The following is a 133,829-nucleotide window of genomic DNA, read 5'->3' on the forward strand; positions in this document are numbered from 1 at the left end:
ATGCGGCCAAGTGTAAGCGTGCATGCGAGCGGCTGCTGTGAATGCCCTTGACTTGTAGCTGCCGAGCATGGCTCTAGGCTGCCTGCCTCATCATTACTCTTCATAGGGATCCCATGAAACACACACACACACACACACTGAGACTTAGTCACAGCTACACACACAAAAATAGACAAACGGAGACATACACAGAGACACTCACCCCTTCCCGCAGGCTCCTCATTAAGCCGGTGTAGGCGGCAGCGGGAACCCACCACAGGCCCTCTGGGGAGGGAGCCTCTCTTCTCCTGCTACAGAGTCATAGGAGCCAACACATGGAGCATTGGAGGGAGGGGGGGAGGGGGGCTGCTGCTGCTGCCGCCGCCGCTGCTGCTGCTGCTGGTACTGCTGGCGCCGGCGCTGGCGGGCCAGTTGAAGAGCAGAGTGGAAGTGAGGAGAAGGCAACGTGAAGATGCGCCTGCTGCACACAAGCTACGTCAATTGTATTAGAAGGAGAAAACCTGCAAGACAAAAACAAGTTCCAAATCCGCCAAAGTGTGAATATGATGGTCCTTGCACAGCAAAAGCATGCTCATCATACTTTTACACTAAAAAGTTGATCTGAGGAGCGCACGCACGCACGCACCGCAATGCACTCCATCTGAACTTGTTCTGGATTCTATTTTTAGCAAGTGTCAGCGCTTGCTGCTATTTAGTCAAGTCGAAAGTTGATGCTGCCTGTGCTGTGATTCCCAATGAGCAGGATGTTGAAGAATGCAGAAAGAGGATGATGCTCGTCACTGCGCGGCATCATGTTCAAGGAGAAATTTCAATTGACAAAATGTCAACCAGTGCATCTAAAAACAGACAGGACAAACACTTGTTGATCAAATGCTTGAATATGTTTTGTTGTTCAAGCTCCTCTTTTCCCTACGACGGGAATACTCGGGGATATTGTGAGGCGTCACCGTGGGCTTAGCGCATTTTCTTTCCCCCCCCTCTGAATGGGCTCCAGCGGCATAATTCATCCGCTTTAAGATTGCAGCAGCAATGATGTGAACTTTTGGAATATCCCCTTTAAAAAGCCACCAGTGAGCAAAGCAGGCTCTCGGGCTAAAGCCCTCCAGGTAGGAGCCAACAGGAAAATGAGATCTTGTTTGCTGCAAAGACGCAGCTTCCCTTCCCTAAATTGCATGTCATTAACCCACAAAGCGGCGGCGGCGGCGGCGGGGCAGCAGCAGCGGCGGCAGCAGCGGCGGCAGCGGCAGCAGCAGCAGCGGCAGCAGCATGAACGTAACATGGGATGGGCGCCTCATCCGGAGAAGGAGACAACCAAAACAAATAGACCAGAGGCTGAAAAGAGACTTGGGTGTGCACGTGCATGTGTGCCGGGCTGGAAACGTACTGTATCACTGTTGCCATAGTAACTAAACCCAGTCCTGACACTCCAATCATCAGGACTGCAGCAGGAGAACCCCTGCTGAGACACACACAGAAATCAAGCAAGTGCTGTTTTATTGCTCATCTGTTTACATCATGATAGCGAAATACACACACATACACACACGCGCGGAGAACCCCTGCTGAGCGAGAAACACAACTGTGGGTTGAAATTCACCGCTTTGTCCTTCTCTCAAGAATTTGAGATAAAGTGAGGGAGAGTAAAATATGTTCTGACATTTTTCATTAGCAACAGCACACACGGCGGCGGTTCAACATTTCTACAAACCCAATTTAGCATCTTAAAGAGGAAGTCAAGTCAAAAACGTTTTGGATGGGTCTCAACACGGAATATTGTGTTGGAAATATGAATGAAGCTGCAAGACCCATGAAAGGAAGGGCTCAGGTCCACCCAGAAAAGCCCTGATTGCTCTGCTCATCAGGAGTTTGGGTTCCTTCAGAACATTGTGGATTATTTTGATTGATTGATTGATTTATTTATTTACCGTATGTCATCCATGAATAGTAACAGGCAAAAGAGTGAAATACTCAATCACTAGAAGACTAGATGAAAATACTGAATCTTCACTTTTGTGAATCTTTTTACTGAGCAGTATGCTGTGAATTTATTTTTCTGATGAGGTTAGGTAGGACCTATACAGTCGAGTAGCTCACCGATGTGGTTGAGTGACCGTTATTCACACAGGGAGGAAGGAAAGAAGGAAGGAAGGAAGGAGTAGAGGGGGAGAGATCGAGAGAGAGAGAGAGAGAGAGAGAGAATCCTGCCGCATTTCAAAGTGTTAATAATGCCACCTGCTGGACAATAGTGGAAAAGTAAACTTCGCAGCGTTTTGTCCTCTTGCTCATCTTTCTCTAGTTCTTGTCTCTCGGTGTCCAGAAAGAGTGCTTCAGTAGCTCTGGCAAGTTCATTCTTTAGAATAACAACAAGAAGAAAAGCTTGGAATGGTTTCACATTGGAGGATTGACAGCATTTGATCACGTGATTGCGTTTGTACCTCTTGTCGGGATTTTTGTTGAGTAAACCTTTCAGAAGATGTTGGAAATCCTGACTTGGAGGAATTGTTGGAGAAACTGCGTCAAAGAGGGTTCAACATCCATCAATAATACATACATAAGTACGGCCGTCAATAGCAAAGCCCGGAATGTCAACGGAACCTTTGTGCGTCGGAGATGGCGGCTCCTGACCCAAAATCATTTCCTTGAGTTGAGCGTAGCAAGGGGAGCAGAACGGCGGTTCACCTTGAAAAGCAAATTCAGGAGTTCATTTCCAAGCTAGCCTCGCGCACTGCGGCCTAGGCTCGGAAGCATACCGCTGTACATGTAGTAGAGGACGCAGCCCAGAGCCCAGAGGTCCGATACGCTCGTCGTTTCACGTCCCCGGAGAATCTCTGGCGCCGTATAAGTCGGTGAGCCTGCAAAGCATTTGTGTCACGCCTGATAATCAAGTAGCTAGGCACTTTCAGACCAGGCCGTGTTGAGCATTGAGCGTCATTGGCCGACACTGCTCAGTGATGAAGAGACGGCGCTCTCAATCCACTTGACTGGATTTTCCATTCAGTCATCTGCAATGGTCCAATGGTTGACGACCAACCTCGAAACCTTTTTTTCACCATCATCTCTAGATGTTTGCTCTCATATTTCCGATCCCCCGCTTCCTCGCATGCCGAACACAATGAAAGGAAACCTTCGAGAGTGTCTGTCTCCATCTTGGAAGAAGAGAAATTGCCTAATTTCAACACGCCACTACTATCCAGCAGGATCTGCGGGAGAGACACGGTCAGAGTGCTCAGATCACAAACGACGGACAAAATATTCAGATGTAGATGTATGTAAGATGTAAGGACATAAGATGTAAGATGTCCTCCACACGGACCTTGGCGGGTGTCAAGTCGGAGAAAATGATTCCCAACTTGTGGATGTGTTCCAGTCCTTGGAGCAAGTCCCATCCAAACTTTCTCACCACATCTTCTGGCAGGCATCTATCCCGAATAATCACAGATTCCAAGGTACCGCCTAGCACACGACGACGCAAACTTAAGCCCGATTACGGTAAAGAATGGCCAACTCTTTCTTGTCAATAAAGGAGAATATGAACTGCGCAAGGAGGACCAAGGACCATGAGCAACGGCATTAAGAATGAGTCGGCGGGCGGGAGTCGCGACTGACCTGTACAGAGCTCCACTACCAGCCACAAGTGTTTTCTGGTCTCGTACCACTCGTAAAAACGAACAATGTTTGGATGATCCAGATCTTGGCACAGACGCACCTGTGCAGCTCAAAGACAGAAAAGAAAAGAAAAGAAAGTCTCTGACAAGCATCCCGCTTTCATTGGAAGTGAAGGACAGCAACGTACGTGGTTGGTGATTTCAGGCCTTTTGGCTTTGTCACTGCATTTGAGGGCCACGTAGTTCAGACTGCCTAGCCTCCTTCCTTTATAGACCACAGATGTGGAGTCTCTTCCCAGCTCCTCATATAGGTTCATATTCTCCATCGGAGAGCAAGAGCAAGGCTGGAGCCGCAATTGGAACCTTTGCAATGATTGGCGCTTTTTTTTTTTTTTCCACAGAGAAAGAGCCACGGATTTTCAATCTTTATGAGAGGAGTTCAAAGGGCAAACGTCAATGACTTTGATACGACAGCACAAGGAGTCACATTTGAACAGGAGAAGCGGTGTTGAGCGCCGAGGTTTTACTTTGAAAAACGGAAGTCACCGTGGTCAGAACTTGGCACTTGACGTAAATTCCAGGATTTTACTTTGAAAATAAAAAGGAAGTCTCACGCAGTCATCACTTGACACCTGACAGAATGTGGCTGCTTTGCTTTGTTCTCGTTGAACGTTTTCCAAGCGCGTACCGCTACGCTACGGTGGCGGACTCAAGTCAGCTCAAATCGAACCCCAGCCAGCCGGGCAAAAGACATTAGACGTTCTTCGTTTTCTCTTGAGTTTTTTTAGTTGGCGAGAAGACTCAAATGGCAATGTTTGCGTATTCTTTCAGTATTTTTCCGTGCTGCTTCCGCAAAAGTAGTTAACGGACGGTGGCAAAGTTTGGGTTGTGAAAAAGAGAACAGCTAGGGATTGATTTGATCATCTGTGCTCGCTCGCTCGCTCGCTCGCTCGCTCTCTTCCAAAAACGGTAAGAAGTTGCGTCTTTGTCCTATGTTGTGTCTTCATAGTGGAGCAGGTGCAAAATGTGTTTCTTTCCAATTGCAGAGCGAAAACGGAGACGGCGGGCCGTCCATTCGTCCGTCCATTCGTCCGTCCACTGAATGAGCGATATTTTTCACACTTGATTCATTTCAGGTACTTCGACACCCTATTGAATTGTATTGATGAATGACTTCCATTTTGTTTTTGTTTTCAAAGAATGTTATTTCTTTTCATTCTAATGCACTTTCTTCCAATTTGACCATCGGTGCAAAATCTAGAGTTGTATCTAAATGGTTCGTAAGCTTGTCCTTAGCCAGGAAGCTTAAGCGAAACTTTAGCTTGTTTGCTGTCAATATCACATGATCCATGAAACATTTGCTGACTATCATCTCACTTTTGGGTGCCAATAAGTCTACAAGAAACAAATGTGCAACTGGATTGATTTCTGGACATATTCGATGCAAAATAACCTTGATCAGATTTGCAACATTGTGAGTATAGTTAACTACTGCATGTGACCGCTGATAAGAAATCACCTAAGCGAGCAGCCAGTTGAGCAATGGCAAATGTATTGCTTTGTCAAAGGCATCACGACAGCAGGCAAAAGGCTTTGTTGACTTGCTCTTTTTCGGATGGAATTGAGGCTGCTGCATTTGCATCAAGCAATTTGGGCTATTTTTTCCCTGACCCATCGGGAAACCTTAGCGTCATTTCCGTACGAGTGTATCTGCTTTGCAACTTCCTCATTCCGTCTACTTGTAGCTCATTTGAATGTGTATGCCTTTATAACGCCCAAGCAACCCAGCCCCCATTTTCCAGAGTAGCAGTTGTGCTTGTTAATGATTGACCAGCACTCAGACGGGAAGCATTGATTGCATTCATTGATCATAAAAGTGCATTTCAAACTGTGGATATGCCATTGTGTTTAGTAGAGAAGAGAAAAGCTGGCATCCTGAACAAAAAGTCAAGTGCCCATTGCATTTATACTTCTTGTGCCATCTAAAGTGGAAGTTAAGTTGTCCTTCCTTCTCTTCCAGGTGGAAGACGGCACTTGTTGGACTTTAGCGTGTGCAGTCATGGTGGTGGGCTCTCCTGCACGACTTTTCACATCCACTCGGGCGAAATCTCAGTTAGCTGAGCCTTTGCTGAGCTGCTCCACGGCTGCTCCTTCCTCATAGTGGGAGCTACCCGATGTCAAGCTGGACCCAAAGAGTCTTCCTCCCCAATCCCGTTCCGCCCCGTCTCGGCATCTAACCTGCCAGGCCCCCGAGCCAGCGATCCCGTTGGCCGACGGCGAGGAGGAGAAAGAGGAAGAAGAGTATGTCAGTGAGGCACGGCTCAATGGCTTGGTGGTTGGCTACAGAGATGCAGAGACCATTACTGGTACGTAATATTGCATCGATCGATCGGTGGCTTTTGATCATTTGGGATGGCTGTGAGAAAGTCCTCCTCAGTGGGACCGTTGTTATGTCACGTCCGCTCCAGGGGCTCTCAGCCTGTTGCCAAAATGTTCCAAATAGGCACATCACACGCAATATTTGTTGACTGACATGCTTATGGCTATTCAGCTAAGGGCACACCCAAGATGACCTTGTGTCATTGTTGGAGGAGACAATGCAAGCACATACACGGACGGGATCGAAGAATCAAGTCATTTGGAGGAAAAGGCCTTCCCTCCCTGCCTCCCAATCTGGTTGTGGCTCATTGCTTTCCTAGCTTTGCTAGTGTGAGGCGGTCCTTGTGGCTCTCGTCATTGGCATGTGAGGCATGGTGTCAGCCCTCCCTCGTGTCCTATTCACTCCTCCCTTCAACTTCCTTTCTTTTTTTTTGCACCCTCTGCCTTGCACTTCCCGTCTCACCCTCCCAATGTTCTCTTCTCTTGCCGTGGAGTCTTTTTTGTCCTTGCCCTGTTTGGGACTTGCGGAAAATGTGATAGGTCAAGGGCTCCAGGTTTTTGCTCAGGCTTAAGGCAACATGAGTGAGTACATTGCTGTCTTTCAACATTTTGCACATACGGAGCGGAACGTTGGTTCCCCCACAATCACTGTCACTGGGTTTTTCCGTCTCCTTTGTTGACTCTCCTTCCCATTTGTATTATGGATGACACACACGCCGCCGCTAGTCTCGTTTGTCTTCTCGTCACTTTTTGAAAGAAAGGCGCTTGACGTTTTCTCGTTCCCAAATAGTCCTGGAGTTGTCTCTTAGTTTTGTGCATGGCTTTATGGAGGGAGGGCAGTCACGTCGGCCGGCCGGGGGCTGGACGCTTCAACTTGACCCCTACCCACTGTTGGAGAAAATAGATTCCACTGGCATGACATAGACAGTGGGAGTTGAATCACGCTTTGGAAAAGTCTTACTGCAACAAAATGGATTCTTATCATTAGTTGTAGTTTTTGATGAAAGCCACTGTAGTTGTTAAATCCAGAATGACGTTTGGCATTTGTAATCCAGTCACCTCGCGTTTGTTCATTTCTCCGTCCGTCCGTGGCGTGAGTGACTATTCTTACATTTGAACTTGAACTTTTGGTGCGGCTATAAACTGCCGCTACTGCTCACTTCACTTCTCCAGGTTGTGCACATGTGCCGGCCTTGTTTTTGTTACGTCGTGAAAGAGGTCTTGATTTGCTTCTCATGTTTGCCATCAAAGCACATTTTGAGCAATCATCATTCAAGACGTTGTTTTGTTTTTTTAAGCTTGGTAACGTGGATGAAAACACAATGATAAACTCGTTGTATTTGCTGTATGTTTCTTGACCACAGTCGGGCTTTCAGTCTGAATGAGCAAATTGTGTGAGAGAGACGGCCGTCATTGTTCACGAGAAAGAGAGAATGACGTCGTCCACAGACAGAATGGAGGAGACTGGAACAGCAGGAAAAGGACAGTCAAAAGCTGTGCCACAACAAAGGCCTCCATATACATTGGAACATGATTGGTTTTCTCAGACCCCCATCAAAAACCCCAAAATCAACTCTGACAGAGTAGTAGCAATTGGATAAGCAGGTTCAGTCTATATTTCGAACAACACAGTAAATGGATTTGTGAACAGATGCACCTAACTCAGAACTCAGTCTGACTTTTTTTTTTCTCCACCATTTTAAATGAAGGTGGCAGAAGCCCAGATGAAATCGACAGACTTTGTAGACTGTAGTTTGCCTTTCCAAAGATAGCTCTTTTGATCCTAATGATAAAAAAAAAAAAAAATCGGTATTATCACGGCTGTTAATATAGTTGAGGTAGAGGAATGAATGATGCTGTAAACATTGTTCATGGCAATGCATGAAGAAATAAATGCCTTCACTTTATGCACGCATGTTACCACTAGATGGCGTGCAATGCCATCAAGTTGTCTTATATGTAATTGCGCTTGAAAATCGCAAACCCTAATAAGTGAGGTACTTTTTTGGACTTCTACAAAGTTAAAAAATGAGAAAGAATGACTTTTTATGTGTGTGTGTGTGTTTGTGTCAGATGTGTGTAACAACAGTGACTTGCCGGAACTTGAGATTATTAGCCTTTTGGAGGAGCAGCTGCCAGTCTACAAGTTGAGGGCCGACACCGTCTTCGGCTACGAGCAAGATGACTGGCTGCATACGCCTCTGCTGGAGCCCGACTCCTCCCTCGACTTGACCACGGAACAGATAGAGGAGACCCTCAAGTACTTCTGTAAGTCTCTCTGTCTGTCTGTGTCTGTGTGTGTTTGTCCTCTCAGTATCAGGCTCGTTTGTCAAATTAACATTCACATCGAGAAATGACAAACTTCACCATTTCCTTTGGGTCACGTCGACTTGAACAGTGCCACGGGTGGTGTAAATGTGCTTCTATAATTAGCTCAGCAATCCCACCAAAAGCCGAGCAGCAAGTCACTTTTTCCGAGCCGCGCTAGCATAGGCGCATTGACCTTACTTTTCTTCTTTCTGACTGACGACGAGGGAACAGCTGACACTTTTGTCGTCGTCATTTCGTTGATCATTTTTCCATTGAGGTGGCCAACTAGCATTGTAACATAGCCACAATCATGCAATAAGGATGGGAAGTTTCCAGGGAATAAGTAGTCTGTTGAATATGGACCAAGCGCACGTTTGGGGTCATCTTGCCGAGCGACAGCCTTTTAATGTGACCACTAAGTGGTGGAAATCGATCGGCTTGTATGTCGCCAAATGCCACGTACTATTTTCATTTCAATCTTCTTACGTAATGATGGAGTTCCTATATGCTCCACGTCATCTCTTGCAACTCCACGCTGCTCAGCCGTGGGCTGCTATGGCAACCACTCGCAAGGACGGGAAAGGGGAGAGCCAAGGAGGGAGGGAGGGAGGGAGGAAGCGGGCCAGCTGGAGCTTGCTGACGTACTAGCTTCTGTCAGATAGCATTGCTCCTCTCATTGGCTCTTCCAACTGGCACACTCTAGCCAGCCAGCCAGCGACCGTGTTTCTGCTGCAAAACCCGTGACTGCTGCACACTCTGCAGCTTTGGATTTCTGGAGTCACGGTAAAGGATGTTGTGCGCCACGTGTAGGGCAAGTGTTGGCCGGCCGGGACCGAGCAAAAGACAAGACGCTCGCTCATATTGTATGACGAGATGCTGCTGTTATTTGGCATAATGGAGACTAAATAACCCCACACGGGAAACCATTGATGGATGGGGACGAGAAAAGATACGGAACAAGCATCAAAGAGATGTCCGGAATCGCCATCGTAGGGATGCTCACACTCTTCCCTTCGTGTGAGACAAGAAGAAGAAGAAGAAGAGGACTGGGAAGTTGTCAGCATGGCACCACAAACAATTGGGAGCACAATTATAGCCTGGCAGCAAGCTGCTAATGAGTGTGGGAGCAAAAAGGAGGCGCACAACATTGGAGGCTGGGCCAAAACACTGTGAAGTGGACCGCCGGAGCCCGGACGATCCTCTCGGAGCATGCTCGGCCGTCGTATTGAGCCGAGATATCGGAGGCCATCTCCGAGCGGCGACCATGAAGAGACGGGGCCAGAGGTTTGGCAAAGCAGACTGCTATGAATTGGACTGGTACTATGAAGAGTGTACTGATGGTAAGAAACGAGTTATCCTAGAGTTGAGGTGACTCATTTGTCATCCTACGAGAGAATGAGAGCATTTTGGGGCACAGAGCAGGATTAATGGTGATCTGGTTTTTTGTTTTTTTTTCCCTGATCATTGCACAAACTGGGTATTTTGTATTTGGTAGCAGAATTGGAGACTGTTTTTTTTTTTTTTTCCCTCAATAGATGCAGCTGAGTCACTGTGGATGCTCTGTGGGCATATTGCCCTGTTTAGCCTGTCAAAACATCCATCTCCCTTAGTTGGAGACTGGAGACTGTAGTTAGCAGTACTTTACTTGGTCATACGCTTCTTTATTTTCTCATTTGATCCATGGAATCTTTCGACTGTTTTGAAGAAAATACGATGACAGACGATCGCGACGTTGCACGTGTGAAAAAGATGTTACGTAACAGCTGGAAATATTGCAGCCTCCCCTCACCCTAAATAAATGTAAGCTATTATTCAGTTCAGCTTTGCAGGAGACTAATTGGATGACACGTCTGAGTTGAACACGTCTCTATGGTCAAATGATTTGAAAACCTTTCAAGGAAGCGGGGCATCTTTTTTTTTTTTTGACGTAATGATGCTGAGTCACAATTCAAGTCACATCTTCAAAGTTATTTCTGTGACCAACGTAGGTTTGTGTCAGATTAACATGAGAAGGCGAGTTATGATAATGCATTAGAAGGTTGAATATGCGAAAGGGGAATCAGTGCACAAATAGTCGAGCGGTCGGTCCCGCATCATTCCAGCTAAACTGCCTTTGAGTGGAGTTACTCGAGCGAGAGGCAATTTCTGTGATTGGCAGCCACTAATGAGCACAAAGTTGAGCTCTTTGGATACAAGCCACATTCATTTATGGGCCACTAAAGACGCTGTGGCACACCCTGCAAACAGGTGCACAACTCTTTGTGTTTGTCGGCACCAGTGAGACTGTACCAAGTCGCTTTCACCTGAGGGGGGGGGGGGGGGTCCTTATATTTCACACACCAAAGTGTACCTTAAGATGTACTGCTGATTTGAAATCATTTGAGCATTTAGCAATGGAATCAAATACCCACCTATTTGACCTTATCTGAGCCATTGAGTGACAAATCGCAGAGAAAGGGAGGGACGGACGGAGGGAGGGAGGGAGGAGTCAGGTCGTCTGATTCTCAGCGACAACTATCACCACACAAACACACACACACACACACACACACCGTAGGGCACAAATGACATGCGACAGGCTTAAGAACGCTCAGGTGATGTTTTTTTTTTTTTTGACGGACCAACTTTTCCAGATGTACGCTGACCACAATTGTGGAAATGACAAATAGGCGCGATAGATTTGGATTCCTTTTTTGCTGTTACGGACTTGGCACGTTTTGTGCAGGCGCCGCGGAATTGCACCCGCAGCAGCCGTTGCGCTTTTGAGCGAAGAATGGCGCTCGTTCCGTTTCATGCCGGTGACGACGGAGCGGAGGGCCGGCCAGAGGATGGCACCCAATTTGTTCATCTACCTAAAGGAGGAAGCACGGAAATGGATTGTGCAAGTCACACAGAGCTTGAACAGCTGGTGAGGGTGGATGGAATGGATCGAGTTCCAAACCGAGGTAGTCTCTGGTGTTTGGTCGGACCAGGCTTCGATGACTCTACCGTGCTCGTAGCTCGTCAGTGGGAAGCATTTCTGCTTTGAATTTGCTATGATCTATCTGTGCAATGTTGAATATTTGATGAGCATTTTGCCACTTTCTAGCGCATCTTTGTTGAATCTCAACACTTGTTTGTCCAGTGAAGTACACTGCTAAGCAGGTCATGAGCAGTCCGTTGTGTAAAGCTGACCAGTTAGCATTTTTATCACCATTTGTTATCCAACCCATCTCTTCTTCACGCTATCTGGACGAGCCGGCCGGCCGGCTCGACTCTCTTATCGCATGACGTATTAAATTACAGTCAGAATTCAGGTCACAGGTCCCTTCAATGACGCGTCGAACAACTTGGACAAATAAGAGAAGTCGTTTGTATTTGTCTTAGTCCTGCAGTAAGCGTTTCTGTGTCAAAGTTTCTTCTTGAATTGGGTTTGTATGTCAAGACTGGCCGTTTTCAGCATGTTCATTTTCAACAAAACACGCGAGCGAGTCTTATTTGCAGGTCTTCTCGATGATTAACTCTAATCAGCATCCTTATATGCCCTTTTAGCGTAGCACAGCCACCCGTGCACATATCTACCAATGCGCACGAGGAAATGAAAGTCTTTGATTTGCATTGTCCACCCACCTGTGTTTTGCATTTTGGGAGTGTCAGTAAAGCTTTGCCCGTTTCCGCAGTGCTGTGCGCCGATCGAGTGGGACAGATGACAAAGACCTACAGTGACATTGACGCCGTCACTCGACTGCTGGAAGAGGTGAGACGCTTTCAAATTCAGCAACTCAACAAAAAGTGGATTTTCTCCGAGAACGAAGCTTCTCCTTCACGGTATTGCCGGATGTCAGTCCCGTAACCACGCAATCGGAGCATTGCCGTTCCGTGTGTCTTATCGACGGTCATTGAGTATTTTTCAAAATAAGCCTTGGTCTCGTCTTGAACTCTGTCACTCTTTTGTTGTCGGTGTGCAGAAAGAGCGCGACTTGGAATTAGCGGCTCGCATCGGTCAGTCACTGCTCAAGAAAAACAAGGCCCTGAGCGACAGAAACGAACTGCTGGAGGAGCAAGTTGAGCACATCCGAGAAGAGGTGGGTATGGCTTAGGGCCTGCCTGCCTGCCTGCCTGCCTGGCTGCCATCCGGACGCATTTTTGGAATAGTCCCTAAGCTGCTAATCAATGCTAATGTTCAGCATCAAGCGGCGATGCTAGCATGTGCCTGCTTTCAGTGTTGTTTTTTTTCTCGGCCACAATGAGGTATCCCAGTTGCGCCACGACGTGTCCATGAAAGATGAGCTGTTGCAGTTCTACAGCAACGCCGCCGAGGAAAGCGAGGGCGACTCCGTCACTTCCACACCGTGAGCCTCCTTTCATTTGCTTCTCTTGTATTACAAATTGGATGAGGACAACGGATTTGGTCTTGTCAAACTTGGGTACAAAACGTTTGTATTTAACCTTCTTTAGTGACCTAAGACAAGCAAAGTCAATTTGATCCATTGCAATTCCATACAGTCCAGTTCAGTTTCACATTTCTGTCAGGGCCTTTTCCATTTCCATAAATAGGATGGAATTAGTACTGCATTTCAAGAAGTTTCACCTCATTCCATGATGTAGGATTGGAGTGTTCCTAACTCTTTGCGTGCGCGTGCTTAAATAGCGTGCGACCGAGCGAGAACAACGCGTCGACGCCGACTTGTTTCCCCCTGGACTCCTTGCAGAAGAAACTGAAAGATCTAGAAGAGGAAAATAAATCCCTGCGCTCTGAGGTTGGTACGCACGCACACGCACACGCACACGCACACGCGTGCTTGAAAAAGCAAAATATCCAAAAAAGACTCAGACAGCTTGAATGTCCACTGTCATCATGCTCGATCTAGGCCAGCCACTTGGAGACAGAAACTCTGTGCTATGAAGAAAAAGAGCAACAGCTGGTTAATGACTGTGTCAAAGAACTTGGTGAGTATTTCAGCAGCACAAAGCACACTTTGGTCAGACAGACACAGACAGACCACTTTGCTCATTTGCCATGTTGCCAGGTGTGGCAAATGTCCAAATCTCCTCTCTGGCTGAAGAGCTGGCCAGGAAGTCTGAGGATGCTTCCAGACAGCAGGAGGAGATCACTCATCTTCTCTCCCAGATAGTTGACCTGCAGAAAAAGGCCAAGATGGTGCGCACTTTGACAATGTTCTTTTTTGCTATCATAGATATGACCAGGTTGTTTATATGTCTGACAGCACGCTGTGGAGAATGAAGAACTCACACAGCACCTAGGAGCTGCCAAGGATGCTCAGCGACAACTGACTGCTGAGGTAAGCTTTTTTTTTTTTTTTTCCACCCTCCCGTATAAGACGTGTTGAGCTTTACTTTGAACTGGCCCGTTTTTTGTCTCTGTGCTAGTTGCGCGAGTTGCAGGACAAGTATGTGGAGTGCATGGAGATGCTCCATGAGGCCCAAGAGGAGCTGAAAAACCTGCGAAATAAAGCCCTGCCATCAAACACTCAGAGGCGTTTTCATTCCCTAGGCTTGTTCCCAATGGTGAGTGAGTGAGTGAGCTTCACAATATCAACAAGAATAAATACTGTCAAGGAAATGCAGATCATTTTTATTCTTATTTTTTGAATTTAGCGTGATAGTTCAAGTCACGGCAACAAAACAAAGTTGTTGTTTTTTTCTAGGACTCACTGGCAGCGGAAATAGAAGGCACCATGAGGAAAGAACTTCAGATGGATGACCCAGATGTTGAGGAGCTAAGGTAGAATTTGAAAGCTGCTTTGCCTCAAATGCCAGCTGTCATTTTTGTTGTTGTTGTTGTGATTTTCATCTTAGATTGCAGCCCAAGCGTGTGTTCCAGACTGTGAAGAACCTCAACCTGGTGCGCCAGCAGCAGCTGCAGCAGCAGCAGCAGCGCTCGCCTCTCAACATCCCGGGCTCCAATCAGTCATCGTGTATCACTTCGGGCCGCTCCAGCAGGGTGGGCACCCCGCGCTCCAACGAAACAGGAAGTGGAATCACGCCAAGCAACAGAAGTAGCTGCATCCTGGAGAGCCCGGATAACGGGTGGGTACCAATCATTTCCTGACAAGTCCTACATCCATATCGGTAGAGAACAAAACCATATGGTTCTTGCATGGACTTTCAATAGCACGCAGCTTGACTTCTAAAGTCTGGCCTTTTTGAGAGAACTTTGGTCCGTATCTTGCCGTCAGGCCAAACAAAGGTCCCCTTTTCAATTCCGCTTTCTCCACCGGCGGTGCAGGTGCGAGGACTCCAACAAGCGGCCCCCGGGGACCCCGGGCACCCCTGGCGGTCGGGACCTGGAGTCAGCCTTGCGCCGTCTGTCCCTCCGCCGCGACAACTACCTCTCGGAGAAACATTTCTTCGACGAGGAGAGGGAGAAGAAGCTGGCCTACCTGGAGGGGGAGGAAAAAGAAGGCAGCCAATGTAGCCCAGGCCCCGGGACACCCACCGAGAGTCTCTTCTCTCTCTGCTCGCATCCGTCCTTGGGGAGCGTGTGGACGGACTACTCGTTCAGCGCCAGATCCTACCTCCCGGACAAGCTGCAGATTGTAAAGCCGCTAGAAGGTGAGAGCGAGTGAGCGAGACAGCGAGAGAGCAAGAGAGCGAGTCCCTTTCTTTCATCCCCCGCTCCATTTTCTGTTATGTGGCGCCATCTAGTGTACAATGATGGGCATCAAATGCCACATCTCCCCCTCCGTCCCCACCCCTCTCATTGGCAGGTTCTGCCACGCTGTACGCATGGCAACAGTTGGCGCAACCCCACATGGGCGCTGTGCTGGACGATCGGCCCGGCGTGGTGACGAAGGGCTTCCGCACTCTGTCACGTGAGCACCACGAGGCGGATGGCTGGCAACTGGACCAGCCAGAGGAAGACGACGTCTCCGGTGACTCGTGCGCGGCGGGCTTGTCGGGAGAGTGCTCCGGTTCTTCGCTTTCCATTTGCTGCAGTAGCAGCAAGAACCGTGCCAGTAGCCAGTGGGAAGGCACGCCTTGCCAAAGAGCAGGGACAACAATTCAAGCAAAGGATGAGCCCCCCTCTTCCTCTGAGATGATGAACGGGCGTGTGGACTTCGAGAAAGTCGGCACATTGGAGCACATGCCTGGTGAGGTGGTAGCCTCTTAGCTGCTGTTACAGCACAATAATGGATCACGGGGGGTTGCCACGGGGTTAAAAGTGGACATCTCAACATCCCAGTGTGAGACGCCATCATGCACACACGTGTCCGTCCGTCCGTCCATCCATCCCAGCCAGTTCCAGTATGAGCTGCTGTGGAACACCCTCAAAACCGAGTACTTTGTTGTTTTTTTATTCACTTTCAAAACTCATTCTTTCATTCCTATTTTCCTTTCCGATGCAATGCTTGGCTCTGTTACTTTGTATTAATTCCGGCAGTTCAAAAGATAATCGACATTGTGACTTTGCTCTACTGCGCATCTCCTCCAACCCATCCATCGCCATTTTTGCTTTTGCTTTGGGTTTGTGCTGTGAACGTTGGGCTTTTTTTTTTTTTTTTCCCCCCCCCCCACCTCAATCTTGCTGTTGCTCAATTTGGCCGCTCGCTCATGTATTGTCTCTCTCCTTTTCTCCCGCATAGTTAACTTCCCAGGCAAGTGTCTGTCGCACACCAGTTCCACCTACACATTGACCACCTGCAGGATTCTCCACCCCTCTGATCAGATGAGCTCAAGGTAAACAAAAGCTTACTTACTTGACGGTGTGTCCAATGGCGGCGGCGGCGGCGGCGGGCGCTTTTCCAAATTCACAAAGATGTACCTTCTCCCTGTGATTTCATGGGCCTCGGCAGATCGTACGTTGACGAAGAGGAAGTGGAGTTGTATCATATGGTTGTCGTAGAGCAGAGCCAATGAGTGCAACGGGCTTGCTTGCTTGCTTGCATGTGGGTGAGGGAAGGAAGGAAGGAAGGAAGGCATGGCAGTGTCTTGCTGTGGGACTCAAAATGATCACATCTGACTGTGCTGTGATTTTTTTCATGGCAATGCTTACGCTCCATCAAAGCATGTTGCGTACGAGTTGGGGCACAAAACCAGTGGTGTACTGACGCCTGCCCGACTCAACTCAAACACGTGTGGAAAGTTTGAAGGCTCAACTACTTGAATGCTTTGATAACCAATTGGGTTCAATTTGCTCCACTTCCACACCAAATATGGATGGATGGATGGATGGAGCTACTGGCTACTGTTTGTGTCCATGCGCCCATCCCACCCACTCTAATCCGCTCCTTCCACTATCATTTTTCACCGGTGTGTTTCCAGCCCAGCTCTGCGGTCACGTCAGAGTAGCGGCAGCACGTCACGGACTCCGCTAGTATCCCCTGCTCCGGGTACTCCCTGCTACACGCCCTGCTGTACCCCACGGCTCCACCTCTCCACGGCGGCGACGGCAGCGGCGGCTGAATCCGCCACCAACCTTCGAGACTCCACTCAGGTCACCAGCAGCTCGCTAGGGCTGGGACGCCTCCTGCTGGAGCAGGGAATCTCTGCGTCGCCGTACCAGCCCGGCGGCCCGGACCAGGGAGAGCCGCCCGCGTCCTGTGAGGCCGCCGCCGCCGCCGAGGGAAATGACCACAGGCGGATGAAGAAAGGCCCCGACAGCCTCCTCCTCCGGCCTTCCACGCCAGCAAATTCCCCCCGTTCTTGCGGCAAATCCACACCCCACTGGCAAGATTTTCACTTCAGCCCCTCCGATGACGCCCCCCCCTATTTTGACACTTTCCTGGCCTCTAAACCGGCGCGCGTCATCCTGAGGGAGACGGAGCGAGGTGGCCGGTCGGACGGCCAAGGTCAAACGGAGATGTTGAACCTCAGACTTGTGGAAAAAGTCAAAAGCTTCCGCACCGCCGTTGGGCCTCGCAGCGCCGCCATGGTGCCTGCGAGCCCTTTGTTGGCTCCGTTTTGCTCTCCTGGACTTGGGAGCGCCACGCTGGGTCTGCACACGGGACTGAGGAGGAATCCGAGCTATCCTGCCGTGGTAGGAGCCAGTATGGCCATGAAGGATCCCCGGGGTACGGCTGACCTTGTCATCCCGCCTTCGGCCCCCACATGGTGACAAAGCGGCAGGACGTCGTCTCGTGGCTGCAATGGACGGTCATGATGAAAGATTAGCGGATACACTCGCCATATACTACTCATTGAGGGCAAACAAATTGTGTGTGTCTTTTGCTGTCACATCTATGACATGTGCAATATTTAATATGGTTTGCAACGCCTATCGTACGGTGATGCATCACAAAAAATGTTGTTTTTTTTCCCTCCCCTTTACCTGCTCAACTTGAACAATTGCACTAGGTGTAAGATGCAAAATGAGGGATTGGAATGCTAAAAGTGTTCTTCCTTCCCTGGTGCAAGTGTACCAGCCCTCCCTCCCTCCAGCAGATGGTGCACCCAAACAAAGTTGACGTCATTTTTCCATTCAGGAGCACATACCATGTGGTTGTATATGTCACGAAAATGTGCCGTACGCATTTGTTTGCCATTGGAGGGCAAAATATTGGCAAGTATTGCAAACTTCCTGGCCGTCCGTCCGTCCGTCCGTCCGTCTTCTTTAACGTGGATGGAATGTTCATTTGTGCCTAAAACAACTTAGCTGGTTTTAATATTTTTGAGATTGAAAAAGAAGTGCCCTGAGATAGGAAAGATGTTCCATCTGTTTGTTGTAAAACATGATCGGCAGGACCAGGAAGACCCCATATCCTGTAAAGTAGGGTGAGTCTTTGCTTGTTGTTGTTGTTGTTGTTTTTTTAACTATGTATGCCTCAAATGAATGTGCCATGAAGCCATTTTTCAAAAAATCCTTCCATTCTGAAATGTGTTCCAGGAACTTCAGCAGTACATCTGAAAAAAAAGATGTCTCATTTGTGGCATAACACTTTGACTTGCTTGTAAAACATGACAAAAAGGAAAGTATTTCATCTACTGGTCCAGTCAGAAGGCTGAAGAATGTGTTGTACAGGTTTCACTCATTTCAATCACTGTCTATTGTCCATTTCCAAAACGAGATGAGTTTTCTGTTTAATAGCACACTCCTTCAAATTGGCCGTGCTTTTATTTTCAAATTTAAGACCATGTCTGTGTGCTGCTCTGAATGTATTCATCTACTCGTGTGAATTTAAGAAATGAAATCAACAAGTTGATATCTTTTAAGAGAGGAGAGCAAACTATTTTCAGGGACAGAGTGTTCTATTTTACTAAAGTGCACTCTGAATTCAAAATCAATAAAAGACTCTAAAGATGGATGGATGCATTCTTTGGAAAAGAATCAAGTCTTCTGGTTTTTGCTGGATATCAAAGAAACGTGAATATGTCAAAGATCTTAAGATGGAGCGGTACAACGATGGCGCTCTTGAAGCACCAGGGCACAGCTCCAGGGTACGGTCTCCTAAAGCGGCGCAAATCCAATATTACAAAAACCAATTGGGAGCAAACAATGGCTGCATGTAATTCACAGCTATCAGACCATAAAGGCAGACTTATATGTCTGTCATGTGATTAGCTCTCACTTTGGATATGTTCCCCCCTCCCAACGTGCAGTTTGATGATGTTCCGCTTTAATAATCCAACATGATGCGTGTTGTCTGCTTATAGTGGGTAACATTACCTGTAATGTTGTTCATTAGTGGCGGAGGAGCAACAAAATGAGATTTGCAGAGCAGGCCACTTCTCATTTCACTTCTACGTGACAGCTTCAACATTCAAATATGTTTTTATTAGATTAGCGGGATTTACCAGACAGCTCCTCATAATTGAATGAAGTACAATCTAGTTCAATTGTATTTTGCTTTGGGGCCCTTTAGGGAATAAAGAGGAACCTACTCAAAGCGTCATTGCTGTACAGGCTTGAGCATGAAGCGGGCGGGAATGACGTGCACCACTAATATAGTACTAGTCCTTCAATGGTATTTATGATGCATTGAGAAATGAAATACTCTATGTGTGGATTTTGTCCATATTACCATGTGATTTTTTTGGTCACAGATCTGGTTGAGGAAGTGTGCGTGAACCTCAGCGGCACAGATGAAATATTGTGGCCTCCTTTGTTGGGTAAGTTTTCCATGGCTGCTCTTAATTGTTCAAATTTATAGATGGAACATATATTCATTCGCTAGTGATGATAATAATGATGAAATTGTTTCTGGAGATGAAAAATATAGCAGTAGAGCAAGTGAATAGTTCAATGGGGCTTGCTTATGATGCAATAGTAGACCTTTTACTGGCAAGCAAAGTGTTGTTGCATGCCTGGAGATTTACAGAATGACCGTGGAAGCAAACTTCACCTAGAAAACGTCAAGTCGAATGAAAACTGAGAAAGAAAGTTGTCGGTCATTGACGGGAGTCTTTTCACCATCAAGTGGCTTTTCATTGCGACCTTAAAACACACACGTCTTCAAAGTATGGTGGATGATGCCACCCAAATGCACGTGGATGGCTGCCGAGGGCAGGCCAGGCCAGAGCAGGCCAGGGCAGGCCAGAGCAGGCCAGAGCAGGCCAGGGCAGGCCAGAGCAGGCCAGGCCAGAGCAGGCCAGGCCAGGGCAGGCCAGAGCAGGCCAGGGCAGGCCAGAGCAGGCCAGGCCAGAGCAGGCCAGGCCAGGCCAGGCCAGGCCAGGCCAGGCCAGGGCAAGGCGCACTTGATGATGCTGTCTGTGCATGTGCATTGGAACTTGGACATAAGCAGACAGATGGAGAAGTTGGAGTTGTGAAAGGATTGACTTTGCTTTATTCTCTTGAAATGTAATCGACATTTTCAGAGAAAGCCAGCGAGACAGGTTCAATGATGAATGAACCTGTCTGTCTGTCTGTCTGTCAGCCAGTCAAATTAGCAATGGGAGATTGATGAAAATTGAACGGCCGCCATATATTGTGCTGCGGCCGTAACGACATCCAGATGATAGATTTGTCCGACGAGCTCGCGAGACGAGATGGCTGCCTGCCGAGTCCCACGCTCATCGTGGTCATGGTCAGGCAAATATACTGACCAAAGCATGAGGGACACAAATCACACACACACACACACACACACTCTGTTGCTTTTCTTATCTTTGAGCATTTGAAGGTCAACACCATGTGCTGTAAAACGAGCGTGCGTGTGTGCTTTATGGTCCTATCTCCTGCGGGTGATGCAATAGCGTTATCGAGTTTCTCGTCATTTGTCCGCGTTTGCTCAAGCTTTGTCAATAACATTTCTATGGCGCTTATGGATTGAAAGTTGGAGCAAAACAATCGCCGCTCGCTTCCAACGCCGCCGCCGCCGCCGCCCTGGGGTGTGTGGTGGGCCGCTTGATGTTCATTGAGATGAATTGAAGTTGTTGTCTTCAACCAAAAGTGTCTGGAGCTCAATACATAGCGTGCTCTCTTTGTCAAATGATGCGGCTTGTACGGGAGCTGCAAAGGTGAGGCCGCAAGTCCAGTGCGCCTACAAGGCTACGTCGCCGACGATGTCGACACGCCACCTTCCTGACGCTGGTTACTTCCGATGTGCAGCGTGCGGGGTACGCTGACGCTCGCTCACTTTGCTGATGTTGGAGCCCAAAATTGCATTTCCACCCAATGGAGAGAGAGACTGCTTAGCTAGCACCTGATGGATGTGGAGTTGAAGGTGAAATACAGTGGATCGGACGTAAAGCACCTATTTAGAGCGCCGCTCAACAAATCCTTTCCAGTCCATTTGTGCGCTTGATCTCATTTGAAATCCTCAGTCAACAAGGAAAGATGTTGAGTCAACAGCAAATAATACAATATTTCCTCTCCTCCCTTTACTTCCAGGTAATATACTTTCTGTTGAACAAACAAACACGGCGTGTGATGAAACATTTCAATCGCGTTAAATGCGATTTATGGCTCCGGGCTCGTCACTAATGAGCTTCAGCAGGAAGCCATTATGCTCATAGTTTGTGGAAATTGCAGGTAGCAATGTGCGTAGAGCTAGATGAGGATTATTAATCACGTGTTTGTCAAGAGGAAAAAAAGAGGTACATGTGTGCACAAGAATGTGCATTCCTGTTCTCAGCAGTCACTATCATTTGATATTTACTGTCTAATTTATTGGCTTGTTCTTTGAAAGAAATGCCAGTCACTATGACTCGTAGTCAGTCCCACGGACGAGTTGAGATGCTATTTGTCGGCAAATCTGAAATACCCGCGTGCGCGTTCTCGTCCGAGCTATCTTAAAGATGAATAGAATCAAAGCGGTTTGGCTGACTGACGACTTGACTTGCCCAGCTCGCACACAAAGCAAGCGGCAATTTCACTCAAATGAGCTTTCCTTTGTAATCTTACCAAACGTGGTCTCGGACTTCCATTGCCGTAGACGGGACGTCAAATCATGGACACATTTCGTTTGTGGAGGTACTTTGTAAATGTGAAAAAGTTGCAAACGACACTTGGAATGTCTTCCTGTAAGGCCACAACAAATCAGCGCTTGGTTGGCAGCGCGCCGAACGATTTCTGCCAGGAGATGACGTGGTCCGTCGGTCGGCGGCGGCGGCGGCTAATGGCGAATCATAATACATCATGGAAGCTGTCAGCTGTCAAATGGAAGTACACCATGCAAGAACTTTTCTTGGAGCCCCAAGTTGAGAGAGTCAGCAGCGTTTGTGCAAGGTAGAAAAAGATTCTTTTGCCTGCAAACACGTCGATAGCTAGCGCATGTTCCCTATGAGATCAATCCAGCTTGTCCACGTCTTATGTCAAGTCAGTGAGATCAGATGAGATGAGCCAGCAACATAGCACCACTGTGGGTGCAATTTCATCACCAGGCTTCCCCAAGCCACATCTTGGCGGTGGTTTCTTGCCATCAAAACCATGTTACGAATCCATTTGCTTTCGATAGCGTTCTATTCAATGGCAACGATCATCCTTATGCAGAAAAAAAACAAGAAACGGTCGCCATTATTTGAAAGGTCTCCTCTTTTTCACGTGATGACGAAATGAATTCAGGTCCAAAAAGGAAGCCGTATACTTGGTTGAATTCAATTGTGGCCAGACAAGGGACACCAATTCAGTGGCTGCAATATTGTTACCCTGCCACGAAATCGCACTGAGGCCTCATCTTTGGCTGAGCCCCGACTCGGATCGCGACACTTCCGCTCGCTACGTACTTTGAAAGCCTGACCCTTGTTTGAAAGCCTACTTTGAAATTCCTTCCAGAGTGGAAGCGGGTCCGCTTCAATTGTGAAAATGGGATTGATTTCTTTTCACTTCTCCAATCAATAAACTGAGACATGAGAAATGAAAATGAGTTTGCTGTAAACACCAATCGAGCCGGCCGCCTTGGTCATGAAACTCGGCGGCAAAGTGAATTTTCACACATTTGGCACATGACAGGAAGATTCAGCTCGCAACACGCTTGCTGTCCGTCTTTGAATAGCTTGGAGCTCCATCCAGAATAGAAAACAATTGGACCGTCCTCTGGGACTCAACCTCTCACACACCAGAAGAGATGAAAAGAAAGGAAAATCAAAATGGACAATAGCAAGTGAGCAAACGGTGGCACTAAAGATGTCAGCCATCGATTGATGCTTCAGCTCCACCAGTCACTTGAAAGCTTTTAAAACCCACATGCACGCACGCACGCCATCACATTAGGACGAGGACACCGCCAAAAGCTACACTCTGTGGCTTTGACCATTTGCACATTTTCTCCCAACAAGAACAAAACCTGGCAAATGACTCTTTGGACAATCCAGTCCAGTCGAATTCCATCTCAATTTGTTCTCATTGCAGTCACATTACGCCGCTCAAATAAGATGATTTGGATCTTAGGAGCCCATTCAACAAACACACACGGCTTATTGGAGACAATCCGACATTCCATTCCGATTTGGACTGGAGAGAAACACATCGATCGATTTGGTTTATGACACAGCAGAGGCCACGTGTCAGCGATTCCTGCGGCCCTGCCTGGGTGAAATTGAAAGGGACAACATTTGGAGGGAGGGAGGGAGGGAAACAAATTGAAACTTCAATCCAAGACCTACCTGATTGATTGATGGATGTTTGGGTGGGTGGCAGAAAGGCTCCTCCTACTTGGCTTGGCCCCGCCCCACCTTCCTTCCTTCCTTCCTTCCTTCCTTTGCGTCTATAAAAGGGCGCGTCGCCTCCGTCAAGCTGAGCGTGGAGGCAAACGTCTTGGTCAGCGCACATGGCTGCAGGTGAGTGTCGCCAAGACATTTCTGGGGCTGTTGTTTCTATGTCATTTCTCTTTAGGTCTAGTTGACATGACACATATAAAGAGAGGCATGTTCCAATTGAATTGAATTCAAATTCAGCATTTTTTGGAACCATACAAACCAATGTTCAACATGTGAAAGAATCCATCCATCCATCCATTTCTGATTGGCGCTCAACTTCTGAATGTATCATTTGGGTATTTTGTTGTACATCGCATCTTATGCGTTAGTTCTTGTTTAACAATGGAGATGGACGGTGAAGCCATTGGAGGACTTCCACACAGAGCACGCAACAACCATTTGAAGGTGACAGACATCAGCTGCAAACAGGAATGGCATTGAAACAATCACCACACATAGAAGACGCAATTTTCATCGATTTCGAACGGCTCCAAACGATTGTGTTGTTTGGCGTTTTTATCCGATCGGTGAACCACTCACTCGTGGATCCCTGTCAAGGATGACGAGATCATTATTGACAAAAACGAAGAAAATATAGATTGTTAGGATTCTGCCGACACTGCGCTTTACATTCTGCGTATGTGGTGTGCGATAAGATGACCTGATTGTCCTCAGGCATGAACGGCATCATCTGCGTGGTCGTGTTGCTGGCCGCCGTGTCCAAGGTCTCCCCGAGTCTGCCCTCGCAATCCCTTGTAAGTCGCACGCACAGCAGGACGAGCATGATGACTTCAGGGATCGAGACAGACGTCAAATCATGTCGACAAGGGGAAATTGCATCTGCTACAAAGATGCTTTGTCAAAAGAGGAGAGGAGAGGAGAGGAGAGGAGAGGAGAGGAGAGGAGAGGAGAGGAGAGGAGAGGAGAGGAGAGGAGAGGAGAGGAGAGGAAAGGAAAGGAAAGGAAAGGAAAGGAAAGGAAAGGAAAGGAAAGGAAAGGAAAGGAAAGGAAAGGAAAGGAAAGGGATTGCTTCCAAATGCTCACATATGGTCTTCTGATCTTTTGGACGATGTCAGTCAAATGAAGTGGCATTTCAGAGAGAAACTTGCTCTACCCAAAAAGTTGCATTGGAATGGAAAGGCACACACAAAGCACGTATACCCGAGTCTGCGCCTCTCTTCGCATCTCCAGATTTCAGCCGACAGATCTGACGGCGAGGTGGCGGCGGCGGCGGCGGCGGCGGCGTGCTCCAACCGCACGCGCCAGCGCCGCTCTGCTGGAGCGCTTCCCCCCGTGGGCCAGCAAGACAACTACAACAAGCAAAGCCCACAAGAAGAGACGGAGGCTTTCAACACGCTCAGCCAGCTCCTGCTCAGACTCCTCTCCAGGAAAGGTGCGTGATTGACTATAGATGCCACGAGAGGGCGGCAAAGCACTACTCTCTTGGATTAGACAGGACATAGTTGAATTTCTGATTGAAAAAAACAAGTGTTCTTAAGCAATATTCTTATTTATTGTGGCCAACTAATGTTCCTCTTTGCTCTGCCACAAAGTTGAATTCATGTGTTTAGCCACTGCTGTGTTCCATTGACACATTTCACACCGCACCAACGTTCAAGAACAGCATCATGACTGAGTGAGTGAGTGACTTCATGCTCGCTCGCTCGCACGCATGCACGCTTGTCTTCTAGGCCTGCTCCACCAAAGCAGATCCTCCATCGCGAGCAGAGCCAGCGGCCTAGCGGCTGAGCACAGGATAAAAGACCGAGATTACGAGGGCTGGATGGACTTTGGAAGGCGCAGCGCAGAGGCCTTGGAATATTCCTAAAGAAGCGTCTCTCTCTCTCTCTCTCTCTCTCTCTCTCTCTCTCTCTCTCTCTCTCTCTCTCTCTCTCTCTCTCTCTCTCTCTCTCTCTCTCTCTCTCTCTCTCTCTCTCTCTCTCCCCTTCAATGCAGAGCCTCGTCAACATTGGCAAAAAGCACCCCTTCCTTCCTTCCTTCCTTGCTTGCTTCCTTCCTTCCTTCCTTGCTTCTTTCCTTCCTTCCATATGTGACATGGGCATACACTTCCCCCAATCAAAATGATTCACAACACTTTGATTTGAAGTCAATGACAAGATCGTGGCAAAAGATGCTCACAAGTTGCTAATAATTGGCAATATTCTGTGTTTCGTCGTTATGTTTTACTTGATGAAAAAGCAATCCTGGCCCTGATTTTGGATGTGGTTTGGCATTGATATCATCTTGAGCGTTCAATTGATAACATTGGATGGATATGGTTGTTTAAAAAAAATGATCATCCTGAAAACAATCCCATCTATGCGTGCATAGCCTATAGAAAGATTGCCTATTTCCCAAATCAAATCACTGTCAGCCTTGAAATGATCTGTATATTGATTGGTGTCAAAGCCGTTGAATCAATAAATACTGCTGCAAATCTTGAAGCACTTTTTTTCAACATGCTGATATTATGTACCTATCTTCTTATCTCATTCAAACAATTTGTGTCATGGTGGTCATCATTGTCTCTGGGGTCCTTGCTTCTTACTGCTCCGGTAGAATGTTACGAGTGATGTGCATTCCACTTCTTTTAAGTGAAATGAAATCTTTAGAATTGGTTCACTCAAAAGATTTGTTCAAAAGAATCGTTCATCGAATCTTTCACTACACTTTCTTATTTATTCATTCTTTTTTTTTTTTTTTTTTTTTAACCTCGTGTACTCTACCTATTGAAGTGTCCATGAGGTGTACCTAATAACAAGCCACTTTATGAGGGAAAAGCTGAAGTGAAAGTGAAAAGTGCCGCACCCGCCCACACCCCCCCTTTCTGATTGGCTGTTGGATCTGTGACGTCATTCGGACACAACATTAGGTACGCCGCCATTTTCAGGTGTACCTAATCACAGGCCACTTTATTAGGGAAAAATCATGGTCAAAATTTAAATGAAAGTGAAAAGTGCCACACCCAAACAACCCCCCACTTTCTGATTGGCTGGTTGATCTGTGACGTCACAGACACAGGTGTACCTAATCACTTCATTAGGGAAAAAGTTTAAGTGAAAAGTGCCACACCCGCCCTCACCCCCACTTTATGATTGGCTGTTGGATCTGTGACGTCACAAGGACACTCCATTAGGTACGCCGCCATTTTTAGGTGTACCTAATCACAGGCCACTTCATTAGGGAAAAATCATGGTCAAAATTTAAATGAAAGTGAAAAGTGCCACACCCAAACAACCCCCCACTTTCTGATTGGCTGGTTGATCTGTGACGTCACAGACACAGGTGTACCTAATCACTTCATTAGGGAAAAAGTTTAAGTGAAAAGTGCCACACCCGCCCTCACCCCCACTTTATGATTGGCTGTTGGATCTGTGACGTCACAAGGACACTCCATTAGGTACGCCGCCATTTTTAGGTGTACCTAATCACAGGCCACTTCATTAGGGAAAAATCATGGTCAAAATTTAAATGAAAGTGAAAAGTGCCACACCCAAACAACCCCCCACTTTCTGATTGGCTGGTTGATCTGTGACGTCACAGACACAGGTGTACCTAATCACTTCATTAGGGAAAAAGTTTAAGTGAAAAGTGCCACACCCGCCCTCACCCCCACTTTCTGATTGGCTGTTGGATCTGTGACGTCACTGAGACATTCCATTAGGTACGCCGCCATTTTCAGGTGTACCTAATCACAGGCCACTTCATTAGGGAAAAATCATGGCCAAAGTATAGTGAAAGTGAAAAGTGCCACACCCGCCCTCACCCCCACTTTCTGATTGGCTGTTGGATCTGTGACGTCATTCGGACACTCCATTAGGTACGCCGCCATTTCTCAGGTGTGCCTAATCACAGGCCACTTCATTAGGGAAAATTCATGGTCAAAGTTGAACAGAAAGTGAAAAGTGCCACACCCGCCCTCACCCCCACTTTCTGATTGGCTGTTTGATCTGTGACGTCACTTGGACACTCCATTAGGTACGCCGCCATTTCTCAGGTGTGCCTAATCACAGGCCACTTCATTAGGGAAAATTCATGGCCAAATATAGTGAAAGTGAAAAGTGCCACACCCGCCCTCACCCCCACTTTCTGATTGGCTGTTTGATCTGTGACGTCACTCAGACGCTCCAATAGAGAGCCAACACTAAATGTTACATGGATCATTTGACTTGTCACAGCTCAAACTTTTCTTGCTTTTGGCAAAGGGAGAAAAACTTCAAATGGACATCGTCTCAGCACCGCGCGTCTCTCGAGTCTTCTTTTTATTGTTGAAGGAAGGGAGAGTCTTGCTCGCCAGTTCACATGGCCAACCGGCCGGTTCATTTTTACAAAAAGCTGAACGTAATGTCACCCACTTTATACAAAAGAAATGATACAATTACAATACATGTCTTGATTCATCGCTTTATTTATAGTGTCTTATTGACACTATATACTTATTATTTCCTATTAACACTGTAGATAACCCCCCCCCCCCCCACATCCACACAGTGAGCCATTTGCATTAAGACATAATGTGCTACACACAGAAGGAACATTGCTCCAAAATGTACATAATATAGTCAACACGAAAGGCCATATCAACATCATTTATAAGATACTAAAACTAGCGGTACGTTTCGCCCAAAAGTGCCCGAAGAAATGACTGAAGTGCTCGGTCGGATATAGTAATGAGCCATTTTCAGTTGAAGGATGAGATACAAGCAGCTGCACATGTAACATGGAAAACAAAGATATATTCACCTAGAAATAGAAATTTTGGCACAAATGATTCAGGCTTGTTCCAATGTTAAAGGGTTCAATGAGCATATCTATAAGAATTGGGACATTTGATTGCATTGTAGGAGCTCATCTCAAATGTCCCTTAGCTGCTATATCACAATTAATGATTGGATGTGCTGGAGAAATGAAACTTTATTAAAGGAGATCATTCAAAAAAAAAACAGTGCAATCAGTAGCATGGACTCAGACGTAGGAATTGTTCACAACTTTAAGGCCAAAGACCCTCCTGATATGTGTTCTTTAAAATAAACACAGGCACACCACTTTACCAAACACGCACATTGAACAAAATCTAGCTTTCTATTTGGAGTCACCCAGACAATATTTAAAGAAACCTTTTGAAATTCTTAGAAACATAATTCTTTACATTTATAGTGGTAAAAAAAAATAAAAAAAAATGCAGGTGTGCGACAGGCATACAGTACGTCACTGCCGTGCCTCTGCTACAAACTACTTACTATCTTTGGTTGCTAAAATACTAATAGAGCAAGAAATGAACAAGTGCGGAATGACATGTCCAAGAGCAGCTGCGCCTCACGTCAACGTCAACCTGGATTAAAGGGGGAAATGTTTTCAAGACGCGCTTTTGCACCAGACGACGGCCGCAAAAACACGTTGACGACTAACTTGGCGGCAATTTGACAGGCATCAGTGGAAACGTCCCATGGCCTCCGCAGCCTTCACTCGGACCACGGGGTCGGGATCTTGGAGCAGCGTCACGAGGCCTGGGCGCACGCGCAAAGTCGAGCCTCAGCAGCACATTCCGTTGAAAATAGGCATGCCAAAGCTGCCTCACCTTTAGTGACGGTACCCATGTTGAGGTGAGCGTAATGCTCATCTGGAAGGTTCCCCAGCAGAAACCCTGAGAAACACACACACACACACATCAAAAGATAAAAAGGCTTCATTTCAAGAAAGCGAGTCAACCGCTGCCGCCGTACCGATGAACATCGCAGCCCCCGCTCGGACTTCAGACCAATTGCTCTTGAAGAACTGGAGAACGGAGATGTGGTAGAAATTCAGCATGCCTGGAAAGTCTTGGATCTACAAATATACCAAACACGCTCTCATGATGGGATGGATCTTTTCACAGGTTGATTGTATGCAATGCTCCCCAAGCCAAATCTATGGTGAAACATCCAATCCATTGCCTGCCTCACCAGATACTTGGTGAGATCATTGATGAACTCGCCATAGTGCAAGGTCTTGTCCTCATGGAGGTGGTTCTGAAACATGGCCGTGATCTGCTCCGAGCCCACGGTGGGCGCGCACACGCGCATGGCATACTTGCACGCCTGGAAAGAAAAAGACATTCTGTAGGACAAAGCGTTCTTCCTTGCCGAGCGACGGCTTCTCGCTTGCGGACCTTGACCACGTGTGCGTTTGGGTCGACCAGGTGTAAAAGCAGGCTGACCAGCACGTTGTGGATCTGGTCCTTGAATATGGGCTCCCCGGAGCCAAATTTGGACAGTTTCCCCATGAGGTGAATGGAAGCGCAGCGAATGTCATCGTTGTCCTGGACGGGCGCCGACATGACTACCATATCAACTCACAATGCCATCTGATAGACAAAGAAGACTCGACTCACACTCTCTAAAAACGGTTTGATCTTCATGAAAATATAAACCACGAGTAGGTGGACATTCTTCTTGTCCAGGTAGAGCAGAACTTTGGACAGACCCGACATTGCCTCCAGAATAATCAGCTTGCCTAGGCAAAAGATCACATGAAACAGGAGGCAAACTGCGGTTCAGTTGTGGAAAAAGCAATCCAGCTGCCGCCGGACCCAAACGGATGGCTTTTTTTCAACAGTCATCCTGTGATGTTGCGCCACGTGCCAATTACCTGGGTCATCTTTCTCCTCCATGCCTGAACTCATGGCTGCCAGCAGTTCTTTGGCATATTTGTTCACCTGCGCGGAAGAAGGTGTCAATGAGTCAACTCGGTCGCGGGTGTTTGCGGGCCCGCCTACCTTTTCGGGGGATCCGACAGCTATGTTGCCCAGACCTCGCACGGCCAACATGCGGACGGTGCAGCAAGGATCCGCTATCCTTTCCATCATGTTATTCATTAACACGTCGATGAACATCAACTCGGTAGCCACGTGATGGTTCAAGAGCTGGCAAGGGACAGAATGATTTGCTTGCTGGATTTCACATCAAATGCGCCTCGTACGGACGACTTATCACCTCAGAGAAGAAAGCCGTGACGGTGATACGCTGACACTCATAAATGTTGTTCAAGGAAGGGCATAAACACTCAACAATGGCGGGCAACCTGGGACCGGCATGTTTGGCCATCGCCCTGTTGACAACGGAAGGAAGGGCAGAGCTTGTTCGTGACATGTGCCTTGCCTTGCAAAAGTGCAAGCAAACCTGTCTCCCACATTGATGAGCGACTCAAGGGTTGCATCATTGAAAAACGGCAACGTTTCAACAATTGGAACAAATTCTTCCAAAGGTGCAATGTGTGTTTTACCTTGCGAGTAGCGTGACTCCAGTTATATGCGCATTCTCTTCCCTGATTGCGTCCCAAGCTTTATCCTCATCTAGTCTTTTCAACACCTCGTCCAACTGAGCTCTCGCGAGCAAGATTCTCAGCGCATCGGCCGCAACTCTGGACACACGCACGCACCAAAGACGCAACTATGAGTCACATAGGCGACAAACACGCGGCGGGCGGGCGGGCGACAAATAGGCCAACCCTGCAACGTGGACGGCGGCGCTGCGTTTGCCGGCGTTGTCCTTCGGCGCAGAGACGCCGACGCTCGACGCCAGTCGGACGACGAGACAGGAGAAGAGCTGAGAAAACTTGCTAAGCGCCGGCTCCTGGCTCTGGCCATTTAATAACAATTCCTTCAGGCCGCATGTCATCTGAAAAATGGCATTTTTCCTCAAAAAAAGATGGATTCCCATGGCGCGAGGCGTTTGGCACTTACAGCTAGCGGTTTGTTCGTCGCCACCCTAGTTGTTCCTCCTCTGATCATTGACTCTTTCTTGTCCACATAGGGCGCCATGACGGCAAGTTTCTCCATCACTATCTCTATGATTTGATCGGCCACGATGGGGTCTGCTCCCAAAGCCGTCCACATCTCGCCGGTCCAGCTGAAAAGACAGGAAGTACAAGTAGAAGGACAATGCGAGCGAGGGCTTGCCCATTTGCCTCAATTCTTGACCAAAATTGGGATACTACCTGTCATATGGTAGCGGTTGGCTAACTAGGGTGTTAAGAACCGTCTGGAGATGTTGGGAGGCCATGATTAGCACCGTCTGCCCAACTGCCACTCTCACCTAAACGCATCATCGTGGTCATGGTGGTCGCGGTGCATAGCATGCGATAGAGCAAAGGCAAGAAAGGGCCTTGGCCTACCTGCTCCTCAGTGATGCTTTGCAGTCGCGCATGAAGCACCTCCAGCATCTCCGGTACCTGGGCACAAAGAAGCCTTCGTGAGAATTTCAAATGAACTGCCTGCAAGCACGAGACTCGCTACCATCTCTTGAAGTCCCCCTCCTCTGTTCTTCAACAACGTGTTGAGGATGACAGATGAAGCTCTGCAACAGTTTGTTTGACTGTCAACCAGGCCCTCGAACAACATGAACACCAAGGTGGTCATCTGCTGCTGAGGCAGACGCTTACTCATCACCTGAAGAAAAGGTGCCACCTTTCTTACATCCAATTGAAGCTGCAGCAGATGCCAACATTGCTGCTGGCCAGCTAAGTGCTGAAAGGGACGGCGTACCTTGGTGAGCTCAAAACATGTCTTGTAGAGGACCGAATGGTCGGGGTTCTCCAGTTGACTTTTAAGGGCCAATAGACCTTCCGCAGCGCCATCTTTATAGTCAAGAGCAAAACCTGAATTCAGGAGGACAAGTGAAATCATACGATCACGTCGTAATTCAAAGAAAGAAAGAAAGAAAGAAAGGGACTTTTCACCTTCATAGCGTAGTTGGATATAAAGCAGTATGTATACACAATCGACAGCGGCGGCGCGCACAACCGGCTGAGGGTCGGAGCAGCGTGGAGACAGTCGACCCAGCAGAGCTCCCAGGTTGTGGAAGGACATCATGTTCTTGACAGCGGGAAAAGTGACTATCAGACGTCACGCAAAAACAGGAATGTGGTGAAATAAAGCCACAACCCGCTCACCTTTACTGTCATGTTGTCCAGGTAGTGAGTCAGCAGGTGAGCAGTGGTCGACATGGCTCTCTCTCTCTCGTGGTCCAGTGTGGAGGTCAGCCCGCATTCCACGTGCTGCGGAGGACACGAGAGCTTCAAGAGAAACCGAGGCAAACCTCACGCCATCCACCACAATGACCCTAAGCCAAACACTACATTCATTGCCCGGGTGAGCCGAAACCTTGAAGACTGCTTGTGATTTAGGGCTATACAAATAAACCTGACTTGACATTCCGCATGTTCTATTATTCTTTTGGGGAAAACAACCACAAAAAATTGCTGTCAATCCATTTTGGAAAACATCTTGTTCATAGAACTGGATAGCCACCATTTCTTCCGAGCACAGGAAAATCAATCAATCAATCAATCGTGTTTATGAAAGGAGTCCTACCTTGAATACACTCTGTAAACTATCCGGCGTGGGCTCCTTGCCCAGCACACTGCTCAATAAGTCGTGGAGTGAAGACAACGTGTCTTTGTACAAGGCCTGCAGACAGCACATATTGAGAAAAATGGAGCAAGGTTGGGTTGTTTTGGTTTGGTTTTCTTCACCTTTCTCTGTTTGAGGTCTAGGACCTCTTCGTCTTTGGTTATTTTCTCCGGCGCGTGCGTCTCGGGCGGAAGGGAGAAGACGTTGCTCACGCACACCTTCAGCAAGTCAAAAGTCTCATTCTCGCCGAGCGCTGGGTCCAGAGGCCTGAAGCGCCAAAAGGTTCAAGGAAAGACACTCGGCGGTGGAATGACAAGTCAATCTCACACCAGCAGGTTGCTTTCAACAAAGCAACATTGGAGGATACATTAGGCGGGCACACGTTCTCATGGCCAGGTGGCGCACCGAAGTCCGAAGCCCGTCGCCAGGTTCCGCCCTGATAAAATCCTGTCCGAGACAACGATCAAATAGTCAATTCCGCTTTGTTGTTGAGGAAAAGCAAGCCTCTGAAAATGAAGCTTTGCATGTCTGAAAAGCGTGCAAGGAAGGCCATGCTAACCATGTGCTTTACCATCCCTCCCTCCGTCGTTAAGTGTTGCCCACTGACCTGGATAAGAGCCATGAGTTCTTGTTTACGAGAGAAGACGTAGCCTTGTTTCTTGACACACGCACTGATGGCTTTGGCAACCAGGCCAAGACTCTGGATCAGACTTAGTTTCATTGTCAGATCCTAACAATTTTAGGTACACAAAACACGTCAGAGACTTACAGAATGAATTGGCACCATTGTGAAGACTCAAACACCACCACAAGCATCATTGACAAAGAGCAAAGCAAAAGCAAATTCTTCGACTCAAAAGCAAGCTCAACGTTAGGATTGATTTGTCATTCTTGTAGATGAATACGCGGGCCCTATTCTGGTCGACAGGCGCAAAGACGGTCGCAAATTCCTGTTTGGCAGCGACCAAAATAGGGCCCCAAATCAGTGTCGATTTCGAGAGGTCACTTAGCCAGCCCCGCCTGCTCTACAAAGTCACGGACAAGATAGGATGTTTGTTAGGAGTGAAAAAGAACATTGCAATACAGTGATACGTGAACGAAGCAAGTAGAAAAGGGATTGTTTCTTCATGTTTTGTGAGCAATTGAGAAAAGCTTGAAACATTTGAGAAATGCTGCCATCATAGTGTCAATCCCAATGACAACATGTTGTTCTGCCTTTGAGGTAAGATTTCAAAGTCAGCGTCATTGCAAATGAAAAGGCCAGCAGCAAAAGGAAGAAGGTTCCCTTCTGAAATTGTCCCTCTAGCCCTGTGCTGACGATAGATACCTTGGTCTCTACTTTAATTCCCAGAACCTGGATGAAATAGAGGTAGGTCATATGGTCACAAGCCCAAATATCAATCCCCAAAAAGAAAAACTGGATTTGAAAGATTTTCATGCTAGGAGATTGAGATATGTAGATTTTTTTTTTTTTTACTTTTACCAAAGCGTCAATATTGCCACGTGTGGCTACACTGACGCTTGAAAAAAACGAAAACTTTGCAGCGCGGTGTTGCTATTACCTTGGTGTTGAAGTGTTTACTGATGCAGCCAAGAATATCTTGATCGATGCGATTGAGGATCTTCTCTGGAGGAGCGTGCACAGCCACTTGACCATAACACAAGATTAAAGTGCTTTTGACCTTCTCCAGCTCGACGTCATTGCGGTCCTGAAGAGAGAAATGGACCATCATCAACTGATGACTTTATCATTTCCTTTGAAATGTTCTTTTTACTTTGAGGAGGTTGAAGATACTTGGGGATTTCTTGAACACATCTGACTTCCCAAACTCATCAAGCTTGGCCAGAGTTCCCTCGAAATGGCTGTTGGCGCACAATCCAATGGCCAGAGCCACACCCTGTATGACCCAACAAGAAACCAAATGAGGCGGTCCAGCTTATGTTATTCTTTCCTGCTCATAGACTACAAAACCCATTATTCCCAAATGCATTCAATCAAAAAGAATGTTTTTCTTCAGTGACAGTAAATACGATTATTTTTTTATTTTTTTTTACTCCATTTTATCGAACATGACATTTTACGTTCTAAAACAGATGACTGAACATATCAAGTGGCCATTGAGCCGACATTTCAGCTCAATGTTTAAACGCCACTGAAACCATCATCATAGGAACCAGAAGTCAATTCACTGCAAGTTTAATTGTAGTCTCATGAGAAGGTAATACTTTAGTCGATGGTACCTGTCTTTCAAGCGCATCGCTGTGTCGTGCAGCGAGCAGGATTTCTTGCAATTGGTTTTTAACAAAGTCCTTATTAAAAGAATGCTGGAGGGTCACTCCGATACACTGATACAGGAAACTCTGTCAAGAAAAAAGAATATCACTTGGTGTTGCAATAGATTTGGCCATTCAAAGCCTCAGTCGGCACGGCACGGCACGGCACGGACCTTCTCCTCCAAAGCATTGTTATAGCTGGAAAGATAACTCGTTGCTTCTGCCGCAAACCGGCACAGCCACTTGTCATCGTCAACAGCCGTCAAAGTCTTAGACAGAAACTGGAAAAGCGTTTCATCAGCCGGACATCTCTTACAAAACATTTTTGGCACTTTACAATCGAATGAAAGAAACCATATTTGGATGAAAAATACACCTACAATAGTTCAAACGGAAACAATGGTTCCAACACAGATTGTGTTGTTGATTTCTCGTGTTCAACACGTCACCGTCCTAATAAAAAGCACTCACCTTCGACAGGTTTTCATCCCAACTTATCTTGTCAAAGCTCTCTGCAGTGGACTCTGAAAACAAAACAGCAAAGACGACAGATCGACATTGGCTTTTGATGGGAATTCAAATCATGCAAACAATTGAAAAAGAGCATTGTTCATCTCTGAACAAACAAACGGATTTTTCAATTGGTGCTGTCGGCCAACATCTCGCCTTCCAGTACTGTCAGGAGAGGAGGGATCTCTTGGTCCCAAACAGCTTCTGTGTTGCGGTGAATATTGACAGAGAGGACGCGTAGCAGGGAGAGGGACGGAGCTCCGTGACCTCTGCTATTGAACGGAAAGGCCGCATTCACCTGGAAGCAACACAACATAGGTCCGTGCTCCATGCCTTTTTTTTTCTGCCCTTAACAACAATTGGGCTTGCACTTACCAGCAGTTTGACCAGCAGTGTTTGAGGAGAAGGAAGATTGACTACAGGGGAGAGAGAGAGAGAGAGAGAGAAGAGAACATAAGATTGATCACCGATGACTAAGATCTGGCAAAAACGTGGCACCTACCCTCCTGTGAAAAGTCGATATTGAAGCTCGGGTCCTTGTCGTCTTTCTTTTTATTGCCGAGTACAATCAAACTCTTACACAGTGGAGCGGTGGCGTTGCTGTACTGGGGCGGGCTCATGTAATAGAGCAGCTTGGGCCAAAGCACCTACAAACACCAAAGTCCGTCAAATCAGCTACCGGGTCGCTCCCGAGGCCAGTACAATAGACGTACATCGGCGAGACGTGCGACGGTTGTTGTCAGCAGATGAAGAGTGCTGTCACACATGGCCCTCAGCGACTCGTTGGTTACCTCTTCTGGGTCTGCTGCGGCGGCTTTCTGTCCATGCGACAAGAACACTACGTTTGCTTTTCATGACATGATGAATCTCTTTGAAATGCTTCATGGTAAAGCACTTGTACCTGATACGTGTCCGGTAATGCACAGTGTTGAACTAGGAATCGCACGAGTAACTCTCCTCCATCCAACTCCAGGTAACCATGATGGGCCATGGCACTGATAACCTGGACCACTCGCTTCTTAACCTAAGTGGAGAGACACACTTGACGCTTGTCTGACAATTGACTTGACTTTATGCACACGCGTGTTCCCACCTTGTTACTGTGGTCAGCCATTGGTTGCCTAATGCTGGCTAGAATAAGAAGCTTCTTACTCTCCATCATGGAAGCTGAAACACATATGCGCTAGCATCACATTTTCAAACATAGACTTGAAAATGCTACACGTTGAAGAAATATACACACATATGTACTCACTGCTAGAGTTGATGAGGTGACGCAGGACAGCCAGGGAGCCTAACCTACTGCGTTCATTGCTGTTCTCCAGCCTCTGAAGAACAAACATGACCAGTCGATCTGGGAAGGCCTTTGCTAGAGAGAGAGAGAGAGAGAGATTCAACCATCAAATTCCATGACCAAATTGGCTTCGATTAAAAAAGCGTGGACAAGAATGAGCGGGCGAGCCTCACAGATAATACGATTATCCTCAACCAGAACACTTGGCTGACGTACGTATATCATGGATTGGACTCGCGTTACTGTTCTTGTGACGCCATAGAAATACAAGAGCTGACAAACACTAGATGGCTATATCTAGCCAAAAACTTGCCGCTACCTAACAGACTGAAGCAACGAAGAACCTCATTGTGGTTCTTGACCGTCGGCGGGTTACTGTAATCCACAGAGGTGGACACCTGAGGGGAGGAAAAACAAAAGATGATCACCTTGCAAAAGTGGGACATTGCAGTTCAAAAGAACGCCAAATTCATTCAACTCATTGAATCCCTGCGGAATGTTTTCTTTTCGTCACAGTAACTTATTCAAGACGGATTTCTTTCTCCCCCGATTTCCTGCTGCGACACTGCAGTGCAATGAAATGGCACTAAACAGGGAAGTATGATCGTCTGGGTCCATAAAAGTCCAATAAAACTTGAGTTGGCAAAGTCAACGAGGTGAACTTTTGTAACAGTGGATGCCTTCTTTTACACTTCAGCTAAAAGGCTTTTGTGAACAATGTCCGTACCTGCTGATGCAGCGCAAAGAGGAGACTGTCCAGTTGAGTCTCCAGCACTCTGCTTCCCATGTTAACAGAAGCATCAAGAACATGGCAAAGACTCTAGAAAACACAACACAAGGGCAATTCTTAAACAGCAAGGGATGACAATTAGGGATGGAAAATAGGCTTTTGTTCCGATTCCCGGTGGCTTGGAGTCGAGCCAGCGTTATACCATAGCCGCATCATGCAAAGAACGAAGATAAATAATGCTCAAGCGTTAGCCTCGTTGTAAAACGCTAAGTTTACTGGCGCTCACCTTACTAATGACGTAGTGCTCGTTGGTTTTCTTGTACAAGGACAGAATGGCGGGGATGAGCTTGGGAATGTGTTCCTCCAGTTTATCGCTCGCCATCAGATGGCACATTGAGCCCACTGCCTCGGCCACCGTTAGCCTCAACTGAAGGGCGCGCACACACACCAAGGGGGGGAGCCAGGGAAATATGTGCGATCAGAGTGACATACAAGAAATTCTTTTGGCTTTCCTACCTTGGCTTCTCTGCTTTGTAGCCAGTTATTGAACAGGATGTCAAAGGCAGCACAGATTTCACTGGAGAACGTGTCCTGCCTGACGGTGGGATCCGGAGCCTTGTCCAGATTGGCAAGGTACTCGGAGATACTGTCGCTGAAATGGCACAGAGCTGAAGGAAAGCCACAGAAACTATTAGAGCAGCGTTCATTTGAAAGATGCAACTTTTGACCAACTTGCCGACCTGAGGAGAAGACCCACTTCATGTTGTCTTGTTTGGTCAGGCTCAACATAGGCAACATGGTACCGAGAATGGCGTTTAGGAAAGGCACCATCCCGTAAACTGTGGCGAAAAATAACAGACAACTCCTTGGAATCATGGCATAGCCTCAAATCAAAGTCAATTGACTAAAATGGCCAGCTACACAGTGACTGGTGTGTGAGTCTGAAGGTGTCAAGTTAGAAAAACATGCAGCCCAAATATTATTATTGCTCATTTAAAAAAAAGAAAAAAATGCTAAAAAAAAAACAAAACAAACAAACAATGAAAATGACTTTTTAAATGAAAAAAAAAAATGTGCAAATACGGTTTAATTTCAATGAATATATCTCGCCAACATTTGCAACCTTGCATACGGGCTTTACGTTCTTTGTTTGATCGGCAAAGTTATCATGCCAAGCGTGCACTCGACTTGGTTTCCTACCATTGGAATCAGAGAGGTTGGCTAAGGTCTGGACCACAAAAAAGTGAGGCAAGACTCCGGGTTGAAACTTGCTCAGTATCTCCTCCATGATGTCATTGATGTGTTTGTGGCCGACAGCCACCAGGATATTACTGGCTGCCTGCTGCCAGTCGGGAACAACTTCCTTTGGGAAACACAATTGATGATTCACTTGAAAAAAAATAACAACCAATCACCACATTGGTCACCTTTGATCGCGTCATCTCTTCTGAGGCCAAGGAGATGATGCTCTTGATTTGGGGGTAAGAGACGGCGTCTATTCGACTGCCGACAATCAGCTCGATTGTTTGAAGAATCACAACTCTGTGACTCACCGCCAACTGGTAAGACAGAAAACACGATAGAGATGTGAGTCAGGTCAACATCGGTCATGAAGATATACTGTCCGGTGTGGCGTTACCTTGGGGTGTTTTAGCAGGTAGTCCTGACACATGGCGAGCACTCTGTCAGGCTGTTCATTCCCCAGAGTCAGCATCGACTTCCTCACCTGAGCCTGGACCTCAAAGTCTTTATCATTGGCCGCATGGAGCAGAGCCAGGGTCACCTCTGGAGTCAGACCAAACATGACAATAACAAATTGCAAAGCTTCTTTTGTCGCAAAGGCTTACAAGTGCATGCCGTGTAGTCTGAAAGAAAATGTACAAGGAATAAAAAGAATTCATCTGGTGAGGAAAAAACCAAAAACTCACGTTCCACATCTGTCTCGCCCATGGTGGACAGAGGGCTGGTCTCCTGGGCTCAATGCGACCTGCACACAGTGTAGTATAGTACACATACAATTGCCATTTCATGATGATGTACGACGACATTTGTGGTGGCCTTGAATGACTTGGGGTCCAAAAAGTCAGGCTGTGGAATTGACATGCAAAATGATTGGAAAATAGTACGACTACATGAAGCGAGTTCGAAACAAGATATCGAAATCCCACACAATCTCCAAAATCCTTTGAATCCAAACCCTCCTCCTATTAGCGTTTGTTTTCACGTGTAAGGTAAAAAAGAAAGAAAAACAAAAGCCCAAAGCCTCCTCCGATTAGCTTTAGCTGCCGCTACGGAAGAGCCAGCCGCAAACGTCCTCAACAAAACAAGAGAGTGAAATGCGGAGCCTGCTTCATAGCTTGACTTACCAATTGGGAAGCAAAAAATCTTGGCTTTGCCACGTTCCGTTCTCCTCCAAGTTTGACAGCAAGAATCGTGTCGTGTCGTGTCGTGTCGTGTAAACAAACAAACAAACAAACACGTCCGCCCGCCTCCCTTCGATCATGTGCTCATGTTCTCATATGATGTGCTCCTGGTCAGCAGGAACAAATCAGCCGGGTGACGTCACAGCCGCGCCCACAAGTGCCACTTCTTTCCATACCGCCGTCTACCGGAGGAGAAGGCCAACTGTATCTGAGTTTTATTTCTTTTCTTTCTTTCCTATTCAAATGCGCCCAATTACTCATTTGATGTGTGCCTTATTAATCTTCCATGGTCTCAGGTTTGAATGTTAAAGTCAGTGTTATTGCTCTTGCGCACTGACGCTATGGAAGGGTGAGAGAGAAAAAGTTGCTCTCCACGCCCAAGGCTATCTAATCATATCATGCTACTATCATAGTGCTGGACAGAAGACAAAGAGAGCCTTCAAAACGCGTTGTTCATACTTTTACTGGAGAAAGCACAGACACTAATAAAAAGAGACCTATTTACAACACAGCTTATATGACTTGCATGCATGAAGTAAAAATGCTGCTACATCAGAGTTTATTGGTTAGGCAGACACAAAGTAGCCTAAAAACGGAGCGACTTTAAAATACTCTCCACAGTCTAGCTGAGATAAATGTTTAACGGCCTGGATGTGTGAGTTGGAGATTGCTCAACCTGAAAATCAGTCAGAGCAGCCTCAGCACAATATTTATACAAATTGAAATAACGTTACCGTCGACAAGCTCGTATTGTCTAAAGCGCTCGTCCCATCCGTCCGTCCGTCCATCCGTCCGTCCGTCCATCCATCCATCCATCCTTCCGTCCGTCCATCCATCCATCCATCCATCCATCCATCCATCCATCCATCCATCCATCCATCCATCCATCCATCCCAGCTGACTCTGAGCGAGCGGCCCGCTCCACTTTGTCATTTCAAGAATAAATAAATGACAAATAGCTATACCCTGTAAAAGACGGCTGGATGCATTACAGTTTCGATTCAACTCAACAACATGGCATCAGGACACAAAATATCACTTTGAGCGTCTTCATAGCAACTTTTCATGATGAGATCAGGAGACGGTCAACATACGCTCACAAATCAGCAGCGACCAATGAGAAACACACGACCTAGTATTGGATCGATGACTGCTCCGATTTATGCTTGCAAATATTTGTGCTTGTCTCGGCTTTTATGCGTCTGTAGCGGGCAGATTTCGGTCTGGTTGACCTTTCCTGCGGGCGGGGTGAAAAAAAAGCCATTTCAGTTCTCACTTCCCGAGCAGATGAAAAGGCCGGGGAGGGGAGTGTGAGTGCACGTACTCGTGTTTGGTGAGAGAAGCTTTGTCACAGGTGACTTCTGTGAGTGTGTCCCCTTCTTTTGAGGGAAGCGTCTGAACTTCCATATGGTGCCTTTGGCCTCTTGGAGTGGACATCCCGTTCATTTGAACTTGCCTAGAGCAAACAAATGGGATTGGAATCATCAGCTACAAAAACAGCCTCCACAGCTACTGCACTTACCCGTTAGTAGCCCCGTCCCCTTCTTTGAGTTCCGGAACCTTCATTCCGAAAAGTTTCACAGCCATGGACATAAGCAGGCCACAGCGGTTTGTGTAGCAGCATGTGGCATCCACCGCCAAGAAAATCAGCAGCAAGATCACCATGACGATGCCTGCCACCCTGCCTTTGGTCATGCTGCTGCGCACTGCGGGATGGACGGACACACGGGTGGAGTCAAAGTAGAAAGAGGATGGAGCTGCGCTCATCCACATCTTATTCAGAGCGTACATTACCGGGTTTGGCCGCGGTGCTGAAGTTCAACGTCGCCGGGACGGAGGAACCGTTAGCGTTGACCGCTACGATTTCCAATTGATAGTCGGAGCCAAAGGTCAGCTCGCCGAGGCGAACCCAGTCAATGTCGGGTGACAGCCGCTTCTCTTTCCACTCGGCCCCGTCGCTATCCTGCGCGAGAACAATCCAGATCCATACGTACAACCACCGTATCGTGCGTGGATGACTGAAGGTAGAAAGTGACCCACCACTCCGTATCGTAGATTGTAGTGCAGGAGAGGGGTCTCGCCATTATCGCTATGTTTGAGGGGGATGAAGAAGGAGTTGCCCACTACTTTCATCTCATCACGCAACAAAAGCGGGCTGTCCGGTTCACCTACATGCCAAGGAACACGTGCGTTACGACACGTGCGTCACAACACGTGCGTCACAACACGCCTCCTTGCTTACCAGCTTATTGTTTTGTGTCTTACCTCCTGTAGATGGACACGTGATGACCACGACGACGAGATGAATCGTACAGCCAGTGACGACGTACGGAATAACGATATGAAAAATAGGAACAATTTCATCAACATATCTATTTCTAAATAGGTGTTGAGATGGCACTGGAATGGCCTCAAATAGGAATTGGACCATCAAATGATGCAACAAATAGTTTTCATTGATATTACACCCCGCTCAAAAAGATCCCACCGTGAAAGTCATTGAGTTGAGTCCTATTTTACATGACGTGTGATACTCACGTCTTCCTAAGGTCCGGACAGCCATTGCGTCTGAGAATTGGCCCCGTCCCGCCGCATTGACGGCAGCCAAACGCAGCGTGTAGAAGGTGTAAGGCATCAGGGAGGTCACAGCCAGGCTATCTAGCAGCACACCAGACACAAGACATAAGGCGCTTCGCCTCGTCTCACACACTTGTCGAATACACGCCACGATTTCAACTGGGACGGGTCCACTTACCTGAATGACCTGAAGCCGGGACCGTCACCTCTTGCCACTGCACGTCTGCATTTAGTCTCCACTGCAGGACAAAGTGGCTAATTGGTGTTCCCCCATCAATGGGGAGTGTTTTGAGGGAGAAGAAGACTGACGCGGGTCCAGATGACACTGACAGGGAGGGAGGGGGACCGGGCTGAGCTGAGGAAAAACAAGATGATTGAAATTACATTTGGAATGAATACAACAATCCGGAGGCTTTTTTTGGGGGGGGGGGGGGATCCACTTCTGGTACTTTTTTTCCTCATTTGCATCCAAGCTGGTAACTTACTGTGAATGGCAACGTCTCTTGACGCATTGCCGATGAGTCCAACAGCCATGCAGGAATACAGGCCACCGTCAGATGGCGCTATTTCATCAATCACTAAAACGCCGCCCTCAACACGGATCCGACCAGAAGGTGAGTCCTGAAGAGGCCGAAGCACAAAAGTCATCGAGAACGTCAAAGGAGCACTTTGAAGCTCTGGCTATTTTTCAATTCATTTCAGAATTGATTTGACGCCCCCAAATGGGAAGGAACGCTTCCTGACTTTGTGACGTCCCAAAGCATTCCTACCTACCAGTGTCTGTCCGTTGCGCTTGTTGATCCAGCGCAGGTCAGGCTGAGAAAGTCCGGAGACGTTACAGGCCACTGCCACGCTCTGGCCCACGCTGACATTCTGCACTTCCGCAGACAACGACACCTCTGAAACCGTCGCACAGCAGCCCCGTTGGTCATATCGATACGGCCGGCGCCGGCGCGCGTGGAGTCGGACGAGCGAGCGAGCGAGCGAGCGAGCGAGCGAGCAACCGACCAAAGACATGAAGCATAGCGGTGGCGCTGCTTTCGCCCATCTTGTTGCTTGCCGTGCAGATGTACTCCCCGTAGTCGTCCATGACGACGGACCTGATGGTCAGCCGGCTGCCATCAGAGTTGAAGTGGTGATGCCCGGGCTCAAACGATCCCGCCGGCCTGTGCCAGGGAGAGAGAGAGAGAGAGGGAGAGAGAGAGAGAGGTAGGGAGGGGGACGTGAGTCAATGCCCATTTTAAGGCGCTTCACCTCCTCGTCTCTAGTCTTTTCCTTCTTCATGTCCACTCGAGGCAACGATGAGCACATTCTGCTCGGTATGTGTGTCTTACATGTTCCAGGTGATATTGGGCTTGGGTTGCCCGTCGACCAAACACAGCAAGGTAAGATTGTTTTCCGGTCCAGCCATGACTTTCTTCACCTCTTCTTTCATATGTGCAGTGGGAGGAGCTGATTGATGTTCACAATGCACGCGTTTCACAACAGCAATTGGGCTTCATGCAAATTTGCTGCCATTGAGTTCCCAAACCATTGACGACGATCGATACGGCAAGTTGCTCGGAGACAGGCCTTCCTCTGATTTGGGCCTGGCACACGTACGTCCCGGCATCCTGTCGCTTGACTTTTTCAAAGACCAGCGTGTTATCGGGCAGCTGCCGTATATTTTGTCCTGACGAAGAAGAAGCGGGAACATATGCGAAAACGCTCATATGGAGATGAGCTTGCGCTTACCTTGAGAGGGGCTCTCCTTGCCGTATATCCAGCGGACCTCCACCTCCGGCCGGCCGGATACCCGACAAGGCGCCGCCCCGTCCGTACCCTCCAAAAACTCATGATAGGTGGGGGTGCTTTCGAAGGACGGACCCTCTGACAAGAAATACCAGAGCCAGCACTCTTGTCATCCAAGAAAATATGTAGGTACAGCTGATGATGCGCTTACATACGTACCATAAACGTAAATGCGCGTCTGCACCTCGTCCGTGGAACTGCTGTCAAAGTCACACAGGCAGGTGTAGCTTCCCCCATCCTCCAATGCGGCGCTCTGGATCCTCAGCTTGGAAGAGGACTCGTCTACACTGGATATGAGCTCTTCGTCGACGTCGAGGCCATCCCGTCGCCACGTTATTTGTCCTTCACCCCCAGCTGAGAGAGCCGTTCGACGGAGTAGGTGTTCAGGAGATGCATCAAAGTCAGCTCGATTTCAACGACAACTGACCTTTACAAAAGAGTAAAAGCTCATCTCCGACTTGAACGTCCTGCTTCCTGGTGATGATGACCATTTTGCCGTCTGACAAAGAGAGGAAAGACATCAAATAGAGGTGTTAACATTCTGCAAAAATGAACGAGTCAGTCATCTCTCATTCAACTTCCTACTCTTTACTCGACTACAGGCAGGGGAAAAAAAGAAATATCTTCCGCTGAAAGACAATCCAATGGTGTAGAGATGCCATTTTCTATTTGCCCTCAATAACTCCAATCAAGAACAAAACCGACCTGTGCTGTACACAAGCAGAAGCCACAAAAACAAGGCAAAGGTGAAGATCACTTTTGCCATGGTCACTGGCAAAATCTTGTCAGGTCACTTTCAGGGTTGGGAGGCTCCCAGGCTTTATATCTAGGGCATGAAAGTGGGTTGGGTCTCATCTCCTCCCAACATTTTCTCAGTCATGAGCAAGTGGCAAAGTTAGGTTGGACATTTGGTCAAAAGAATGACTCAGCGTCACAGTGTATGCCCGTGGGCCCCACAAGCAGCAGCACTGGGGGGCAGCTTCACGCAGGTCAACAGCAGCAGCAGCAGCAGCCATTGGCAAATGAGCACGGCTCTTGCCATTTTCCATTCTGTCCGTGATTTCCTTTGTCATTCAGCATGGCTTGGGCTGCGCTGCGCTGCGTACGCGTGTGCGAGGCCAGTACGTACGTGGACCACTGAAAGTTGTTGTGCACGTGCCCGCTCGCCCAAATCCATATCGTGCTGTGAATGACTGGGCGTTTGTCATTGTTCTTTCATCTTGGTGGAGAATAAGTAGCTGTTCCTGCGGGTCCTATCATACTTGTGCCAGGCTGCCCCTCCCATCTATCAGGATCTTGTACTCCAGAGAGCAAGCAGCTAATCAAAAGATAAATAGTCCCTTGGGGGGATCTATCAGGGTGACTATCAGGAGGTGCTATTATGGCTCATTAAATTGGAGCGTGCTCAAAATCAGAGCCATTACCATGGGTGGGCATCCACTGACCATGCTTGTCAGAAAATGGTTGAAAGGCATGCTTGTGGCTCCCACTCACTCTCAAAGCTCAACAGTCATTTGAAAATGGACAAGCAAATCAGAGCTGTTGTCAAATGCATCCATGGATGTGATGGTCACATGTTGGAATGCGACCTGAAGTCCCAGCACTTTTTGATCAACTTGGTCCAGACAGGCAGGCAGGCTGGCAGGCAGGCAGGCAGGCAGGCCCCTGCTCCCCATTTAGTAGATGGCATTGTCCTATGTCTTCCAGTAATGCCAGACAATACACGACATCCTACGATAGTAAATCTACTTCTATCATGTAAGCAGAGTTTTTGGGCACAACTGGAAAGACAGTAGATACAAACAATGGTAGAAAAACAATGAGAGGAGAGGACAGTGAAGACATGATGGCGAGACAGAAGGAAGTGAAAGGAGAGGCACGCAAAGATGCCGCTGATTGGACCAGACCTACCTCCTATGCTCCTCTCCGTCAGTGTGCATTTACATGAATCAGATGGCCACGGTTGATGTCGGAGGTCATTGGCCTAAATATGGAATGAAATGGAAAATACGGTATTAGATAAGCAAAGGTTTGACCTCATTGTCTCCGTGCGTCGTTATCAGTGTGAAAGCGATGGCGACGTCCGCATTGTGTTTGTACACTGGAAGGTGGTGTCAACCTTTGTTTACAAAAGCCATTGTGTCACTAATAAACAGGAGCGGATTCCACTTTGTCCTCGACTAAGTCCGGAGCTGTCCAAGGTTAAAGAAAGGGGAGGGGATTCTTCCTGTTCTGACTTGATGACATAAAAGGGAGACATTTAGGAATGGCATAAGCATGGTAGTGAGGATTTTTCCCTCATGATGCAAACAATCCACAGCACAGCGGTGCCGCAAGATTGAAAGGCGCGCGGCCAGAGCCGGCTCCAAATGCGTCCACAAGCTACAAGGCTAACTGCTCGCCACTTGACATCTTTCCATTCTATTCCTGATTTTATTTTTCTCTTTCTTTGACTCCGTTCTATTCGTAGATGAGTTTTGAATGGAAAACAATCAAGTCCTTTGTTGTAAAACCGGAAGTTCCACAGCAACAAATGACATTTGACTCACAAGGTTTATTTTTCATGCCTTCATACGTGAATGGATCCGTGTCCAAACATTTGGTCATCTTCCAAACATAAAAGTAAATAAAGCAATAAACAGCTTTCCTAAAGATAGCCTTTGTTTATTTATTGGATTATCTTTAACTTGTCGAGTTGTGAACAGGCCAATTCCTTTTCTGATTTGGGAGTGAGTGTTCAGCTCACAGCAGCTCCATTGATTGACTCAAGACCTGCTATATCAACAACCTTACCAGATGTTGATACAAATACAGCATAAATACAATCAGAGAAGAGTGGAGTGCAGCATCCTCCCGTCCGTGGGTGCGTCCGTCCGTCCGCCCGTCTGCGTGCTGAGCGAATGCTACGTGACTGTTGTGTCTGCGCTCCATTCAGGGATTTCTCTTGTTTGTTTTGTCAGATGACTTTTGGGCCTCCCTGACCACATCCTCAAATTACGGAGCACAGCTCGTACACTTTTTTTATGCCTTTGAAATTTGAAGAAAGAATTGACTGCAAGTGCCCATACAAAATGTTGCCAATCCTCTTAGTCTGCCTTTTTGCTGGAATATTAGAAACGACTAGTATGGTTAAGCCGTGTGAATCTTTTTTTTTCAAAAACACTCAAGCATAATGACAGATTATGATTTGTTGTTTTTTTGGGTTATAAATACGTGTTTACTGTCTCCTCACGTCATACTCCCCATTCCAGGTCCGACACCTGATCCCAAATAGGCTTCAATGTGTGCGGGGATGCGGGAAGTGCTGCTCAAACAATGGAGACTTGTGACCTTTGTGCCAATAGCACGCCTTTGAATCTGACAGGGCATTGTTCATCATTGTTCTCGTCGACACCATCTAGCAACTAAACAGCCGGCAAAAATCCCAAGGATTGTATTTTCAAATTGCTCCCAATGAAATGTTCTCCTCTGATATTTGGGGCATCTTGCCCCCACCCCCTCTTTTGCCGTCTGTCTGCTCGTAACCTTACGTGAGCCGAGTCCGTCGGTGCCAACGGAGGCCGCCGTGGTGCCGATAAGGCTAACTAGCTTCCTGCTATTACTGCTAATCGCCCCATAGCCCGGAATTCAGCAGACACCCTGGGTGGGTCGTGACTCTGAGTGCGTATGCGTGTGTGCGTGCGTGCGTGCGTGCGTGCGTGTGCTTGAGTTCCCGTGTGTGTTTATTGGCTCATTCATTTCTTTTCAACAATACGAAGAAGAAAATTCAAGTGAAATCCAAATGATGAAGTCTTACGATTTCTTAGAGAACTGGGATTTGGTTTGAAAAGCAAGGAGGAAAATGATGCTGCAAAGAAAGGCTCTCGCTCACCTCCTAAGAAATAGACACCTGTCAGGGTATGACACTCCACTTTAGAGTGTTCCACCAAGACTGTAAAAGGCAACATCCCCCAATTTTCAACAGCGCTCCATATGCAGTATCCGATAAAGAGCGAGGAAAAGTCAAACATTGACATCATTATCGGTGAACGCAAAGCAAAGCAACGCAAAGCAAAGCAGGCGATTCGCACGGTGCATGCGTAACGCCAGCGCTCTCCACATTTCACGTTATCAACTCATCGCTCGACATTCGTGGTCCACAGTATTCTATATGACCCTGGGGAGGGAACGCGGCGGCCTGTACGTATCTAACAAAGGCATCAAAGACACACGGGCAATTTAGCAAATGAGCGCGACAATGAGACTAGAAGGTCGGTTTTGCAGAATGTGGATGGATGGATGGATGCATGAATGACGCCATTTCCCACGCCCGCCATGGCCCACCAGACAGACAGGATGTCTTTCACGGTGGGATGACTTTGACCGTCTAGCCATTTTCTTTGCTGCCTTTTGGGCCACAGTCTAAGGAACAAACGGAAACATTGTTCGAATGGTGCAAATGCTTCCATTTGAAAAGAATCCCACAGAAACCTGTTGCAAACAAACTAAGTGAGTGATCAAAACATTTTGTTGGCCTAAAGTCAACTTTTGAACATCAGATAAATATGAGCATGTCTCCGGGTAGACTCAGTTAGCTGAATGATCTTTCCAGCACTATGCTTGATGAGAGGAGGGAGGCATCAAAGAAGGCAAGCATCCTGTGGGCAACCCGAGGCACTGGCAAAGTGGGTGTCCGAGGGTAGGCACCACCAGGTCTGCAACACGCACACACTGACAAAATGGGCCTCCATGTAATTCATTGGAATGATGTATTGTCAGGACTCAGGGGACAGATAAGACTGACTCTAGCACGCACGCACGCACGCACGCACGCACGGACGGACGCACGCACGCACGCACGCACGCACGCACGCACGCACGCACTCACACCCCTTGCCTCCAGTGCCACTCGCACGGTTGTTCAACAAAAAGGGAAAAAAATAGAATGACTTTATTGTCTGTCATTGCACAACGAAATGAGGATATTCTACCAAGTCCTTGTGCACTAGCTGCCACGCTTGTGTCAGCTCGCACCACGCAGGCAGGGCAACTCTTTTAAAATGTAAGGAATGATCATTCATTGATGAAATGAATTGACGGCATGTGTCAATGGTCATCAGTCACCAAGCACTGCCAGAGTTTTGGTCCCTCCGCATCAATGCTGCAAATGGAAGGAATGACGACATTGTGATTGCTTCATTTGCCTCGCGGATTGGTCACAACTAGATTGAGCAGGATTACAAATGAAAAGTGCTCCTTTTCTGATACAGTAGTACAATACTTCATCGCGTTCAGCATTTGCATTGTTTGTACTTGCTTTGTCACGGAAGTTCATTTGACGAGGGTAAAATGTGCACGTCTGCTGCCACCTATCGGTTGACTATGGAAGGCCATTTTGATCGTGATGCGTTTCAATGCTGTATCCGCATGACGAAAGCCCGTTTGACATTGATTTATTCTGCCACTTTGACAAATACGATTGTGGAAGTCAATGAAAAAGGAAATAAGGCAAACAAATCATTGAATGCAGTGATATGGAGCGCAATATCTCATGTCGGGGAAGAGGGAACCAAACACACTTCCTCGCGCCATACACAGTGATCAAGAAGAATGCTGCTTGTTCTTGTATTGGGTGCCATTAGACTGTATCTCATAAAGAGTGACGAAATTGACAAGAAAGCGGACTTTGACTATCGTTGCTCATGAAGCCTGCTTGGACCCCATGTGAAGCATCATATCCGAGTTCAGGAAGAACGATAACATGAGTACACAGGACATTTCTACATTTGCTACGTCAAGCGGTGTCGTCGAGTTTCCACGGCAGGGTGAAGCTCTCCCCCTCCAGCTCCTTGTAAATCACCGAGGAGAAGCGGGCCAGTTGCTCTGAACTAAAGTGGTTTTTCCAGTCCCCGACGACACCTAAAACAGTGAGAGCATGAAGAAATCCACTTTGAGGATGCATAGGAAAATACACCATCGATTTGGCAATTGCAGCTAGTATTTTTTGCACCATCATCCATGGCCAACTTCATACGTAGCCAGTTGCCTCACCTTTCCTAAGGAACTGAGACTTGTCAGAGTCCATGTATATCTTGGGGACCAAACTGAAATTGGACATCGTGTTGGTCTGCATAGACTTGAAAGAAGAATGGTCGGCTATTTTCTCAATGACGTCGTCGCTCAGGTTCTTTCCCAGAAAATTGGACATAAGCCGTAGAGCTGCAGGAAGATCCTGCAAGGTATGCGTGTTTCTTCATGAATCCTTCTACAGCAGAGGACGGATTATACAGAAAGCCTTTGTACTTGAATCATTTGCTCATATGTGATGAACATAATTCTGTCTCCCAGCTCCGAGCGCCTCCAGCTCTTGACGTGGTCGGTCCACTTGCCAAACATCACTGGAGACGGAAAGCGCGCACAATGGTCGACGGATTCAACCTATTTGCTCCAAAGTATACAAACAATCTGACATTATGATTTCTATTGTGATGATTTGAAACCTCTGCCTTCCAGGAACTTGTGGATAAATTCCTCCCAGGTTCCGGGCTCTTCGAGGAAAGTGGCCATTTGGTGGAAGTAATAGGAAGACACCACGACATCCTTGGGGTTCCTCATTACATAGATCACCTGACCAAGGGGGTCATATGAGTTCAAGCCAGGATGAGCAAGAAGATAGTGCACTAGTGCACAGCACTGCATTTTCAACCGCGACTGACCTTGGCTTTGGAGGAGAAGAAGGACTGTGGCATGAGACGGTAAGGAAAATGTGTGACCAGTGCTCGTGGAGAAGTCAAGTGATCCACAACGACTTGTAATCTTTTCTCCTCCAGCCAGGGAACTCGATCCCAGTTGGGAATGGTTTGGATGGGTGTCAAGTCCCCACCATTGAGCACCAGCGGCAGGATCTCTTGCATCCAGATTGTACCTGCAGAGGAGACAATGGAAGTTGTATCATGCTCATTTGGGATTGGTACGCGCGAAAGATCAAGGTAGGCTATACTGTTGTTGCTATTCTTTGGAATGAAGCCCTTACATTTCATCTACTCGCAAGAATCTCTTTCTGCTCCAATGACACACTTGGACTATATGGCGATTTGGAGAACCTAACTTGCCTTGGTATTTTTTTCATGCCACCTGGCTGGCCCGAGGGTTTATTTTGAGCAACTTGGACAATGCACGTATTTGCATATTGGCACAAATCTGTCTGTCTGTCTGTCTGTCTATGTGAATATGAAAGGACAACATGGGGGGAGAGAGAGAGAGAGAGAGCGAGAGAGAGAGAATACATGACAAGTGTGGGTGGGGAATGGAATTTAGTCCGGGCTGCTCAATCAACACTGACCTGACTTGGGGTACGTGACGGCGACAACGTCGTCGTCTTTAAAAGTCCAATCCTGTGCAAAAAATCTCAGGCTTTCTTCAGAGTGCGTTTCCTTTGGCAACATAAGTCCATGGCGCCAAATATACAAGTCTTCCACAGACATTGTGTATGTTCTTCCAACTATCCGGGCCGGGGACGAGCCAGGCGGGTCCGATGACGCGTTCACGTTCACGTAAATACGTCATTAAACTTCACCAAGTTGGGCTTTTCAAGATATTTCAGACAAGCCTCCACGTGTATGATTGTTTACGGAAGCTCGAAAAGTGACTACCAACAACCGAGGTAAACAAGGAAACGACAAAAGTACACATGACTTCAAAATGCGCACAAGTCCGAGGGTACTGGAAGTAAGCACAGAACTTCCCAGCTACCGCCAATCTAGTGGAATGTAAGGGGGGGGGGGGTGTTCACACTAACTCAAAACTATAGATCTAGGTAGGTCCATTCTGCAACTACCAATAATTGACAGTCAAGTTGCATTTTCATTCGATTCCATTTCAGACTTACAACAACTCGTTCTTCCAATGTGGGTTGCTGAATGTACCTGATTTGGGGTATGTCACAGAAAACACATCGGTGTCCTCCACAGAGAAATTTTCGGCATATTTCAAGCTCTCCTCTGAGTGCGCCCCGGGTGGCAGGACCAGGCCGTGGTACTTGATGTAGCTGTGCCAGGACATAGCGACTGGAGCTCTGCTGTAGGACAGTCACGCTTCTCTCCTTAAGGTCGATGTCAGCTGACAGGGATGGACCACTTATACATTTGGATGAAGTGCAGTTTGCTGAGTTTTCAGGAGGAGGAGGGGAGTCAGTCAAATGTATGATGTAGCGCTCGGAGAAAAAAAATAAAATAAAAAAAATCAGGTTGGATTCGTGGCGATGCCAACTGACACATTGTTAAGTCAGGTCAGCATTTTTCAAAGCTCTCTACGACCGATGGATTACAAGAAGAAGAATCCTTAAAGATTTGCCCTGTACTTTGAGATGGTGGCCCTCTGCTGCCAGAGAGATCATCCTTGTTCAATTCACCGTGGAATGTGCAATGTGGTTATTCTTGCACACACCAGCCACAGTCTGTCTGTCTGTCAACAGGGAAAGCAATGTGTGGCTGCAAACAGTCGGGAGCATTGACGGACGGACGGCTCAAACTCCGTCAAAGTGATGCAACTCATCTTGTGGCCGAATTTGCCTCTTTTCGAGATCGGGCCCTTTCCAACTTTGATCAGCGGTGGAAATCAAATTTGATGGCTACGCGCAGAGGATGAAATCATCAAGAACGTTTTCATTCCCATAAGTCCGTGCAGTCCAATCAACCCGGATGAAACAATGAAAATTCAACTTCACCTTTATTCATATCTCATGTCATTTTACGTCTTCCACCAATCTATCTAGCAGGTGGAAGATGATATTGAAGGACAAAAGCATCATTTCTTCTTTCCAAACAGGTCTCACCACAAACGGTGACACACGACGGATACACGTTCAATAAATGACCAGTCTGTTTGTTAGTCGTAAAACATTTCTCACGTACAGATCCAATTTTGTCTGGAGGAAAAATCACTTTGATCGTGAGGCGCATGTATGTCAAAGTTGCTAAATGACATTTCTAGTGTCCAAGTGAAGCAAATATATACATGATGAAAATGTGGCAGAAGATGAATGTTACTTCATTTGACAAAATCTCAGTGTTTCAGTCGCTATAAGAGAGAATGGCTTTTCCATGGCAGACCCACAAATTCCAGGATGAACTTGGCGCTTGCTGTAAGAGCAGTTAACACAACCACCTTAGTTACTGTGCACCAAGGTGACAAAGAGAAAAAGTGAACAAAGAGAGATGGCGCCAGTCAGCACAGCTTTCACCAATAACACGGTCCAGCTGCCCAGCAGGAAGGCGTGGATAAACAACCTGCACACCCACATGAAAAAACAACTTCAATACATGCCAGTGATTACAATTGCACAGTGGGTGCCTTCAAACTTGAAGGCCTAAACATCTGAATGGGATCCAGATACCTCAGATGCTCTCTCTCTCTCTCTCTCTCTCCGTGTAAATGTAATCATGAATGCACTTACTCCATTAAGAAGGACTTGTAGACACAGAGCGCCAGCAGCACGGTAACAGGGAACCGAAAGCTCTTGGGAAGGTCGTAGCGTGTAAACATCCACACCACTGCCGCCATGGCCATATAATGTACCTGGAGAGACAAAATAAAACAAAAACACTTTGACCACCTTTGCAAATTGGAATCCTACCTTTGTGGGTGGTGCCAGTACGAATTAAATTTGAAAAAAAAAGACAAAAGATAAAGGACAGACACTCACCAAACTGATATTGGAGTCAAAGCTCATCTGGATATATTTCCAGTCAAACTCGATTCCTCTGGCCCCGACCCAGAGAGGAAGACATCTGCAGAGCGACATGCACAACATTTGATAGGAACACTGTTGACGTGCTTCAAAATAAATAAATAAATAAATAAATAAATGCACGAATGAATGAATGCATGCATGCATGCCTACCTTGACATGACAAGTTCGGCCGTTGCCCAGCCCATAGCGGCCACCATGATTTTGTACTCTCCTTTGCCAGCATTACGTGACATGACGAGATGGAGGCCCAACAGATCTGCAAGGTCCACTGTTGCTTTCATAAATTCCTGATACAAACACACAGTCAGATCCATAACGCACTTAGCACGCACCCTTTGTCATTGCATTGGGCTCATGGAAGCAATAAGTCACATCAACTTTTGTTTTCAAAATGATCTGCTCTGCAAATGCACTTGCGTATGGTATGGAATGGAGTGGCACTCACCCCGACAAAGTCATAAACTCCAGCTCCTCCTTCCCAGGTGGGGAAAAACGTTGCAAGGAACAACATCTGGCAAACAAGAACAGCAAAAATATTTCCATCGTGAAGCGCAGACAGGCCATTTACCATCCACTAGCTTTCAGCTCGCTCGCTCACTTTGCAGAGCTGGACAAAAAGGTAGGTAGCTCCAGCCTGGACACACCTCCAGAAAGCGTTGTACTCAGAACTAACAATGGGACACAGTAAGATGAGAGAGAGAGAGAGATACCTTATTCATTTGTACAAGAAAATGGAACCCCCAATGGAAGTTACCATACTCAAGTAAAACCAACAATTGCTTGTCCTGCCATTTGTAAAATACTAAGAGGATTGGGCAGACCCTCTCAATGCGCTGACATGACTAAGGTGATTAGCAACCCCTTTTGTTTCACGAATGGTGCAATGTTGCATGAAAATAATGTGAAGCAATTCTTCAAATCTCCAAATCCTGACACTTTGATGTGATACTATTTCAATGTAACTTGACTTCTTCTTTCATATGCAGCCTTTATTTCAAACAAGGCTACCATCATTCAATCAATCCTGTTTTCTTTTTAAAACTGTCCGAGCTCTTTCCAATTGAACAAGTTCATTTCAAATTGTAGCTGATTTCTCTCTTCACCTACCAATCTAATCATTTGACTTTTATTGTGTGGATGTCTTAACAATAGTTGGAGACCAAAAATCTACACGTATACTTACAGCCCGCTGCACTTGTATGTTATAAAGTAAGGAAAATAGGCCAAAGCAAAACAATTTCCAAAATGAAACAGGGTCATGATGGCTTGTCAGATAATCCGATGGATGGCCTGTGGAAAAAGACAGTATTCGTTCATTCGCCAGGCACACCAAATGCTACAAATTCCAAGTCAGGCCTTTCATCGGACTGGACGCGATACCGTAATGCCAGCAATACGAAACGCGCACTGTGCACTCACAAACAAACATTGCTATTCGTCACTTACAACGAAAAAGAAGTCACTCGATGCAAAACGACAGCCGGTACCGGAAGTTAGGGACGTGCTACTGTCAAATCCCTCCGACAGAGTTTCCGCTGGGAACATAGATTTTCCCTGGGAAGGTCAAAAGCCGTTTTTTTGCTTTTGTTGTTTTTAACCCGAGAATTTTTGTTTTGAGCTGCCATGAGACGACGTAACCTTTTACCAGACAAAGCCCATTTAACAGAATTTGAGGCACAGTTTCAGTCCTGCAAATTTCAAGGATGATGAAAAGAGGAATGCGAATTGTATTTTGGAGTCTTCATCTTTATCTGTTGTTTTTGAACAACTACAGTGCTCTCGCTCAAGTAAAATGTTCATAAACCTGAGACTTGAAACGTGAACATGAGATTCTGTCTATCTTGGGAAAATGAACTATTAAACCATTAGTGTGCAGAATTGTTATGCAACTCTAGTCAAAATGAAAAGCTTCCCTTCTCGTTTCATTTGTTAAAAGTCAGAATAATAAACCAACAACAGTATTGCAGAAGTAATCATTTAAAAATGTTAACTTTGTTTTTTTTAAGCGGGGAGGGCAAGTACTGCGTATTGACATTTTCCCTCTCATTGTTGACAATTGCGAGACAACCACGTGCTCATCGTCTTCACATAAATAGGAGTAAAAATCGTTGCGAGCAAATATGGAAGTACCGGCAGTGGTAGCAAACCTCAATACCGTGTCAGAGTAGTATCCTTGAGCACCATACTAAAGCTCCTCTTGCTCCCAACGGGTAAATGAGGAGGTCAGTATGATGCACTTAACAGGCGGAAAAGGACGTTTAGCATTTTACCCAAGAAGTAGCTATGCATTTTAATGTACCCTTGTTTAAAAGAATGACTTTTTAGGTGACATGATTTGTACCCGTATCAATCATATTGACAATAGTTGTGACATGATTTGCACCCGTATCAATCATATTGACAATAGTCCACGCATCATCTACATGTTCATCTGTATGTAAAGAAATGAGAGAGAGAGAGACAGTTATATGGGTTTCAAGTTTTACTTTTCGTTTCATTACAGTCATTCTGCCCTTCCTCCTTCCACTGGTGATAAGCCTTGGAAATACACCAACATGGAGATGGCTGGATGGATGGATGGATACAACCAGCAGGTAACGACAGTATTGAGCCATAACAACACTTCTACAGGGAGGGGCAGGGAGCACACAGACACAAATACTGTCACCAGCCAATCAACTCATCGTTAAAGGGGAAGACGAGATTAAATCAGAACACTTAACACATCATTTCTGCTTTCTACTTGCACAGAAGAATTAGCGGCTAAGGAACTGTGGCGTGATTATGACAGGATGACGGATGCGTGGGTGGCGTCTGTGTGGAAAAGAGAACGGAGGAGGAGGACACCAGCATGGTGAGTGAGGGTGGTCCCTTTCTGGATGTGCGTTGGGCATCTACTTGCTGTGCATGTACAACAGCAGGTCAGCAACACGGTGGCTGTAGCCACACTCATTGTCATACCTGGAGCACCAAACAAGAAAATGACAAGGTCAGGTCAGAAAACCAATTATTTTCTTTGTCCAACAATTGAATTGGCAAATCAACGAACCAGGAAATGAGCTTGACAAAGTTGTCACTGAGGGAGATGCCGGCGCCAGCGTCAAAGATGGAGGAGTGGGTGTCGCCGATGAAGTCGGAGGACACCACCTGCTCAAAACAGTACAGCCAGTCAGTCGGTCGGTCGGTCGGTCGGTCGGCCGGCCGGCCAAGCAGCCGGCCAGCGTCTTCCTGATCAACGGCATCATGATTTGGGTCACCTGATCCTCAGTGTAACCAAGCACTCCCTTCATGGGCCCGTGAGCAGCCTTCTTGACAGCTTCCTTAATCTGAGCATAGGACGCAGGGCTGGACAGGCGGCACGTCAGGTCCACCACGGACACGTCGGCCACGGGCACCCTGAAGGCCATGCCTGTCAGCTTCCTGGAGACAATGAAAAAGAATTTGTGGCTCACTTCACATAACGGCACGTGCCCAAGTCCTTTACCCGTTAAGCTCGGGGATGACTTTGCCCACGGCCTTTGCGGCGCCGGTGGAGGCTGGAATGATGTTTTGGTGAGCCCCGCGGCCATCGCGCCAGGCCTTGGCGCTGGGACCGTCCACGGTCTTCTGAGTGGCTGTGTAAGCATGGACTGTAGTCTAGACAAATTGAACACCGTGGTTCAATGAGCAAAAATGGACATCAATGCAATTTCCAAACAAACAAACAAACGTATGCTTACCATGAGGGCCTCCTCGATGCCAAAGTTATCATGAATGACTTTGGCCAGGGGGGCCAGGCAGTTGGTGGTGCACGACGCATTGCTGTTTAAACAAACTTTGATGAGCAATTGTGCCTCGTGCCACGTCACGTCACAAACCTTACCTGACAATGGTCATGGAGGAGGGATCGTATTTGTCCTCATTGACGCCCATGACAAACATGGGGGCATCGGGCGACGGTGCCGACACCACCACACGTTCGGCCCCGCCGCTGATGTGAGCCTACGGCCAGCCGGCCGCCACGGAAAGGCTCCACGTTAGAATAAAGACAGGAGACGCGCGTGCACGTACTGGACGCCGGTGTACATACAGAGGCCTTCTCCGTTGAGAGGAAGACTCCAGTGGACTCCACGACGTACTTGGCACCAGATTTGCCCCAGGGGATCTCAGCTGGCTTCATACTAGTCAGATAAACAAAAGAAAACATTTCATAACAACGACTGCCTTGTAATGATGGCATTTGAAAGAAGAGGGCGACACCCCAAAACCTTACCACTGGAAGACAAAGATCTCCTGGCCATCAACGACGAGCTTGCCGTTCTCTTCAGACACCTCGCCGTTGTAACGGCCGTGAGTGGAGTCATACTTGAACATGTAGACCTAAGTGCACGACGTTGCTCAGTACGGACGTACGTACGTCGGATGCTTCAGCATAGTTCCACATTTCCGTGATTGTCTCACCATGTACTGCAGGTCAATGAAGGGGTCATTGATGGCCACAACCTTGATGCCCTTCTGAAGGCAGGCTCTCAGCACTAGGCGGCCGATACGGCCAAAGCTACAAAAGAGAAAAAACCCAACCAGTCTTATCTACGGATGCAACATGAAAGTACGTCTCGCACAAATTTCACAGATCAGCATTGTTTAGACTCGGATTGAGATCATAGCAGAAACCGTCGTGAACAACGTCCGAAAAGCAAAAACGCACCCGTTGATTCCAACGCAGAGCTGTGGCATGGTTGCTGTTTCTTGGGGAGTACTGGATTACCACCTGAGGGGGGGAGGAGGAGGAGGAGAGCGTTTCAGTGCAGCGCAGGAAAAAGACAAACATCTTTCATGTGCACAGACATGTTTAGACAACAATGAGAAGGCTGGAAGAAAGGCTGGAATAGGACCCTGCAATCAGATCAGAACAAACACGTTGGCCGGCTGGCATCAATTCAAGTATGCGATCCTCCATGTTTTTCATTTGGGTTGAGCGAGAGCAGCCACGGCAGAAGCCACGTGGTACGGTTTGCTTCGTCGGGACTTGTCCTTCCACTGAAACCTTTCGGAAAGTAAACCAGCAGCCCGGGGATGTTACCACCTAATACTTGTGCTATCTAAAATTTCCTTCAAATGGCAGGATTCCAATGTCTGCCATGTCATTTGAGGGTTAAGGCGCTGCAAGTTGTCCTTGACACTGCTCAGACACCATTTGTGGACTGCTGTAATCTCCTTAAGTGCGTGTTGTGTGTTTCACGCACGCACGCCAAGCTGGCTGTCCAACTGTTAAACTCATTATGGGTACACGGAAAATAAAGACACGGGGATAAAAGCTTCCCCAAAATGGTCAAGTGAGAAAAGAAAAAGACTGTCCAGGTCACTGGTACGTGTTACTACTTGAATTGAAATCTGCTGTCCACCATTTTGTGTTGCTCTAGAGGTCATTGAAGGAACATGCCAGTGTGACTGGCTCCCTTATTTCTCTTCTTTAGCATGTTTACTCAACTCAGCAATCACCTGACCTTGTCTTGACGTTTCCTTCCTGGAAAGTCTCTTTTGAAACCCAAATGGCCTCTACGCCGATACATGAAACACAATGAATCGTGAGCCCGCCTAGCAACACGAGTGAGTTCCAGCGAGTGCACCTCAAACTCAATCCAAGGAGCAAAGGAGAGACTGATGGTGCATTCAGGACATTGGCTTGCTTGCCAATACATGCTGCACAAAGGCTGCATTGTGCAAAGCCAAATATTGGGAACGGCAGCTTCAAATGTGCTGGATGGCGCTCTTTAAATGGACATTGATTTTTCGAATGGCCTTCATCTTTTTTTTCTGCCATCACTCCAGAACGTCCCATCACAAAAGGAGCCGTTTTCTTTTCTGCCTATTTCTTTCTTTGTCAGGCCTGTTCCCCTCCGAGCTGTGACCCATTTAGTGAGGAAAATGGGCGGAGGGGCCCCGGCTGGGAAAAGGGGGTCATGCCAAACCACATTCTGAGACAACCAATCTAATCATTGGGAGATACAAATGCTTTGGCAGACACACCTGGCTTTTCAAACTTATGCCACTCCCAAGGTTTCTTTTCCTCTGTGGCCTATTCACCTTGTTTTCTAACCCTCCGCCGGCCGCACCCTTGAGCCCAAAAGTACTTTTCTGTTGCGGTAAGCTAACTGGCTGCATCTCATTAGGGCATGTTTTTACTTGTGGCCCAGGCTTTTGGTGAGCGTTCTGCACAAATCCACCACTTTCCATTTGTAGCAAATGTCACCGAGCTGCCAAATTCTTGTTCAATACCACCACCGTCAGCACACTTTCCACTTCCTGTGGCCAGCGACGCACAATCGACACGCCTGCTCTTTGTGTCGGTGACATGCTTGATCAGCAGCTACAAAAAAAGACTTGGCTGTTGTTTGGACTTTTGGCTTGTCTTGCAGATGTTTTGTTTATCGGACGCTCTCAGTGAAACAAGCCATCCATGTTTTTTGTTTAATCCAGTCTTGAAAGCAGCACCGAGTTGCAGGTTTTTACAATGAGGATAATGTTGTATTACAAAGCCACACATTGAATGACTGCGCACATGAATGGGTCGGAAAGGTGCGCCTGTCCGTGGGCACAGAATGCAACTGCAGACATCATGTGATGACTCTGCAGAGGAGGTGCAGGTAAGCAAACACTGCCGCCCCCGCCCCCTTGAAGAAGGCTCTCAGAAAGCAGCAGAAAATAAACACAAGATTGTGTTGCATGTACGACATGAGCTAATAATATTTTCTCAAATAAAAATGTGTGCTGGAAATAGACTAATAATATGAAATTGTATTTCTTGCTAACATATGGACCTAATTGAGTGTGCTTAAGTATCACTAAATATTACACGTGTATTTAGCCCCCCTTGAGTCGATCTGAAATGAGAATAAATTAGCAGCAGATCTGCATCGTCACAGCAGCTGCAGGCCTACATTGACCTTCCTCTGTCGGAGCGATGACCTTCAGCCGATAGCAGCGAGTTATACTTCAAAGACCTATGTTGCTTTGTGATCATTCGATTTGTGCACGTAGCAGCAAAATGACTAGATTTGAGATCAATTCGGCACATTTGAAAATCATTGCTGCAATCAACGGAAATGTCTGGTAGGTTACGTAACACGGACGCCCGCCGAGTCACTTCCGCAAAGATGCAGCAAAAGGAAGTGCCACTGTCACGTAGCACTCCTGCCTGCCTGCATGCCGTACGCCCTAACCACAGAGGACACTACAAAACCCCTTTTGAATATGAAAGAAAAAAAAATCATCAAATCATCGAATGATGCAACTAACTATGCATGGATTACACAAACGCAGGCCGTCGCCGTAACAGCATCCCCTCCCCTCCCATCCTCGGGTTTATCCTCCCTCCCTCCGTCCGTCCGTCCGTCCATTCCAGAAGGATGTCAGCCATCTTTGCCCCAATCGGAACGCAGTATTTAACGCTCCTTATGTCCCCACGCCACGCATGTTTTTGCAGCGCTGTGAAGTGATGATGAAAAGAATAAACGACGGTATGGCGCCGCTTCCGTGAGCGAGCACGTCGTGGCCAGGCAGGCGGCAGACATGACATGACGTCGTCGTCGTCTGCAAAGCGACTCCCGCCTGTCTCTACGTGTCGTAGTCAACCCCCCCCCCAAAATACACAAAGGCTATTGAATGTATTTTGCGTGTGGAGGAAGCCTTGTAGCTTACCTACCTCGGTAAGTGAGCGATGCTTCCTCGAATGAGAGAGAGAGAGAGTGCGCAACCTAGTGGAGCGACTTCAGCTTTTATACATGGCACGTGACTCGCTGAGCCGGGTTTCCCTGGCGACGTGACGTCATGCCATCCTTTGCTGCCAGCGTCCATTCTGAACGAGGCACTTTGCACACATGAAATGGCAGCAATGATGGTGACATTGAAAGGTTCCGATTGTCAATCTGAGTGTGGTGCATGATATCAAATGTGGAAGAAATGAAATAGGTTGTTCGTTCCATGCACTTTATACAAGCAATTGAGTGTCTGGAGTCTACTCCTGGTTTGTCACGTTCTCCTTCCTCGCCTGCTCGATTGTCACGTGACACGTTTGAGCATGGCTACGTGCGACAGGATGCGTGCCGAGTGTCTGGAGTCTACTACTGGTTTGTCACGTTCTCCTTCCTCGCCTGCTCCATTGTCACGTGACACGTTTGAGCATGGCTACGTGCAACAGGATGCGTGCCGTGCCGTGCCGTGCAGTGATCGTGCCGTGCCGTGCAGTGCAGCATGGAAAATCCCAGCAGTGCGACCGACATCCCTTCTATGTGGTCACTATTCCATTTCCAGACAAAGAATTGGGGACTCCTCTCTGTCCGTCCATCCATCCATCCGTCACTATTTCTGCGGGTCTGTTAGTTAGCCCAGCTGAATGAGTCGACTGTCTCTGAACTCGAACGATGACTCGTCAGAAGTCAAATATGAAGCGATGGCGCCATCTTGTGGACATGTACAGTAGGTGGTAAAAGTTTGGATTGTGGTTCATATGCACTTTGCTGCTTTGGAATTTCGAAAGAAACTTTTCCACAAAGGCTTGACTTGAAAGAATTCAGGCTGTACAATAATGATGCTGGTCTGCCCATTTGTTGCTGTAGAGGCAGACCAGATGAGAAAATGTGCCATACAAAGCACGCCTCTCTGTTATTTTGCACACAAGCCCCTGTTTTGGGAGTGTTGGAGAAATACAGCTGTTGCGCTGCTGTGATGGCATCAGGCCAAAATGAAAGAAAAGGTGCCTCAACTAAAGAAAAATAAGGAGGAGCGCAAACTGTGTGCTGATGAGATATGAAATAACCAGTAGCCAATGGAATAAGTGATCTTTTGGGGACACGTCACTGGAATGGATAGTTTGATGATTTGGAATTATTTCACGCTATTAGTTTCAAAGTGAGAAGCTTTCACATGAAGTCATCTTCAAACAAATGACTGACCCTTAGGGCCTAAGCCTAACCCTATGCATAGTACAGTTGGTTTGGTAGCAGAGGCACATTGACTTGATGCTATTTTTCTTTGGCTCAATAGAGGGCGATCTTGTCTTGAACGTACTAAAAGAGCGTTTCTCATCAGCTCAGTATAGGATTGAGTTCAACGTTATTGAAATTCTCTTTTGTATTATTGCATTAAAAATGTGGCTTTGGTGAACTCATTATTTAAGTCTTCAAGAAAAACACAATTGTCAACACGACTTTATTTTTTTTTTTTACTTTTTTTTTAAAGCAAACAGAAAAGATCGAAAAATATATTTAAAAAACGGTTCTTCGCCTGACAAATATTTTAGATGATTTCACCATTACCATATCATTTTAATTCATGGAATATATACTCAATAGACACTTCATTAAATGCATCAGCACGATTATGAGTAGCTCAAATAATGAACCAAATGATTAGAAACAAGACTGTAAATAATATTGGACCAAACATATACTGTAAATAAACGGAATTGTTAAAAAGCCTAAAAAAAACAACATAACTAGTCATGGAGCAACACAAACAAAACGTTTGTCCACTTTTTGTTTCTAAAATAGAATGTATTCATTTAAGAAAGTAACTATGGCTAAAATGTTCACAATGACCCTATAGCAGATTTCCATTGATAGCTAATGTTTTCTTTTACGTCTTCTTGGATGACCCTCGCAAGCAAGAGCGTATGTACGTAGTATTTCTCGATATTTAAGCTTGCTTTTGTAAAGTGCCAGTTGAAATGAGCCACTTGTCCAGTGACAAATCTTTCATCTTCATCTCCCGCCACTACTTGACAGGAAATTTCAGTCTGAGCCCAGGCGTGCATGCGTGCGTGCGTATGTATATCCGCCTATAGGCTTGTGCAGATGTGAAGAGATTTGAATTTTGCCTTTCCTTCATCTCCGACATTGGAAAAACAAAGCATTTGTCATGAAGGACTGCAATCAATTCCACGCGCTCTATTATTGTCAGTGCTTTCAAAGTTGGCTCATTAAGCTCAATGGACATGTTTACATAGCAGCAATAATTGCCTTCCTTTACAGCTTTATTGCATTGGAGCATATATGAATGAAATAAGCTCAAACACGGGTAGCCTTAAAACAAGCCCCCGACCGCCCGGCAAACCTCTCCGATCATTATAGCAACGATACGTCGGTCTCCTAGCGAGATCTGCTTTCCATCATTCAGCCGCAAAGTCTGCGGAAAGGTTTGGGGGCGAGGATTGAGCCCACGTTCAGACATTCATCATGACAATTATTTGTAGAATGGCATTTAGGAAAATGCAATGAAAGATGCAAACAATGGGGAAGAAATCATCTTGATATAGAAAGCCGCAAATACTTGCTCTTTTTGCTCAAATATAAAGTGAGTACTTGACTTGGGAGAAGGGAATTGTCTTTGCGCGCATTCATCAGAAGGTTTTTGTCAGGAAAGCCCGCGGCTAGAGAATAGGAGAGATGGAAAACAACATTCAGCTTGAAGTACGGACTGAATGGAATGCTAGATTCCATCAAATGAGTGAGATACAGTGACACACGTAGCAGATGTCCGAATAAAAAAAAAAAAAACAACTTTTATTTTTCGCTCGAGGTTTCCGAATTTTTCATTTGAACTCGAATCGATGAAAATCTCAGCAAACGTCTCATGAGATCAATGAAGTAGGTCTTTTCAAATTTGGATTGGAAATGTTCAAAAACAATGAGAAGCTGAGTGAAGTGGGTGAAATAAACGCGACTGAAATTTCTGAAGCAATCCCGTAAATACATGAATGAATTGGAAATAAAAAAGAATCAAATAAGTCAATGAGGCTAATGAGTATTTAGTTGTCATCATGACACTTATTTCTAACACAGCATGCTGTTAGCTCAAACTAGCTGTGCTTCCACTCCCAAATTCATCTCCCAAAGATGTCACCATTTACAGAGGGAGTTGTTGTTAGAGCGAGGAGGTGATGGGCGCTGCAAAGTCCATCCGTCGACATGAAAAAAAGATTGTCCATTTTTCCCCTTTTCAGTGGACAGCATTTAGTACTAAGGGTGAAGCGGTTCTCAAGCGGTTCTCAAGCGGTTCTCACCATTTTCAAGCCTCATTTGATATACTGAGCAATTTTCTTAATTATACTCTGTGGCGTATCAAATTTACAAGACATTTATTTTCACTTTATAGGGACCCAGTGAGGACAAGTCGTACAGAGGATGGATGGATGGATGGATGCAAACACAGGGCAGGCAGAATGATCATTCCAACCTTTCCTCTTGCCAACCTTGTTGTAGCACCTGTAAACATTTCCTCTTTCCTGTATTTGCTTTGGCCGGTGGGCCAACGCCTCGGAACTGTCATTTCATCACGGCCCACTTTTGTTGTCATTGGAGGTTGGAGAAGGATGTCTGTTAATCCGATTTGAGATTCTCAAGCTGGGTCTGGCACACCTATTTTGAGTCCCCCCACCCCGACATCTCCCTTTTTTGAGAGGTGGACGAGCACGACCTCAGTCGTGTGTGTGTGTGTTTTACGTCTCGTGCTTGAAATCATTTTTTTGCGTCAGACTCTCACAGAATAGTAATAGAATTGAGGGCGTTTTATTCCAACCACCTGCGGCTTATAGTCCAGTGCGCCTTGTGTATTAATGAACCAAAGAGGATTTTGCTCTAATTTTAGCTGCTGCGGTTTCTATTCGGATGCGGCTTATAGTCTGGGAATGACTGAATACCAGAGCCAATTAAAGCTTAAGCCCGCGTACGTCTCGAATTTTACCGCGGAAGCGCCAACAATAACAAATTGAGACATGCGTAATTATTCTACATTGCTTCTACAAAATGAGGAGGAAGTCATGAGTGCCTGTCCCTCAAAATAAAACTACACACTCTGAAATAAATATTGACAATCATTGATGAATATTTCTTGACATTTGAATGAAATCGTTTCCGTCTATGTAATTGGTCCAAGACAATCTAATGATCAGCTTGCGACGTTGTCTGTGCTGCTGCTGCAAACTGAAGGGCAGCCCAGGGAAGAAATGCCAGTTGGCCGGCCGGCCGGCCCGTCTGAGTTTGCACAGCCACAGATCACCTTGTTAGTCTTGATTTCACATGGAGACCCCAACCTGGAAGCTCCATCTGCGTGCTTCGCTCCAAGGTTGACTGAAGATCAGGTTGCCCCACTGGCGCCTTGCATAGTACGTGCACGTGACACCAATGCAAGTGTGTCTGCCTGCTGATGGAGGGCCAGGTACGGCTTGAAGAGAAGGAAAGGATTGATGGTCCAAGAGGGACTCTGCAGCTGGAACAGAGTACAGCAGACAGACAAACGGACGGATGGAGAGAAGCAAGGGAATAAATCATAGACGCAAGAAGGACGCTGGATGGAAGAGATGGGAGAGGCCAGAGCACAGACTTGGGATGGGGGGGATCATCCAAAATTGATTTCATTAGCCACATTCCTCACAATGAACCTGATGTAAGATTTCAATAATAAGCCAGTAGACGGCAATGAGTGGCGTCATTTTGCGATGACAGGAAACCAGAGGAAATATACAATGTTAATGGATCTGACCACAACCATTCTTCGTTCTGCACACACACACACACACACACACACCTCAGAGCTTCACTTTCCATTTCTCTTCTTTTTACCACATCTCCAAACTTTCTTACTGTCACTGTCTAAGCATGCACGCACACACACACGCTCACTCACTCACACACGCTCACTCACTCACACACGCTCACTCACACATGCGCACGCACACACACACACACACACACACACACACACACACACACACACACACACACACACACACACACACACACACACACACACGCTATAGGATTTTTGTTCCCGTTTTTTTTTTTCCTCTGACCACATCCCCTACTCGGTCCTCTCCTCTCAACCTCAGGTCGTGCGGTAATGAATGTGTGACGGAGGCCCGTGGCTAGCAGACTGGCAGTGGTATTTTTAGCGCTCGTGGCGGTTTCCAGCCCTAAATGTGCCCCAACGTCATATTCCAAGGTTTGAAGCCAACCTCAAAGGGAGGAACGGATCATTTGCTTCGGGAAGGTTAAGCTATTAGCCCTTGCTGTTAAACTCTACAATGACTGCAGGCTGCTAATTGGTGAAAACATCATTGTGAAAGCAACATTATTAGGCAAAAGCAACATGTAGTCAATCAACTGGTGCAGCCTTGCACATTTTGACTTGAGGTTGTCATTGGAAAAGGATGGCCTGCATGGAGCACTTTCCAGCAAAAGTTTGCTGACCATGTTCAAGTGCTGTGTCATGCATTTTCTGTCTTGATCAAAAGCGTGTCATGCGTTGCTCACTTTTTTTTCCGTAATGACTCGTCGGCGTAGCCATTTGTCTTTCGGGCCAAAAAAAGCAGCTTGACCAGATTGAGCAGGCAGCCAGCCAGGCAGGCAGGCAGGCAGGCAGGCAGATGCGTTTTTTGCCGGGTCAGCTTGGCTTGGCACACACCCCATCCCAGCAGCACAGAAGGATAAATGGATGCTCATTCCAATGTGGATCTTGGACTGCATTTCATACTGATAGCAAGCAAAATGGTTTTGGAACTAGGCGTCATTTGAGACACACACACAACTGATGTGTCTCCCTGTCCTTTGCCAGCATCATCCTGAAATAACAACACAATTCATGAATCAATTCCGCTTAGTGACCGGACTGAGCAATTTTGTCTTTTCACTTTCTTGATATGTATACGATTGTATTTGGACACTGTAAGAGAAATCAGAAGTGATGAATATGACGCTTTACGTAATAGCCAGCCGTTGACTGACAGCCGGTTTGGAGTTGTCTACTGTAGGTTCCAGCCACAGGTACCGGCATGAAACTAGATGGATGGATGGATCGAAGTGGAAAAAGCGCAAAAGAAACAAATAAAAAAAGTGGAGCTTACAGAGCGTTGACGCTCGGCCGGCCAAAAGGAAGCCCCTCAGCCGCCCCAGAGAGGGGGGGAAAGAAAATACACACGGAACTGGACTTCTAATGGACATCATCTGAAGCACATTTCAGCTATGACATGTGTCCATAAACATTTGGAAGAGAATAGTGTCATTAATGTGCCTAAATGGACTTTCATTTGAGCCATTCTTTTCAATTTCACAGCGGAGGAAAATACGTATATTTAGGATCTCATTTATGGAAGGACTAATTTGTTCTTGGTAGAGAGAGGCCCACGCATGATTGATGGCTCAACCTTATTTGTTCTTTTGACTTGAGAGCTCCCTTTTCTCCTCCTTTATTTCTGTTGGCAGGCTCCTCTCATTCTGCCTCATCATCACTGCTGCTATTTCACAAGGAGCAGAAAGGGATTGCTTTATGGTGCGTACAAAGACAAGTGGCAGAAGCTCCATTCCACAACTGCCTGCCTGCCTGGCTGGCTGCCTGGCTGCCTGCCTGGCTGCGTGGCTGGCTGCGTGGCTGCCTGCCTGCCTGCCTGGCTGCCTGTGTGGCTGCCTGCCTGCGTGGCTGCCTGCCTGCGTCCATCTATGGGAGGATCAAAGCACATATACGGTGAAATACAACATACGCTGATTTTAGCCGGACAGATGAGGAGAAAATAGCAAAACCACAACAAGCCTACTTTCTCTTGGATTTCGGGTACTGTCGAGGCATCCAATGACATCGCAGTGGATGCAAACAGAAAAGCAAGTCAAATGGCAAATTCAAGTTTTTCACCTTGATCGTTTTAAACTCAGAGCCAAACTGCAATCAATGAAATCCATCCATACTTTGTGAGGAGGATTTCACTCCATCCCATCACTGCATGACTGTATGTTATTTTTAGAACAGGCCTGTGATTTCTTGGTGGCTACATGACATGAAAATCTGCCCTGACTCTGACCTTGCCTTGTTTTTCTGACCTCCAGCATAACCACTTGAGGTACAAATGGGCGGCAGGGCGGGGCGGGGCGGGGCGGGGCGGGGCCACCTCACGTCGACTAGATGGGCTTCCTCGCATCCGTACATTCTGCTCCATCTTTCCAGAGAGCAAAGCGAGCTTTTCAAAATAAACAGAGTGGCGCGTGATGGACGTGAGCAGCGGCTGGCAGATGGATTTGCTGATGCATGGCTGGCTGCTTTATGCTTTGGATTCCTGATGACTATTTTGGCGGGTGGGTGGGTGACTCAAACGCAAATCACAGCGCAGAGAAACGTTTGGACTCCACGCTGAATAGGATACAGAAAAGTCTTTCCGCAACACTCCAGCCGTATTCCATTTGGTCCGAAACTCCAAAGTGATTTTCAGCTTTTCTCAAATCCCAATTTGTGATTACATTGAGCTGAGTCACCGCAGATCAGCTCCATTGCTAAAGGCCAGCCAGGTAAAGGCTGGCAGGTCACGCGCACACGCACATGCACGCACGCACACACACACGTCGATGCCAGTAAAGAGGCTCCCTGAGGAAGTCCTCTCCTCTCCTCTCCTCTCCTCATCACGGAAAAATGTTGCGCAGCCAGCGCACACCTACGCTTGCTTCCAGCACACTGTGAGATACGAGATGACCGTCAGTGTGCTGAAAAGTGACCTAGAAAGGGCTGTTTATTATTTTTCCAAGCACATCCCTGCTGCTAGCGCACCATCCTTCTCCTCTTATAAAAACCTTAAGTTGTGTGAGATGATGAAATGCTTTTGTGACCACAATGAAGCTGTGAAGGAACTTGTGCCTCATGCATTTCATGACATCTTTGCTTATTAACATTTGTTAAGACTCCAGATTGTTTTCTAGTCTCATGTCGGGGCGGGTGTTTCATTTGGGGAAAAAAAAAGAAAGAAGAAAGAAAGAACCCATGTTTGAGCTCACACACTCCGACTTCAGGCGTGCTCAGCTCAAATAAGCTAGAATTAGATGTTGGCCACCTCTGTTATTTGCAAGTCACAATCCTTCTCGTGAAATGGTGGCAGACAAAATACCAAGTAGTGCCCAACGAAAGGCAAACTAAAAATGAACCATGGCTGCAAAAAGGCATTGCAATTTCTCAGCACGTGCTTTTCAATCCATGAAGTGTGTCAACACAAATGCTCTCCATGACCAAACAAAGTGTTTCTCTCTCGCAGGCACAGAAGTTGACAAAAATTTGGCGATATAAATCACCTGGGCAATGTTCTTTCTTTTTGCCTCCGTCTGTGATTTACGGTGTGTTTTCCAACCGTACTGTACTGGCTTCTGGATTGGAAAGCTCGCTCAGCCATGTTTATTTTCTTTTGCTTTAGTTCCTTCCGCCTCTGCCTGCCGCCGATGCTTTACCTTGGAGATGGCCGTGAGTGCTTTTGGAATCATTCGAGGCGTGTTTGCTACTTAATACTCGAAAAGTTGGAAACACACACACCCGCCACGAGAAAAGGTTTTTACTCCGTCGAACATTTCGACCAAGCGAGTTGCGATTGTTTACGCGCAGTCCAATTTCAGGGACGTTAGCCGCTGTGTCGCTCGCTGAATCCCACATTCACGCCGCTCGTCAGATGATCGAGCAGTTGACCCGGAAATCCCGAGTCCATCGTCTAGCGCTTGCCGGACCTGGAGTTCTTTTCTGCAATACCCCCCAGGTTTGGCTCCAGGTGGCTGGTGTTGATGCTTTCCAGATGGAAGACGGTGGAGAGTGGCCAGATCTTTCCCGGGTTTTGGTCAAACCAGGGCCTTGTTCATAAAAGCAGGGGAGATTTTCACGGGTTCCATAGACAAAAGCTTGCCTTCTGATTCTCCAGGGGAGAGGAGAGCGAGTGGGAGGGAGTGAGGGAGGGAGAAAGCGCGCGCAATGTTATACTTTGTTTTGATTCAAGCTGGGTGATTGACAGCTCAGAGAGAATTTTCCAGCATTAAAGCAAGGCTCTTAGTGGAGAGCAGAGGGACCTGGCAAATTCTCTGGCAACTTGCTACCGATGGAAGCAAGGAAGCCTCGGCCCCTCTTGCAATCCTCCCCATTCCCTCTCTCTTACGTCTTCTGTACCTGCACAGTTGTGTTTGATAGCCCCACGAATTGTTAGACCACACAGTAATAATGAGTTTGAATCCTGCCTGGAGGTTATTCAAGCTTTGGAGTGTCTCTACAAACAAAACATCAGTAAGAAAAAACTTCCAAGAGTGCCTTGATGCAGATGCATGATCTCCTCAGCGCTTCTGGCCCAAGCACTGACCTACATTTACAAGCTACAAAGTACATTCTAATTCATGTACAATTTGTGACATGTGAAAATGTCACAGTATTTATGGATGTATTTATTTACTCTTTTATTGATTGATTTATGCATTCATTCATTCCTTTATTGATTTCAATGAGATGTAAACTTGTATCGTTTTGGAGTGGCAGCCAACCATCTGACCTGTGAGCCGGACGTGCTAATAAAACGATCGTTGTTCGTAATGATTGGATCGAAATAGGATTTGACTTGGTCCGGAACACCTTTTCCAGACAGACATTAAATCCCAGTCTGGACAATTGGAGGATTCTAATGAATGTGGAAAAGCAATGAATGAAAAAAGCATGGGGAATCAAGGCACTGGCTCACTTGACAACACCAACTTGTCTTTTTTTTTTTTTTTTTTTCTACACTTCTTGGCCAAATCAACTTCAACCACAGACTCGACTGCATGAAATGATTATTAACAAGTGGAGAACCAAAATGGGAACAAGACATCTTGCAATGCGTACTATGATGATTGATGAGCGTACGAGTCAGAAACACTAACAGGAATGTATGTGTGCATAAATCTGGACTGCAATCCAAAACTGACTGAACACACACACACACACACACAATGGGGGAAATGTCTGTCTGTTTACTCAAGGTACGAGAAGAAGAAGAAGAAAGCTTTTTATTTGTGCGGGAAAGCTGGAGAAGTCGTGGATTGGGCACTTTCACAGGTGTGCACATCAGGGGGGTTGCAGAGGAAAGAGCGGCCAAAGTGGCCACCTGTCTTTGGCTCATTGTAGCTTTAGTGTTTCCTTTCATCCGGCCCTCGGCCGGCCCTCGGCAGCCCGGCTCCCACTCGGAGCATTTGGACTCCCGCTGAGAGCGACCGCGTGTGTCTGGAGTGTGTGTGTGTGTTTTGGTGTTTGCATAGCTCGGATCCCACTTGAGTTAGAAAGAGCAATGCTCCGAAAAGGCGCATTTCCCTCCTTCCCGCACGTTTGATATCTTTTTGCTTTATTGAGACGGCAGGAAGTTGGATGTCGAGTACACAGAGCAGGAAATGGATGCTCCAAAGTTATGCTCCAGCAGGAACATCCATCCCTGTTGCCAGCCAGCCCGCCCGCCCGCTTGCCATTCATGCATACATCTTACTCCTCCGCTGTCATTCTTTGAATTCAGAATCGGGGGGCCAAGGTTAAACCGACCTGAGCCTCCAAATACAACATCCTTATTCGATCGATTCTGCTCTTCCATTTGTTCCGAGGGGAAATTTGATTTGGAAACAGCATCTAGGGCTGAGCACGGTGAGCGAAACATTTGAAATACTGGATCGTTTATACGGGAACAAATCGATTTTGACATTCTGCATTTCTGTTTATTGCCTGTCTGGCTTCAGTGCATTGACAGGCTTTTCCAAAGACAAGCTTCCATGAGTGTCAGATGAAAAAAAGAAAAAGGAGCTACATTGTGCATTATAGATTCAACGTATCGCTTTAACATGTGATCATTTGGATCCGTGGCACTTTTTCCATCCGATATAGCATCTCTTTGACTTCCTCAGCGGCCAGATTTCCATGAGGGCATCTTCTTCGGAGAACATTTGATTGTTGAGCAGCCCGAGCCAAGGGTCCACCTCCGGTTGGCTCACCTTGCTCCAAAAGCGCCCACTGAAATATGCGAGAGCCATCTGCCCCCTCGTTGTTTTCATCAATGTAAAAATCAGAGATCATTAGCCGGCTAAGCTATAAGGCAGATCCTGTTCAGCGCCTATGACGGCACATTCACGCAAGTCTCCACTTATTTAAAGTTCATCAGCGTGCAAACTTTCATCTGCGTGCATGTCTATGTACGTGCGTAGGCGTAGGGGGAATCTGATCTGCTCGATGTGTGGGAGGGAGGGAGGGAGGGAGGGAGGGAGGAACTGCTCCCCCTTCCTTCCCCCTTCTGCTGCTCAGACAGACAGATAGACAGACGGCCTGTTAGAGAGATCAGACTGTCAGAGCAAGTGAACCAGGAGTCATTAGTACGCACTAGACATCAGGGCTGTCTTTCACGCATACTTCTGGCGGGCTTTGGGCCTCCGATGCCATTCCATTCATTGAAAGTATCATGATGTAAATATATAAATCATTCAATTCAATTACAGAGAGAGAGATAGGCAGACAGAAGGACAGACAGACAGACAGACAGAAAGAAAACAAGGTAACAAGTGTTGTGAGGCTCCACACCCTGGAAAGTCATCAGCACCAAGCCAGTGGCCCTCCGGGGAAAAGGAAGGAAGAGGCAAAGAGGAGGCGGCGGAGAGAGAGAGAGAGAGAAAAAGAAAGAGCATGTGGAGAGGTAAAGAAGAGGACACAGGCAGATGTCTGTCCAAGAAGCTATACCTGCAGATTCAATTCCACCTCATCCATCCATCCATTCATTCATCCCCCATTTTCACATTCCTCTGTGCTCCTCTGTCCGTCTCATCCTGTATCCATCCTTGTGTGTCCCTCAGCTCTGATCTTCCTGCCCCCAAAGAGCAGAAAAGACGAGCCACATACACATTGAAGCTCAAGCACAAGGCGAGGAAGCGGAGAATTTCAAGTCAAATTAAAAAAATATATATATATATACATACTTTCTTCTTTCCCTCGCTTTTTTAATGAATATTGATTGCTAGTTTTCAATCAAATTTGCGGCAACAAAATATCAATGTGCTCGTGGGTGGGTACAAAACAATTTATTGAGCATGGAGTTATTTTCCAGCACGACACAAAAATATATTCTCAGAAAAAAAAAAAAGAGTTCCAGCATGTCATGTCATCAACAAAAGGCAATATTTTGATATGCTTGTTAAATAACATTGTTTCATATAGAATGTTATGTCACATAAATATACATTTATATTACAGTTTACACAGCTTTTGATGGATACAAATTTGTCTTTCATGGATTGGTGTGTTTTTGTGATCATGTGCCAAAGGCTCTTAAGGGCTCTTTGCAAATAACCTAATAAAGTCCCACAATGAAAGGCTCTTCGTGGCTTTTATATGCACGTCAAAGAGAGTTTGGGGGAGGAAAAAATCAAATCAAATCAAATCCAAAAAATCTTCCCCAAAGTGAAAACACCCCAAAAGTTCCTTTCGAGCAAAAAGTTAGACAAACACGCTGTGAAATGTGTGCTGCAGTACTTGAAAAAAAAAGAAAAAAAAAAGTCCTCAAGTTACTGCATTGAAAACCAATAAATGACTGAGCTGGTGGGCCTTTTCTTGATTGGCTTGTTAACTTCGGATGGCCGTCTTTCTGTCTCTGTCTTTGTTCTGCAAGAGAAAACAACTCTCAGATCAATCAAATACTACATGTTGAAAACAAAACGTGGAATCACGCATGCACTTTTGCGATGTGCGGGACCTTCTTAACTCCCATTTCTTTCGCTAGAATATGAGAAAATTCAAGTATTTGAAAATGCACCCATCTCAGACACAATGGGATTCAATATCAAGGAAGAAAACTTGGTCCAAAAGTAGGAGCACAATAAGTTTCGCGTCTTTTGAAATCGGATGTCATTGGAAATTGTATCTACGTAAAATGATTGATGATCATCAGTGATCATTTGGACATTTCTGAATGTGCACCAGCTATGCTTACTTGAGGATAACAAATTGTAATCTTCACAAATAAAGAGCGCCACCACTGGTTGGCTGTCAAGAAATAGTGAAAACCTTTGGTTTGTTGGTCGAAATTCAAACGTAGAAATGTTATCTCTGTTTTAAGCTTGTACTTTTGAGCGCAGAATTGAAATGGCAAACAGACATACTGGACGTAGAATTGAATGTGTGACATCACGAGCTGGCATTTGACAGCAAAGTATTTATCTGTGGTATCAGAGCAGCGCGCTCTTGATTTGCTGGCTGGCTGGCTGGCTGGCTGCTGGCTGGCTGCTGGCTGCTGGCTCTGCTGGCTGGCTGGCTGGCTGGCTGGCTGGCTGGACCTCTTCTCTATCTGGCCAGGAAAATAACATCACTTTTTCCCTCCCTCCTTCCCTCCTCGGCTACTATGAAACCAAAAAGTAAGGCTCGGGGGATTTCGGCAACCGGACTACTGAGTGATACGCAACACATCATCCCTGCTTGCTTTATTGTTTTTTTTTTTTTTCAGGCCTGATGTTTCCTAGATGAACTCACAGCCCACAAAAGATATGAAATGGTGTCCAAAGAAACCTCATTTAATTAGGCTCCAAGTGCACTCAAGTAGTAGTAGCGGGGTCAGAGCTGACAACTAAACTCTCTCTAGCTCTAAACTCTCAGGTGAGGTGAAAGATGAAAAAGAGCTTCTCCTGGCTGGCTTTGAGCCAATCGCCTGGCTTCCCACTCAGCAGCCCAAGCAACACCTGTTCCCCATTTCCTTCTAGACTCTACAAAAGGTGGAGGTGTCATCTTGGACGGTGGCGGAACGTTAGGTACGAATGAGGGGGTGAGATGATGGAATTTGTCCTCCCTCCCTCCCTCCCTCCCTCCCTCCCACTCACTAAGAAATCTTTCTTTCAGGTGCCTCTCGGTGAGACGGCTTTGTTAATACGTATATGGTGAAGATACATTTGGTATTGTGGCACTCCAAAATACAATTGTATTTCTTGAAGCACAAATTTGTTAGCTGGCTCAACTTTCTTTCTTTTTTTAATACCGATCGTTGTATGTTTTAGGACAGTTGCTACAATTCCAGATTCATTTGGTGCGGGTATTTGATATCCTCATTCATTGGTAAAGTTGATTTTTGTTGTTGTTGTATTCTATAAATGGAGCAGACTTTGAAGTCAGTACTTTTTAATAAATCCCACTAATGAAGCTTAAAAAGTGAGTTCAAAATGGAAAAGAAATCCCAGTCAACATTTTTGAAAGACAAGTGACACGTCTGCATATTCTAGCTCGCCAGCATGGAAATACGTCTTGACTGATTGGCTTGGAGAAATTCACTGCGTCATGGGGAGGTGTGTGTGTGTGTGTGTGTGTGTGTGTGTGTGTGTGTGTGTGTGTGTGTGTGTGTGTGTGTGTGTGTGTGTGTGTGTGTGTGTGTGTGTGTGTGTGTGTGTGTGTGTGTGTGTGTGTGTGTGTGTGTGTGTGTGTGTGTGGCTCCATTTCAATGACCAAATAAGTTGCTAGCTGGACTCGATGACTTCAAACATTACGGGCAGCGAGTGGGAAAGTTGGCACGCGGATGCTACGCTCCTCCACTTTGTGCACCATCACTTTGACTCGTGGGTGCCACTCGCTCAGTCAAAACAGGGGCAGGAGATCTTTAAGGCTGACTGGGCAGTCAAAACAATCTCAAAGTCACACGACATTCATCTCTCTCTCTCTCTCTCTCTGTCAAGCTTCCCATTTGACGCTAATATGATGACGTTTCCTCCAGATACAATATGATGACATCAGCGCATAGGATTGTTTGAGCACCACTTCCGGTGGGTGACGACAGAAAACATTTGTTTATCAATTGAAGGTGGATCTTGTTTTTCTGTGAAACTCCAGCCTCGGGCTTTTTGTGGATTTTCCGTGTTCTGGCTCTATTTCCCAGTGTTTCAAATGCAAACATCTCATTTAGCTCCTGGCGGCAGAAAGAGAGGAAACTTGGAAAATGACATTTCTCTCAAAATCATATATGGAGATCGGTATTCAAGCATGACATAGAAACTGCTTTTAGTTCTGAGAGTGGTGGATAGTACAGAAAAAAAAGAAAAACTAGCACCTGGGGTGTCTCACACACAAGCACACACACTGTAATTGCCTCCATAAACGTTTGACAGCAGATTAGGCGCTCGTGTGCTGGAAGGAAGGTCCTCATCAAAAGTGAACATAGCAGACCTCAGTCTACGCTTTGCAAATAAGCGTGGCTTGGGAAAAAGGCCCCCGGGGCTTGAATCCACCACACTTTTAGGTGATGTCATCATTCGTTTTGAATTCAATGTTTATCACACATAGTCACTATCATATGACTCATATCATCTCTCCACACTCAGGAAGGAAGGCCAGAGCCAGAATTCAACCCACAACAACTGCGCTGTGAGGCGGACGGACAGACGGACGGACGGACGGACGGACTGACGGACGTGCTAACTGGTGTCCCGCCGTTGTTTGGAGGTTATAGGTACAAAAAAACTCAACCGTGAACCCCTTGAGGGCGAGTGACAACAAAATGATCGTTTTACTAATAGATTTTGTTAGTTATATGACCCAACTTCATCTGTTTCTGTTCAATTGGCCTTTAACTGCTTCCATCTGTGCAGGCAGGCAGGCAGGCAGGCAGACAGCCACGCAGGCAGCCACGCAGGCAGGCAGCCACGCAGGCAGGCAGGCAGGCAGGCAGCCACGCAGGCAGGCAGCCACGCAGGCAGGCAGCCACGCAGGCAGCCAGGCAGGTCCACCACAGCCCAGCACAGCCCAGCACAGCCCAGCACAGCACAGCAGGTTTGGCGCATTTGCCAGCCAGCGGTGGGCAAGAATGTACATATGCCCAGCCCTCCTATATTAGCTCCCTTGGATGCACCTCATTAGCATCACTGCAAATTCCAGGCAACAGTATCAACAAATGAGGATCATTTACTTTTCATCTATGACCTTGAAATGTCGACTTTCACGTGATGTCATGCTTTTTTCCACCCAAAAGGGACTAATAACCAAAGGAGTGTAAAAACCACAATCATTAGTGCTGTCCGTGCAGTTAGACGTATGCTCCATAAAGAAGCAAAGTTGAAAAAAACTCAAATGGCAGGCTGATTATCCCACCGAGTCCATGGCAATTTCTCTGCGTTGTTTTCTCTCTGGCTCTCCCTCCCCATGTCTGTTTCCACAACTTCCTGCACGCCATTAGTTAGGACGTGTTGAAAGGGCCGTCGCCATGCAGGCCTCATCATATAGAATGTCTCCAAAAGCTCTGCTCTGCTCTGCTCTGGAAGAAAAAGCAGGAGACTTGGAATGACATGCTTTTGATCAAGTGTGTTGCGTGCCGCACCCACAGTGTGCCCACTGCCCTGTGTGAGTTTCTTTTTTTCTTTATTTTGAACAGAGCTCTTTCCAGCCTTCTTTAACGTCACCATCAAAGCTTAACGTCAATGTGTTTCTAATAGCAGCAGCTGAATTAAACACTCTTGAGCGCGGGCGGGCGGGCGGGACAAATCATTTTCAGAACAATTAGCTCATTTGTTGCTTTGCTCTGCACCACCAATGACTTCCAGACGTGCGTGCGTGCGCGCGCTCGCCACTAAATTTCAGCGGCGGCGGCGGCGGCGTCATCAAATACACACCGGTCATCATCAACGACACTCGCGCAAAGAGATCCTTGACTTGCCCCGTGTTCCGGGCTCAATCACACACATGCATCACTTGTAGTAAATAAGAATTGCAGACATGACATGACGGTAATTGCAGTCAAAGCATAGAGCCTCCTCAAAGACAAACCTTCATTCATCTTCCAAATATTTATCCTCAATCATGTCCATGGGTGGCACTAATCAAATCTCTTTTTACATTTATTACTACAACCGCCGTTATTTACTGTCTCCGATCGAAGCGGACAAACTGCAAATGTGTTAAGAAAAAAAAAGATAAAATCTCAATCAGTCCTATAGATCAAAATTGAATTGATCCATGCAGCACTCCAACACAGGTCTAGTGATCATTTGTGTCGTTTTTAATTCATCCTGCCATTGAACTAACTCACCAATAAATGGCCATCAAAAAATAACCTCTGCCCTGATTGTCAGTAATTATCTTGACATTCACAAAGCCACCATACAAAAGGCGTGTGCCCTGCCTGCCTGCCTGCACACACACACACAGACACACACGCAGAGTGCACGTTAAGCATACAAAACGCTAATAGGAAACAGAAAAACCGAGCTGAGGCCGACGCTCAGGAGACACACGAGTCTCCAAAAAGTTTTCTACCCAGCGTGCAGTTCCACGTTCATCATGCATCAGCAGCAGCAGCCGGTTGACAGCAGCAGATAGTATTACCCAGCTCCTACTGACCTAAGGCTGATCAAATGAAACCCAGGGAGCCAGGGAAGGGCACGAGTAGGCACGTGCAAATGAAAGGAAAGCGCAAGGCTGGAGCTCAAGCGATGTTTTACGCAACACCATCCTTAACTATAAATGCATTTGAAACAAATAACGGCTTTTTTGGAAAGCTGACAGTCAAGTGGGATATTTGAAAAGAAAAATTCCAATGCAGTTAGGTCTAGTTGACTGCTGTTCTCCAAACCAGTTGAGCTGGTGGAGCCCTGAGCCGCTTTCGACAGTAAGGAGAGTATTGTCTTTCACAACTCTTTCATCATAAATCCCGCTGAATGATCAAGGACTGCGCTGGCTGGACTGGAGATCACCTATCTACCTACCGACCTACCTACCTCTCCATCACTTTCCATGTACAAACGGGGGCGATATTTTCCGTCGACTTTTGGCCTGGCCGCAAGTGACGCTCTTTGTTTTTGTGTTGAAGTCTGAATGGTTCATTGCTCTAAGCAACGAGATGCCGCGCAGCCTTTCCCAAAAAAAAGAAATTCCGAACGGTGAATGACCTTGAATTTAGGGTTTGTGCGGTGGTTCTGGAAAGCACCACCGTCCCGCCTGACTGAAAGTAAGACCCCGAAGCCATTGACTCCAGTTTGTGCTTTGAATGTCCGGACCAATGGGCTTGATAGGCTCAGTTATTGATCTGGCATCAGCTTGAAAGCGGGGAACGACCTCAAACGTGGTGACCGTACGTTTGACACGTGGGTGCCTTTCAAAAAGCCTCATTTGGCTTCAACGGACGCTCCGTATTTTATTTTTTTGTCAGCTCACCATTTTTCTCTGGTTGCTGAGGCAGAAGGTGCAGATGTGCTTAGGCTGGCCCGATTGGTCGGATCCTCGGCCCGGGGACGAGTTGACGTGGAAGAACGGCGGCGACGGAGCGTGGCAGGGCTGTCCGTCGTGAAGGCCCTCGCCCAGGAGCAAAACGTTCCCCAGATGACTGATGTAGCTGCTGGCCAAGCGAAGCGTCTCGATCTTTGACAGTTTCCTAGTCAAAAGGGCAAATGGTTGATGAAATCTATCATCAAATGCAAGGCTTTGAGCTCGGGCGTACCTGTCGGCGGGTTCGGTGGGAATGAGCGTGCGGAGCGCCGTGAAGGCCGTGTTGACGGAATTGGTTCGATCCCGCTCGCGAGCGTTGGCCGCCGTCCTCTGCCGGATTTCGGTGGGGGGACACGAGCCCGGAGGGCCCAACCTCCCCAGGACGGCTTCCACGGCCGCCGCGCCGGACGCTCCCATGCACAGCTTTCTCTTCCTGCTCATCTTGATGTGAAAGGCGGCGGGCGACGAGGACGACAGGCGATAGGCCGCCGAATTGCCCGAGCGCTCCTCCGAGCCCGAGCCCGAGCTGTCGTCGTCGTCTTCGGAGAGGAGAGCGATGTCGCCGTACAAGAAGCGGCCTGCGGGAGATGCCGTGCGCAGCATGGCAAAGGTCATCTTGAATGCCGGCGCCGCCGTGCCTGCCGCAAGTGCCGCTCGCTCCCTGGAGATTGGCTACAAATAAAGGGCCAGATGATTTGGCTTTCCAACAGCGACGAGCGACGGATGCTAAAAGTGCAACAGGTGGCCGGCCGCGGCTTCCGGGATCCTCTCTGCTTGCTCTCTTCACATCCCAAGAATCAATTTAGTCACTGACTTAAATCCTCTGGAAAAAAGTGGAGTGACAATGGCAAAACTCGAGTCTCCACTCGTGCCTTGTCGATTTGCTTCAAGTGACCTCAAAGTCAATTTGGTGGCTTGGGTCTCAAGTCGAAAGATGACTCACCCGGCGCCCGTGGCAGCACTTTGTTTCTCTCTCTCTCTTTGGCTGGCTGGCTGGCTGTGTCTGTGTGTCTTTGCCGCTGTGCTCCACGTGCGCCTGCCGTCTGAGTGTTTCCGTCTGCCTCGGGGTTTATAGCCGGTGGGAGGGCCGAAAGACTCCCCTGCTCCTCCTTCCGAGAGGCACGGGTTCCTCTGCTGCCGTCCACAAGTAGGCCAGAGAGACCGGAGGCAAGAGGCAAACCATAGGCAGTTTATTTTGGCAGCCCACCAGAGGCTTTAGGGGGGATTCCACCCTTTAAAACCAGCAGCGTTGCTCTCTGTTCTTAGGATACATAGACATATATATACATATATATATATATATGTATGTACATTATATACATATATATAATTTGATGATACTATTATTCTGAGTCTTATTTTGAAGTACCTTGGAGCCAAGATGGCTGCCGGTTACCTTTAACCTCATAAGGCCCACCTGCAGAATCACTGTGGCAGAAATGGACCTGGTGGTCACACAGCTCTTTAAAAGCCCTTTCCAAAGCATTAAGAACTCATTCTAACCGGACTCGGGAAAACTCACCCGTACAGAGTTACCTTCACTGGATTGTTGATTTCCTTGGAACCTTGATGCTGCCTTTGCTTGCTAACCCTACCTGCCTACCTGCCTGCCAGGCTTCCATCCATCCATTGTCAAGCGTTCATCTACCAAGGTTCCAGAAAGCCCCAAGGTACGCTTGAGTCTTTGAAATCGGATGCTATCAACCTATTAAGAGACAGCGTGTACCACTGCGGTTGGCAAAAGATTGTCGGAGATCAATTAGTGACAAGGCAAATTTGAAGCAAGCGCTCAGTGTCAACCGAGCACTTTTTCCACGCTTGCTAACGACACTCACTCCAAAGCAATATGCAGAAGTGGAACTTATTCCAAAAATGTTGCCTATGCACTTTATTGACAGGCACAGAGTTTGCCTTTCCCTGTATCATCTTTTCCTCCCTCCCTCCCTCCCTCCCTCCCTCCCTCTCTCTCTCTCTCTCTCTCGGTGTTGTTTATGTCTCTGGACAGCAGCGGGCTTGGCGGCCAGCAGCAGCCGCAGAACTGGATGCCGGCCATCCGTCCGTCCGTCCGTCCGTCGGTGGGTCGGTTGTGGCTTGTGGCTGAAGCCGGGAACTGGATAATTATCCAGCAATGGCTAGTAAAAGCCGTGATATGAGAAGACTTCTCGCTCTGTCTATATATGTGTGTGTATATACACAAGTGGAGACCTTCTGATGCAGGCTCTCGAAATGATGCAAAAGAGACCAATCTTTTTGATTCCTAGCATTTATTGAAATGAATCAGTGTCTCGGCGATCACTGCAAATGGTTGCCTCTTTCTTGTACAATTTCTGGCTTCTTCCCCGTCCTCAGTAGTCCTGTCCAGTGGTGAAAACCCAAGTGTCATTTGCAGGTCTGCTTCTTTTGTGTAAATTGGCAACAGCAAGTCACTGTTGAAAACCAATAGCACAATGCATAATGGGTCCGAGTTCCGTCACGTTACAGTCAGCATCCCAAATGGTCAATCCATTGATGAACCTACATCGATATTGTTTCAAGAGAGCTATTTACGGTAGTAGTAGAAGAATTGCTGATGGGCCACTGACTTTGGGGAACCACGCTACTCCTGCGATTGTTTTTTTCACAATTATTTCAATTGAGTTGTTCAGATTTGGCCCCTTTGCTCCCTCTTTTCTACTCATGGAACCAATCCAGCGTTCCAAACCTAGACAGCGTATTTCACAGTAGTGGGCGGCCGAGGGCAATAAAATAGTGCGAGATGTGCTGGAGTCGCTGTGGTCCATCCTGACTTCCTCTGATTTGCATCTCCCATGTGTGGCTCTGATCTCACACAGTATCCAATTCTGCCTGAATGGATGCCTGCAGGCCAGAAAACATAACAAGCACACGTGGCAGCATTTTAGCAAAGAATGTAGGAAAAAGAAATGATTTGATTTACAGCGTAGTAATTGTTACATTTGCATAAAATGACATGACAGCTTGACCCCACTTCAATTGCCTGAATGGGGATTTAGAATTTGGCCAAATGATAGCATAGCATGGCCAATGATAGCAGCCATAGTCTTTTCAATAGCATAGCACCAGTACCTGTCGCTTATGGATGAATCAATGACTAACAGACGGCGCTTGGGATTCTTGAAATTCATCCCATTCAACCCAAATGCCCAGTAAGGCGTAGCACATTCAACCAAAGGGGCCAGGCAGGCACACCCGCATGAGCGCCGGCCCCAAAGTTCCAGCAATGTCACGTCTATGCTACAAAATAACAAGCAACATGAAAAAATAGCAATTCTGGGCCCATTTGATCATCTCAGACTAAATGAGCACAGCAAATCATAAGGTATTTTCATGCATGAGCACTCTAGCCTTATGATTATATCCCTAAAATAATAATCCTAGTTTATAAATCTGCTAGTGTTCCCCTTTTAAAGTTGGAGCTGCAGCAGCTGCACAGTAGTAGAAGACCATCTGAGAGTCATTAGCTTTCTCTCTTTCTCTCCTCCTCCTCTCGCTTGATACTCTTCTTGCAGCTCAGACGTATTATTCATTAGTCTGATGAAAAACACACACACACACACACACACACACACACACACACACGTACGCCCCCCCCCCCGCAAGCATCACCCCCGCAGTCTCAGCCCAGCTGAACGCTTCTGTCGTGGGACCTGTCGGAACTCGGAAGCAGGTCTGGGCCCGACGCGGTACCGCAGAGCAGGCGTCTGCTGGGTGAAAGGCTCTCCGAGGAAGTGAGCAATATATCGCGCTCCTTGGACAATCGTCTGAAAGTCACAAGAAGGGGGAGAAGAAGACTCTGGACTTGTCTTGAGAGGCTCATTACCAAAAGTCCAAAAGCACATGGCGGGCATGGACTGAGCGAAAGGAAGGGGAAAAAGAATGACAAATAAAAGTGGGATGGATGGATGGATGGATGGAAGGAAATAAAGGAGGGAGGGAGGTAAAGAAAAGCAAATAGTTGGCTGCCAAAGCACCAGACTTGATGGGATTTTGCATGGGGGGAAAAATGGTCGGAAGTACCCCCGCCCTGATGCCTGCCCCGCCCCCATGCTTAACCTGCACCCCCACCGGCACTTCCAGCCTCAGCTCCAGCCACGCTCTACTCCTTCCCCCCAGAGAGGCCGACCGACTCTACAGCTGGCCTTATTAAAGCCAGAGAGACAGAAAAAAAAAAAAAAGAGAGGTCACACAACTGGAAGACATCAGTTGAAACCATGCTCGCTCGCTCGCTCGCTCGCTCTTTTAGCTTTTTCCGTTCATATCCCGTTTTATGATGGAGTGATAGAGTTTCTCACAAACACGCTGGTGGTGCACTGGGTTCAAACACATCATAAAAAGCCATTGTTGGATTCGTCTTGTCACCGTGCTGTAAAACAATGACACAAATGCTTGTGCCTTTTTTTCCTCTCATCTTTCAGGATGTCCTTGCAATCAATGTGAGGGATGGAGGCCTCTTTCTGATCCTTTTCCAATTTGCATTGTCCAAACATGATTATGGAAAGGAAGAATATGACTACAGGTGTTCCTTATCCAGTGATGTTCTTTTTCAAATATATCTGAATTATGACGAGCGAGCTTCCAAGCTTTGTATGAACCCGGCGCGCTAACTCGAATGATACTCGGGAGAGTCCAGACTTCTGCCAAAGTTGAGCAAAATTGTGGAGTGATCTATTGCCATTCGCATTTCTGTCTGTATGTTGACAGAGTTGATGCACCATATTGGATTGTGGGCAGGAGGAACGCAAATGGCAGGGAACAAAAAGAAATCAACCATCATCGTCCGCTTTAACAGAGATGTGACAAATGGAGGAATCACTTGCATCACTACTGAGGTGATGGGCACAATTCACATTGTCTGGCTTATGCCATACGACTGTGCTCAGCCACGCATGCCAGCCATGCCTGCGTGGCTGCCTGCCTGCCTGCGTGGCTGCCTGCCTGCAAATGCCGGACCCCTGCTGTCGACTGCGGCATTTTTACCGCGAGCGCCCTAGAGTTAGAGTTAACAAAGACTGAAAGAAAGGAAAAGAAACAGCTCAAATTGAGACATTTGATTCTTTCTACGAATGCACGTTATTGGGCTGAGGGGACTTGTGCCTTGTACAGTGAGGTCAGCAGTGGTCATCGCCGCCTGACCAGAACGCAATGGAAAATCTTGCTGAATGGGAAATGGACATTTCATTTAGCCACAAAGAAGACTAAACGTGAGAGTGGAAGAGGTGAGGGCAAAGTCAAACCATTGTGTGTGGGTGTGTGTGTGTTTGATCTTACAGTCTTGTAAAGCAGCAGCTGGACAGGGTTGGCCCCCGACAACCACCGCAGCCGGCTAGTAAACCACACACACACACACACACACACACACACACGCAAACACAACACACACACACACACACGAGCGCATCGAGAGAAAAAAAAAAAAAAACGAGTCTTTAATAAAGCTATCGCCAAGGAAAGCGAGCAGACTTCCGAGCAGACTTGAGCAATGTGAGGCTCTTTTGACAGGGTCAGTCGTACGGCTTCATAAGAAATGACCGGTTGTGGGCAAACGTCTCCGACTCTCATTGATGGTGCAGCCAAAAAAGCACAAGTTGAAAATACAGCACAATCTCTCAAGTTGATGTCGTACTATTCCCAATTGGACGGCTTTAAAACATCACAATTCACTACGTACGAGAATCATTGTGTATATAATATATTTTTTTTCTTTTTGAATACGCACTCGAAGAATACCTACGCAATGACATTAACTTTCACAAAAATCTCTCCGTCTCACTGGTGTGCCCCTGATTGTAGGAATTAGAGCGGCATGATGACATCATGCTGCAGCTGACTCACACCAAAGTCACCAATTTAGTTTCTAGGGAGATGATACTAGGTATAAGGCAGTCCAGATGACGATTGTCTCATTATCACACACACACACACATGTGTTTATGTGTTTGTACATGTGTCTGTGACCATTTAAACTCTACTTGCAGTCAATTACCAGAAAATGACTTGTGCCGACTGTTTTCCCTCCAGAAAAGCTAATTACAGGCTTTGGGTTAAGGTTACAATTGGCTTTGGGATTGCAGGAAAGTCCAACAGTGAGTCCTTCCATGTGGACAACGCAAAAGCAAAAGCAAAAGCAGAAGCAAAAACAAAAGCAAAAGCAGGCCTTGCCTTGCCTTGCCTTGCCTTGCCTTGCCTTGCCTTGCCTTGCCTTGCCTTGCCTTGCCTTGCCTTGCCTTGCCTTGCCTTGCCTTGCCTTGCCTTGCCTTGCCTTGCCTTGCCTTGCCTTGCCTTGCCTTGCCTTGCCTTGCCTTGCCTTGCCTTGCCTTGCCTTGCCTTGCCTTGCCTTGCCTTGCCTTGCCTTGCCTTGCCTTGCCTTGCCTTGCCACTTAGTGAACTCCATCCAAATCCAAACGATATATTTGGACATTCAGACTCGGAATATTGCATCATCTTTGAAGATAACGTCGTCGTTCTTCTTCTTCTTGTTATTAATAAAAGGCTTGATGGATTCACTCGACTGAATCATTTCTCATTTGACCAAAATTGGAAACTACTGCAAAACTATCGGAGCCTCCAGAGTGATGTGAGGAAATTGTAATAACGGTCATTGTTTAACTTCAGCTACCTCGGGAATAAAACATAAAAAACACCCCAAATTGCTTTGACACACAGTAGGACAATGTGACCACCTCGTTGTTTCTACTTAGGAGCCTGCCGTGCGGTAAAGCCCTTGACACTAAAGCGCTCGCTTTGCGTCAGTCAACGTACGACGTGTTTGTGAAATTTGGAAACCAAAAAGAATTGTCCCCGTTCTCTGCAGTCCGGAAGCAAGGCCGGGTGGGGAATGGAACCCGTCGGGCGGCCGGGGACCCAAACACCATCCTCTACGGACGCTGCAATCTATATTTACAGGCTCGGTCGGCCTCGAGTTACGAGCCGAGCCGGTCTAGCTAGCCCCGAGACTCGTTTTGGTGGTCGTCGTCGAGTTACGTGCCAAGGAAATAAATGGTAAGAGAATGCTGGAAAGGTATCGTATGAAGCGCGCTGTTCTTTATAACCCACAAATGAAAGACCCTTAAGAAGAATTTATGAGGAGGTTCGCATTGCTTTTGTGCATTTGTTTCTACGCTGCGTATAAATTCACATGGCGGTGGGAATCGTAGGCCTGAATTGACTTTCCCCGCTGTGACCATTCAACTAAATTCTCACTTTGACCACTTCTGGTAACGTTGTTGTTTGTTTCTTCCCAAATCCTCCCAGTTATGTCTTTGAGAGCAGGAACACAAGTCCATCCCCACCCACCCCCATGGATGCCTGTGATTGGATGAGTCTACCTCTGCTGGCTATGTTGTGTAGAAAATGGACGGAAACAATACTTGTCAACATCCACTGAAGTTGGATCTTCAAATGGACAGGAAAAGGGGGGGAGATGAGGAGGACGTAATGGGGTTTCCGACAGTAGCCCAGACCTGACAGGTTCCTTCATATCCGACTTTATTCAGTCCCACGGAGGGACTCCACACATGGTAAAAGCATCACAGCACAGCACAGCACAGCGACTCCCACGCACTTACGCGCACGGACGACACACATGGTCGCTCTCAATCAGGAAATGGTTTTTACTTCTACTTGAAAAGCCCAAAAATCCAGTGGGGGGACAGGCCGACCGAGGGGGCTCTCTCTCTCTCGGTAAATAATTGGTGCCACTGCAGACTTGAAGATGGAGACCAGCTGGGAGAATGTGGACAGTAGAAGAGAACAAGGTGTGCTGGCAGAGAGATTTCCCTTCCTCCTTTCCTCCCTTCCTCCCTACCTCCCTCCTTTCCTGTCCTCTTTGGCAGGGATTTTGAAAAGAAGCTGCTCACCTCAGTATGAAGTTGTAAGAATGGTCTGAAATGGTCCCAACACCCGCGCGCACATGGAGACAAAGCGTGTCTCTGGTTTCCTCACTCACGCACGCACGCCCTCTCCCACCTGGACTTGGCTAACACCTACTGGACGTGAGAGTGATGTTTATTGACTTCACCGGAGCATTTAATATCACAGTTCCTGCCAAACTTGTGGACCCTGGGACTTAACTCCTCCCATTGCAACTGGATCCCAGACTTCCTGTGGAGCAGATTCCAGGTGGGAAGATGGGCAGTCTCACATCCACTGACTTGACCAGGAAACACCCCTGGAGTCCCCTCACGGAGGTAGTGTGTTCACAGATCCCATTTCTGATCATTAGATGAGAGCGGCTGGCCCCCAACCAGATGGGACAATATCATCTTCTTGATTGAGAACTGCAGGAAATGACGATTGAACGGGATTGATTGTCGTTGAAGAGAATGACTGACCTCAAGGTGTCCCGAGTCACTTGGCCGTCTTCACAGCTGGTAGTCAGAGCTCTATCCAATTATTTTTGCACTTGGTCACTAGAATAAAAAGCCAATTAACATTTCCTTAAAACTTGCCAAATGTGTTTGCACTGAAGATTGATCAAACGACTAATCCAATTGATCCATTTCATGGTTACTCAAAAGTGCTAAAAGCATATGGGGGGGGGACAAATGACACAAATCTCAGCAAGGCAGTATAGGAACGAATCCAAGTCTCCACTGTCAAAGCAGGAAAATATTTCATACCTTTACCAGCATATCCTGCATGCTAGGAAAGTAGCCCCTCGTGACTGGAAGGATCCACTGCATTATAAATAAAAAAGAAGTCGACCCTGAATGCCCAGTGATGCGGAGAACATATGTCTGTGTGACAAATGTCGATTTTTGTCCCTTTATTGTCACGTCCATCCAAAAAGTAGCCTAGTGTACATTGCATTGAAATGAAACATGCGCCCTTGCACTCTCTCAAGCCAATGTCTTGACTAATAACACAATATAAATGCGCAAAATACATCTTTGGGTTGCTGCCCAAAAACATGCGTGACCTAAATGAACGTAAGAAAGGACCCCCTGGGCATTCCAAAAAGAATTGTAGCTTAGTAATAGTTTGCGTGTTCTCCCCGTGCCTGTGCCGCGTGAATGTGAATGTTTGTTTGTCTATGTGTGGATAAATCGAGCGCTTCCTCATTCCTAACTTTAAAGTCAATATTCTTCATTGTCGACATTTAGCATTCGCTGATGACGTCGACCAAAAATGTTCACTTGACTCCAGGTGTAATCTTGCCTGTTGCCACGGGAGGGCGTAATAGAAGTGGGTGGGTGGGTGGGTGGGTGAGGAGGGGTGGGGTGGGCTGTGGGCGGCCAAACCTTCTCAGCCATAATAAGCAGCAGACGTGACTCATTGGGCCTAGAAGACCACAGCAGCCACAGACGGGTCTCTGGCAGACGCATAAATGAAAGGAAGGCAACTCTGCCTGCCTGCCTGCCTGCCTGGCTGCCCACTTTGTGAATGGGATTGCAATCATTTCATACAACACATTTCTTGATGCTTAGAGAAGAAATCTGGTGGCAAAATGGGAAGGTTTGGTTTGGAGAAAGCTCCTTTCTCTACTCCCCCCCCCCCTCCCCCGTGCGAGCTGCTGCACTGATTTTCTTGGCCAAGGTCCCGCTCATCAAATGGTGGTGTGGAGAGCCTAAAAGGCAGCACAAAAACAACATATCACCTTGTCAGAAGTGATTGTAGCTCTGATCCTCATCATTCTTGCCCATGGAGAGGTCCACTCAGCATGAAGACTAACACATGTTGGACAGAGCCTTGTGTGGATTGGGCCTGCCTGCCTGCCTGCCTGCCTGCCTGCCTGGGGCGCTGGCTAATCTGCGGGCACTGGAATAACAGCCAAATAACAGATTACACAACATAAAGAATGGCAGCCAGCCAGCCAGCCAGTCAGTCAGCCAGCCGGCCAGCCAGCGAGCGGTCACATTACATGAAAAGTGCGGGCAGGAAGTGTTTTGCAACAGTGGAAAATCTTCAGGTCCACCAGACGGTCACACTTCATCTGTGGTGAGAAGACGGATACCTTCCCCAAGTTCGGATACGCACGCTGTCATCCATTTGTCCGTTCCTCCCCCACTCAGAGGGCCTTCTTTGCTCATCTCTTGAAATGTGTCAACTATAAAAATGGCATCCATAAGCCCTAAAAATGCAGCATTTCATTTTCTTTCTTTTTGTTGTTGTTGTTGCTGTTTGAGACTAAATGGAAGCACATTTCTTTCCATGGACTGCACTGCAAAGTCAGCAAAAAAAAAAAAAAGGCTTTCTCGGGTGTTGATCTTGCGTTTCCCTCCCTGATCTGCTCAGACATCAAAGACATTGTATAAATACATTTCTTTTCTTTTTGAAAGTAAATGGCACTTTGTGTTATGATGGGTCAAATCCATTTGAAATACATCTTTTTCCTCACTGCTTTTGATCACGATATCATTTGTAAATATGACCCCAAAAATCCTTCCAGCTTCTGGACGCAGCTTGAATGGATGGACGGACGGCTCCTTGGGTTAATGACGGTGACGCCAAGATGACATCTATTGGCTGGAATGTAGCAGAGCCGAATGTTAAAGTCATTTCCACTCATCAGAAAAAGTGGACGCGGTTGACCCAAAGGTCTTTCAAGCGTCTGCTTTGGGAGGCATTTTTCGGCCTACTCATCATCCAGCCAGGTGGATGGAGTGTTCAGAGCAGAGAAGCAGTAGGACCAATCTTTTTGGGCACACTGTGCTTGACCCGGGCTTAAATGAGCAAGCAACTCGTACATAGTGGATTCTTGGCTATGTTCTACGCTGCCTTGGTTTGTTTGTTCATTTCCATATGTCGCTAACTGTAGCAAAAAAAGAAAGAATGGTCAGATCTTCATTAAAAAACAAAGACCTACCAGTGGATGTTGTTTTGGTCATTTTTAAACTGGCGTTTGAACGAAAAGAACTGATCCATCCATATTTTATGATTTGATGTCCAATTTTTGCACAAGCGCTGTGTGAGTTAGTTTTCTCCAAGGAGCGATGAAAATGTAAACTGGGTTTTTTCTGCGTGTTAAGCTTTATTTCAATTTGAGTGTGTAAAATATGAGGGAGGGATTTCCCTGTGGAGCTGATTGGGGAAAAAGAGCAAAATGGAGCTTAATGTAGAGTGAACTTTTGATTTGTGTCTGCGTGAGATGGCCAGAAAGAGCACTTGAGCTGCATGCTAATGTTACTCTGTGGATGTGTTCAAGTCAATAAAAGATGATCATATGTCAAAGTTAATAGCCGCACTCGCAACCCGGTGAAAAACAAAAGAAAGGCTTTGACACATCATGTATATGCTCAGCAAGTTCGAATTCCAAGAAAAACATCAGGCACTTAATATTGAGTCGTAGAAAAGCCGAGCAGCCGACAAGTCGAGATCATCTTGCAGTTGTTGAAAACGGCATGGCAAATTGTCTGAAAGAAGCAAAGACTCCTCCCACTGCCCCCTCCCGCCAGCGAGCAAGGCTCCTTCCTTCCTCATCAGCAAGCCAAGTGTCATTGCAGTGAAAACTCTTCAACTTGATTAGCGCTGAGTCATTTGTCATATGAAACTAGCTAGCATGATTCTTATTTGGATGTGATCTGCTGCTCCAGCTTTTGCTTCCTTTTCTTCTTCATTGGGCAGAGATGTTGTCAGGTGCGCTGCTCCTGGCCACCGTACTTACAACTTTAGCAGGTGGGTGAACAAACATTTGTGCAATCCATCACAATTGTTTTTTTTTTGCACGATGTCAAGAGAATGTGGCGTGTTTTGATGAATACCGAATGAGTCTATTTATCCATTTGAAACCAAATTGGAGCGCGGCCTTTTAGTTCATCAGAAATGAAGCATAAAAATGGAAGAGTGAGTGACGTAGGTCAGGTCCCGCATCCAGGTGCCCTTGCCTTTACGCTCAGGTTACTATTTCCAAGTATTGATTGTCTTTTTGTGCAAGCTTGCAGCAGCAGCAGCAGCAGTAGCACAGAATGGCTTCCATTTGATTTGATGCTGTTTGACACTTTCTTCTCCAAGGAGACATATTTTCACTTGTGTGTTTTGGAATGAACTACGTAGTGGATCTGCTCTCGAAGTCCAAAGCAGAAAAGTCCATTTCTCATACCAAGGGAGAAATGTGTCCACGGTGAACATATTGTCATCCGCGAAGAAGACGAGAGCAGATCCTGTCATGGCTGCCATGACAGCTTTTTTCAGTCACTCTGGCAAAAAATTGCATCCAGGATCAGATGATGCAAATTTGATGGGTGAAATATTCACACAGAGATGAAAATAAAATAAAAATGGATGTAATTGTGCCGCAGGGGGCCAAGGCGGGTGGAGCGTGTCCTTTTCCCGAAAAGAGATGTGCGTGTGGGCAGGAACCACCGTTACGCTGCCCTGCCGCTATGACTATCCAGCAGGTAGCTAGCTTTCTTTGCACTTGTCTCTCTCATCGTTGTGTCCCATCGTCATCTTTTTCCCATTGAGATCTCGTGGTCGACACCGTCCGAGAGATATGAAGAGCAAAATGCTCGCTGATGCCTTTGCAATCCAACCTATCGTCTTTGTCATTTCACTACCTCGTCATTTGAGCGCTTTGATCTTCATAGGTCACGCCGTGAAGCGGGTCGTGTGGTTTCGCGTTTCAGCAGATGGTCAAAGGGAGTTCAGCCATCACACGGACGGGAACCAAATAGGCTTGTCTTTTCGCGGACGCACGCGGTAAGGCCATTTCAGATGATATCCTTATGATCATCATTGATGATATTTTTCCATTCAATTCAGATGAAATATGTATATGGTAGTATCATGAGTATATTTCTAAATGATACGTATCGTTGAATTGACTTTGCATTGCAGCTACATGGGCGGAAGCTATTCCAGCTGTTCGCTCCAAATTCGGGCTGTCAAGCCGAGCGATGCGGGCCAGTACCACTTCAGGTTTGAGACAGACCAAGCGCTGGGCAGATGGACCTCTCCAGACACCGTCACTCTCCACGTAACAGGTTGTTGTTGTTGTTGCCCAATCAGCTGTGACGGAGACTGCGGATGAAATTCAAGAGGCTTTTGTGTGAATGTGCCAGAGCTCCAGGTCCAGCTGCATCCAAGCAGGCCATCCAACACCTTTGGCTTTGCGGAGACGCTGTTTGTAGGCTGCCGGGCCACGGGATGCGCCGCTCCGGGAAGAAGCCTGGCATTGTACAGGTGAGTGTGCTGCTGCAACTTGCTCATCGAATGGCAAGAAAAATGCTTTGAACACAGGAACGGGCTGAACCTGGGTTCCTATGAGAAGTGGATGGTTATCCGACGCTTTGAGCGAGCGCACGTCGGAGCCTATATCTGTCGACCCATCCCGCCGCAGAAGGTGCAGTCCCCGGCCCTCGCTCTGGCTCTTGGCCGTAAGTAATTGCAAACAAAATGCGCACTGGGATTTTGGTTTTGTTTTTGGACCCCAGGAAATAACAAAACAACAATTAAACACAAAAATGGATGGACATGGATATTTTTTTTTCTTCTCCCCCCCATCAGATGCTCCTCGTTCCACCTCTATCCGCATTACTTCTTTAGGGGAGGTGTCGGAGGGTGGCTCAGTCACTCTGTGGTGCAGCAGTGAAGCGGCTCCGCCCGTAGAGAGCTTTGCCTGGTTCAAAGGTATGGCGCAATATAAAAGCGCTTCTCTGACAGTGCCTCAGACGGCTCATTTCAAAAGATGTCTTCTCCACAGACATGGAGATGGACAGCATCCCAGACACTTTTGGGCCTCACCTCCACCTTTCTCCCCTCAAATCCACAGACAGAGGAGAGTACTTTTGCGTGGCTCGCAACTCCCTGGGAAGGCAACGCTCCGGAGCGCTTCTTCTCAATGTGACATGTACACTCTCACTTTCTTCATTGGCAAGATTTACGAGAATAAGAGTCGAATCCCGTTTTAACAGCTAAAAGATAGGAGAAAATTCCTTTTCGTGTTTAGTGGATTCAATTGATGGAGTATGTTTCCACCAATGGTTTGGTTGGGTTAGGTTTTGTTTTAGTGGCTGTTGTGTTCACAAGAAGAAATTCTAAGATGTAAGTCAGAATCGAAAATCCTACGAAATGGACGAGCCGCACTTTTCCATACACTCGTCACGGGCGTGAATCCCAAATTCATTTTAGAATTGTAAGGATTTATTGGAGCCGTTCTTTGTACGGTGAGTGGTGATTTGACAACAGCCGTTTGTTTTCAAGCACAGGATTCAAATATGAGCCATCCGTCCATGACGACGACTAGCAACCGCGACAGCAAATGACAAACTGAGACGGATAAAAATGGGTGCTGCTTAAGTCGTGGTCAACAAACTCAATAAGAATGTCCAGTTGAGACGAGTGGGGGCATCTTCATGGCATATTTCTTACGGCATCTCATTCAAAAAGATTTGAGATCAACAAAGTATCGAGCAAAGGCTGTGAATCCCCCAAAATGTCATCCATCTATCCATCTATCCATCGGTCTTATCTAGCTAGCTGTTGAGTGTTCTTTGTCCCTTTTCAGTCTCCCCCCAAAATACCCGCGTGCTGATCACACCGCCCGGCGACATCGGAGAAGGCACCTACGTGAACCTCAGCTGCGTCAGCCGTGCCCAGCCGCCGGCCAGCAGGTAGCCGCCAAATGCACTTTGCCTTCCGGTCATCTGCCCGGTCGTCTTTTATTTTCAATTGCACACGCTCCAATACAATTCATTGTCTCGAATTAAGACCGAGTCATGCGGACGTATCTCTTAGGTGTAAACCTGGCTTGAGCATCGCAATGACTTGGATTCTTGCCATCTTCCTTCAGGTATGCGTGGTACGGCGTGGTAGGAGGGCAGGTGTTGGCAAAAGGAAGCGTCCAGAATTTGAGCTTCCCCTCGGTGCGTGCTCACCACGCCGGTCAGTACTACTGCACGGCGTGGAACCCATTAGGACATCAAACCTCTCATCCCACCACTCTTAGCGTGCTGTGTAAGTTGCCAAGTCACCGGTCTGAATTGTGGCGCTCGTAAGCGATCAAAAGTCAGACGCGCAATCGTTAGGCAAGCTGGAAAGCGGAACCCGAAAGCTAAGACAAGTGAAGCCAAAGATGCTTGCTGTTGTCACTCCGGCAGATCCTCCCAAGAACACTTCAGTGCTGGCTCGCCCTTCCAGCGTGGTGGACGCCGGGCGGCCTTTGACTCTGACCTGCAGCAGTCGGGCCAACCCGGCCGCCGACAACTTCACCTGGCATCGTTTAACGCACGACGGAGCGCCGGTACAATGTCAGTGAGTGGCAAAATGTTGGCTACGTGAACACGTCAATGGATGTCCAGTATTTCTGAGGTAGCGTGGGCCAGCCGGACCGGTCCCGTGTTCACCTTCTCAGAGGTGGGACCCAGAGAAAGTGGCCGCTACTACTGTGAGGCCAGAAACCGCATGGGAGTCCACAGCTCTCCCGTCCTTACGGTGCAAGTCCGAGGTACGGCCTCCCTCGCCAGATGGCTTTTTCTTTCTTTCTTTCTCTCACATAACATATGCAAGAAGTCTTTATTAGTAGTGAAATGAAAGCGCATCCTAACTCAGGATGAAAGGCAGCTTCCTTTGTCTGGGGAGGTAAAAAAGGGAATAACGATGTCATGGCAATAAGAAATGGGATCAAGAAAAGCAGTGGATACTTCAATCAGCGACCTTTCCTGTTCGAATCCACGTATCCAACCCAGCTGCATCTTGAGCAAAAACATTCCACTGAGACACGACGGCCAGTCACGTTCGTTGGCATTTTCCGCTCAAAACAAAATGTACGTTCAAACTGAAAGATAGGTCATGGCGAATTTCATTCCGTTTGCGAGGATGAGCCTAAGGAAAAATTGCAATTTCTCTCTCTGGACTGCCTTGCATCTGTTTCTATGAGTCATTGTGAGTCATGTCAAGCTGAGGGAGGAGCGTGAGGAGATGAGGTGTTGTGGAAAAGGACTCCAAGAGGCGAGACAGCTGAAGAAGGGGGAGCCTTTGGAAATCACGAGTGGAAAGACGAGACTCGGGTCTAGACATCGGCAAAGCTCTTTTTCCATACCGCTTTCTATTTTTACGTCTGCTGAACTATTTGGATCCCACTTATTTTGTCTCCATTTCCACCAGGCCGACTAAAGGTTATTGCTTTGGCATCAGCGGTGGGCGTGTCTGCCGGGCTCATCACTCTGACGGTGGCCATTATGATTAGGTGACGTTTTCCATATGGCTCCAGGTTGCCCCCATAGACCTGTCATCATTTCAAAAGGCTGAATTGTTGAAAATGGAGGCCATCCCTATTAGATGCTTTTCAAGAATCTTTGCTTTCTTCTGCACAGTAAGAACATGCACACGCTTGACATGGAATCAGCCGGAGTAGCATCCCAGGTATGATCTTTGACCATTTCTCATGCGTGATTCACACAGCACGTGATTCAGGACGGTTTGCTTCTTGGACTTGGTTTCTTTCTTTTAGCGGCCTTCGGTCGCAGCAGACGCACCCCGAGCAGCGGTGCCACTGAGGGAGACCTTCCTGTCTGACGTAGCGGTAGGTCAGCAACATTGCATCATATCCAAATGGCATGACGCTAATCAGCCACTCTTTTGTACAGGAGGAGGCCGAAGACTGGAGTGACAGCTCCCATCCTGCAATCGTTCCTCTCAAGGACGCTCCGACCCACAGCCCTGCCTCCAAATGCCACTCCGGATTGTCAAGGTATTTAGACTTGATCCGATGCGCTCCACGCATCTTCTGCTCGTTCATTTGTCATCTGAAAGGCAGCCCGAGTGTGGACAGCACAAGCGTAGTAGACACGTTTACGACATCATCTCATTGTTCTTCTGCTCTGCTCTGCTCTGCTGGCTGTCGAAAGGAAGGCCAAAGTGCAGGAAGTGCTAATGATGATGTGAGTCAGATGTGCTCATGAGCTCATATGCTTTGCCTTTTGCCCGCCGCTGACGTCGATTCAGGGGAGAGCAGGCGCAGGTCCAAAAGCTGCCACTTGGGGGCGACACAAAAGCAAAGGAGTCGACGAAAGTTGTTGCCACTCCGCTGCCGTCCGTCGCACCACATTTTTCACGGAATGTAAGTCCATGGCGTTGAAGGTTCACCTCACAGATGAGGATGATATTTGAAATGCGCTCTCGGTCATCATCATTGTAAACTCCATCCATCCATCCATCCACAATTATGATCAGTGGCTTTTCTTTGGAATGATTTTTATTTGAGCAAGCTCAGGCGCTCTTACGTGGATGCCAATGTTTATTTCTCATGATTTGACAGAACAACGCAGGCCAACAGTTACAAGTTCTTTCAATTAAGATGGAGTATTTATTTGGATGACATTCAAATCAATACATTTCATACAGTGCAGCTGGCCGGTGACTAGAAGCATCTTTTTTTTTTTTTATGTTTCTGCAAGGATTTTTGCATTGGTTTTCTTACATCACTGGATATTCGTAAGAGAACATCAGGAAACGTGTGGATCAATGACCTGCCAAATTCTTATCACCTCTAAAATACTTGTGTAGTAATTACAGCACATACTTCAACTCAATATATTTGAGAACAAAATTCATGACGCTATGCTACATAAACAAAACATCAAGCATTATTTACAAACGCACACAATACGGATTTCAATATGAGCAGTTTAACCTCAATCTTCAGACATAGTTAAGGAAGGAGGTAAGAACATCGTTGCCTTTGTAGCAACTTGTTCAAATTACCTTGCTGCTGCTGCTGCTGCTGCTGCTGCTGCAAAAAAAAAGTCACTCTAAAAAAGATAGGTGCTTCTGAGTTTCATATTGCACTCCTGGTTGGATAGAGCACCCCTGGCTCTACATAGCACCATTGCACACCGCCATTCTTTTCCTTCTTCTTCTTCTTCACGCTTTCTCATGACTAGTCCTAGTACGATATAGAACCAGAGAATAGAAGCGCATTTGTAGACGCTTCATTTTTTTAGAGTGATCCTGAGCCTGGCTTTGTCGATCTAACACAAAGGCTGCATTTGTCCTTTTGATCGTATGAAGATATTCTAGTGTCTGATAAAAGTGCTCATGCGGCAGCAGAGGACACCACTGCGTTTTAGGCTGTTGTACCAAACAAATTTAGAATGCACAAATAGGGAACAGAAGGAGCAAAAAAAAACAACAGGAACTGAAAAGATGAGAACTTCCAAAACATTCATGTTGACTCTGTAGTGGGAGAAGCAGTAAGCATAAGCGTAGCAACGTCGGCGCTGAGTCATGTCCGTGCCATTTTATGAATCCCCGGTGAGTTGTTATAGTTCTGCGGGGGCCATAGAAAAAACAAATATGAAGAGCAGGCGCAAAACAGGTCAGCTAGAGCCTTCACAAAGCTCTTACTTACCCTCATGGCGCTAGATAACCAGGGCAGAAATCGGGACACGGTGGTGTAAACGCCGGGCTTCTTGGCCGTGGCGCATCCGATTCCCCAGCTCACCACCCCCAGCAAACGGTACCGGCTGCTTTTGGACAAGCGGTCCTCGGCCATAAAGGGCCCGCCGCTGTCTCCCTGACGCAAAGAATCCAGTTGAGAGATTTGCCACAAAGCAGGCATATCTATCTATCTGATGATGATGATGATGAGTTCCTTTCTAAGCATGCATTAGCCATGGTTCTTTTTTTCTTTTTGCCCACCCACCCACCCACACACTGACCTGGCAGGCATCGGCGCCTCCCTTCTCAAAGCCAGCGCAGAACATGCTGCCCGTGATCTGATTGTAGTAGTAATCGGGCGCGTTACACATGGCGTCGCTGATGACGGGGACGTTCACCTCGTGCAGAACGTCCGTTTGATGACCTGGACGTCATCACAGAGGTGAGGGAGGCAATGTTAACAGCAATGATGGGCTGGCGACTTACCCGAGTCTCCTAAGCTCCCCCAGCCTATGACGGTGCCCATCTGTCCATCTCTCATTCTTTGGCCGTACACCGGCAGGCAAATGGGTTGGATATATTCTACAAACAGCGGAAAAACACACATCGATAGAAAAGAAAACAAACAAACAAACAAACAAACAAACGTGTGCTGAATGAATGATTGAATGAACGGAGGAGGGCAGAGAGAGCTCTGCCTTTTGGCCCTCCTCTGGAAATGCAGTTCTAAAGTGGAACACTAGAGGACGCACACGACCAAGCTGAAATGCTCTTTTGTTTTGGCTCTTGGGAGGAGCGGACTCCTACCGTTGAAGGTGATGGGCTTAGCCAGGGCGAGCACAGCAATGTCGCTGCTGTAATCGTCAATGTTATTGACCACAAAGGGCAGGTAGTTGCCGTGGTAAACGATGCTTTTCACTTCGGCCACGTTGCCATTGGCTGCTTTGTTGTAGATGGAGCCCATCAACACACGCCAGTGACTGATAAAGCCATTGCGCCTAGTGCCGAAGAAAAAAAAGACATTTAGTAGATTGAGTGGCAAGCTTTTTTTTCTTCCTTCTCATATCTGCAGTCTAATTCACGTGTATGCCAATGCACCTCATGCTAAGATATTGTGAACGGCCAATACAATTTACTCGTCCTGCGACCGACCGTTTTTATTTCTAAATAAGACAAGAGACTTGAATTTGAATAATACCGAATAACCTTGCTCAAATTCATTTACCGCAAATGAGCAAAATAGTTCTCAATTGCTCTCAGTACGAGGAAAGGATTTCGTGCCGAGAGAATTGCTTTTTCATTGTGCAAAGTTATCCCAACATCAAATAGTATCTTGACCTTTCGCAGTTCAGTTTACTTTGAAATAGTAAAGCTGTTGAATTGGGACTTGTGCCTGCCTCTTACTTGGGGAAGCAATGAGCCGCAGTGACAATCCAGCGGTCCGAGATGATGGAACCTCCGCACTGATGAACTCCGTCGTACTGCAAGCTGACCTGCCACGGCCACATGCCCTGCCGCGCCTCTACGCCGCCCACGATGCGATCTGCCGCAAAACTCCGCCTTCCGCAGTCTGATGGGATAAGAAGGAATCCATTTCTCAGCGCAGTAGTTGGACCTCGTATACGTTCTCTCTCTTACCTTGGCACAACAATGTGACCACCTCCTTGCTCTCGCAGTCACTGCAACATATGTGGCACGTGTTAAGAGAAGAACAACACACATCATCTGAATTGAAAAGTACAGATCCAATTGATAGGTCAACGTAGTTACCACGGGAACAAAGAGTCTTGAATTTTCTTGCCATAGCGTAGCTCTTCGGGTCGGACGCAGAAGAAGCCGCCGTCGCTGGCGTCTTGCACGGACGTAATGGAGTAATTGACCACGCTGGAAGAGAGGAGCGCCCTTAGTTTTGCACCACAGGCAGGCCTTTTGCAGACGCTCTGGCTCACCTGACGAAGCCCACTTCGGCGCAGCTGACACGAGCCAGAAGCTCGTTGGCCGAGGACGAACACACCTGACGCCACCTCTTCTGAGTCGAGTCCAAGACTCTCAGATGTTGGTCGGCCGAATTCACTTGGACTGTTTGGGATGAAAAGCAAATCTCCTTTTTGCCCTTCGATGCGATCCGTTGATTCTATTCTATCAAATATTGTGCCTTCCCACTCGGTGAGAGCAGTGGTCATTTAACAATGTGCCCGTGCGTGGTCAAAGTGGTTGAAATGTTCTACCGTCGTAGTATCCCGTGTCTTCCTCCACAGAGCAGTACGTGACTACAGAGGAGATAAGAAAAGCCTACGTCAACATTTTGCTTGGTGTCATTTCCACAGTTTGTAATCATATCTGACCTATGACCCAGATTGCTGATCCAATGGCTCCCAAGGTCATCAGCATCACGCACACGCCTATCAGGCGGCAAGGGGTTAACACACAAGTGAGAGAGATGCCCCTGTTCCCTGGGCAGAAATGGGCAGAGATACGGAGGAATCACAACAAATACAGCAATGGCCGCCGCCTTTCGCTGCAAATATCCGTCCGCGATGAACAAGAAGGAATGAGTGATCCAAAAACGACCTTGACATTCTTTTCCTCTTTCTCCCCCTCGGGACAATTACAGCCGAATGGAGAGAGAGAACAAGTCTTTTGTTTGCTCCGCTTCTACCTGAGACGGCGAGCGACGGTGGCTCTCCACTCGCCGGCCTACTTTGGGCTTCTAGATGCACGTGTTAGGTTAAATCATCATCATTTCTTTCCAATTGAAATAGGAAACGTGCCATTCACGTGTCAGCAGCGAAGAGGGCTAAGGTTTTCGAAAAACTCAACGGCAAGAATATTCTTTCCATTGTCATGCACATCATTTGATGCCATTCTTTGAGGATAGAGTAAAGCGTTGGAAATAGATCATTTATCTGGTGTGGGATGTTGAATTGACAAACAGAGGTAAAGCAGCAGCAGCAGCAGCAGCAGTCGGCTTGGAACAAATCTGTTAATAGTTAACAATAGTCAAATGGACTGAGGTCTGCTCACTCTCCAAATGCAGACAACATGCAGCATCTGAATATGAGTGCGTGTGTGTTGTTTACCCATCTTCCCCTCTTTTACAATTTTTTCAGCATACATCTCTGCAGAGCGGTGACAACTATGGACGTCCTCTTCCTGGCGTTCCTCTCAACTCCCTTGATTTCCTACGGCATTAAAAGATGGATGGATGGATAGAGCTGATATGGAAACTGGCTAAGAACTTGTTCCATACATAGTCAAGCAAGTTTTGTAACAATGTACAGACAGTCAGTCAGGACAGACAGTCGGGCAGGCTGGGATAATATTATCGCTGACGACATATGCAGATTATTTGGAAGGACAAAAAGGCAAAGCCTTCACGAAAGCTTAGCGCTTGGTAACTATTTGTAAATGACAATCCATCTTTCAAGTAGGCTCACCTTGTCTCCTCCTAAAAGCAGGTGTACTGGCAGCTCCCTTCAGAATTCAACTGCAATTTGCCTTAGTCCAGTGGTATATCATACTAATAAACCAGTCCCAGTATGCAAAGCTTTTGCCCCCCTTTGGCTTTTCCTTCACAGGTTACTGACCTGACTTCCACAGCGCTGAAAACCTCAGCTTTTTCTTCTTCTTTTCTGGCAGCTTGCGTCAGCTAGCAATAGAAAGTGCCACACCATCAGAAAGAGCAGATTGAACGAAAAAGGAATTCCGATGACTTTACTCCAAGTTGCGTCCTTCCAAAGTGCTGGTTGCAGAAGTTGAGTGAGGGGCAAAAAGAGGAGGGGCGTGCGTGCGTGCGGGGGGGGCAGGCGGGCGGGCGGGCGGGCGTGACGTAGTCATTAAGCGCACAAGACAATTTGTATACAATGTAACCTAAACAAATGAGTTTTAAAACGGATTCGGTTTTCGTGTGAATAAAACATGGCAAATTGGTTCTTGTAATAGTCAGATAAAAGTCTTTTTCTTGGTGATAATGTCATGAAAATGAATTCAATTGTTCATTGACCTAGTCATAATAACAACTATATGATCATTATTATTTTACTATGAATAATATCATTTGTATGCCACTAAAATGTGGATGTTCATTTGTACGGCGGGCGGTAGAGGCGCTCGACCTGCTCGCCAGCCAGCCAGCCAGCCAGCCAGCCAGCCATCCAGCCAGCCAGCCAGCCAGCCAGCCAGCCAGCCAGCCAGCCAGCCAGCCCATTGCAGGCGGGCCACATGTAGACAAAGTCGTCTGTCTCCACACCTATGGACAATTGACATTGAGCAATCAAGCTAGCATACATAAAGCAGAGTAACCATAGGAAAGCCGCACAGTAGCCACTGTGACCTCTGCACTGTGCTAACCAGTAGAGCAGGCCCAAAAAGTCAATAGAGAAAGCTGTGTGAACTGTGAACGCCCCAGCCACCTCTCCGAGGAATCACGTGACCAAGCAAGGAACAATCAGAGGCTGCAAATGTCAGGGGTCGTCCTTTGCAAAATGTTCACCCACAATTTGAGGGATTTTCCCTGTTCGCTACGCAAAAGTACAGGCGGACATTTACATTTACCTTTTGATTGCGGAAAAAAATCACATTTCCGTTCAAGTGCTATTAATAGCAGCGGCTGTATTGTGTATTTATCAAAGTTCAGACGTTATGTCCGGAAAGATCCAATTAAACAAGCAGCGAGAGAGAGTAGGCAGGCAGGCAGGCCGGCAGGGAGGGAGGGAGGGAGGCAGCCACGCAGCCAGCCAGGCAGGCTCTTCTTGTTGATGGAAATTCTCAAGTTGTGATAAGGCAGGAAAGGATGGAAACCAGAAGGACAGTGACTCCCAAAAACAGGCACACTTGTTTACAAAATGCTTTTGGACATCCAGACTTCATTTTCATGATTCCTTTTTCACCTCCTCTATGACATTTCAATTGGATTTCACAAAAGCTTTCTGACATTTCAATTTGAATTCAAAATTTCTGACTTGATGAAATAGGATGATCACTTTCAATCACTTAAGTCACAAGCTTTTTTAGGATTCTTGTATCCATCCATTCAACTTGTGAATTTCTCTCCTTTTATGTCCATAGCAGCCAGAGGTGCTGCACGGTCACGCATGAAGATCATTTTGCTCATCGTAGATGTCTTCTTGTTGTTGCAAGATATAGCAGAAGTCGTCCGACGGAATTTTTGGGGCCAATGTGCATGTGTCCAACCACCTCAAGGGGGCAGCATAGCTATTTGTTGCAATGTATGAATTAGAGGTCTTGCAGGAATGACAGAGCCTGAGCAGAATTGGGGTCACCATATGCAAGTCAAAAAAAAACAGGAAGTCTTCTGAGGAGTGATAATGGCTGTCTAATTAGCCACTTGCATGTTTTTCTTGGCCGTGTGTGCAAAATCCCCCCCAAAAAAACATCTCAATCACAGCCACTTGAAGCCAGCTCAACCTGTTTGTTTGCTTTCTTTCTTTTCTTTCTTTCTTCTTCCTTTCTTTCTCCGCTGCACAAATGTTTCATCTGAATGCGGACTTTGTTCTCACGCTCAAGAAGACGAAAGATGATCAATTTGTTTGATGAGCTCTAATTTATTATTTTTGGTTTCCAAAGCGGCGTCGGTATCATTGTTTAAGAGCTGGAAAGATTGGATTGGAGGTCAGTTATGTTTGATTACTATTCCTTCATTTCCTGATATAGAACACAAATGTGTTGTAGGAGTTGAAGCTGGAAAATTGAAAAGCTCCATTTCAAATCAGGAACTTTTTTTGTATCCTTCGTCGGATTTCTGAGCCGGCCGCTCAAACAATGAAAGTTCCCAAATCATTCGTCTTTGTTTGATTCTCTGAAGAATCTTTTCCCAATTGCCTTACCTGAAGAAGTAACATTTGAATGAAGGCCTTCTTTTCCCATTTGCGCCATTGAAGATCATTGCGTGACAGGACTGAATAATATTCTCGCTTGTTAACGTTGTTATGAAGTGAGCAGCATTTGAACAGCTTGAGGATGAGGAAGAACATGATCCTGTTGCTGCTGACCTTGATCCACATCCCTCAACCCTCATCAGGTATGTGCTGATCTTGAACAGGTACTTTTTCCACACAGTAGCTTTAAAGATGATTTTCCGCGTTTTATTGAATTTTCTGAAGCCTTAACGTTGGAGTACCCCTTGCAGCACAAAATGCGAGCAGCGTATCCCCCGACACGGCAGCGGAGATTTTGATCCGACCGGAGGACGTCTCTGTGTTTTTGGGGGATCCCGCCGTGTTCACCTGCGCTGTGCCCGAAACATCTCCCGCCGTCACTTTCAACTTATCCGGGGCTCACGGAAATTACAGCCTCACCTGCCCCGGTGGCCGTGTGGAAGATATCCCCCAGGTCAGAAAACAGAAGAATTGAAATTGACCACAACTGTCATTCAGACGTCTTCTCCGTATGTCCTTAGGCTCTTTATGGAAGTTGTCTGATAAAAAAGGGACAATCGCTGGCTGTGTGGACCTTCAAAGGAACCTCAAAGTCAGACAACAACACCAGACTTGTTTGTCAGCTGCCAAATGATTTGGACCGCTCCACTGCCACTCTACGTATTTACGGTGAGGATCACCACTCCATCCATCCATCCATCCATCCATCCATCCATCCATCCATCCATCCATCCATCCATCCATCCATCCATCCATCCATCCATCCATCCAAATGTGGAATGTGTTTCTTCAGATAATGGCAGTTACTTGGCAATCCTCATTGGCTGCGCTATCGGGGCCTTCTTTGGTATCATCCTGGTATTTGCTTTGTTGTACGTATTTCTGCAAAGATCCGGGGGCTTCCGCAAATGTTTCCGTAAGTAGTAGAGGCATTGATATGGTGAGCAATTTGAAGGGATTCAAGTTGTGATGTTTTTTTTTTTTTTGATTACCTGCAGGGGGCAAAGAAGATGAAGAGGATATACTCTCAATTATAGCCAAAGATGTTGAAAAGAAAAAGGAGAAGGATTGATAACAGAACCTTCAAAAGAGTCAATCGGGCTTGAAACCGATCATCTGCCGATATCAACTGGAAAAAAAAAGACTTACGAAAATATCCCCAAAATAGAAATATATGAATAAACAAAAGAAAAATCTGCCCATTTTTTTGTTTTCTGAGGTTTTATTGAGTGCCTCTTAGAAGTTGAAATGAATGTTACAGAGATGTTTACGTAGAACAAATGATTAAGCCTAAAAAATGACCAATTCCATTTGTGTTGTGACACCTGTTGTGTCAGCGCACATCGGCGGGAGGGAGAGAGAGAGAGAAAGAATTCTTGTGTTGCTTCAGCTGCTTCCTTAAAACCTCTTTGTGTGTCTGGCATCTAGTAGAAGAATGAGAGTTGAGTGGTTGGTTTGTGTGTTACCTAGGATTGGCCAGTGTTGATTGACACTTGTCAGATAGCTAGTGTTTAGAGACAAACACAGCAAATGGCACCAGAACAGCACAACTGGCTGTAGCCCTTGACTTTCTAAAAGCCACCCTTGCGTACTTTGAACATGATGAAATCTATGGCCGCTCTCACTATCAAACAGTCTTGCGGGACTGACTCCGTTTGTACGAAAAGAATTGAAATCATTTCATGCAGTCAGGAGAGGGCACCCTTCACACCCCAGACATCATGAATGATCATATGGCCATACAATACAGATGTATTGAGAGCCATATTCAACATCACATGCTTTCAGTAGCTAGTTGACAATGTTTATGGGAAAACATTTTGTCGGCCTGCCTCCATTCTAGGTGCTACCAAGTCACCCCCGCATGTCACACGTTCACGCTCATACGCACATGCATTCACATACACCACGGTGGTTTATACTCCAAACAAAGAGGAGGAGCAGGTGAAACAAAAACAGGTAGGACCGAAAAGAAAGACTTCTGTCCAGGCTGCCGCCGCCGAGCAACGTCCGCACGCCGTTTGCTCAGGTAAGCATTATGGGGAGGGATCAGCTTTCTTTTCGAGTTTTCTTGCAAGTTCATGAATATTAAAATGATATCAAGAAGAATAAATGTTTGAAACGAAGAGTAAGTATTGGTGTTGTTGCAATCTTTGAGATTTGAAAGTCAAACATCTGCGTGGCCTTCACCAATGTCACTCTAGCTGATAGTCACGGTGACCGGGAGGTCATGATGCCAAATATTCTTTCGACTATCCTTCCATTTTGGCTTGGACTAACTCCAAGAGATGCACGTTGCAGATCAGAACAGAAAAAAAACAAATGCTTTGGCTCATTTTCAAATGGATTTTTGGAAGTTCACCTTGCTTCTGCTTCATTACTTTGCAAGGTCAAAGGTGAGTTTCAAAATAGAACATTTCTGTCACACTACAAAAAGGTTGAAAACGTCTACTCGTTAATAGAAATGGAAAATGACACAACATTAGATGGACTTATTTTGTTTAATAAGGTTTGATGACGCAAGACCTTTGCTTTTGGCTCTGTGTGTGTGTGTGTATTTAAGAAGGGTTTTATGAAAGTTGATTGGAAACTTTGCTGTTTATTCTCCAAACATGCAAAGTGCATCCCTGCTGACGAGATTGTGCCCTTTCACACCCCAAGGACGTGCCTCCTAAAGAGTGTGCGCGCATGTCCAAAGCAAGGGCAAGGGCAAGGGCAAAGTCATGAGAAGCAAATAACCTGTCCTATTCAATTTCACTCTGATGTTTTCTTTGACCTCTCTCTTTTCTGTCCAAACAGAGTTGAAGATGGGACGTTTCACACTGCTAGCAGTGATAGCAGGTAGCATGCAAAATAAATCCACAGTATTCTTCAAGTAGAGCATTTCATTCTTGTCATGACACCTTTTCTTTCTTTCATACTAATCATGAATAAATACAATAAATAATCAAGAAAGGCTTCAGTTACTCCGCAAGTAAGGTATTGTCTGTTTTGTCTTCTGGTAGTACTCTTCAGTCTCTTCGCTGAAACTGAAGCAGGTAAGGCGAAAACGTTGGCCCCCTTCGTCTGCCTCGGTTGGCGGGTGGAGAAACGTAACCTTGCTGTTTTCTGTCTCTCCTGTTTGCTGTGTAGGTGCCTTTGTTTATAGTAAGTACACACGTCTTCAATTTCATCCATTGAAAGGGCTCATTGTGTATTTCGAAAACAAACAGATTTATTCTGGCCAAAAGAAATGGCTGCTCTTATACGTATAACATGCTCGAATGCAAAATGGATTTCATATTTGATCAAGTTGATCCATTTCTTGATCAAGTGAATCCCTTCGATGTGTAAAATGCTGTTGTTTTTTGGACAGACTACGAAAGGCTTCGAATTGCGGGTCTGATCTGTTCGGGCTTTTTATTCTTCGGAGGACTTGCTGTTATACTGTGTAAGTGGCGCGCACTCAAAGGGAAATTCAAGTTGCATTATTCACAACATCAGATCCTAATTTTGGGAGCTTTCAGACATAACTGACATGCATGAAACAGATGATGAGCGCACAATCATCTGTGACCTCCTTTAACCAAATGACCTTGGCTTTCTTTCACAGACAACAAGTGCTCCAGAGGCTCCAAGTAAGATTATTTAGCTCTGTTTATTTTAAAGCGCCCCCACTATTTGCAAACAGCCTCCAGCAGTCCGTTTGTCTGTTTTTTTTCTTTTCTTTTTTTTCTTGGTTTTCCACCATGCTAAATAGCTAACTGCTGCATTCCCTCCCTCCCTCCCAGGAAAGACAAAGATGACAGCAGTGAAATCTGAGATGGAACCTGCCAAACTGGTTTTCTTGTGGGACAAGAACCGACAGGAGAGCGAGGGATTGGAGGAAACGCGCCACCTCAGGTTGATCCGCAAATTTCAGGGTGGGGAAGAAGAAGAAGAAGAAGAAAAAAAATGCTCTCGCATTGTTTGTCTAAGGTTCTTTCATAAGATCTGAGTAAGCGCAAATATATTGCAAATGCAAAATGTTATGTAATAACACTTGCGCAAGCATTATTGCATGAATGAATAACATGTTTTAGGAGCTTGGTCAAACATTTCAAGAAGAGAAATGAAATAAAAAGATAGAATGTTGGATACAGTACAACATGGAAGCCTTGTAACTAATGTCAATGCGGAGAGCTTGATGTGGAGTGAATCAACCAACTCGACATGTTCGCGCTCGTTGGTTGAGTAAACATTGAAGCCAGCGAGCGAGCCAGCGAGCCAGCAGCGAGTGGGCGAGTGGGCGAGTGAGCGAGCGAGCGAGCGAGCGAGCGAGCGAGCGAGCGAGCGAGCGAGCGAGCGAGCCTCCCCCCCTCCCTCCAGCTTGCTCGACCTGACCCAGAATCAGCCCGGTTCGTCAGAACATCCCCCCCTCAGCTGCTTGTTGCGACATAGAAACCGATTTGGGATCGGAACGCGAGTCTTTGGAACTTCCCATTTGCAAACTCCTGCCAACCTGTGGACGGAGCGAGCGAGACAGCCGGCCAGCCAGCCAGCCAGCCAGCCAGCGAGCGTTTGGGCGGACGCTGACGCACAAGAATCCACGGTCGATTGTTCCATCGTCTTCGACACACAAACTTTTTGAAGATCCCCTGCCGTCGAGGGTAAGTTAAACGAAGCGTTTTCAAGTGTTGTTTTTTTTTTTTAATCTCCTCCTCCTTCAGGATATGTATGTGCTCCATTTTCGGAGCATCTTTCAACTCAGTTGTCCTCGCAAACGAATACGTTCTTAAGACTTTTCATATTTTTTCCGTGGAGGGAGGGACAATGGCTGATCAAAAAACAAAAAAAGAAGAGTGACAGTGTCATTCCCTGTAAAAAGCATTGCGCATTATTATTTGATTTAACAGGCATTACTGCGTGCGCGTGTGAAAAAGGCCAGCTGATAAACGCACTGCTTGCTCCACCGCTGATAGATAACTTTGACTTCTGTGGACTTCGACAAATATACGTGCCCATTCTGGAGAAGTCATATCATCACGGTAGGTAGGTAGGTAGGTAGGTAGGTCATGTCATCAAATATAAGAAAGGATCAAATGTTGCTATTTGATGCGAATGGAAAGAATCGTATTGAGTTGAGTGACGTATAGTTTATTAGCGGGTGATTGACCTCCCAACCCCAAGTTATGCTTTCAAAATGTCATTTTGAATTCATTCATATTCTCTCAATTCATTTGCTGATTTTCAAATGTAATTTACTAAAGTGGTTTTAGGAATGATTTGAGCTACTCGTAATTGAACAGTTCAGATGTTGGAGGATTTTCCGTTTCATTTATAAACCATAACATCAATAAAATGCGTGCTTGCTGCTGCTAACCCCCGCCCGCCTCCTGCCTCGGGTCATCTGGGCTGGGCTGGGCTGGGCTGGGCTGGGCTGGGCTGGGCTGGGCTGGGCTGGGCTGGGCTGGGCTGGGCTGGGCTGGGCTGGGCTGGGCCGGGCTGGGCCGGGCGCGGCCGGGCGCTTCAGAAAATGGAAATGTGTGTTGCAAATAAAGCAGAAAAAAAACTCATAGGACAACTCTGTAGATTAGATACATTTGCTCTTTCCAAAAAGGATGGTTAGAAATGGCGTTCCAGATGCAAAATGCAAAGTTGACATCTGAAGGAAATTGCAGTCCTGCTGCTGATACGTATCATGGTACTCATCACACGAAGACACAATATTATGCTGGCTAGCGACCGTGAGCTTCACGGGCTTGACTTCTGATGAGACCTTTGATCGACCACTTTTTGGAATATTGTTGGTTGAATGTGGTGAGACAGGTTAAAGCTGGTATTAAACTTTAGGCGGCACTAGCGTTGTTTTGCCCTCAACGGCTTTGGTCAATCGCTGCCTGCCTGCCTGCCGTAAATTGGCCATTTTTACTGTCATATCAGTGGCTTGGCCTTGAATAGTGTATTTTAGCATCTACGTTACGGCTTCCGTGTCTGGCTTGCGCGTGAACCCGCTCCCAATCTTCATTAGGGTCCGTTCAAAGTGGCAAACATTGGCCAGACGTTTGCCACTAGTTTTCTTGTCACGAGGAAAACCGGCGACAAACGTCTTTGCGACCCTGAACAAAAAAAAAAATCAATATCCACAACCCACGCAAACGTTGGCCAGCCAGCCAGACAGACAGCTTGATCTATCTTTCCTTTCCCAGACCAGACCAGACGAGAGGAGACAGACTCTCCTTTCTTCTGTCCTTGTATGACTGGAGACAGAAAGAAAGAAAGAAAGAAAGAATAAGCGGCCATCTTCATGCTCTGACTCTTAACATCATTTTTGGAAACAATTGCAACTTTTTCTTCCTGATCCAAATATACCTGTTTCAACGTTGGGAAAATGTTTTCTGGAGGCTGGCTGGTCGTCAATGACAAGAGAATGTGACTCACTGCCTGAGTATGTATCACTCCCTTTTCCCCTTTTCCCCCTTTCCTTTCCTGACAGTGTCACTCCTTCCTTTCACAAGCGCTCCCTCTCTTAATTCCTTCAGGATGAAACTTTTCACTTTGTCATGATGCTGTATAGTTGAAGTATACTAGCGTGTGTTTCTCAGGCTTGGAATCCAGTGCTGCCAATGTAGGAAGAAAACATGCCCCACAACAACAGCTGGCATTGTACAGGAACACACGCACGCACGCACGCACCGTGCACAGGAACAATGACCATATAGTACATCTATATCTCCGGTTCTAGCAAAACTCTGGGATGGGAGCGGCCGTGCTGAAGACTGTGTACATGAGCTCTGGCTTCCCGCAGTCTCCACCTTGAACTAACATTTCAATTCCACAAGAGGAGTGGCGATGGCGGCGACGGCGGCGTCAATTCTGCTCCGCCCGTATGCACTTTGTTTGTCCTTGTATCTGGAATCACACACCCAAGTTAGCCTGTTAGTTTTCTCACCTTCAGTTTGCCCCCCCCCGGTCTTCTCATCTTCTCGCTCGCTCCCTGCCCTTCTCTCTCCTCTTTCAGTCTTCACACCATGATCCTCCCTTTGTGTCTCCTGAGGTTAAGCGTCCTCTTGTGGTCGTTGGCCGGTTTCCCGTGCGGCACATTCTCACTGGCTCCTTCTGGGTTGCTGTGGAGAAGCAGCAAGAGTGAAGAAGCACTTTGCCCTGCTCTTCCTCTTTCCTGCCAGTCTACCTAGCTTTTTGTCTTGCGTATCTTAGTTTCCACTCTGAGCTCCGTTTGTTGGTGCACTCTCCAGATGATTGGCTCAGCACATTATGATAGAAGTGAATGTGCGTATGTCAACAGGCCCAGGTGTGTTTGCTCTTGAGCTCTCAGCGGAAAGGTGTACATGTGGAAAATCACTGCAGCCACGCAGAAGATGTTTTGCTGCGTCGTCACGGTTACGTAGACGCTCCCAAATGCTTTGGGATCTAATTATACGCCGCTGGTAAAAGAAATTCCATACCTACCTATTTGATATGAGGACGTTAGAAAATAGGATTACCATTGGGACCAGAAGGAGCTTGGAAGGTTTAGTGCACGGTAACAATGTTGTCATGGATTTTTCTGAAAGCCAATTTGTAAAAACAGCATCTCTTAGGTAGGGGACACATGCAGGATTCTTTGCAAAAATATGACGGAATGCTTCCAAGGTGCCAGATGATGTTTCTGCATTTATTTCAACAATTGCACAAAAGTCTTGGCTTTGGGAGTCAGCTCGAATTGGCACCGTTGTTAGCGGAGCTCATATATTCAGCAGAAAAACACAAACAATTTGAGTAGCAGGAGTGCAGTAGCTCCAAATGATCATACCATTGTCAAGTTGGCAATATCAAACAGCCAATTTGATGTTTTCACATGAGAACTAGGCCCAATGGTTGTTGTTGTTGTTGTTGTTGCTGTCGAATTTACTCAATTCCATTTCGTCAAGTGGTTGCAACAAATAAAACCATCATGCACGTATTAATCACCGTTAGTTGATATCCATTTCTGTCTTACAGGTTAGCAAGCGAGAAGATGTCAAAGATCTGTGCTTTGGTGTTGCTGACAAGTGAGTCCAATTCATTACATTCTATGTCATTCAAGATGATCCACAACAATTAAGTCTGAACAATTCTAACTCTGGAAGTAGTCGAATCTTCAATATGAAAGAACATGCAATCCGGGTTGGCGAGTCAAGCACTGCCGCCCTCTGCTGGCCATTCTCTGCATGTGAATGGTCAAGAAAAAAAACATGTACGCGGAATTATTTTCAAGCTCCAGCGCCCCCGCGACCCTTGTGAAGCTAAGCGGTTAGAAAATGCTTGCACGGATGGACATTATGGTCCATTTTAGGCTCCAGTAAAGTCATCATCAAATTCTTGACTTATATAAAAGCACTACCAAATGTTGTTTTGTTGTTGTTGTTGACAGAAAAGAGATTTAAATAAGTAAAACCACACAATGATCATGACTATCTCTATTTTAATGACTCTTATGTTTGTGTTTTTGCTGCTATTTGAAAAATAATCATGATGTGCTTCTCCCATCTTTTCCAGCCATCTCGCTGGTGATTGCTGAAGAACAGAAGCGTAAGGATGCATGACTGCTCGTCTATTTTTTTTTGCCCCCCCAAAAAAAAATCTTGACACCATCATTGGTTAGGACCTGAAACTAGGTCATAGTGTACACTCATTTCAGATTGTGTTGACTTTCGTGTTCCTGCTGAAGGTTCTAGGACTGTCACAAAATCAACTCTCGCCTCTTCTCGTTCACTGAATGAATCCAAATTCGCAGGCTTCCATTTCTTTGTTCGGTCCTCTGGCCTTCAGCATTTGCACAAATCTCTTGTCCTAACATTCCTGGACCTTTTCTGACATGATTTCCTTGACCTGATGCTTTGTTTTGTGTCTTCCAGCTGAGGATGACCCATTTACCTTTGGTAAATACTCTTATTCTACCTGTTTGATCATATGACCTGCTTTTGTATCATCTTATGAAAATCATGCTCCCCCCCACAGACTACCACAGACTGCGTGTTGGAGGGCTGATTCTTGCAGCGGTCCTTTGTCTTATTGGCATTACCATCCTGTTCAGTAAGATGCAAACACGCACACACACACACACACACACAGTTCCCTTTCCAGACGAGAACCATCAAAAGAAAAGAAAAAAAAAAATAACAATCATGAACTGCCGTATCACATCTTAGCTCCGCTTTTCTCTCGGCACAGGTGGCCACTGCAGGTGCAAGTTCAAGCAAGACAAAAGGTAAGAAGATGACAGTTAAACGTGCGATTGGTCTTGTCTCACTTATGCTCTTCTCTCTACAGGAAGAGGACAGGAAGCAACGCTCAGGCAATGCTAAATGACCAAGGTGACGTCAACTCACCGAGCAGACGTGGCAAATGCTGCCCAAGTCGCATTCACAAAAAGAAAAAAAAAAAACTGGAAGCAGCTGTTGATATATTGACCATTTGATCACCATCCTGCCAAAGTCTAAACTTAGAATTGACTCCATTCAATTGTCCATCCTGAATGGACTCCAAAAAGAAAAAAAAAAACAACCCTTGATTTTGTTGTGTTTTTGCGCCGGTGTACCAGCAAGACAAAAACAAAGCAGGTGAAATTCAAATAGCCGAAACGTTGGTCACCGAGCAACCCGTGCCAGAATCTTTTGTTATCTTGCGTTTGAGACGGGAGGAAAAACACAATAAAGCCATGCTGGTCAAAAAATGGCATCTGCTCTGCGGGAAGGGAAAGGTCATCTAGAATAACATTTCAATGGGCCCTTTGGTCCCATTTATCTGCAGGTCATGCTTGTGATTGCTAGAGGTTCACGAGAACACGTCGACTTCCCCGAAAAAAGCAGCGGCGGCGGCGGCGGCGGCGGCAGCGGCGGCAGCGGCAGCGGCGGCAGCCTATTTGAGGCAACGTTAGGAAAACCAACAGGAAGTCGTCAGACGTTGGCTTGTTGTGATAACAGTTGCTCTGTAGCCAGCTCTTCCCGACACACACTTAAGTGCATTTGAAAACTCACACTTTTTTTTTTTACTTTGTCAGAATTATTCATCACTTTGGGTTCAAAGCTTGAATTTCTTAAAGTTGAAGTGACCTGTTACAAAATCCAACGACCAAAACATTTTCTTATATATACATAAGTCGTGTCAATGTATCTCACTACTCTGTATTGTGTGTTCAAGAAAAACTGTAGAGCTAAATATTAGCTATGCTATTAGCAGCAGCCTAACGCGTCTTTCATATATCCATGCCAAATCCATCAAATGATAATGATCCATTTCGAGTGGTATCAATAATTGCTGATACTAATTCTTTTAACCTTCCAAATGAGCTTCTTTGAGCAATGCCGTTGATGTCACCGTCACCATTCAGAAACAGTTTGTGTCATGTCCCAATTAAAGAATTGTTGAAATAAATACGCAAGGCACTAAATTTTGTGGATTTCGAGCGTGCGTGACTGAACTGAAGTGACTGCGGTGCGTTCAAAGCATTTTTGTGAACTACAGATAAATTTGCTGCGCCGATGAGATGGATGCTTTTATTTTGAAAGTCTTGTGAGGAACCTGTGGCGTTTTGTCCCTCAAGCTGACACCGCTCTGCAAAGACGAGCCAGGCCAGCCAGCCAGCCAGCGCCCGCCCGCCCGCCCGCCAACCCTCTTCATTTCTTCAAACATCATCACTAGGCCAAAGTGAGGTTAACTTGGTAAACGTAGCAAAATACGGAGCTTGGATCTTATCGGCGTCTCTCCTTTCCGAAAGCAGACCATTATGGACCCCGGCGGACCTCCGAAGGAATGGCCGAATGAGAAGTCGTCCATGGGCCAGGCGCCCCCTCCGCCTTACCAGGACAATCCGTACCCAGGATACAACCAGCCTGGGCCAGGATACGCCCAGCCTGGGTACCCTCAGCCTGGGCCGGGGTACCCCCAGCCTGGGCCGGGGTACCCCCAGCCTGGGCCAGGGTACCCCCAGCCTGGAGCAGGCGGTTATCCACAGGCTCCGGTGAGTCCCCCCCCCCCCTGTAAACCTGTTTGTGAACTTATGTTCCAACTTATGTTCGTTTATTTGGATCGAATAAAAAGTCTTGTGTTTTTTTTTTTGAAAAGCAATCAAATCGTATTTAAGTATCTTAAAGTCTTGTTTTTCTTTTGGAAAACAATCCAACATTTTGCTGAATGCTGGCTGGCCGGCCGGCTGGCTGTCAAAGTCAATCTGCGACCTTGTCAAAAAGAGAAACATTCTGCCATATTTCTGCGATTGTATTGAATGTTCCCTCCCGTTCTTCATGTCAAGTTTGGACCTCAGTTTGCGGACTGAAATTCAGAAATTCTGACTGCTGTGATTGTGAAATCCTCCTATTTCATTGGAAGTGGACTCGAATGTTGTCATGATGGTTCTTCCAGGAGTCCGGCTATCCGCCATATGTCGGCGGCGGCCCTGCGTACGGTCAGCAGCAGCCGTACGTGGCGGCGGGTCAAGCGTACCCGCCCCAGCCGGGGACGGTCACCGTTCAGCCCACGGTGTTCGTGACGCGCGGACCCCTGGAGAACCCCGTCAACGACCACCTGTGCTACTCCATCTTCACGCTCATCTGCTGCTGCCTGCCTCTTGGAATTGCCGCCCTCATCTACTCCATTAATGTACGTGAGTAGTTCAAGTCATTGGTGGCTGGGGCAGGCCTTCTGTCTGTCTGTCTGTCCGTCCGTCTGTCCGTCTGTCCGTCTGTGTGTGTGGGCTGGCATTTGAGGGTTTTTCTTCTGAAAATGCAGTTCAAGAAAAACACATCATTGGATCAACTTTCTTTTTTAGTTTGTAACAGTAACAATTTGAAGTGCATCAATTCGCCTGAAAGGGAAAGAAGATGAAATCCTTCTTTAAACGCAAATCATTTTTGGCATATGATACTGACTGATCACTAATAATAAGAATCAGTTGATCAGCAACTGCCAGAGCCAATGAGTACAATGAGCCCGTTTTGCAGCAGCAGCAGCAGCAGCACAGGTTTGAAGGGTGCGTGCCACTGCCACTCCCAGCTCCTGTTCAATGTTTAACTAGCAGCCATCCACCGACCGGACCTGCGACAGCAGAGATGCTATGATGTTGCAAAAGCAAGAAGGGTGCCCGCCCATAGAAACACTGCACAGCAAGAAAAATTCACGGCAGGAAATGAAGCCTGGCTTCCTGTTTTGTTTTGTTTTTTTTCTCTACCTAGCGTGTCTGCAGCCCTGCAAGCAGGCGTGCAGGAAACCATTGTCATGTGTATTGTTTCCTGCCGTGGTTAGTCACCTTATCTTGTCATACGTGGGATGTATTGCCAGAAAAATTCATGTTTTCAGCATATTGGAATTTCCCCATGTCAAGCAATAGCTTGTCTTTTCACATGAAAATCTCAGCCAGTTGCGTTCCCACTTCTGCTGCAGCAGCTGTAGAAAGCATAAACACACTTGAGCGGGTGTCGATGATGCAGACGTATTTGAGAAGCGGACTCAGACGGCACGAAACGTGGTGGTTGTGGTGGCGGTCAGATAAACAACACGCCCATTCGTCCAATTGGCAAATGGCAAGACTAAAAAAAGGCTCATTGCATTCAGCCACCCTCCAATCTGCTCGCTCCAATAGCTTCTTTCTTGCCATCGCTCCATTTTGGAGGTCTCGTGCAATGCCATCCTGCTGACCTTGGTTGGCAGGGGCCCCGAGTCAGGAAAACATCAAGAAGTGGCATCTCATTCAAGGTTTTGCCTCATTTTCCCTCATACAAACAAGCTCCAGACTGTAGAAAGCGGCCTGTTTTACATCTGCTGCTTTTCAAAGCCATACAGCCATAATTACGTACCTCCTGAAGTAAGCTTGGATGGGCTCCAGCATTCCACCCACCGACCCTGGCGAGGGAGGGAGGGAGGGAGGGAGGGAAGGAGGGGGCGCGTTGCGCAAGTCATGCACTTCCAGGAACACATTAGGGAAATACTGTCAAGTAAATGGACGTCATTGCTTTCTGCAATACCACATGATTAATATTATACAGTAGTAGGGAAAAACAAGAAAAATAGAAAGCAGTTCAACTGCTAAGAAAAATCTGTCCCATATTTGTGTTTGTGAGGAGAAGCCAGCTGTTTGTGCTGCTGCACTTTCTTTCAGCAGCTTGCTGGACTTTCAGCAGCTTTTCGTTTCTTTTCTTTCTTTTCTAAATAGGCTGGGCTTGCTTTCGTAACGACTAGTCTCGTCCTATTTTGGATATCTTAAAGTCCAATTCCCCCCTCGCTCAAGCTCACTGGGGCTGCTACATCTCCACCGATCCTTGGCAGCGTTCAGACTTTTGCTGGCGCCAATTTATGTAAACAGTCTCATTTCTTCATTCACCGCACGGCTCACGTTGAACTCTCTCTCTCTCTCTCTCTCGCTCGTCCGTCCGCCCTTCCGTCGATGAACTCGATCGGATATTATTCCCGGCTAATGTTTTTGCTATCGTTAGCATATTCCATGCCAAAGTTCTTTTCTTCACATTTTCTATGCTTCAGAACAAGACATGATTCAAGTTTGCCGACGTATGCGTACTTCAACTCATCATTGCACATTTGATCTGTCAGGATTTTGTGTCAGGAAATTTGGGTCCTGTGACTTTGTCATCAAACACTTCTTTGTTCCCTAAATGATCAGCCTGCTCTCATAGTTGAGCAAGTCAGGAGCCCAGACAATATCAGCCACTGTTTGTTCTCTCTGGCTGAAAATAGGACTCGACGGTATTTCCCGTTGTCATCAAGTGCCCTCGGGCTGCCAACGAGGGACTAGTGCTTACGAGATGGACCAAACTAACACAAAGGTCCATGTGCTTTTAAGATACAATGTCCATTGACTAGACTAGACTTCAGCAGTTATTGCGTCGGGTGATTCTTTTTTTCTTTCTCTTTTTGCTTCCGCAATGTTGACAACCCCGATTTGGATGCAAATGAGCAACATGGCGTGGATTGGCCGGTAAAAGTCGACTTCCACCCCACAAGGGCGCTCAAAATAGGGCCCTGAGTCTTTTCAGATTCAAGTTGAAAAACGGCTGCACGACAACCTTTTGGACAAATCAAGCATTGTGCTTTCAATAGTGGTGACTGACAATAGTGGTGACAATAGTGGTGAGCTTATGCACACAATCTGCAAACATGTGCTCATCTAGCTCTGAGATCCCCTGCCACACCCTTTCCCCACTTCCCACGAAGCAAAACCTACACCAATGTAACCAAGTGGAATTTGAATCAGCATTTTGGCTCCGTGTCCAAATTCACAGGAATATTGGCTATTTCCGTTGTGAGACGTGCACAAGCATTATAAGGAGGAAGGAGTGTCCTAACGTTATTGGGTCAAACGCAGTTGGCCGGCCTTGTTTTTCTTCACCGTCGTAAAGTGTAACATGATCCCCCTATGCTCTGCTGAGAGGGAATTTCAAGCGTTTAAGTCCTCCTCCACCACCACCAAAACAAGGGCGGGCACGGCACGGGAGGGAGGGCCGGGCCCATACATCACGTTGTTTGGTGGGAGCAACATTTGATCTCATCCGGTCTTTCTGTTAAAGGTACATTCTCCAAACATCTCCTGCGAAACCTTGCTGTATGTTTTTTCACAATGCAAACGGGCACGTCTAATTGAGCCAAAATACAAATGAAATTGAAGCACAAACGGCAACCGTGAGTGACACTGAGCGCTGATTTCTTTTCTTTTCTTGTCTTGCTATCCAAGAAGTGGCCCGCTGAAGCCTGCCTCCCTTCAAACACTTTGCCTTGTGCTATCAATATTCAAGTACAGCCTGCTTGTTATTGCTTTTGGAATGATGTCAAAGGGAGGTATTTAGCAGCCAATCACGAGCCACATACTTGAACCGTTTTCTTCTTATTCGTGTATCTGACTTTTTTTCTTTTCTTTTTTTTTACACCAGACCCGAGAAGCAAACCACAGCGGGAATCGGCAAGCGGCCGAGCGCTCCAGTCGGACGGCCAGGACCCTGAACCACGTGTCCCTGGGACTCGGCATCGGAGGCATCGTCCTCTTGATTATCTACATTGTGGTCATTTCCAGCGTGATGTAAATGCTCAACGACCATTTGATCTATTTTGCATTTTTGCAACTTGACTAAATTCAAGTTATTGCTACCAATATTTCCGCCAGGTGGATTGTGAAATCTTTACAAGCCAGCTTCATTGGTGTTTAGTACATGCATGATAATGACCTCCACTCCAAATATCTTGTTTTCAGAATTGGCAATTCTCCCTGAGAGATATTAATCACTTCGATGAATCGGGGACTCAAAAGAAAAAGAAAAAAAAAAATCAGTGTCTTGCAACTCCCCCACCTAGTGTCATAGAAATCACTTAGTAGTTTTTTGTGTGCAGATAAATGTCGGTGGGGGTTTGGGCTTCAAAAGGGATCACAAGTGGTCTTCCTTCCCCTGTAAAATGAATGTCAAGGATGACTTCTTCGCCCTGTTTATGACTTGTATGATCTGGGCTTAGTGGTTTGCCTTTGATGCCTTCAAACTTGATTGTTGTTCCCCCTACCGCATATGCCAGTGTCAAAAAATATACTTTTACACGATTATTATTGTAGCTTTCTTCGACCGTGCTTTTGAATGTAACCTGTGATAACTAACCTTCAGAAATGTATACGTTTCCATCGCGTCATGAAAACTAACCAAAGAATTTGCTGGAGGAGAGGTGTCATCATCTCCTTCTCCAAAAGCTGCCATAATGAAGTGATTTTTTTTTTTTAAATGAAGCCAAATAGCAGGTTGGCCATAGCCAATCCGTGGTGATGGTTACGAGCCGGTTGTTGTTAATTGCAATTTGTCCTTGCAAAGTCTTTATGTTCTTCTCTCATGTAAAGCTGAAAAAACATAGTATGTATACTTTGTAACAAACTTCTTTATAAATAAAGTTCCAAATCATTTGAAAGTACACTTTGCTTTTGACTCATTTGACTAGCGGACAATTTGATTTGATCTATCTTTTTTCAACACAATACAACCATTAATGGCAGTATTTATTTGACATTGTGACAAAGTGGGTCAATATTTGTCAAGTTAGCAACCGATTTCGCTCATTGGCACGGAACAAGAATAAATGATCTCTGACATAATACAGTTGAGTAAATACCAAAGTCCCCTGTAAATCATTCAACTAGCATGTCGTCAATCCAACCCTGTGGAATGATCGTGAGAGGAACATTGCCAGCTCGGTGAGTGCAGTGCAGAAAAGCACAATACTACAGTGCAGTACACTGTATATGGTGACAACGTCTAACTTGATTGCTTTCGGCAGTGACATGAACATTTCGGATTTTTCTTTATTTGAAACAATTTCCTTGGCAGCTTTAATGATACACTCTCCTACTTTTAACACTTCATTTAACATCAATTATGACAAACTGTCAAAGGACCGAAACAGTAATAGAATACTCAACGAATGAGCATTAGCGTCCTCTGCGGGACACATGTTATACTACACCCACCCCACTTAACACTTCTGTCTTATACGTCATTTCCATATACAGCAGCAACAACACAACCCAGAAAAAAAAGTAGAAAGATTTGTTCAAAAGAATCGTTCACCGAATCGTTCGCTACAGTCTTATTTATTAATTTATTATTTATTTATTTATTTTGTTATTTATTTATTTAATTTTTACCTCGTGTAGTGTACCTATTGAAGTGTCCATGAGGTGTACCTAATCACAGGCCACTTCATTAGGGAAAAGGCTTAAGTGCCACACCCGCCCTCACCCCCAGTTCCTGATTGGCTGGTTGATCTGTGACGTCACTTGGACACTCCATTAGGTATGCCGCCATTTTCAGGTGTACCTAATCACAGGCCACTTCATTAGGGAAAAATCATGGTCAAAGTTTAACAGAAAGTGAAAAGTGCCACACCCGCCCTCACCCCCACTTTATGATTGGCTGTTGGATCTGTGACGTCACAAGGACACTCCATTAGGTACACCGCCATTTTTAGGTGTACCTAATCACAGGCCACTTCATTAGGGAAAAATCATGGTCAAAATTTAAATGAAAGTGAAAAGTGCCACACCCAAACAACCCCCCACTTTCTGATTGGCTGTTGGATCTGTGACGTCACTCAGACACTCCATTAGGTACACCGCCATTTTCAGGTGTACCTAATAACAGGCCACTTCATTAGGGAAAAATCATGGTCAAAATTTAAATGAAAGTGAAAAGTGCCACACCCAAACAACCCCCCACTTTCTGATTGGCTGTTTGATCTGTGACGTCACAGACACAGGTGTACCTAATCACTTCATTAGGGAAAAAGTGAAAGTGAAAAGTGCCACACCCGCTCTCACCCCCACTTTCTGATTGGCTGGTTAATCTGTGACGTCCTTGGACACTCTATTAGGTACACCGCCATTTTCAGGTGTATCTAATCACAGGCCACTTCATTAGGGAAAAATCATGGTCAAAATTTAAATGAAAGTGAAAAGTGCCACACCCAAACAACCCCCCACTTTCTGATTGGCTGTTGGATCTGTGACGTCACTCGGACACTCCATTAGGTACACCGCCATTTTCAGGTGTACCTAATCACAGGCCACTTCATTAGGGAAAAATCATGGTCAAAATTTAAATGAAAGTGAAAAGTGCCACACCCAAACAACCCCCCACTTTCTGATTGGCTGGTTGGTCTGTGACGTCACTCGGACACTCCATTAGGTACACCGCCATTTTCAGGTGTACCTAATAACAGGCCACTTCATTAGGGAAAAATCATGGTCAAAATTTAAATGAAAGTGAAAAGTGCCACACCCAAACAACCCCCCACTTTCTGATTGGCTGGTTGGTCTGTGACGTCACTCGGACACTCCATTAGGTACACCGCCATTTTTAGGTGTACCTAATCACAGGCCACTTCATTAGGGAAAAATCATGGTCAAAATTTAAATGAAAGTGAAAAGTGCCACACCCAAACAACCCCCCACTTTCTGATTGGCTGTTGGATCTGTGACGTCACTCAGACACTCCATTAGGTACACCGCCATTTTCAGGTGTACCTAATAACAGGCCACTTCATTAGGGAAAAATCATGGTCAAAATTTAAATGAAAGTGAAAAGTGCCACACCCAAACAACCCCCCACTTTCTGATTGGCTGTTGGATCTGTGACGTCACTCGGACACTCCATTAGGTACACCGCCATTTTCAGGTGTACCTAATAACAGGCCACTTCATTAGGGAAAAATCATGGTCAAAATTTAAATGAAAGTGAAAAGTGCCACACCCAAACAACCCCCCACTTTCTGATTGGCTGTTGGATCTGTGACGTCACTCGGACACTCCATTAGGTACACCGCCATTTTCAGGTGTACCTAATAACAGGCCACTTCATTAGGGAAAAATCATGGTCAAAATTTAAATGAAAGTGAAAAGTGCCACACCCAAACAACCCCCCACTTTCTGATTGGCTGTTGGATCTGTGACGTCACTCGGACACTCCATTAGGTACACCGCCATTTTCAGGTGTACCTAATAACAGGCCACTTCATTAGGGAAAAATCATGGTCAAAATTTAAATGAAAGTGAAAAGTGCCACACCCAAACAACCCCCCACTTTCTGATTGGCTGTTGGATCTGTGACGTCACTCGGACACTCCATTAGGTACACCGCCATTTTCAGGTGTACCTAATAACAGGCCACTTCATTAGGGAAAAATCATGGTCAAAATTTAAATGAAAGTGAAAAGTGCCACACCCAAACAACCCCCCACTTTCTGATTGGCTGGTTGATCTGTGACGTCACAGACACAGGTGTACCTAATCACTTCATTAGGGAAAAAGTTTAAGTGAAAAGTGCCACACCCGCCCTCACCCCCACTTTATGATTGGCTGTTGGATCTGTGACGTCACAAGGACACTCCATTAGGTACGCCGCCATTTTCAGGTGTACCTAATCACAGGCCACTTCATTAGGGAAAAAATCATGGTCAAAGTTTAAATGAAAGTGAAAAGTGCCACACCCGCCCTCACCCCCACTTTCTGATTGGCTGTTGGATCTGTGACGTCACTCGGACACAACATTAGGTACGCCGCCATTTTCAGGTGTACCTAATCACAGGCCACTTCATTAGGGAAAAACTGTCTGACAAATAAACTAGTGATGTGCATTCCAGTTCTTTTAGGGGGAAGTGAATCTTTAGAATCAGTTCACTCAAAAGATTCGTACAAACGTTTTTACTTGAGAAAATGAATGTACTTTTAGTTTTCTTGCTTGTTGTGGCTCGTCTCTGAGATTGGTGATTGTATATAGTGTACGTCTGGCGCCCTCTTGTGGTCAGTCCTTTACTTACATTTACTTTTAATCCCCATTGCAACACATGTTTTGTTGTAACTGGACTCAAAGGGTAGATTTGCTCTATTTTAGCGCTTGTTATGTGTGACAGTACATTCCACTTCTCAAGACAGTTATGGAGCTGCAGTGTTGAATGTGTGCAAAAGGAGGCAGCACAATCCAAACTGTTGATCTTGCATGGGGAAGTTCTTCAGACGCTGAATACAAATGTCTCCATCCAACACAATATACGGTAAAGGTTTGCTCAGTTCAAAAACAAAATAGCTAGTTTCACCTATCAACACATTAGGTGGACATCATAACAGGACAGTCCAAAAAAGTCTCAAGAACCCATGGCAGAAACTTGACAGCCAGTTTGGAAACGCCACTTTCTTGCTCCTTTCAAGGATTCTCACAAAGTTAGCATGAGACGCTCATTTGCCCCATCGGCACAAAAAACGGCTAACAGAATGCATCATTGTCCTAAGTTTAGTGTTGTTGTTTTGTTTTTTAGCATAGCAGGCACACTTGAAGCAACTCCCACGACTAAGTTGATTATTTTGAGGATTCACCATGCAACATAAAGTGCTGCTTGGAGCCTTTTAGTTTTGCAGAAGTTCTATTCGGGGTGAGAGGCCGTTTTCCCCACTGACCCTTCCTCCTCTTGTCTCGTCTTGTCTTTCCTGCAAAAAGTTGCCCGCCCCCTACAGAAAGTGTCGAGTCCAGATGTGAACATCCTCCCTCTCTTCCTCACTCCCACACTTTTACTTACCATCCCCTCCTCCACCCGAGCCACTCGGAGCTTTCCATTTCCTTTTTTGGTGAAAAAATCTCAAACTGCGGTGGGGAGAGTGCATCTGTTATTCCATGTGTATACCATCGGGGTGGTGAAAGAGTCGACTCGGCATAAATATATATTTAGGGGCACTATGTCAAGCTTATTGTCACTTACGCCGATAACATTTGTTGAAACTGTTCCGCCAAAGTCACTGCAATTTTCCGAATGACAAAACATGCAATATCATCCACATTATTTCATTTATTTAGCACACAAAAAGCCTCCTTTGCCATCATAGGCGGAATTGAGCCCCATCCATTGACATCGTGTTTACAACTAAAACAATGGCTTCTTTTTCCCCATCGAAGAAAAACAAAAACAAATGCACTTTTTCCAACTCTGACTCACCAGCATCAAAGCTGAAATATATACTATATATCAATGTGTGTATTTTTAATACTTTTTAAAAAAGAAATGTATAGGAACAACAAGAATCTCCAAAGTTTTTGGTTTGTTATTTTGCTTATCCATATGAAGTTTGTTTTGTTCGGAAGTGGATATCAATTGTTTGCAAACACATGGGAAGGCCAAATAGTGATCCCATGTAAGCCTCCAACGCTCACCGCATGTTGCTTAACTATGAGACACCCTACATTATATATTACATGATCTTTGCCCCGACAAATACTCAATAAGACTAAACAGATCAAAAAAAGATAAAGTGAAAAATACAATATATAAAACCCTAAAAATAAAAAACAAATAGGTTTTTAAAATAAGAAAAAAAAAAAACATTAAAACTAAACAAAACAGCCTAAAAACCTAAACTAGAAACCCTGCCAAATATTGAAATGTACTTAAAAAACTTCGATTAAAACACTTCAGAATGATTCACAAAGCCTTTGTCACAGAGTTTTGTTAGCTATACATCAAAATATGTGCTGTTTTGGGGGAGCAGAAATGAAAAAAACTAAATACACGCTCAAAATCTGGAGATGCAGCAACAGACAAACAGAACAAAAGAAAAATAAAGTAAGACATGCATATTCAGATGTTACATAAAAGTAACTCAGCATCTTTTTGACTATAATTGTCAGATGGTAAAAAGGTCAAATAGTAAGAGTGACAAAATACTGAATTTGCATGTCGAAAAGAAGAAATAATTTGAACACAATGAGTCAGACTTTTTGGAATGCTGGCTAACCAAAAGTGACACTTGATACTTTCTTATTAAAACAATGCCTTTTTTTTTTTCTTCATACTTTGACAACAATTTGTCCAAATTGCAGAAGTCATAGAAATGTTTTATCCTTTGAATTCTTCTCTTCTGACACGTTTTGAGGGACCAATTGATATTACAGGACATGCTTGATTTAAAAAGAATCCCTTGGAAAAAATGATGAAGGCCCACTTATCAAAAACAATTAGCAGAAAATGAAGAATAAAAAAAAGAATAGCAAAAAGATTCAGCAATCATATAAAAAAGTGGTTTTGTGCCATGTTTTTGTATGATGTTTTTTTTTTTTTTTTTTAAACGTGCACTCAACATGGTAGCATGATTGTCCACAAAAGTGTAAAATTAAACTTTTCATAATGATATCAACAAACCGCTCTTTAACTTTGGTGTTATTTTTCCCCCCAGTTGGAAGCATGTTAATCATTTCTTTATTCGAGAAGTTGTTTTGATACGAAATCTCAAACATGTTGTTTTGAAGCAGCCCTACACCGTATCAACTTTGTTGCCTTTGTCATTTCCCTGTATTACCTGGCTGGGTGTATAAAAACTTTGGCCGTGACATGAGGTGGAGTGGAATTCAGAGGGGGGAGTTTTTATAAGCCTTTGTGGCAGTCGCGGCATAAGATGCGTTCGCCGTCGGGGAAAAAGCCGGCGCCCACCAGCGAAACGGAGCACTGCGTGCACGTGAAGCACGGCTGGTGCCACTGGCGCTCCTCGAACGAGATGTACTTGCCTCCGCCGAAACCTGCAAAAAGGGCCACACGACAGTCAACGTCGGCGACAAGTTAGCGACCTTACGACCCGCCACTAATGCTCGCGCTCGGCCGATGATAACGACGTAGCAATTAGCTGCGTAGCAACTAGTCAGCGAGCTAGAAGCTTGTTAACGTTAAAGTTGATGAAATCCTCAGCTGAAGGAAAAAAGTAAGGATGTGCAGAGATGTTGGTAGCTAGTTAGCGAGCTCGTGGCTAGCGATAAAACACCCGGTCAATGACAATAAGTGATAAAGCGGGTAGTAGCATTCAATTAATCGGCGCAAATTAACAACCAATAAAAAGACTTTGAAGCGAAAACTTGGGCGCATTTTTCCTTTTCATCTGTTTTCCAAGCATCCCAAAATGAGTGTGACCCACTTTCAAATAAATTTGAAACATCATGGAAACTGAGGTCCAGCTCTCTGTAAAAGATTCCACACTCCCGACTCAACAGCAGTGGGAAAAGCCATCGGGGAACCTCCGGTCGTTGGGAACGACACCTTTATTTGCGGATGAGCCACCCACCCCCCGGGGATAGGACAAGTTGAAGGCCGCCCAAACCGTGCCAAATACTAAAAGCGAAGCTGGCGGCATTTGTGAATATCAGCCGCAAACACGGCCGAGCGAGCGCACCTGTGATGGGTTTGCTGCAGGCCTCGCATTTCTTGGCGTAGAGGCTTCCGAAGCACTTGAGGCAGTAGGGGCTGTCGTCACGCGAGGTGAAGTGCTGGCCGGCCAGCTGCGTTTTACAGCCGCTGCACACAAAACACTCCTTGTGCCAAGGCTCGTCCCGGTACGTCACGCCGCCTTTAGCCAGGGTCTGAGAAGATCCAGCAAAGGCAATCACGACGCGTCACTCAGCTTGGGCTACTTTCCGCCAGGCGGACCTTTTTACAGCGCGTGCAGCGTGGCGCGAACTTGTCCTCGTAACACGGCACGCAGTAGTGCTCGTCCTTCTCCGGGATGAACGACTTGGAGCCGATGGGCTGCTCGCAGGCGTGGCAGACGAAGCAGCCCTCGTGCCACGTGGAACCTGCGTACTCCAACTTCCTGGTACCTGAGGAAAAAGGGGAGGGGGGACATGCAAAATGTGGAGAAAAACAACAACAACAAAAAAAAAACAGGGTATTGGTATCTTTGCACCGTTTTCAATCACGAAGTGCAGAAATGTTTAAAAAAGCCATTTTGATTGATTGGAAATGAAAAGACCACAGGCACATTACTCTGTTGGAAAGTGGCGGCTGGCTGCCGTTCAGGACGGATTGATGCAATTTTCCCCCCCCATAGTTTGTGTCACTGAATAATCAATCTATCTTCTCCCACTTTGGTGCTTGTTTTTCTTATTTGACTTGCTGCTCAGCCTTACGCTGCGCTTTTCAGGCCCGGACTGACTTTTTCTTCCCTATCTGTGGAAAACCCGTACGCATTACAAAGCATGGTTCCGTTTGGCAACTACAAGGGAAGGTACACACGTGAATATTCCAATGCAGGGGTGAGCGAGATAGCCCGGTTTCTATTTAGAATGAACGGAACCAAAGGCCAGCACTGACCCTCACCTGGCATGACGATCTTGTCGCACGCCACACACTTGGACGAGAACTCGTTGCAGTAGCAGTCGTTGCAGAGCAGCGCGTCCTCCTGATTGGTAAAGGGCTCGTCCGCCAGCGAGCGTTCGCAGCGGAAACAGCGGAAGCAGTGCTCGTGGTAGTGCCGGTCCTCGTAGAAGAGCTCCTGAGGGGGGGGGGAGATCAGGTCCAGATCACCCACAACACCAATACTGATCAATCGAAAATTGACACTTTTTGACACTTTGTGCAGTGAGCGCGGACGGGCTGCTCCCAATTGTAGCCGACTTGATGTTTTGACTGCGGCTGTTTCTAACTAGCGCAGGTTCAAAGAAAGCACACTCAATAGGGCTGGCTGTAAATCAGCGGCTTCCTGTATTTGAAACGGGCGTGAATAGGTTTTCCTATGATGGCTCGCCAACCAAAAGAACGCGTCTCCAAATAAGGGCAGAATATGGACTTCATCGTCGGGGCAAAAGAGGAAAAGGAAATCAGCGAGTCAGTCAGCGGCTAGTGAGAACCTTGCCGTCGCTCACCCGGGCGTCGTGGGCGATCAGCTCCTTGCACTCGTCGCACGTGTTGGAGAAGAGGCTGTCGTAGCACGGGATGCAGTAAGGGGTCTCGTCCGACTGGATGTACTTGCGGCCGTACAGGGACTCCTTGCAGTTATCGCAGTCGAAGCGGTCGGCCATGGCGGCGGTCTCGCTGGCTGGCTGGCTGGCTGGCTGGCTGGCTGGCTCGGTCTCGCTGGGGTTGTCGGCCTGACGTGAGAAAGAGAGGAAAGCGCAAATAGTGATCAGGCAAAATGACAACATAGAGGACATGACATCATAAAGCGCATTCACTAAGTCATGGAGGGAGTCCAACGGATTCCCACCCCCTGACTTCTTTACGGGTCACTACTCCACCGGTTTGAAACACGGATGGCCGCTTAAGTCCATCTTGTCAGCATGTCACACGGGCGCAGAACGATGGCGGCGGCGACAACAATATCGGCTTGCCTAAACATGACGACACTGCTGGAGCGCAGCCCGGCGATAAGTGATGCCGCCGACCCTCCGCAGCCAGCCGGCCGGCCAGGCAGGCAGGACTGGGAATGATGACCTCACTTCTGCAGATCATGACTCCAATCGGAAACGAGTTGCCAGCACTGCCAGGTACGCACGCAGCAGCTATGTGCTCGCCAGATATGATGACAAAGGAGGCGTGAGCTGGAAAGGCTGCTTTTTTTTTTTTTTTTTTAAAGCAGCTACTGATAATGTTCTCGTTTAATAGCATGAAAAAGTCTTACAGCGGATCCTCGACATTAAACACAATCAATCCAATGATTAAAAACAATGTTCTCATTTATTTTGAAAGTGGGATTGTGACAAAAACAATATTGCAGCAACCCGCTGTCATTACAAGTAAGACAATTTACAGTTTTGATATTTCTGCCTTTGCGCATCTGGCCCCCGCCCGGGCCTTTTTGGTGTAAATTCCCGTTTGGGTTGTAAAACTATTTTCCACTCATGACACCCGACGTACGGGAAGTGCAAAGGCCCAATAAGGCTGCCTTGTTTTCGTAGGCTTCCCAGAGAGACGCGGCTCTGAGCAAAAATAACAAACAATCACGCCCGATGAAGTGTCTGTCAAATCGCTCCAGCGACAGATGGCAAGCTCTCGGGTCCAGATCTCCCCGGCTGGGGCTAAAGGAACTCCTGATGGCACGAAAACAACGAGCGAGGGGGCATGAGGTGGGTTCAGTGAGCCTTGAGGCGCTGGATCTGGGTCACGGTGAACTCCAGAATCCAGGCCTCACGGAGCTTTTTGGATCTCTGGCTACTACTGTATATGCATGCGCAAGTTTCCCGGCAGCGCTCCATCTTCCTTGGCTGACTCAGAACCTCGGAGCGGGTCAGGAACGTTGCTAAATACCAGAGCCGTGACCGGTTTCCCGAGTCGTAGGAGATGAGGAGTCCACGCGAGGTGACACACCGAGTTTAATTGCAGCGAGCTAAACGGTGCTCGGGATCAACAATTCCTTTCTTTGCAGCGATTCCCGCCAGAGTTCATCCGAGACATCGAGCGTGACTGGATGTTGAGATGCTTTTCTTTGGATCAATATTGATGAGATGAATGTCAAGACATAAGAGCTTCAGTGTCTCCAAAAACAAATCCATCATATTCCAAGAATGAAAAAAATGATGAGAATATTGTTTAGACTAATGGGGACACATAAAACAAAAGAAAAAAATGGACTTGACTACCCCTTTAAATAATCATATGCAACTAAAATGTATTGGATGTCAAAATGACTTTTGTTTTTACAAAGATGATATGTAAATGTATTGGACTAGAAAGTTAAATACAACTGAACTGAATACAAAATGTGGTACATGAAAGTAACCTAAATGTGATTGGAGAAAAAAACCCAAACAAAAAAAGCTTCCACGGGATGAATGTTTGGGGAAGATTTCATTTATTTTTAACTGGAGCACAGGTGGGAATTCAAACATGGATATCAGGCAAGCAAATCCCATTTTGCCATAGTGAGTGGAAGTGGAGTGTGTGTGTGTGTGTGTGTGCGCAGTGCAGTGCAGTGCAGTGCAGTGCAGTGTAGTGTAGTCAGTGGCTTTGTTTTCCCAGGACTCAGTCATGCCTATTGCGGTCAAGATGATCTCTCTGTCTGTTGATACAACACGCTGTCTGTCTGTCTGTCCCATGCTTTGTCTAGTCCTTATTAAACACTTTTTTTATTTTGATTCAACAGGAGGGGGAGGAATGAGCAGCCGGGCTTTATTTTTTTCCCTGCAGGGAGTAAACACATTTGGAATCAAACGGAGCATAAAAAGAGTTTGGGCTGCCGGGGATTAACCGGCTCGCCCATGGGACCGGACCGGACCCGGACACAGCGGACATGCAGTCAGTCAGTCTCCCCTCCCCTCCCCTCCCCGTTGGCCCTGAACCTTCCCTCCTTTGCCAATCGGGAAGGGATTTCAGCGACTAGACTAAATGCCTTGGCATTTCTCGTCTATCTTACGGACGGATATTTGAAAACAAATAAAAAGCCGGGAAGGTTCACGGCTAAATTAAAGAGTCGCGAGGAAGGAATAACACGCTGAGGCTTTTTGGTTTTGCACAAGCCGCAGCGGCCAGGCCAAAGTGCAACATGTGCTTAAGGCAAAAGGAAGGCCACAGACTGGGCGCACGGGTAAACATAGCGAGGCCGCTCAATGCTAGTACCTGCGCAAATTTCAGAGCGTTACTGGACTGCCATTCTGCCTTGACAAATAGAAATAAACACAAGGCCCACAAATACTCCAGGGAGTCAAAAGAAGGACAGGGAGAGTCACACGCGGGCACAATTATGTGGCGTATGAGTAAAAAAAAAAAAAAATCACTTTGCTATCCTTTCCGGATGCAACTTTTAAAGCCATACACACGCAAAGTCACAAATCCGATGAGAAATAACCAATAAAATCCATACAAAATAAAGTAAAAACATGAAATGAAAATACATTTAAAAAAAAAAGAGAATTAAACGAAAATTCAAGGAAATCGAAACGTGTCCAACATGACATGACAAGATGAATAACGCAACAGGTACAATCGTCTCCACCTTGCACAAGAGAAATAAACAGAATGACGAGAAACAATCGCCCCGGGCAAATCATTCCAAAACAGGCCGAAGCCCGTGAGTGTGCAAGTTCCACGTGTCATAGGATCATTACAGCAATGCAATAATCATTCCTTGTCACTTCTTCACAGAAGACATCTATCTCCCTTTAGTCGAATCAAAAACAACAAATAAAACCAGGGAGGACATCTCAGTGGGAGGAAAACCAAGGGCAGGAAAGCCAAGCCAAGCCAAGCCGGGCACCGTCGGAGCTAAATCAAGTCTGAAGCCAGAGCTTTAACCCCAAGGCGGCTCTTAAATCAAACGTGGATGAAAAGAAGGATAAACACGTCCCATCACTTGGCGCGCTTGTCCGCTGCCTGGACATCTTCCAGAACACAGTCCAGAAGTTCAGATCTGGACATGGGACTGTATCATTTGAGCGCATGAAAAAAAAAAAAAGAATGATGTCATACTAACAAACACACGGTCCAAAGTTTACGTGTTGCTTCCGCGCAAAGAATGGAGATATATTCATTCCTTGATGAGCGTTCCATGCGCTGACGAATGGGAAAAGTCAAGTCCGCCAATCTTAATGTGTGTTTATGACTCACTGTCCGTGGGATTAGGTGGATATTATTTTTCGGGACAGAGCAGGATGAGGTAGCGCGGTCCTCAGCGTGACAAATGGCGTGCGGGAACCAACACTTAAAGCCACCTCCGAAAAGGAGTCAAATGTAGTCCGTCCTCTCCTTTATTTGACACAAAGCGTATCATTTGACACGAGGGAGAAATTATTCATCAATGTGTTTGGATTTCGGTCGGACATTGCTAATGCTAACGGAACACAACTACTTGGATCTTTACAAAACAGCCATGTTTGGAAATCACCAGAAACTTACCGTATGCTCGTTCCGAAATCACAAACGGGAAAGAAAATGGCCGCCTGAAAAGCGTCCTTTGTCATTTGCTCCGTGAGCCATCCGACATACTTTTAACTGACTCGAAATCTTGACAGAAGTGAATTTAAAAAAAGAAATATGCTTCATTCCATAATTAGTGGACATTTTAGACAACTTGAGATGTAGAGAACAGAAAAGTGAGAGATCGTGACTTAGCAGAAATGACACACATATAGAGGATATGTCTTTGAAAGCAAACAATTCTTCAAAATGAATGCAGGGTAGCCAGAAGACAAATCGCATAGCGCTCATTTAGTTCCACGTGGAATAAGGCCATTCGTCATCATCCCGCTTGACCCCGAGACTCAATTTCAATGTGTAACAATCACGGCGGCGGCCTCTAAATCATACAGTTCCTGTCAAACCACCATGAAGCAAGTTTGAGGATGCGCGGAATGAACGGGAATTTATTTTTACACCGGCTGCATTTTTGCCCTACATTTGTCTTCCTTTGAGTTGAAAAAAAAAAAAAAAATGCGGCCATGCATTAGTGCCTGACATCTGGTTTGCATTGGAGAAACTATGCAGCAGACTCCTGTGTGCCTTCCACTTATTCGGAGAGTCACTGCCTGGAGAATGCGAGGTTGTGCCCCCCCCCCCTCCAAATTTCTTTCCTGGTATATGTTTGGATGGAAACAGAAGGAGCTACGAGAGGGCGAGAAAAGACGTCGGGAATCTGAAAAGCAGAACACGGGGGATGGATGATTTTGACAGCTCGCTCGCTCGCTCGCTCGCTTGCTAATTGCTCCACTGGATCTACTTTGGGATGGTAAACACACGAGGACGCTTCCTAACAAGTAGGACGGCGTAAAGCTGTCAGGGCAGATATATGCTAGCGCTGAGCTGAAATGGAAAAAGCCTGTAAAAGTAGCGAGAGGTACATTTCGACAAATTTGGCTCGCTACTGCTATCGGAATAAACCGAGGACGTTTTTATTTATATTTCTTTGAAATCTGAGGATCCAGTGGGTTTCTTTTCTAGAAGTTCCCATAGATGCTTCATGAGCACAACCTTTTTCAATTGTTTTGAAGTGGACATTATGAGATCCGCTGGGTGAAGATCCAAGGCCACTTTCAAGTGTCTTAGGGATTTGGGTGGAAGACTATGTGCCAAATGTTTCCAGAATTGGAAGTACATATAACAACTCCCAACCAGCTAATGACTTGGCAGCTCAGAAGGTTACAGAGCAAAAGAGCCGCTTTGATTTAAAAGCTGATTCACCATCACGCTGATGCTGATAAGAAAGCCGCCAGACTTCAAGCCGGGGCCGCCGGCCGATCGGTCACTCACTGGTGGTCTCCTGTTGCAGAGTCAGAGGCCCGGACGGAGAGGGGGTGCGGAGCTCGGGTCTCAAAGATCC

General features: G+C 46.5%; 16 protein-coding genes and 1 long non-coding RNA gene across 27 annotated transcripts in view; 8 read left to right on the top strand and 9 right to left on the bottom strand.

Annotated features, from left to right (window-relative positions):
• Nucleotides 1-1,472: 1,472 nt before the first annotated feature.
• ulk4 (unc-51 like kinase 4) lies at nucleotides 1,473-4,045 on the bottom strand. The gene is made up of 8 exons (XM_085918125.1): nucleotides 3,794-4,045; nucleotides 3,607-3,706; nucleotides 3,314-3,453; nucleotides 3,032-3,200; nucleotides 2,751-2,852; nucleotides 2,596-2,679; nucleotides 2,436-2,511; nucleotides 1,473-2,350 (listed from the first exon to the last, which is right to left on the bottom strand). Exons 1-8 carry the CDS (start codon nucleotides 3,929-3,931, stop codon nucleotides 2,293-2,295), a joined length of 867 nt encoding a protein of 288 aa, XP_085774251.1. The 5' UTR covers nucleotides 3,932-4,045; the 3' UTR covers nucleotides 1,473-2,292.
• Nucleotides 4,046-4,273: 228 nt separating this feature from the next.
• trak1a (trafficking protein, kinesin binding 1a) lies at nucleotides 4,274-18,559 on the top strand. 5 transcript variants are annotated; one of them, XM_085918122.1, is made up of 17 exons: nucleotides 4,274-4,574; nucleotides 4,652-4,741; nucleotides 8,058-8,252; nucleotides 11,954-12,030; nucleotides 12,242-12,358; nucleotides 12,525-12,625; nucleotides 12,925-13,033; nucleotides 13,145-13,223; nucleotides 13,304-13,434; nucleotides 13,502-13,576; nucleotides 13,665-13,802; nucleotides 13,943-14,019; nucleotides 14,094-14,324; nucleotides 14,524-14,849; nucleotides 15,005-15,388; nucleotides 15,881-15,974; nucleotides 16,560-18,559. In XM_085918122.1, exons 4-17 carry the CDS (start codon nucleotides 11,980-11,982, stop codon nucleotides 17,350-17,352), a joined length of 2,706 nt encoding a protein of 901 aa, XP_085774248.1. In that variant the 5' UTR covers nucleotides 4,274-4,574; nucleotides 4,652-4,741; nucleotides 8,058-8,252; nucleotides 11,954-11,979; the 3' UTR covers nucleotides 17,353-18,559. The 5 variants fall into 5 exon arrangements, 4 of the variants coding, with proteins under 4 accessions (XP_085774248.1, XP_085774249.1, XP_085774247.1 ...); XM_085918123.1 differs by lacking the exons at nucleotides 4,274-4,574; nucleotides 4,652-4,741 and adding an exon at nucleotides 5,771-5,971; XM_085918121.1 differs by lacking the exons at nucleotides 4,274-4,574; nucleotides 4,652-4,741 and adding an exon at nucleotides 6,432-6,566.
• Nucleotides 18,560-23,422: 4,863 nt separating this feature from the next.
• LOC147051506 (cholecystokinin-like) lies at nucleotides 23,423-25,204 on the top strand. Its single transcript, XM_085918742.1, has 4 exons — nucleotides 23,423-23,450; nucleotides 24,045-24,124; nucleotides 24,561-24,762; nucleotides 25,061-25,204. The coding sequence occupies exons 1-4, from the start codon at nucleotides 23,441-23,443 to the stop codon at nucleotides 25,195-25,197; spliced, it is 429 nt and encodes a 142-aa protein (XP_085774868.1). The 5' UTR covers nucleotides 23,423-23,440; the 3' UTR covers nucleotides 25,198-25,204.
• A 3,328-nt stretch (nucleotides 25,205-28,532) lies between these two features.
• On the bottom strand, nucleotides 28,533-40,146 carry mroh1 (maestro heat-like repeat family member 1). 3 transcript variants are annotated; one of them, XM_085918181.1, is made up of 46 exons: nucleotides 39,932-40,146; nucleotides 39,494-39,552; nucleotides 39,205-39,350; nucleotides 38,993-39,124; nucleotides 38,766-38,928; nucleotides 38,306-38,404; nucleotides 38,082-38,233; nucleotides 37,852-37,992; nucleotides 37,563-37,655; nucleotides 37,155-37,233; nucleotides 36,797-36,910; nucleotides 36,635-36,708; nucleotides 36,443-36,565; nucleotides 36,255-36,359; nucleotides 36,044-36,188; nucleotides 35,917-35,957; nucleotides 35,698-35,839; nucleotides 35,503-35,555; nucleotides 35,205-35,312; nucleotides 34,999-35,118; nucleotides 34,533-34,655; nucleotides 34,320-34,466; nucleotides 34,085-34,111; nucleotides 33,365-33,487; nucleotides 33,125-33,204; nucleotides 32,880-33,024; nucleotides 32,719-32,814; nucleotides 32,298-32,402; nucleotides 32,085-32,220; nucleotides 31,891-31,982; nucleotides 31,642-31,794; nucleotides 31,521-31,577; nucleotides 31,344-31,441; nucleotides 31,090-31,255; nucleotides 30,855-31,024; nucleotides 30,630-30,767; nucleotides 30,341-30,455; nucleotides 30,124-30,270; nucleotides 29,997-30,063; nucleotides 29,740-29,861; nucleotides 29,518-29,667; nucleotides 29,312-29,446; nucleotides 29,093-29,195; nucleotides 28,948-29,013; nucleotides 28,779-28,876; nucleotides 28,533-28,701 (listed from the first exon to the last, which is right to left on the bottom strand). In XM_085918181.1, exons 2-45 carry the CDS (start codon nucleotides 39,513-39,515, stop codon nucleotides 28,800-28,802), a joined length of 4,890 nt encoding a protein of 1,629 aa, XP_085774307.1. In that variant the 5' UTR covers nucleotides 39,516-39,552; nucleotides 39,932-40,146; the 3' UTR covers nucleotides 28,533-28,701; nucleotides 28,779-28,799. The 3 variants fall into 3 exon arrangements, with proteins under 3 accessions (XP_085774307.1, XP_085774306.1, XP_085774308.1); XM_085918180.1 differs by having other exon boundaries at nucleotides 31,891-32,003; XM_085918182.1 differs by lacking the exon at nucleotides 34,085-34,111 and having other exon boundaries at nucleotides 31,891-32,003.
• Nucleotides 40,147-40,438: 292 nt separating this feature from the next.
• ncam3 (neural cell adhesion molecule 3) lies at nucleotides 40,439-45,137 on the bottom strand. The gene is made up of 16 exons (XM_085918183.1): nucleotides 45,062-45,137; nucleotides 44,784-44,855; nucleotides 44,516-44,710; nucleotides 44,300-44,434; nucleotides 44,097-44,237; nucleotides 43,900-44,017; nucleotides 43,574-43,731; nucleotides 43,340-43,464; nucleotides 43,051-43,186; nucleotides 42,744-42,920; nucleotides 42,526-42,646; nucleotides 42,029-42,158; nucleotides 41,783-41,951; nucleotides 41,511-41,694; nucleotides 41,313-41,444; nucleotides 40,439-41,225 (listed from the first exon to the last, which is right to left on the bottom strand). Exons 1-16 carry the CDS (start codon nucleotides 45,120-45,122, stop codon nucleotides 41,183-41,185), a joined length of 2,097 nt encoding a protein of 698 aa, XP_085774309.1. The 5' UTR covers nucleotides 45,123-45,137; the 3' UTR covers nucleotides 40,439-41,182.
• A 4,211-nt stretch (nucleotides 45,138-49,348) lies between these two features.
• Nucleotides 49,349-52,061, bottom strand: sult2st3 (sulfotransferase family 2, cytosolic sulfotransferase 3). Its single transcript, XM_085919076.1, has 6 exons — nucleotides 51,678-52,061; nucleotides 51,052-51,260; nucleotides 50,836-50,962; nucleotides 50,639-50,733; nucleotides 50,387-50,567; nucleotides 49,349-50,254 (listed from the first exon to the last, which is right to left on the bottom strand). Exons 1-6 carry the CDS (start codon nucleotides 51,817-51,819, stop codon nucleotides 50,130-50,132), a joined length of 879 nt encoding a protein of 292 aa, XP_085775202.1. The 5' UTR covers nucleotides 51,820-52,061; the 3' UTR covers nucleotides 49,349-50,129.
• Nucleotides 52,062-53,045: 984 nt separating this feature from the next.
• Nucleotides 53,046-55,677, bottom strand: tmem147 (transmembrane protein 147). The gene is made up of 8 exons (XM_085919077.1): nucleotides 55,533-55,677; nucleotides 55,270-55,376; nucleotides 54,685-54,754; nucleotides 54,532-54,597; nucleotides 54,237-54,373; nucleotides 54,039-54,123; nucleotides 53,790-53,911; nucleotides 53,046-53,622 (listed from the first exon to the last, which is right to left on the bottom strand). Exons 2-8 carry the CDS (start codon nucleotides 55,344-55,346, stop codon nucleotides 53,502-53,504), a joined length of 678 nt encoding a protein of 225 aa, XP_085775203.1. The 5' UTR covers nucleotides 55,347-55,376; nucleotides 55,533-55,677; the 3' UTR covers nucleotides 53,046-53,501.
• An 873-nt stretch (nucleotides 55,678-56,550) lies between these two features.
• Nucleotides 56,551-61,864, bottom strand: gapdhs (glyceraldehyde-3-phosphate dehydrogenase, spermatogenic). Its single transcript, XM_085917629.1, has 11 exons — nucleotides 61,771-61,864; nucleotides 58,774-58,836; nucleotides 58,527-58,623; nucleotides 58,339-58,445; nucleotides 58,156-58,246; nucleotides 57,949-58,067; nucleotides 57,806-57,887; nucleotides 57,571-57,722; nucleotides 57,344-57,506; nucleotides 57,136-57,233; nucleotides 56,551-57,047 (listed from the first exon to the last, which is right to left on the bottom strand). Exons 2-11 carry the CDS (start codon nucleotides 58,800-58,802, stop codon nucleotides 56,981-56,983), a joined length of 1,005 nt encoding a protein of 334 aa, XP_085773755.1. The 5' UTR covers nucleotides 58,803-58,836; nucleotides 61,771-61,864; the 3' UTR covers nucleotides 56,551-56,980.
• Nucleotides 61,865-74,465: 12,601 nt separating this feature from the next.
• Nucleotides 74,466-80,687, bottom strand: LOC147051512 (basic helix-loop-helix transcription factor scleraxis-like). The gene is made up of 3 exons (XM_085918810.1): nucleotides 80,305-80,687; nucleotides 80,022-80,238; nucleotides 74,466-74,504 (listed from the first exon to the last, which is right to left on the bottom strand). The coding sequence occupies exons 1-3, from the start codon at nucleotides 80,685-80,687 to the stop codon at nucleotides 74,466-74,468; spliced, it is 639 nt and encodes a 212-aa protein (XP_085774936.1).
• Nucleotides 80,688-91,654: 10,967 nt separating this feature from the next.
• LOC147051513 (B-cell receptor CD22-like) lies at nucleotides 91,655-97,104 on the top strand. Its single transcript, XM_085918237.1, has 17 exons — nucleotides 91,655-91,703; nucleotides 92,327-92,425; nucleotides 92,615-92,726; nucleotides 92,865-93,010; nucleotides 93,089-93,209; nucleotides 93,267-93,403; nucleotides 93,534-93,656; nucleotides 93,730-93,876; nucleotides 94,534-94,639; nucleotides 94,819-94,982; nucleotides 95,126-95,275; nucleotides 95,341-95,472; nucleotides 96,132-96,213; nucleotides 96,341-96,389; nucleotides 96,478-96,549; nucleotides 96,614-96,717; nucleotides 96,972-97,104. Exons 1-17 carry the CDS (start codon nucleotides 91,655-91,657, stop codon nucleotides 97,102-97,104), a joined length of 1,926 nt encoding a protein of 641 aa, XP_085774363.1.
• A 198-nt stretch (nucleotides 97,105-97,302) lies between these two features.
• Nucleotides 97,303-102,143, bottom strand: hpn (hepsin). 2 transcript variants are annotated; one of them, XM_085919427.1, is made up of 13 exons: nucleotides 101,843-102,143; nucleotides 101,486-101,587; nucleotides 100,751-100,858; nucleotides 100,634-100,675; nucleotides 100,355-100,484; nucleotides 100,176-100,289; nucleotides 100,044-100,084; nucleotides 99,810-99,975; nucleotides 99,213-99,403; nucleotides 98,892-98,987; nucleotides 98,687-98,829; nucleotides 98,377-98,541; nucleotides 97,303-98,295 (listed from the first exon to the last, which is right to left on the bottom strand). In XM_085919427.1, the coding sequence occupies exons 2-13, from the start codon at nucleotides 101,520-101,522 to the stop codon at nucleotides 98,251-98,253; spliced, it is 1,278 nt and encodes a 425-aa protein (XP_085775553.1). In that variant the 5' UTR covers nucleotides 101,523-101,587; nucleotides 101,843-102,143; the 3' UTR covers nucleotides 97,303-98,250. The 2 variants fall into 2 exon arrangements, with proteins under 2 accessions (XP_085775553.1, XP_085775554.1); XM_085919428.1 differs by having other exon boundaries at nucleotides 101,993-102,139.
• Nucleotides 102,144-103,854: 1,711 nt separating this feature from the next.
• On the top strand, nucleotides 103,855-105,504 carry LOC147051515 (uncharacterized). The gene is made up of 6 exons (XM_085918775.1): nucleotides 103,855-104,036; nucleotides 104,360-104,445; nucleotides 104,554-104,756; nucleotides 104,824-104,971; nucleotides 105,096-105,218; nucleotides 105,301-105,504. The coding sequence occupies exons 2-6, from the start codon at nucleotides 104,385-104,387 to the stop codon at nucleotides 105,372-105,374; spliced, it is 609 nt and encodes a 202-aa protein (XP_085774901.1). The 5' UTR covers nucleotides 103,855-104,036; nucleotides 104,360-104,384; the 3' UTR covers nucleotides 105,375-105,504.
• Nucleotides 105,505-106,023: 519 nt separating this feature from the next.
• On the top strand, nucleotides 106,024-108,428 carry LOC147051516 (uncharacterized). Its single transcript, XM_085918246.1, has 8 exons — nucleotides 106,024-106,054; nucleotides 106,146-106,331; nucleotides 107,102-107,143; nucleotides 107,308-107,340; nucleotides 107,435-107,449; nucleotides 107,658-107,732; nucleotides 107,895-107,919; nucleotides 108,073-108,428. Exons 1-8 carry the CDS (start codon nucleotides 106,024-106,026, stop codon nucleotides 108,101-108,103), a joined length of 438 nt encoding a protein of 145 aa, XP_085774372.1. The 3' UTR covers nucleotides 108,104-108,428.
• A 233-nt stretch (nucleotides 108,429-108,661) lies between these two features.
• On the top strand, nucleotides 108,662-114,678 carry fxyd3 (FXYD domain containing ion transport regulator 3). Of its 3 annotated transcripts, none has more exons than XM_085918628.1 (8): nucleotides 108,662-108,930; nucleotides 112,262-112,311; nucleotides 112,799-112,831; nucleotides 113,158-113,181; nucleotides 113,261-113,335; nucleotides 113,474-113,510; nucleotides 113,573-113,616; nucleotides 114,053-114,678. In XM_085918628.1, exons 2-8 carry the CDS (start codon nucleotides 112,278-112,280, stop codon nucleotides 114,070-114,072), a joined length of 267 nt encoding a protein of 88 aa, XP_085774754.1. In that variant the 5' UTR covers nucleotides 108,662-108,930; nucleotides 112,262-112,277; the 3' UTR covers nucleotides 114,073-114,678. The 3 variants fall into 3 exon arrangements, with proteins under 3 accessions (XP_085774754.1, XP_085774756.1, XP_085774755.1); XM_085918630.1 differs by lacking the exon at nucleotides 108,662-108,930 and adding an exon at nucleotides 109,070-109,312; XM_085918629.1 differs by lacking the exon at nucleotides 108,662-108,930 and adding an exon at nucleotides 109,202-109,308.
• A 149-nt stretch (nucleotides 114,679-114,827) lies between these two features.
• Nucleotides 114,828-120,193, top strand: LOC147051518 (trafficking regulator of GLUT4 1-like). Of its 2 annotated transcripts, none has more exons than XM_085918627.1 (4): nucleotides 114,828-114,949; nucleotides 115,020-115,262; nucleotides 115,664-115,900; nucleotides 119,179-120,193. In XM_085918627.1, exons 2-4 carry the CDS (start codon nucleotides 115,029-115,031, stop codon nucleotides 119,326-119,328), a joined length of 621 nt encoding a protein of 206 aa, XP_085774753.1. In that variant the 5' UTR covers nucleotides 114,828-114,949; nucleotides 115,020-115,028; the 3' UTR covers nucleotides 119,329-120,193. The 2 variants fall into 2 exon arrangements, with proteins under 2 accessions (XP_085774753.1, XP_085774752.1); XM_085918626.1 differs by having other exon boundaries at nucleotides 114,840-114,949; nucleotides 115,023-115,262.
• A 4,399-nt stretch (nucleotides 120,194-124,592) lies between these two features.
• fhl3a (four and a half LIM domains 3a) overlaps nucleotides 124,593-133,829 on the bottom strand; it is a 16,419-nt gene continuing 7,182 nt past the window's right edge. The window contains exons 2-6 of the mRNA XM_085918426.1: nucleotides 128,446-128,670; nucleotides 127,901-128,075; nucleotides 127,232-127,401; nucleotides 126,978-127,164; nucleotides 124,593-126,333 (exon numbers count right to left, since the gene is read on the bottom strand). Of these exons, the coding sequence (XP_085774552.1) occupies nucleotides 126,182-126,333; nucleotides 126,978-127,164; nucleotides 127,232-127,401; nucleotides 127,901-128,075; nucleotides 128,446-128,601 (840 nt within the window). The 5' untranslated portion in view covers nucleotides 128,602-128,670 and the 3' untranslated portion in view covers nucleotides 124,593-126,181. The remainder of the gene's footprint in view (nucleotides 126,334-126,977; nucleotides 127,165-127,231; nucleotides 127,402-127,900; nucleotides 128,076-128,445; nucleotides 128,671-133,829) is intronic.
• Nucleotides 128,707-132,088, top strand: LOC147051520 (uncharacterized). The gene is made up of 3 exons (XR_015066918.1): nucleotides 128,707-129,066; nucleotides 129,478-129,877; nucleotides 129,945-132,088. It is a non-coding gene; the product is annotated as an uncharacterized LOC147051520 (long non-coding RNA).

This window comes from Syngnathus leptorhynchus, chromosome 8, assembly GCF_054491065.1.
Source record: "Syngnathus leptorhynchus isolate UIUO chromosome 8, UIUO_Slep, whole genome shotgun sequence".
In the NCBI taxonomy this organism is placed as follows: Eukaryota; Metazoa; Chordata; class Actinopteri; order Syngnathiformes; family Syngnathidae; genus Syngnathus; species Syngnathus leptorhynchus.

What these genes read in the sequence shown, in the direction of transcription:
- ulk4 (XM_085918125.1), bottom strand. Translation starts at nt 3,931, where the DNA reads ATGGAGAATATGAACCTATATGAGGAGCTGGGAAGAGACTCCACATCT. An exon ending in GGCCTGAAATCACCAACCAC is followed by an intron (nt 3,707 to 3,793) that starts GTACGTTGCTGT and finishes TGAGCTGCACAG; the next exon opens with GTGCGTCTGTGCCAAGATCT. An exon ending in AACAAAAATCCCGACAAGAG is followed by an intron (nt 2,351 to 2,435) that starts GTACAAACGCAA and finishes GTTATTCTAAAG; the next exon opens with AATGAACTTGCCAGAGCTAC.
- trak1a (XM_085918121.1), top strand. An exon ending in TTGAGCACATCCGAGAAGAG is followed by an intron (nt 12,359 to 12,524) that starts GTGGGTATGGCT and finishes GGCCACAATGAG; the next exon opens with GTATCCCAGTTGCGCCACGA. An exon ending in AGCGACAACTGACTGCTGAG is followed by an intron (nt 13,577 to 13,664) that starts GTAAGCTTTTTT and finishes TCTCTGTGCTAG; the next exon opens with TTGCGCGAGTTGCAGGACAA.
- LOC147051506 (XM_085918742.1), top strand. An exon ending in GTCTGCCCTCGCAATCCCTT is followed by an intron (nt 24,125 to 24,560) that starts GTAAGTCGCACG and finishes TCGCATCTCCAG; the next exon opens with ATTTCAGCCGACAGATCTGA. An exon ending in CAGACTCCTCTCCAGGAAAG is followed by an intron (nt 24,763 to 25,060) that starts GTGCGTGATTGA and finishes CTTGTCTTCTAG; the next exon opens with GCCTGCTCCACCAAAGCAGA.
- mroh1 (XM_085918180.1), bottom strand. Translation starts at nt 39,515, where the DNA reads ATGGGCGAGACAGATGTGGAAC. An exon ending in CACTGCTGGTCAAACTGCTG is followed by an intron (nt 35,840 to 35,916) that starts GTAAGTGCAAGC and finishes TGTTGCTTCCAG; the next exon opens with GTGAATGCGGCCTTTCCGTT. An exon ending in GAGGGGGACTTCAAGAGATG is followed by an intron (nt 31,578 to 31,641) that starts GTAGCGAGTCTC and finishes CTTTGTGCCCAG; the next exon opens with GTACCGGAGATGCTGGAGGT.
- ncam3 (XM_085918183.1), bottom strand. Translation starts at nt 45,122, where the DNA reads ATGGCAAAAGTGATCTTCACCTTTGCCTTGTTTTTGTGGCTTCTGCTT. An exon ending in GTCCGGACCTTAGGAAGACG is followed by an intron (nt 42,159 to 42,525) that starts TGAGTATCACAC and finishes TCCTTGGCATGT; the next exon opens with AGGTGAACCGGACAGCCCGC. An exon ending in CAGCACCGCGGCCAAACCCG is followed by an intron (nt 41,695 to 41,782) that starts GTAATGTACGCT and finishes TCCATCCCGCAG; the next exon opens with TGCGCAGCAGCATGACCAAA.
- sult2st3 (XM_085919076.1), bottom strand. Translation starts at nt 51,819, where the DNA reads ATGTCTGTGGAAGACTTGTATATTTGGCGCCATGGACTTATGTTGCCA. An exon ending in CAAGTTCCTGGAAGGCAGAG is followed by an intron (nt 50,734 to 50,835) that starts GTTTCAAATCAT and finishes TTCCGTCTCCAG; the next exon opens with TGATGTTTGGCAAGTGGACC. An exon ending in GTCTCAGTTCCTTAGGAAAG is followed by an intron (nt 50,255 to 50,386) that starts GTGAGGCAACTG and finishes TCACTGTTTTAG; the next exon opens with GTGTCGTCGGGGACTGGAAA.
- tmem147 (XM_085919077.1), bottom strand. Translation starts at nt 55,346, where the DNA reads ATGACCCTGTTTCATTTTGGAAATTGTTTTGCTTTGGCCTATTTTCCT. An exon ending in ACATACAAGTGCAGCGGGCT is followed by an intron (nt 54,755 to 55,269) that starts GTAAGTATACGT and finishes TCCCATTGTTAG; the next exon opens with TTCTGAGTACAACGCTTTCT. An exon ending in TTGACTCCAATATCAGTTTG is followed by an intron (nt 53,912 to 54,038) that starts GTGAGTGTCTGT and finishes TTGTCTCTCCAG; the next exon opens with GTACATTATATGGCCATGGC.
- gapdhs (XM_085917629.1), bottom strand. Translation starts at nt 58,802, where the DNA reads ATGCCACAGCTCTGCGTTGGAATCAACGG. An exon ending in GAGATCTTTGTCTTCCAGTG is followed by an intron (nt 58,247 to 58,338) that starts GTAAGGTTTTGG and finishes TTATCTGACTAG; the next exon opens with TATGAAGCCAGCTGAGATCC. An exon ending in GTCATCCCCGAGCTTAACGG is followed by an intron (nt 57,507 to 57,570) that starts GTAAAGGACTTG and finishes CATTGTCTCCAG; the next exon opens with GAAGCTGACAGGCATGGCCT.
- LOC147051512 (XM_085918810.1), bottom strand. Translation starts at nt 80,687, where the DNA reads ATGACCTTTGCCATGCTGCGCACGGCATCTCCCGCAGGCCGCTTCTTG. An exon ending in CCCACCGAACCCGCCGACAG is followed by an intron (nt 80,239 to 80,304) that starts GTACGCCCGAGC and finishes CCTTTTGACTAG; the next exon opens with GAAACTGTCAAAGATCGAGA. An exon ending in TCAGCAACCAGAGAAAAATG is followed by an intron (nt 74,505 to 80,021) that starts GTGAGCTGACAA and finishes TTTCTCTTGCAG; the next exon opens with AACAAAGACAGAGACAGAAA.
- LOC147051513 (XM_085918237.1), top strand. Translation starts at nt 91,655, where the DNA reads ATGTTGTCAGGTGCGCTGCTCCTGGCCACCGTACTTACAACTTTAGCA. An exon ending in AGAAGCCTGGCATTGTACAG is followed by an intron (nt 93,210 to 93,266) that starts GTGAGTGTGCTG and finishes CTTTGAACACAG; the next exon opens with GAACGGGCTGAACCTGGGTT. An exon ending in CGACGGAGCGCCGGTACAAT is followed by an intron (nt 95,276 to 95,340) that starts GTCAGTGAGTGG and finishes TTTCTGAGGTAG; the next exon opens with CGTGGGCCAGCCGGACCGGT.
- hpn (XM_085919427.1), bottom strand. Translation starts at nt 101,522, where the DNA reads ATGTATGCTGAAAAAATTGTAAAAGAGGGGAAGATGG. An exon ending in TGTAAAAGAGGGGAAGATGG is followed by an intron (nt 100,859 to 101,485) that starts GTAAACAACACA and finishes ATTTCTGCCCAG; the next exon opens with GGAACAGGGGCATCTCTCTC. An exon ending in GGTCACATTGTTGTGCCAAG is followed by an intron (nt 99,976 to 100,043) that starts GTAAGAGAGAGA and finishes TTATCCCATCAG; the next exon opens with ACTGCGGAAGGCGGAGTTTT.
- LOC147051515 (XM_085918775.1), top strand. Translation starts at nt 104,385, where the DNA reads ATGAGGAAGAACATGATCCTGTTGCTGCTGACCTTGATCCACATCCCT. An exon ending in TGCCACTCTACGTATTTACG is followed by an intron (nt 104,972 to 105,095) that starts GTGAGGATCACC and finishes GTGTTTCTTCAG; the next exon opens with ATAATGGCAGTTACTTGGCA. An exon ending in GGGCTTCCGCAAATGTTTCC is followed by an intron (nt 105,219 to 105,300) that starts GTAAGTAGTAGA and finishes GATTACCTGCAG; the next exon opens with GGGGCAAAGAAGATGAAGAG.
- LOC147051516 (XM_085918246.1), top strand. Translation starts at nt 106,024, where the DNA reads ATGAATGATCATATGGCCATACAATACAGAT. An exon ending in TCCGCACGCCGTTTGCTCAG is followed by an intron (nt 106,332 to 107,101) that starts GTAAGCATTATG and finishes CTGTCCAAACAG; the next exon opens with AGTTGAAGATGGGACGTTTC. An exon ending in ACTGCTAGCAGTGATAGCAG is followed by an intron (nt 107,144 to 107,307) that starts GTAGCATGCAAA and finishes GTCTTCTGGTAG; the next exon opens with TACTCTTCAGTCTCTTCGCT.
- fxyd3 (XM_085918628.1), top strand. Translation starts at nt 112,278, where the DNA reads ATGTCAAAGATCTGTGCTTTGGTGTTGCTGACAA. An exon ending in TGGCATTACCATCCTGTTCA is followed by an intron (nt 113,336 to 113,473) that starts GTAAGATGCAAA and finishes CTCTCGGCACAG; the next exon opens with GTGGCCACTGCAGGTGCAAG. An exon ending in AAGTTCAAGCAAGACAAAAG is followed by an intron (nt 113,511 to 113,572) that starts GTAAGAAGATGA and finishes TTCTCTCTACAG; the next exon opens with GAAGAGGACAGGAAGCAACG.
- LOC147051518 (XM_085918627.1), top strand. Translation starts at nt 115,029, where the DNA reads ATGGACCCCGGCGGACCTCCGAAGGAATGGCCGAATGAGAAGTCGTCC. An exon ending in GCGGTTATCCACAGGCTCCG is followed by an intron (nt 115,263 to 115,663) that starts GTGAGTCCCCCC and finishes TGGTTCTTCCAG; the next exon opens with GAGTCCGGCTATCCGCCATA. An exon ending in CCCTCATCTACTCCATTAAT is followed by an intron (nt 115,901 to 119,178) that starts GTACGTGAGTAG and finishes TTTTTACACCAG; the next exon opens with ACCCGAGAAGCAAACCACAG.